Source organism: Dipteris shenzhenensis, chromosome 9 (assembly GCF_047967505.1).
Source record: "Dipteris shenzhenensis isolate YYH24624 ecotype China chromosome 9, Dip_SZ_1.0, whole genome shotgun sequence".
NCBI lineage: Eukaryota > Viridiplantae > Streptophyta > Polypodiopsida > Gleicheniales > Dipteridaceae > Dipteris > Dipteris shenzhenensis.
The window spans coordinates 2,522,084-2,666,262 of NC_141604.1; the positions used below are offsets into that span (position 1 = coordinate 2,522,084).

At 44.0% G+C, this 144,179-nt stretch overlaps 2 protein-coding genes across 6 annotated transcripts in view; both read left to right on the forward strand.

Moving 5' to 3' along the window:
* The first annotated feature begins 26,714 nt into the window (after positions 1-26,714).
* Positions 26,715-108,890, forward strand: LOC147898070 (vesicle-associated protein 1-2-like). 5 transcript variants are annotated; one of them, XR_015541511.1, is made up of 10 exons: positions 26,718-26,892; positions 42,159-42,229; positions 42,374-42,455; positions 42,557-42,672; positions 43,085-43,249; positions 53,680-53,721; positions 77,911-77,988; positions 108,302-108,482; positions 108,569-108,700; positions 108,852-108,874. XR_015541511.1 is itself a non-coding variant. In XM_087379062.1 (8 exons), exons 1-8 carry the CDS (start codon positions 26,844-26,846, stop codon positions 108,425-108,427), a joined length of 729 nt encoding a protein of 242 aa, XP_087235188.1. In that variant the 5' UTR covers positions 26,717-26,843; the 3' UTR covers positions 108,428-108,890. The 5 variants fall into 5 exon arrangements, 1 of the variants encoding a protein (XP_087235188.1); XR_015541513.1 differs by having other exon boundaries at positions 26,716-26,892; positions 42,361-42,455; positions 108,569-108,890; XR_015541510.1 differs by having other exon boundaries at positions 108,569-108,890.
* A 33,629-nt stretch (positions 108,891-142,519) lies between these two features.
* Positions 142,520-144,179, forward strand: part of LOC147898071 (uncharacterized) — a 4,412-nt gene continuing 2,752 nt past the window's right edge. Inside the window, exons 1-4 of the mRNA XM_087378837.1 lie at positions 142,520-142,754; positions 142,841-143,812; positions 143,932-144,033; positions 144,130-144,179. The exon at positions 144,130-144,179 is cut by the window's right edge and continues 69 nt beyond it. Of these exons, the coding sequence (XP_087234963.1) occupies positions 142,520-142,754; positions 142,841-143,812; positions 143,932-144,033; positions 144,130-144,179 (1,359 nt within the window). The remainder of the gene's footprint in view (positions 142,755-142,840; positions 143,813-143,931; positions 144,034-144,129) is intronic.

The following is a 144,179-nucleotide window of genomic DNA, read 5'->3' on the forward strand; positions in this document are numbered from 1 at the left end:
TGACCAAGGAAAAATGCATATCCTTGTGTCGATCTCCTAGTCTCATGATCTCCGGCATAGTCACTGTCACAGTATCCATGCAACCGTGGATGACTTCCTCTGTATTCTATCCCAAACTGTCTTGTACCTCTTATGTATCTCAAGACTCTTTTGGCTGCATTCCAATGAGACTATTTTGGATTTGCCATAAACTGTGCAAGTGAGCTTACTGCATAACAAATACCTGGCCGTGTGATTGTCAGATATATAAGAGATCCGATGAGCTGCCTGTAGTATCTGTCATTGATTGTAGGCTTTTCTGAACCTTTAGTAAGTTTCAAACTCTGTTCCATGGGAGTGGTTGCAATCTTGCAATCTGCCATATGAAACTTCTTCAGGAGACTGTCAACATACTTGAGCTGACTCATGAATGTGCTATCTGAATCTCTCCAGAACTCAATTCCAAGACAATAGTGCATAAGTCCAAGATCTTTCATGTTGAACTCTGCAAATAAGTCTTGTTTCAATTTTTTGAGGAAGCTATCCTTGCTTCCTATCACAATCAGATCATCTACATACAAAAGTGCAAGAGTAATGCCTTCCCCTGGAACTTTGTAGTAGAGAGTATGATCTGCATTGGACTTCATGTATCCCAGATTAACAAAATACTTGTCAATCCTGTTGTACCAACTTCTAGGTGCTTGCTTTAAGCCGTAGAGACTTTTCTTGAGATGGCAAACCTTATTCTCCTTTCCTGGTTCAAGCTGATACACATTCCATTTGCTTAGTGTCACTAGTGATATCAAGAACTGTATGGAGTCCATCTTTGCTATTGGAGCATAAGTCTCATCATAGTCTTGACCATATTGTTGTACAAATCCTTTTGCAACTAATCTGGCTTTATATCTCTTAATACTTCCATTTGGATTGTACTTCACTTTGTATACCCATTTGTTTGCTATGTCCTTATTTCCTGGTGGAAGGTTGCATAATTCCCAAGTATTATTCTTATACAAAGCATCCATTTCTTCATTCATAGCAGTTTGCCATTCTGGCTTGTCTATTGCATCTCCAAAGTACACTAGCTCTTCTATAGCCATGATGGTAGTCATAAGAGCATAGTTGGTGGTTTCCACCTGAATTGCTTTGCCTTTCTGAGCATATGTCAATCTGGCTGGTGTCTGCTTTCCCTAGTAGACTGTCTGAGCTGCTGTGGCTCTACTTGGGGTGTTGCTGGTAATTCTTGCTCTTCTTCATCAACTTGTTTTGTAAATGACTGTGAAGTCGATGCTTCGATCTCCTGTGTAGGTGAGGTTTTCCATTCTGATTCCTCATCAAAGATTACATCTCTGGAGATAATAACTTTGTGGTTGATGGGATCATACAATTTGTATGCTTTGCTTTCTTCACTGTAGCCAACCATGATGCATTTGCATGACTTCACATCCAATTTTCTGCGATGATCATCATATATGTGAGCATATGCTATGCAACCAAATATGCGGAGATGCCCAATGTGTGGCTTGTGTCCAGTGAATGCTTCATAAGGAGTCATACCCTGTATTGGTTCGGTAGGAAGCCAATTAAGCAAGTATTTTGTTGTAGATATTGCTTTTGCCTAATATTGATTTGGAAGATGCTTTTCACTAAGCATTGCTCTAGCACTATCTGCTAAAGTCCCATTCTTCCTTTCAGCTCTTGCATTCTGCTGAGGAGTATCTGCACATGTGAATTGTCTTCGAATGCCGTGACTTCTGCAAAAGTTCATGAATGTTGAAGACATGTATTCACCTCCTTTGTCTGATCTCATGACCTTGATCTTTCTGCCTGTTTGGTTTTCTACCATGACTTTGAATTCTTGAAATCTGGGAAACACTTCAGATTTCTCTTTCAGAAAGTAGACCCAACAATATCTACTGTAGTCGTCGATGAAAGTCAAGTAGTAAAGTGAACCATTGATGCTGCAGGTCTGGGCATAACCCCATACATCTGTATGAATCAAATCAAGAATACCTCATGCACGAGAGGTAATTCTGACAAAGTTGGTTCACTTTTGTTTGCCAAAGCATCATGCTTCACAAACTTTTCTAAGAAACTATAGCTTCGGAATCCCAATCGCCATATTCTAATTCCTGAGATCTAACAAGTACTTGAAATTGACATGACCATATCTCTTGTGCCATTTTGTAGATAGTGGCATCTGTTGCATTTGAGTTGACATGGCATGCTTATCTGGTACTATAGCTAGCATTCTGTATAAGCGCCCTTTCTTAACACCTTTTGCTACTAGCTGACATCTTTTGGGTCTCTAATAGTGCATTCATCACCATCGAAGATGACTTTGTAATTGTGTTCTGTCATTTGACCTACTAACAAAAGGTTCTTGCTGAGCTTCGGAACATAGAGCACATCTTTCACTAATCCTTTTGTACCAGTGAAATTGTTCATAGGGATAACACCTGTCCCTTGAACTAGATTTGGTGTATTGTCTGCTGTGTAGATGACATTTTTCTGTCCTTCTAATGGTTTCATCTCTATGAACCATTCCTGATGATTTGTCATGTGAGATGATGCACCGTTGTCGATATACCAAGGATCCTATTCCACTTGGTCGACTTGATAGCTAAAATCCTCTTTGGGATTGAAATTAGTGTTTAGGTACACCGTATCAGTCTGATGCAATTCCTCGCTTGCAAGAAACATATTTCCATGTTCATTTGCAAAATGACTGTGACTAGAATGTCCACCATGATAATTAGCTCTACCTCGAGAATTCCCTCGATTACTGCTGGATTGACCGCCTTGGTCGTACTGCTTCTTGCGGCAATCTCTTTCATAGTGTCCAAACTTGTGACAGTAGTTTCACTGAATGTTTGACACATTGGTGGATGCATTCCCTCGTCCTTGGAATCTTCCTCGATTGGAATGATTTCCTCTTTGCTGATTCTGATGTTGCTGAGGGTGATGCTGATGCTGATGCTGATTTTGACTTTGATTTTATTGATGATGACCACTTTTCTGGAATGATCTACCTCTGCCTTTGCCTCTACCTTTGCTTCTATCTGAAGCTATGAATGCCTGATCATTAGAATGACCTTTACGTGCTTGAATGGCCTGAGTCCTGAATTCTTCACCAAGTAGGACTGACTGAAGTTCTTCCAGTGTTGGAATTTGCCGTTGGATGGCAATACTCTAGACTAGATTCTCGTATCCCTCTCCTAGTCCATTCAGAATGACTTGAACCATTTCTGCGGGGTTCATAGTCTCTCCTGCTACTGCAAGTTGATTGTTGTAGTCTTTTATTCGAAGTACATAAGCATGACCAGTTTCATTGCTGTTGCGGAAACTCTGGTTGATTTGGTTTCTCAAGGTGAGAATCCTAGATGTGTTCTTGGACTCGTAAAGAGCTGCGAACATATCCCATGCTTCTTTTGATGTCTTGACTATGTTGAGTTGTCCTAGCATGACATCTTGCACATTCTGCTTGATCAAGTGATAGGCATACTTGTCTTTCTTATCCCATTCTGCTTGAGCTTGGGCAATGGCAGGATCTGTTACTGGTGTGAAAACTGTTTGTGTAGATGTAGATCCCGATGTAGATCCCGTTGCTGGTGCTATGACAACAGATGGAGTAGAGCTACTGGTAGCTGGATCATCCAATGGTCTAAGTGTAGACCCATCGACATACTCCCATTTGTCTTAAAGTACAAGAATGATCTCCATTCGATATTTCCATGTACCGTAATTGGAGTTATCTAACTTAGCAGATGCCTCCAGATTGAGGTTGCTAGTCGACATGGTGCAAGAAATGTACTCAAAAGTGTCGTGAAGATCTCTATATGAATCAACTGCAAATACACTGACTATGCCAAGTGCAATCTCCGAACCGTCGGTGAAGATAGAACTACAGTATATAAAATCTGATCTGTATTACAAGGCTTGTGGCAATGATATCGAGAATAGCCAAGAGGCTTTACAAGGCTGAAATGATGTGCACAATGACGTGAGATAGCCGAATAGGCTTTACAATGGTGGCATGTGTGTGTGAAATCAAATGCTATCTGCCCACTGAAAAAATCTGCAATGCCTCTGAACTCTGAAGTCTGCTCACTGAACTAATGAACGTAAGGTTTCAGGTAATGTAATGATGTGAAACCGTATGTGAGCATATGGACTGACTTCGAGTAGGTACTAGTCGGGAATTTCGAGCATGGCTTAGATTGGCAACTTTGGGAAATTCAAAGCGTCCCCTCTATGGTTATCTAGTCTACTCTGATCTAGATCTAAACCAACCATCGATCGATGAAAGAACAGCAAATAATTCCTTTTCTTTTGTTCTTTTTAAGTGCTAGGTCAGATGCGTCGATGTAGAGGCAAATGTGCATGAAGGAAGTGGTTTTGTCGGCGAGGCTCAAATGTGAGTGTAACTTGTGCCGAAATGTGTAGGTGATGTGACGAGCACGTAGAGCACAAAAAAACGAGCAACTTTCCTTTTTGGAGCACCCTCAAATTCTTCTTGGATCAAGAGATATGACTTGATTTAGGTGGAAGCAAAAGGAGTGCAAATGTGTTGAATGATGATGTGTCACTCTGAGTCACATGTAGTGATGATGTGTGCCAGTGAAGCCTATGCTGAGGTGGCAGGAGTGGTCACATGCAGTGACTGTGGAGCACTGTGTGTGCCTGCAGAGGTCAGTGCTGACTGGAGTGCTGACTGGACAGTGCTGACTGGACAGCTGAGGTGGCACAGATGATGATGTCAGTAGATGATGTGGCAATGCTGACATGGCTATGATTACGTGGCACTGATGATTGGGTCTGATGACATGGCAAGATGATGTGTCCTGATGATGTGGTTGCCACTGTGGCAGATGATGTGGACTGTTGACGTGGTAGATAAGGTGCTGACGTGGCAAGAGGATAGGGATGACATGTGGTAGCTAATGTGTGATGACACGTGGCACGTGGATAAGGTGATGATGTGGCAAATGCTGGAGTCTACTGATGTGGCAAACGAAATGACACGTGGCACTGACAGAAAGATGATGTGGCTTGTCAGAATCTCTTAGATGTCGACAGAATCTCCAAGATTTTGTCGTCTTCTCCGTCGATTGAGAAATCTGCAGCGCATGGGCTGTGTTGGAGAGTGGTTGTAGAGAGACTAGGACCTAAGGGTCATTGTTGAAGACAGCCATTGGAGGGCGTTGGAGCCTGAGTTGCTCGATGTGCGCCTGCTTGGAGCTTTGTGTGGCTATGGCTATGCAAGGAGCCTGTTGGAGAGGCAGCTGGAGCATTACGTTGATGGCACTCGTTGGAGTCCGTGGGGTCGCTTGCCCCACTTAAAAGAGGCTTTTGCTCACGGTACTTCGCTAGATGTCACTGGAGGATCTAGAAGAGACGTTGAAAAACTCATCGCCAGGACTCAGCACCATCGACCTAGGCATCGGAAGGGTGCACAACCGTCAAAGCAGGACTTGATGCAGGAGTTAGAAGAAGAAATAGCAACGAAAGAAGAGGTGGCAATGATCACTGAGCTGGCCAGTGGAGATAGCACTTCGTCTCCTCCCTTGAAAGATGAAAAACTGGGAGTCCTGTCGAACGGTATCAATGAATCTGAGGGTGAGGTCTCAGAAAGCTCTCAACCTGATCCAAAAATCACCTCTTATCAAGCACTGGAAGGCGGAACTGATAGTTCGCAGGCATCACAAAGGTCCCCTGTAGAACTCAAGTCTTCTGTTAGACTCAGTAAGGCCTGGGCACTACGCGGCTTACAAAGTTGCTGAGCTAGGAGCTTGGCATTGCCTAGAGAAGGCCGCATAGAAGGTTGTCGAGTCGATGAGAGCCGATGTAGAGCTACACTGCCGATTGGAGACGTCCGAGGCTTCTGTTATAGGAGCCACTTGTTGGAAGGAGGCCCATTTGTTGGAAGCTTTGGAGAGGTGGCTTGCATGGGCAGTTTTAAAGCGTTTCCCATGAGCCCGAAGCTTGGAGAAGTAGGCCGTCATGGATGAGCCCTCGCTGAGAAGGCTATGCATAGAGAGCCTTATTCGTTGTAGGCATGTAGTCAAGGTCGAAGCCTTGGAGACTTGGCGAGCATGGAGGGGCTGATGTGCCGACTACAGCAGAAAAGTTTGGGTGTATTTTATGAAAAAGAAAAGTGAAGTGTTTGGGAATTTCAAAGCTTTTAAAGCTATGGTTGAAAAAGAAACAGGCCTGCAAATAAAATGCCTAAGGTCAGATGGAGGGGGAGAGTACCTCTCAAATGAGTTTGCAAGGTTCCTGCAGGAGCATGGCATAAAGCAACAATATTCATGCAGTCATACCCCACAACAAAATGGACTTACAGAAAGGAAAAATAGGCATATTGGAGAGGTATCTCGGGCCATGTTAAATGAAAAATACCTACCAGATTATTATTGGGTTGAAGCAGTTGCTACAGCAGTTTACATAATGAACAGGACTCCCATTGCAGAGGCTAAGAACTCTTTCTCACAGATATCTCAAAACCTCTCTCTCTTTCACACAATCTCTCAGAGTGAATCTCTCTCCACCCAACCTCTCATAATGGAATCCTCACAAGTCTCTCTCTCACTCAAGCTCTTATACTCTTATAAGAGCTGAGATCTTTTCTCTCTCAATTGGCAAAGAGATGAATCTCTCTCTCTCACAACCACAAAACCTCAATGACGGAGTGAGTAGAATTCAACGGAAATTCTCTCAAAGAACTCTCACAATCTCTCAATGATAGAACGGAAACAAATGACAAAAATTTTCTATCAATGGACGGAATTTTTTTTTTCTCTCACGGAAGAGAACTCTCACAAGAACACTCAAGAACTCTCAATCTCACAATTTCTCTCACACTCTCAAGGATCGCAATGCCTCGGCAGAAGGCAAGGGAGCTCTGATACCATGACAAAATATGAAGAGGGGAGAGGAGAAGAGTGGAGCTGAGGAGAGAGGGCACAGCTAGAGAGCACACCACAAATGACTAACTGTACACTAGATTTAGTTGAAAAAATAGAATATATACAAACCCTTCCAGGGTTAGGGTTAGGGGATCTAACCCTTTCCTTTATAGCACTCTATAAGATTAGTGCTATGCACATATGATCACGTGATGGTGCTATGCACACATGATCACATGATGTTGAGCTTGAACTCTCAACATAGTGTTACTCATAGGGAGGCATTGGGAATGGTTTATGCTCTCAAAAAAAATCAGCACTATTTGTTGGGGAATGAGTGATCTTACATGTGGATCATCAAGATCTCATCTAATTGGTGAACAAACCACAATTGTCTGAAAGGCCAGCTAGATGGATATTACTCCTCCAAGAATATGATTATGACATTGTTCATACACCTGGTAATTAGCATGTGGTTGTTGCTGATTATTTAAGTTGATTGATGAATGGTGAGGCACCCTTGGGTGTTCAAGATGATTTACCTAATGCATATTTGTTTTCTACCAACTTGGATGGTGGGGAAGACTAGTATGATAGAATGCTTCTTTTTCTGATAGAAGGGATGGTACCTCAGTTACACTGTCAAGAGATTAGAGGAAGAAATTTGTGTTGCAGAGTAAACCATTTTTGGTGATAGTAGCTGGAGTTTTGTACATAATGGGTATTGATCAAATTATCCGAAGATGTTTGCCAGATCATGAAAGGAAGGCATTCCTCATGGAAGTACATGCTGGAAATTTAAGAGGTCACTTTTTTGGTGATATTACTGGAAAAAAGATACTGCAAGTAAGTTTATGGTGGCCTACAGTTTTGAGAGATGCTCATGATTTGCTAAAACTTGTTTACCATGTCAAAGAGATGGCAGACCAACAGATGCAGATCAGATGCCACATCAGCCTATCTTACCTTTGGGTTCATTCCAAAAATGGGGACTCGATTTTATGGGTCCAATTAAACCTTCGGCTAGATATACTGGCAATAAGTATATTTTGGCAACTACTGACTATGGCACAAAGTGGGTGGAGGAAATTGCCTTTAGAGATAATACAATAGCTAGCATAGCTAAGTTTATTTATCACAATATTATAACCAAGTTTGGTTGTCCAATAGAGATAGTTTCTCATCAAGGGGTTCATTTCATGAATAAAGTTATGAAGAAACTAACACAAACACATATGATTGTGCATAAGAAGTTAGCTACCTACTATCCACAGGCTAATGGTTAGGCTAAGAATTCAAATAAAACATTCAAGAAAATTATGAGAAGAACAGTCTCAAAAAATCAGACTGATTGGGATCAGAAATTACATTCAACATTATGGGTATTCCGTACAACCTATAAGGTAACTACTAGCATGACACCATTTCACCTTGTTTATGGATGTGAAGCAATAGTACCAATGGAGTTTATTGTACCTAGTCTCTGAATAGTAGTAGCTGAGCATAGATTGTCTCCAGAGGAATCAGTTAATCATAGGATTCAGCAGTTGTTGAAGCTAGGAGAAGATAGGGTGGTGAGTTCCTATATTTCAGATGTAATTCAAAAGAGAAGACAACAAGCCTGGATAAACAGAAACATTAAGTTTAAAGTATTTTGGAAAGGAAATCTTGTGTTGATGTTTAATTCTAAGTTAGGTCCTCGTCCAAGAAAACTTAAGTTGAGATATGATGGTCCTTATAAAATTATGGAGGTGTTGGGAGAGGGACCATTAAGATTGGAGGATATGTATGGCAAAGCAATTCTGAAAGCCTATGGTAATCAAATGCAAACACTCCAATAGCAATCAGTTAATGAAATTGAGGGATTATAGACACAAAATTGAATATTGGCATAGCAAATAAAAGATCATGGTGCACAAAATTCAACAGGAATTATTACAATTATAGACCCAATTTTAACAGTACAAAGAGCAGAAAGAGAACACCCAGAAACAATTGATGGATCAAATTGTCAAGGTGATCAAACCTTGACGGCAATATTTGTGTCTGTATGTGTTAAGATTAGACTAGAATCCCTCAAGAAGGTCCAAGAATATATGCACCACACTGAAAATGATATGATTATAAAAATGAGGTATTTATAGTTGATGGAGTTAAATCCTAAAAATATATTTTTATAGGATTTAATAAAAAATTATGTGGTAGAATCTTAGTACAAAACCTCAACCAGCAATGCTGATACCTGTTGCCATCCAACAAGCCTAACTTAGGATCATTTCTTAAACCAAAAGGGAAGACAAGGGTCATAGTGGACTTGTTATCAATGTCCAAAGCAAGGTAAAAGATCAATCCACTACAAAATTATGGATTGGAAAGATTCCATAATCTCTACACACACATATAACTACCATACGTGAAAATTCATACAAGAATGTTTGATTAGAGAATGCCTAGTATAGTAAAAGGTATTGAGGATGCTAATCACCAAGATGAGCAACTTTGATCATGTCCTTGAAGGGGAAGAAGAATTTCCTTTCTTTGTAGTATTACATTTTTCCCACCCCATTTACGCTTTTCCATATTACCACCCCCCATGAAAATAAGTAGGAGAATGGCCGATAGGAAAATAGAAGAGTGTAGTGGGGATTGAGCCATAAGTTTAAGAGAGCTAGTTTTATGGAACTATCATAATGACCAATTAGCCATGTATGCCATCCAGCTTTTATTAGAATAGATAAGATTTTGAGTAGGGATCATCTAAGAATCCATAGAATATTATGCCGAGCGATGCATGAAAACTCAAAGCCCACGCGCCTGTAAAGAGAATGCATGAAGATCTTTGTATGGTATATATACCTAAGTAATGGCCAACCAACCACTATAGAACTGGAGAGAGGATTGTTAGGAAGCATATGCCATTGCCAAGGATACCATATAGTAGATAATTACTTTATCATATGAGCAGCGCACGTTTTAGATGCAACCTACTAGTATACGTGGCACATTCCTCCCTTAATTACATACTCTGAGTAGACCATAGGCACAACATTACATGCTGTAGTAGATATTTTATTGGTGTCCTAGAAGAGTTCGCTGACCTAGTAGAGGATAGTATCCAATGTGAAGCTCTTACAGTTCATGATGGACTCATGATCAGCTCGTTTGTGTATATGTCAAAGTTTGCAAGTAGTTATAGACTTAGTGCATACTGTAGGCATTGCATTACATGCTGCCAAAGGTAATGCAAGGAAATTCTTACGTCCATTGATCGTGTTGGTGTGGGTTTTCCTTAGCTGGCAAAGATGATACCACCAATGCAAAGCTCTTGCTTAAGATGGACTCGCAATCAACTCACATGTGTATATGTCAAAGTTTGCAAGTAATATAGACTTAGTGCAAACAGTAGGAGTTGTATTACATGCTACCAAAGGTAATGCAACAAAATTATTATGTCCATTGATCATGTTGCTCTGGGTTTTCCTTAGCTGGCAAAGATGATACCACCAATTCATCGTAACCTACCTACCGTGAATGTTCTCCAAGCTACATGGAGTTTTCAGTCAATATGCTCAACCTAAGAGTTTACTAGGGCATATCCTCAGCATATATGATTGTATAGACTAGCACAGTGTATCTTACATATATTAGAAAAGAATAGCTTACACATATTAGAAAATGTAGCATGCAAAGAAGATCCTCCCACATCATGAAGGAAGTTGGAAAATCAACTATACTTGGATCCATTTGCAAATATTATTTTGGAGGCTGAGCTACAAACATACTTGAAGGAATCGAGTGACATCTTACTATGCAATGATGAAGGGAGAGTGGATGCTATGTCTAACCAACCAATAGACATTGAGATAGCCAAAGCATTCTCATGCTTTTTATAAAGTGGATGTTCTTTGTATGCACAATGTAGAACACTTAGTAATATCATACACAGAAGTCCATAAGATCATGATAACTAAAAGTACAGTCGAAACAGAATCAAAAAAGAAATGACAATGAAAGGACAACTGTACACTTGATTTTTGGAGTAAAAAACTACATTAACAACTGTAGCATTCAAAAAGTCTCCATTCATGTTCTATCTTGAAAACTACATGAAGATCGTTCTTGAACTTATCACGAGTCATTACAATAGTCCGATAACAAACAAATGTGACAAAAATCTGTTCTGGAATAGTCGCTGGTCCATCCGGAATCCCATCATGTTCTTTGCTAAGAAAATCTCGATTTTCAGTCACCTCAGGTGCTTTTAAAATAGTATTGGGATTTTTTGCAACAACTACATCAAAATCATTGGACTATTGATTGTCAAACTTCTCGTCCTCTGCATCAGTGAGATTGTGGATAGTCCTTAACACCTACATCATTTCTTTGGTCTGCACCTCTTCCTCTTCCCAAAAACTTTGTTGGAACTCATGACCGGCATTGATCTTCTCTGCTACAACATCTTTTTGTACCTACATAGACAACATTTTAGAAAAAATATCTTTTGTGTTAGTATTCTATATTGGTGTTGATACCAACTGTAGCTTCTGTTGACACTGCATAAGCTACTACTGCAGCTCCTGAACAAGCTCTTTATGTTCTTGAACCTGCTCATGCAAAGCTTTTGTGGTGTATTCTTCTGAAGCAAAAGCTTCGTATGGCCTTTGAGTTAAAATCACCAATCTCTCTTTAATATTATCCCAAGCACTTTGAGAAGTATTCATCAATTTATGCTAGCATATGCTCCATGGCATCAAGCTTCATAAAGGTACCCCCCTCAACTTCAGTATCTTTTAAAAGTGTCTTTAACTGATGTTCCACATGATTCAAAGATTCAATTTTGGCCTATAATAACAAATTATCTGTCTGCAACTCTGAATTACTTTTAGAAAACAGTTCTAAAACATGAAAAAATTCAGTCTGCATCTCCTACAACCATTCTTTAATAGTAGGTAAACATTCTTGCTATCAACAAGGACCCACTATTGTTGAAAATTTAATTAAACCCCCTTCCTTTTCTAAGGAAAGTGCCAACCTTATGAAACCAAAATTTGGGGGTAGAGGCAATGGAAGAGGCAATCTAGTCCCTTTCCAGGGTGGAGCTAGATCAAGAAAAATCTACACAAGAGGTGGATGCAATAATAGTGGCTAGGGATCTACTTTTCCTTGACAAAATATTGTGGATGTGTCGTCTAATACTCCCAGTAGTACAGTTTTAATTAATTGGCGACAATACTCCTACTTTGGGCTCCAGCTCCAATAGGGGAAAGAGGCCTATGATCAACAATAGTAATAGTATTCCTACCTTGACATGGATTTTGGTGAAAAACTCTCTTAATAAAGAAACCATGGGCATTTTGCATCTTTCATTACACCTCTTGAACGTTAGAGAGTGTCCCTTTAAGGGATAATTTATTTTCATGCTTTAATAAGGTTTATCCCAATTCGATAAACTTACTCTCCAATCTCATTTTTGGATGGAAATATGATAAACCAATAAGTTGGATACTTCTCAATGGCAAAGAAATATTCACTAATTTTCCATGGAGAATGAGGAAATTCTCTAGGAATGCCCTTTTTTAAAATGATTTAGATAATTTACTTTAGAGGTATCTCTAGATCATATTAAATGGGGATCACATGTTCAAACGTTAGATATCAAAATCTTTCAGAATATTTATTAGACAAACACTTTGCAAGGGTTTAAATTATATCCCTTGTAAACCTTGTCTTTTTTCCTTGGCCTTTGAATCCCTCGGTAATTTTTTGAATGTGTTATTATCTCTTTGCAATGTAGACAATAATCACTTGGCTAAGTTTGCTTTCTAGAGCTTTCAGTAGCAGTAATTTTAGAAATTATGAATTCTACTTGGATCAGAAGGATGTAATGGATGAAATTGAATGGATTAAATCATGTCATTATATCTTGAGATTTTTAAAAAAAGCTCTAATAGGCCACTATTTGAATGCATTCATTGGATCCAATCTATGGCCAACCTTAGACTTAATGGGCCAGAGACTTTAGACCATGCATGGAAGAAAGTACATGGGTCAACCCTATACAGGTAGCCTCCAATCTCTAGAATGATTTAATTCCTATTTTGCCAAGTTTAGTACCATCATATGGCAGTCTTCCTTTCCTTTGTTCAATTTTCAAGCCACACAAGGGTTCGCACATATGGATTACCAATGCTTATCCAGGGAGTTTTTATCGAAGCTATGCTTATATATTAATATAAAATCTTGGCGAAAGTTTTCAAGCTCATTTTTTTACTTTCATAATATTGGTAAAATGTATTACTTTTTTTTAAATTTTCTTTTGAATTTTGAAGGGAAACGTGTAGATATTGGCGAAACTTTAAATTTTTTTGCATAAAAGTTTCAAATCCTGGCGAATATTTCAAACTTTTATTTTTATTAGGGCATACAACTTTCGATGGCAATATAAAAGTTTAGCTTCTTAACGAAACTAACTTGAAAAAATCATCCATGATGCTTATATCTATATCTACTCCACCTTGGCCAAACTTCTAATGAAAATCTATACACTCATAATGGAGGTTCTAAAAGATTGGGCTCATAGCAAAACCTTAATTGCAAAATCTTTTTTAAAAGTGGATACTTCAATAATGTGGATAATTAACTCCATATTTGAGGTATCTCTTAATCTACCAACTAAAATTGATTCTATATTTTGTGCAAGTATAGCAAAGTGCTATGAATCCTTACCTCTTCATGGAGAGGATGGATTGATAACCATGCTTACAAAAGTGGTTACTAGGGTCTTCAAGGAAAAACCCTTACATCCTTTTATCTTGACCGATTTCAATCAGGCAAAAAGGACATGGGGTAAACCAAAATGGTCTAAATATTTGACAATTATACATGGTTCAATTTGCCTTGACCATGATAGATTAATTTTAGTTCAATCATGGCTTATCACACATTGTTTTATACAATGTGGTAACAAAGTGTGGAAACAAGGTAAAGGGATACCACTGGGTTTTTCCTACTCACCCTTGTGGTGTAATCTTTATTTGTTTTGGTATGAGCCTTCATTTGCTTTAAGGCTCATGACACTTGGTAGGATCAACTTATTACCACTCAGTAATAAGCTTATGACACTTGGTAGGCTCAGCTTATTACCACTCTTCAAACATATGTTTTGATACATAGAAGACATTCTATGTATTAACAATAATCTTATAAGAGATCTTTTGCATCCAAACACTGTTAGATATCAAAATAATCCTCTACCTATTATTGAGATAATACAAGCCATTCACAAATTCATGTGTGTGTTTGATAAAATGGTAACTCTATCCGCTAATTTCATGAATCTCCTTATCGAGATCTTAGGGGATGGGAGTTTTACCTTGGGGAAATTTGATAAAACAAAAACTCTTCCTTTTCATGTATCCAAATTTATCCACTTCCAATCTAATAGACCTATTGGTCAATCATACAAAATGGTTCTCTCCCAAATTTTTCCTATCCCTTACTTGTGCAACAATAATGCCGTGGATTTGGTTACTATCTTAGACATGGTTAATTTTATGACCAACAATGGTTTCAAAAAGAAGAAGTTACTGCATCTCATTCGACAAGTCTTGACCTCAGGGGAGTTTCTTGGTGCTCTACTAGATGTACCAAAGCTAATGGAACTTCTCAAAGGTATACAAGAAAATTTTTTGTAGTTATGGAGAATAGTATAGGCACTACCCATAATGGGGTGTCTACCATTCCTCTAATTATGGTGACCAACATGTGATAAGGGTGGGTAAACATGCACATCCATATAAGCGTTAAGTTTTGAAGAAAGTGTCGATAAAAGCATTGAAAAGCTCTCTGGAAAATACACAACATCGATAAAAGCATCAAAATTTTTGCAAGTATATTAGCATTAAATAACCATCACATTAGCATGGTGAATTCAACCCAACACCTTCCAATAATGAAATCCATTGACAAATAAAAATATATTGTATCAGTTTTGCTCTTCTTCCTTTAATCAATCGAAGCCTCGCTAGAATCTCCATCGTGAGCATGATTCTCATCCTCTCGATCATCTGTGGCCAAGTCCCACATATCTTTAGCATGTAGATCGAGGTCCCTAAAGCTAGTGCCTAAGAAACCCTCCGAGGAAATCAAGCTATCTTCATGTTCCAAAACTCTAGTAGAAGGGCTATCAAAAGTGTTGGCTTCCAACCCATCTATTTCTTGATCTTCCATTTCATTCTCTATTTCCACATCTTGAAAGACATGTCGGTTTCTAGGTGCAACTTGAATGACAAACCACCACTGGTTGTCCACTCGATTAGGTTGAAAGACCACATAAGACAAAATTCCATGATATGTTCATGCAAGCTTTAATAAAGTGGAAGGACAAATAATATCCATATAAGAAAAATGCTTACTTGCTCGCAGTGGGTGGGTAGGACAAATGTGTCAGTAAAGTCATCGAAAATTTTTGTTGATTCAATTGCAAAAAACCCACGTGGATCCTTTCTGATTGTAGCTTTGAGCACCTCTAGAGATGACTTTGAGCCATTTCACATCAAATATAAATACTTGAAATTTTCTAAAATTCACTTGCAAAATATCTTGTATGATTCAACATAACCCGTTTCGCCTACGATGAGATTTGTATCCCTCGCACTCGCTCTACTGTCTTGCAAAAAGTTGGCCATGACTCCTCGATCAAATCTGTTGCATTTTATATCAATTTTCACTACTCTGTAGTGATTACCATATGCCCATATTGCATTGAACAAATGGTGCTGTAAAGGTAATGGATTCTCCTTGTTAATATTTAAAAAAAAATTATAAATGAATGTAAATAAAAGCAACATGATTATCTACATTTAGATCACAACCTCGTGCAAATTCCTCCTCTGAATCTGTCACAATCTCCCCTCTTTGACTGGCACCTTAAAGAGTGTTTGTAACCAATCAATGGTGCGTTTAGCAGGATTTCTGGTAACTCTAAGGGATACTTCTTACCTCTATTGGCCCTTCTCCATGCTTTTCTATCCTCTTTGAGTCGCAAGGAGACACTCATTTTCTTTTGCTTTCTCTTACCTTGTCCAATCTCTCCTACAACCCATGGGTCATCACTATCGGCCCAAAGTGGAGACAAGTCTGGCATGAATTGTACAAGAAATTCCATAATGTCAAACATTGACTCTTGCACCAACCATCCTTCTGCCATGCTTTCCCTCTAGTCTAGCTTTTTATTTTACATACCCTTTTAACACCTTCATGAACCGTTCCAAGAAAAACATCCATCAACTATGTAAAGTGCTTGCATGGTAATGATTGGTAAGCAATATAAGTAAATATTACAATGAGAAGGGAAATTAGACAGGCATTAGCAAAACCCATTGACATACCTCACAAATACACTGAGCTTGTTGATGGATTTGATGCATCTTTAGTACTACATCCTTGCAAAGCAATTGGAAAGTACATACTACAGTAACAATCATGTGTTAGCAAAATTGAAACAAGAGTTCAAAAATGTTTCCAAATCTACAAGGGCATGGAAATAAGGTTGCCTATATCATTTTGTGCCAATCATGCGACTTTAGACCACTTAGTTTTCCATTCAAAGTAAAGGCACCCTTTAAGTTATGCATGTACCCGGTTGGGGTTTTTGTACCCGTGATAACACTCTCCACCCAGGCCTCCTCTGCTTTTGTCAATACCCATGGTGCCTTTGGTAAAATACCTTGCCGGCACGGTTTTGTTTTGGCCAAAAGCGTCTTTTGTTTTTCATCAATTTCAAGTCCTCTCATGCTTTTTAAGTATCTCTATCCACAATCATATGTTTCCACAAACTTTTTGACACATTTTTGAATATATGCATTTGGTCTAGTAGATATGTCACTTTATGATGCCTCCGATAAGAAAGAGAGTAAATTATGGAAAGATGTTGAAAATGCCTTTTACTTGAAAATGGTGTGTGACCCAAAGGCTTTGAAATGTCATAGACCTGCATGCCATTCCATAAAATTTGCAACTCGTCTACCAAGGGGGCTAGATATGCATCCATGTTCTTCACTTTGTGCTTGCCTGGCACAATGAGTGCCAACATCAAGTGACCTTTCTTTATGGCTAGCCAAGGAGGAAGGTTGTAGATTGTGACTACTATTGGCCACGTTGACCATGATGTTGATTGATGTCCAAATGGATTAACACCATCCATAGCCAATCCAAGACGTAAATGTCGAGGCTCAAGCCCAAACTTTGGCCACTTTTTTTCTATGTGCCTCCAAGCCTTTCCATCTGCAAGAATCCTTAAGGTTCCATCCGTGGAGTGGTTGCAGGCATGCCAATCCATAAGTCCATCTAATGATCCACGACGAAATAGATGTGAGATGCATGTTAAGATGGGCATGTGTCATAGGACCTTTCCTAGAATATTTTGTCCTTGTGTGTATTGCTGATATCGAGATGCACCACATTGGGGACAAGTTGTAGAGTGCTTGTATGTTCTCTGTAAAGGATGCAATCATTGGGACACGCATGAATTGACTTGTAATCCATTCCTAATGATGTAAGCATTTTCTTTGCGTCCTGCGAGAATTGTGTTTTCTTTTGGAAGTAGTATTTGAAGTAACCTAAAACATCAATCCATTCAATGAATTTGAAGCCATGTAAATTTAAAGTACATGCAGTGAGACACTACTTGAAGTACATCAAAACTCTTATCGAAATAGGGACGAAATGCTAGTGTCCAACCATCCATAGGTTGCTGGTAAATTTAAGATTTAGAAGAATTGTTGCAAGACGAGATTTTCTTGCCCCTTCATATAACATGGTGCTTTCTTGCAATGAACACTCAACTTCCTAACTAGCAATCTTAGGTTAGAGGGAGAGAACTCGGTAGAGTACTCTTTTGTTTTCTTCTCTACTCTCCCTAGTATTACAACCGCATCTCTTCTAACTATGCAAAATCACCATCTAAGAGCAATGGTGCTCGGTGTGTCATGCCGCTTCTTGCAATTTGTTCATCTATCGCAATCTCCTGCACCCTAACTGCAAAACGGTGCTTGATCCAGCACGTTTCACCGCTTCTGAGTAAGTCGGCACTCTGTGACTGCACTTCAAACCCTACCATGTTAGATTGACCAGAGGGCTAACATGTATATAATTCTAACACTACAAAGAAGGGAAATACTTCTTCCCCTTTAAGGGCATCATTAAAGTTGCTCACCTTGGTGATTAGCATCCTCAATACCTTTACTATATTGGGCATTCCCTTATATCGAACATTCTTATATGTATTTTCATGTATGGTAATAATATGTATGTGTAGGGAATATGGAATATTTCCAATCCATATATTTGCTATGGATTAATCTTTTACCTTACTTTGGACATTGATAATAAGTCGAGTAATGCTATGGCACCTATCTTCCCCTTCTGGTTTAAGATATGATCCTAACTTAGGCTTGTTGGATGGTGGTGGCAGTTATCAATGTTGCTGGTTGAGATTTTCTACAAACATTCTACCATGGAATTTTCAAATTAAATCCTACAAAAATAATTTTTGAAGATTCAAATACATTAATGGGCGCGTGTGCACACACACACACACTCATAAGAAAATGTATGTTCTTTGAGTGATTCTTTCCTCCATCTTATCTTAAACAAGACTCAATCCATTTGTGTCTCTTTTTGGGACAAGGTAAGTGGTTGGAGGTTGAAAGATTTGGTGGGCTAGAGTTTGAGCAATGGTTGACAGTGTGGTTCTTGACGCTCATAGAGTTTAGGAGATGCGATATTCAACCAAGAAAAAGCAAGAAGGGCCTTAAATAAATGATGATATTGCAAGAGAAGAAGCATTCAAGAAATAACATGGGTTTTTCTCTCATGTATCCAACAATATTGCTAGTTGCATTGTCACATAGTGAAAAAATAGCTATGAAAATACAAATCAAAATAGAAAGGAGATAGAAACATTGTTATAGATAAAAATATTGATGGTCATGGAAATGGTTATAGCAAAGGAAATAGCAAATACTTCTAATGGAGGAAAGTATCAAAGACTATACCAAACACCCATACTTTTTAATTGAACATGTGGTTGCATATGGAATGAATGTTGAGAAAAACAATCTCCATTTCTCTTAAATGAATATGCAATGGGCCTATGACTTGTTTATTGGCCATGTAAATATTTCTATAACATTGCAAAATTTGATACTTCTTGTATTTTCTTGAGGATGGAAAGCATGTTAACTCAATGAAGTAGCAACAAAGCAATGCAACTCAACCTAAATGTGCATTAAAGTATCCATGAACTTTTTCCACACAAGAATAATGAAGGGAGGGAGGTAAGGAAGAACATAAGATAGTCCTCAAGCACCAACTCCTAGCATATATTCTATATGTATTTGGTAAGGGGAACATAGATTTTTGTAGCGATCTACAATTTCTACATGCTTTATGTTGATTCAAGATGATAAACTCAAGATTTACATAGCATTTTGGAATTCTAATTCGGTTATGCTTATAGCAAGTATGGCTAGCATGTTATAACTTTTTTAATATATTCATAATACTAATATTTGCCATCCTAGGAGCAAAGTATTGCTCCACTCTTAATTCAAATCATGAGACAAGGCTTGGGTACAGAGGATGCATTCAAGGGGTAGATGTTATCTGTTAGATCATATGGAAATATGCAAGCAACAAACTCTTCATGAATATGTTATGTCTCAGCATCCAAGGGGGAGGGTTGGCTTGGGGTCCTAGATCTACGTTGTTTTACTAGAGAGCAACAAAAACCTAAAATTGATGTAAATACAACTGAAATTTACACATCGTAAAGGTTTGCTTGAAGGTTATTGTCTCTAGAGCAACATGATATTAATGTTTGTTAAACATTATAATGGAACAAAAAGTTATAGCTTTGAGGATTTTAAAAGGATTTTGATAACACGCAAGGAAACTCTTACAAGATATGACATTTGCACACATGGAAATGTCAACAAGAACACATGTTGAAGAAGAAGTGCATGGACATGTTATGAATAGCAACATCAACAACACGTAGAAATCTATATGAAATGGAACCACATACAATAATTAGAAAATTGTGAGAAGAGATACCCAACGAGAAAGCATGATTGGCTAATTCAAAGGTGAAATTGTCAACAAGACAAACACAACGGAGGTAGACACAACATGGTCATGCTTTAATAAAGGCATACAAAATATATAAAAATTGAATGGAGGCATGCTTTGAATGGATGCATACACAACATATACAAAATTGTTAAGAACGGCTATCAACAAACCAAGAAAAATGTTTGGCTGCAAAGAAGATGTGTGAAGTGAGGAGATGAAGAAGGAGCTTTGGTAGGTGGATCATTAGAGAGAGAAAGGCCTCTATGGGACCTGGTGTATCATACAAAGCTCTATGACTTGTATAAATTGATGCTAGGGTGATTTGTAGGGAATTGATTGAGATATGAATCCCTTTCTAATCTTTTGATGTTAGGGAATTGAGTTCCCTTACCCTCTCAGCTATTTTATTTAAAATAAGTTTTATCCTTATTGACAGAAAAGGAAGGTAACCTTTTTTATTATGAAGCATTGCACAATGATGGAGACGCCATTTTAGATCCTTGCCATTTTCTTGTTTTCCCATAAGATGCTTGCCATTTTCACAATATCCTTATCCTCTAATCTTAGCACAAGCCTGGGAGTCTTGGTTTTTACTACTCTACTACTTTATATAAATATAACAACTAGATAAGTAGGGACCTTTTCCTAAGTTGAACTAAGTGAAGAAGTCCTGATTGCAAGCTTCTCATTGATTCTACATGTGTACGTTTTCCTAGAGCACAATTCTATGCTTATCCTTGCTTGTAGAAAAAGGAAAAACATGTCTTATCTCATCGTCCATCCAAAAAACCCCCTAAAGCACAATTAGTGCCCCTCATTCAAATCCACCTTGACGTTAACCATGTGATCATTTTTGCCTTCTTACGGACCTTCACGTGAGTCATTAGATTTCAAGCACTTTAATCCTATCTCTTATAGCCTCGTCGGCATATCCATGTTCCACAAAATCTGAAATCTTTGCATTCCACAAAAACAAATTTTGCTGGTTGGTTTTGTTAAACCCTTGATGGCTGTCTTCCACCATAGTTATGGATAGCCTGTGCGTGTGAAGAAGGATGAATCTTTTAAAATCCGTATAGGAGAGATGAGACTGAGCCTTTTTTTTAGATATAAGAAATGTCATGCCCAGGCATCCGTGTAATGTCTAGTATGCCTACATGACTTTCTTGGCAACAATCCTTGATCATTTTGTATCCTCCCATCCCCTATACCTTCCACAATCTGTATTATGTCCCTACTTCCATCTAACACTCTATTTATCCTGGACGATTACTAGGAGTACATTCAAAGTGGACGATTTGTCATTCATAAGGCCTCCCTAGAAGGAGTTGGAGGCGATGGAGGAGCAAGGGTGCAGCTTTTTGGCTGCATTGCAATAACGTGGGCATGGAGATCCAGAGTGGGGAGAAACTTGAGAGCTTGAGAGAGAGAGAGAGAGAGAGAGAGAGAGAGAGAGAGAGAGAGAGAGAGAAGAAGAAGTAGAAGTAGAATTTATTAGCATCCTCGGGGGGCCAAAAAATGACCCATGGGACCCATCTCGATACAATGTAAAAAGAGTCTCCTCAAGGAGAGGGGTCAGGAGTCTATGAGTTCCTGACGACGGGTAAAAAGACGAGTGACAAAATATCCCAATGCTGCCGGAGAGAATTGATGTCAACTGAGCAAAGTCCCCCAGTATCTACTGGTAGTCCCCCGTGATATGTGCATATCGGGGGCACTGTAGAGCTACATGTGCCTCCGTCTCAACTGTCTGCATGTCACAAAGGGTACAGACTCAAGCATGTCTGGGCTGGTGTATCCAAGTTCCTTGCTCAATGGCAAATGTATGAGATCAAGTATAGAACCTGGCGATGTTTCTGTGATATAGAAGGGGGATAGGTGTGCTAATATAAGACTGAGCATGAGTCTCTATGGACATGTATGTAGTCCAACATGTGGGATTTATGTTGTCTTGGTAATATTCTAGCTTTACCCTCTTTTCACTTGTCAACCAGTGATTCAGCAAAGTGCTCAGTAAAGACAGTTGAAACTCTTGCATGTTGACCTTTTCAAGCGACATGGTCAAATATGCTTCCACTTTCCATCTGCTGAACCATTTTCTTATGTCGGTTGCCCATCCTGTGCAGATGACCTTACTTTTGTAGTTCTTTTGAAGCTTTGTGCTGGCATTCCATGCTTTATGAGGCAGCCTATCAGGTTGCATTTGCTGCACCTCTATTAGGTATTGCATAACTCTGATCAATGCATGAAATTCAATCGGTCTCCTTCCCGTTTCCAACAGAAGTATGGAGTATGGAGTAGTGGGTTTGACACCAAGGTGTCTTCTTAAGAAAGCTTTTTTAATACTGTCTGCACTACATATGCATCAAACAATACATTTTGAATTTTCCAGTTCCTAGTGTCGGTGTGCCTGCAATCATTCTCAAGCTGGTAGTACTTCCCCCAACCAGTGTCCATCCTTCTATGTATACATTGCCACCATCTGTGATCTGCCGGGATATCAACCCCTAAGTATTTGAAGGTGCTGACATACTCAATGATCTGTCCATCAAAGGTGATCTCAGGGGGATGTTCTGGCTGATTGGTACAGACTGCCATCATCTTTGTTTTTCCGACATTTACTTGCAGCCCGCTTTCCCTACAAAAAGTCTTAAGCACTTGTAAAAGTTTGTGCATAGATTCTGGATCGTATGCAAAAAGAATGACATCATCTGTGTATAACAACAATAGCACTGTCCAAAGCCCCAATTGCGGTCCTTGCAACCCTTTCTCTACTGCAAATTCATTGATGAGTTCCTCCAGTTGGTCAATGCATATTTCGAACAAGGTAGGCGATAGAGGGCAGCCTTGCTTCACTCCCATATTGCTCTCAAATACATCAGACATACCTTGTGTTTGTTTGAGTCGGCATAATACCTTTTCATAGATGCAAGAGATGCCTACCCTTAAGGCCAAAGGGACTCCTATTTCTTGCATTCTCTTCCATAATCCTCCTCTTGGAACTGTGTCAAATGCTTTCTTGAAATCCACAAAACAACAAAATAGAGTGCGTCCTCTCAGTTTGCATTCATCCATGAGGAACCTTAAGGTAATAAGGTGGTCGGTTGTCCTATGCTCCTTGCGAAAGGCTGCCTGTCCGGTGGCTCTTTTCTATGCCTCTTCTGCCCATGAGTTGATTTTCATTTCAAGCACTGTACTGAAGAGCTTGGCCAATGTAGAGCTGACCATTATAGTTCTGTAATTTGTGACTAAATTTTTGTCTCCACCTTTGTGTAAAGGCTGGACCCAATTTTCTTGCCATTCCTGAGGGAAACCATGGAGTAGAGCATGTATTAGGATGTGTGAGAGCCATGTTCTTGCTCGGTCTCCTATCCATTTCACAAATGCCGTCTATATCTTCATGTGATCTGATGCTTTGCCATTAGCCATCTTCTTTAGTCCAACTTCAATGTCTTCAAAGGTGAAAGGACTGGTGCATGTGACCGATAGATCCTCCTTCCCCATTTCAGTAGCAAGTGCATGATTGTACAACTTGGTAATATAATTAAGCATGGTTGCATCTGATATATCCCCTATGACCTGTTTCCATCTGCCTTTCACTTGTTTCTAGCCCTTTCTTGGATTTTTTATGAAAGTGACCAAATCAGATTTCTCTCTTTCCAAAATATATTTTCTTTCCTTTTTCCTTGTGAGGGCATTGTATGTCTTCTCCAGTTGTTTATGCCTATCTGCATCCACTATGTATTTCAGCTCTTGGCATAGTTGTTTGCATTCCTCGTCATACCATTTCTTGTGTGGTAGTCCTTTGACCTGTTTCTTTTTTCTTGTAGTTGCTGCTCCAAATGTTTGCGTGGCTGAGGCAAGTATTGCTTCCTATAAGGCTGTCCATGTGGGGTTGGTTATTGCTCTCAGCTTTGCATCCAAAGTGTCTGCATAAACTTGGTGTTTGTCTGGGTCTACTTTGAAACCTCCTGCATGTGCTGAAAATTTCTGCTCCCTATGTTCAAGGTGTATGTCAAGATCCATCCATATTGGGAGATGGTCCGATTCCAGATATTTCATCCCTATGTTGAAGCTTTTGATAATGGGTATAGTATCCACATGTACCAAGGCATAATCTAGCACACTCTGTCCTCCGCTGGCTGAGAGACATGTCATCTTGGGGTGTTAGGGAATAATTGCATTCCATTCAAGACTGGCATGTGCAGCCCATTAATCATGCATCGGAGTGCTCTACCTTATGCGTTGATGGTGTCATCCTCAGATCCTCTCTGCCACATGATGTCCACTTCTGTGACTGCTTCTTTATCCCATTTCATCATGCGTAATGGGCTGAAACTGTAGTTGACCAATTCTTGCGTTAAGGTCTCCCATCACTATGACTTGGCCCTTTTCTCTGAGTTCAGCCACGTCAAGACATAGTGCTTCAAACGCAGCACTAGGGTCCACTCCGTGTCTACTGTAAAAGGGTGACTCATGGTGAGGTATGTAGCAACCTGCAAGAAAGACAGGGCATTTGCCAAGTTCTATTTTCAGCCACATGTATCTTTTGTATTTGTCCACTTTATGAAGGCTGACTTTTTCTGCCATGTGTTCTTGTATCATGCATGCAACACCTCCTTGCCCTCTTTTCCCCACTTGCCGTTGGTATATTGAGTGCACCACATATCCCGGTATCTCTGGGATCCTGCATGTTTCACTTTCCCAAGTTTCTCCTAAAAGGATGATGTCTGCATCGTGAATGAAGGCATTTATGCTTATCCCTTTATGCCAAGGGAAGCCCCTATAACTCCAAAACATGACTTGTAAGCATTTGTGTGTCCCATGCGAGCCCCTATTTCACATTTTGATCCCCATCTTGTGTTTGGGGCAGCTTTCCTTGTCTCATTAGTCTTTTCGTGTATTGCTTTCTTCGCACTTCCTGCTGTTTTGGGGTACGGTCTTCATTGACATAGAAAGGTGTGCCTTTAAGATACACTTTACTGCTATCTAAGATAATCTCTCTTTTCCGTGGATCTGCTACAGTGCACACACTAGCCCTTTTATTGGGTTTGTCCTCTTGTGCTTTCCCTACATGATGGGCTGCATATACAGTCACTTCAGGCATCGCAAAGTGTTCTGAAAAAAATTCAGCCACCTCCTTGGCTAGAGCCAGAGTGGTTTCCTTATCCATCTCTGGTAGACCATGGATAACAATGTTTTGAGATCTCTTATCTCTTTCTCTCTGTTCATGGGCATCTTCTTGGTTTGTGGTTGATGGACGTGATGGTGTTTGAGCTAGTTTTGATGGTTCTTCAACATGTGCTGCACTGGCATCTTTCTTAGACACTATTTCAGTCCATTTCTTCCCTTCTTGTACATTCTTTGCATCCCTTTCAACAAGCTTGGCTTGCATAAACTTTTGCATCTGTTGGCATCCATTATCCACTGTGTTCTCTAAGGCATCCACTCTTTTTCGGAGTTGCATGACAGTTTTTTGGAGTTGGAAATTCTGAGTCTGTAACTCGATGAACATATATTCATAAGCATATCTATTTTCTTGCTGTTCTTGGTGCCATACACTTTCCCAAAAGGAGTAGTCAGGCCTGGGTGTTTGTTCAACTTGAAAGGGGTCTGACCCCATGTTTCTTGGAAAAAAAAGGTGGTCCACTTCCCCAATCTAGCAAGGAAGAATATGCACTCTATTTCTTGGGAAGAAAGAAAAAACGTTCCTGTGTGTCTGTAGTCTGTAGATGATCAAAGCTGAGTGTCGAGCTAGCTGATTGTTGATGCCGATTGAGGTTGGTTGCGTAGCTATTGGCAGCTATCTTGATTCGTAGAAATTGCAGGTCGCTTCCTAGGCTGATGTCGTGATTCTCTTGGTGAGTCTTCTCGTGGTTTCAGAATCGATGGCGAAGCTGACGGGAGATCTACAGTGAGGGGCTATACTCCCAAGAGCTAGAGCGAGGGCGGGCAGGTCAACGAGCTGCTGAACATGCCTACGCGTTGGCTGAGGCTACGACAGACGGGAGGCTACAACAAAAAACGGGAGGCTACAACAAAAACGGAGAGGCTAACGACGAACGGGAAGCTACGATGCCCGGAAGGGGCTACGACGGACGGACGGGAAGCTGCGACGCTCGAAAGTTACGATGCCCGAAAGGAGCTACGATGGACGGACAGGGCTACGACGGACGGACGGGGCTACGAAAGAAAGAGAGAGAGAGAGAGAGAGAGAGAGAGAGAGAGAGAGAGAGAGAGAGAGAGAGAGAGAGGGCCTTGAAATAGAAATGAGGAAAAGAGGGAGAAATCGTGGGAATTGGAGGTACACGCATGGAACGAAATAGTATTTACAAAATAAAACTGAGAGAATGTCTTTTCACTTTGGAAGCAACCCTCGCCTTCACGAAGCCCTCCTTGTGGTGGAAGGCCAAAAGAATTAATTCCTGGAAAACATCTTAACTAGAAGGGTGACTAAGAAAGCAAGGCTAACGTTGAAAGGGAGGCCGATTGGATGTAAGCATGATCCAAAGGCTTAGGATGACGTGAAACATGCGGTGGCAAAAGAAAAGAAAGGGGGAATCAAAGTGAAGATAGGGAGAATCCGAATAGAAAATATATAAAGGCATGTGAGGAGGATGAATTATGTAAAGGCAAGGAGATCTTCTAAGTTGTAAAAACAACTGCAAAAGCAAAAGGTGCACCAAGTTACGTATTGTTGCCAACCGACAACTACAACTCTTTTAGCTTCCTCCATCTCCCATGGCCCTTCCTCTTGGTTGACACCCTCCTCCTCCTCCTCCCGCTGCCCTATCGTTCCCCCCTCCCTTCACAATTTCAGCTATGAGCAACCCTCCCCTTCGTATTCACCCCAACGAGCTCAAATTCCCCTGTACGTTCCCATTTCCGTCTTCAAATTTACATCTCTACTTGTCTCGTCAGCTCGATCGTCGGTATCTTTTGCCTTGAATCGATTCGTTGGAAAGGGATACCCCTTGCGCTTCGATCCAAGTCTATAGAATCGTTTCCTGACTATATTTCGCAAAACGTAGCTTTGGTTTACTACACTTGAAAGTGTAGGAGCTCCGGGCTTGTAGTGGAAGGAGACCAGTCCTAAACTGTATAGATGCGGTCAACGAGCATGCCTGGAACTGTCAATTTCTTTTAGCACGCATTACTTGTGGAGTCTTAAGAACATACCTCTGAGGCACAATTCCAATCTGGAAGGATCCTTTCGCTAGCTGGGATCAATTTAAATTCTTCCACCAACGTGTGCTGTAAGCAAGTTGAGAACGCAATGTTTGCTTACTTGCAAAAGAAAGCGATCGATTGCTTTGGCAACTTCTGGGGTGTTCGCATTAGTAGCGCTCTAGCTTGCGCGTCCCGCAGAAGCTGTGCTCTGGTACTTAAGTTCCTAAAGCGAGCATTCCACCTCTTGGTCATAGCGACCTTCAAGCTCAAATGACTGAGAATGGTCACTTTGGTAGTCTGTTCCATGACAGCTCAAAGTAGCCTGATTTCATGACAGCTCAAAGTAGCCTCAAACACATTAATAATCCCTGGATCTTTATACTGAGGTATCTTTTAATCACGTATTAAGACCCAGGGCATAGCATTTGAAAGGCTTCGCATAAGCACCTTGCAGATAGTGGTCCTTCGAATTGCCGCCGATGCAAGAAAATTTTGCCTCTCTCATTTGGCAGCTCTCTCCCTCGCAGGTATTTTAGCTCCCAAACCTTCTTGCCTCTTCAAAATCCCCTAGTAGCATAACTCTGGCAATTGTAGTCGTCTAAGATGAGGGGAGAAACAATGGGTCTGATCTGTTCACGTTTATCTGCATGTGAGGGCATAAACGTCCAAGAGCAAAGTTCGATATATGGTTCTTGGCTTTGTCATCTGTAGATAAAGCAGGATCATCTTCCAGATTTCTGAGCCATTCGCTCATGAGGAGTTCCAACTCTTATTTAAACTTGGTCATTCTGATCTGGCACCAATTACTTGACCCGATGTTGGCGGATGATGATCCTAGGAGAGTGGATAGTCTTCAAAAGCGATTTTCTTAATCCAAAATAAGGAACGTTATGTAGTCAGCTTCTTGGGTGACGCGCACCTAGACGAACATGCTAAGGTATATAACCCTCAGAGCTAAGGACCGTGTAGACCTATTCGTAGGGGGAGGTCTTGGGCTAATGTGTAAGTGATGCTAAATATAGCAAGGGGTTGAGGCTGTGTAAAAGGCTTGACTCTCACCATTTGACTATTGATCATTGTGGAGCTTGGATTCCCTTGTATTAGCTCATGGAGCCAAACAAGGGTGTCATGCGGTATGGGATGCCATGCCTTCTTGCTGTATGGCTAGGCTTGCGTGTGAATATGAGATTTGTCATGTTCTAGCTATATGGCTGGTAGATGGGCCTGATATGTAGTCTCTTTATTGTCATCTGTGATCTCTTTAGTCAAATTATCTATAATAGGTGGGCCAAGCGGTCATGCCCCATGTCAATACCCAACGTTAGTTGAAGAGTTGAAGCCTATGCCTCCAAATCCATTGCACTACATGGAACGTCTACAGGTAGTGCTAGTGCCATCCCTCCCCATTTTTTCTTGCCAAGGTTTGATGGATAATCCTTTGTATATCATCAAGGAGTTTTTCCAATACAATGGTTGGACCAGAGTGGAGTTTAAAAAGTTGGAGAGACGATTGGTTGGAATGTATTGCTATAGCTTGTGTATCTCTCAGGAGATGAGGAGATTGAAGGTACTAATCAATGCAAGTGTTCTAGGAGTTCGTTGTGTTGCCAAAACCACTCAAGGGTTCCACTTCACCTCCCAAATTTGTGGCTTTACCATTTCCAATTTCACCACCCTAGTGGGTGGTATTGGGTCTAATGTCAAAGACTAGCTCAATAAGGATCAATGACTGAACACTAACCATGTGTACAAACCATAGAAAGATCCTTTGTTGAATATCTCCTCTAAGGAGGTATTGCCTTTGTGGAGATGCTGCCATCATTGAGGCTATAATTTTGCATGGTCCATGATCTTGAAGAACATCGGGTGTTTGAGTGGCTATTCTACAGCCATAGAGGAATTGCTATTTGAGAGAATTGTTTTTGCCGTCTCTTAGGAAAATCGTCCTTAGATGGTCCTAGCCCTCCCCCCACATCCAAGATGGCTGCATCAATCATAGGGATCCAACAAATCGCTCCTTGTAGGTTTAGAGGCTCCAAAAGTCTCTCATAAAGATAATGTCACATCAGGGTCACAAAGTCGTCATGACTTTTTGGCCCATATGATATACATTTATGATCCTAAAAAAACAGTTATATCCGTAGGTCTGCACATCTTAAGTCATCCAGATAATAATTTAGTCGACATCTTCTCCGGAATAGCTTTGGCCCAAATATAATGAAATCTCCGCTTCCAGCAAAGCTTAGTCGGAGGTGTTCCACCGGGAATTAAATACAGGGATCATATCTTCAATAGGGTCATAAGGTGTAGGAACTGGGAGCAAATGAGGGAAGTGTATCCAGCTAAACTCTAATGCATAGTTGAGCATGCATAGTTGAGCACTAAGCCACCCCCCTTCCACTGTGTGTCGCCTTCCCAAAGAGCTAGTCTATCCATGTGGCAAACATAGTGTCTTGATTGGTCAGTTTGAATTCTCTCCGAATCTCCAACAAGGTCTTCCATCTGATATGATCTCTTTGCCACAGCTGACCCCAAGATTGGATGCCCTTGTTGAAAAGGAAGCAGGCTCTCATAAAATCAGTATTGCTAAGTAAAGCATTTTTGTGTATTACTGACGCCCAAATAGAGTCCAGTCTCATAAAAGAACCTTTGCCGGAGAAGCGCAGTTGAGTTTTAATTGATTCTAGTGCTCTCCACAAGCATTTCCATAAATCACTGCCCTTGGTTGCGCAGGGTTCTGGACAGAACACCGCAGACAGAATTGGGTAATTCTTCCATCTCTTTGCCCTGACAGGCCGAATGAGCTTGAAGTTTCGAGCGAGGAGCGTAGCCCAATCCAATTCCGGGTTTAGAAGAACTTTGAAGATCCATGTCGCAGCCAATTTCGCCGCTGCCTGCTTTATGTCAACCACTTCCAGCCCTCCTTCACTCTTGGGTCGAGTACAAAAGTCCCATCTCACCTTGGCAATTCTGTCATATCCCCCCCACAGAAAGGATCTGCATTTGGCGATAAGTTTATCCAATCCTGCTTGACTTGGATGCCAATAGGACAGGTAAAAGATAGTTATGGGATACATGCAATGATTTAGTACCATCCTTCTTCCCGCCAGGTTTGATTGAAATCCTCTCCACTTTTTTAGCTGTGTGTTGAACTATTAAGTACCCAGTGCCATCTATCCTTCATAGACACCTCAAAGCCCATAAGTATGCCAAGCAGTCTGAAAACAATGCCTTTTTGGATCAGTTGACTTCCCAGATGATCCAGCTCTTGTTATGATTGATGAGTGAGCCAGAAGCTAGAGGCAGCGAGGGTCTGGAGATCTCGGAAGGAAGGAGGGGGGAGAGACTGGCGGGCTGAAGGTCGAGGGAGAAATACGACATGGCGAGGATGGGGCGGCATTGCGGCGGAGGATGGTTTGAAGTGTGTTGGGTGGAAGAGTGGCGGTGAGGTCTATATGGAAGATTAGGTTTTGTGTGCGGAGTGCGTCGAAGTGCATTTGGAGTGTTTAGGGGATAGTGCGTGGGGCGAGAGTGTAAGTGGTGAATTGTGTGGAGACCTCCCTGTACATTTGGAACTCCTGCTACTCCCTGACTTCCAATGTCTACTCCTCTGGGCGGCCAAAGGTGCACAGGCTCTCGTTCTCTGCCTACATGGTGACTGTGGGGGCGCGCTCCTGTGCTAGGAGATCCTGGAGGTTTTGGATTTGTCTGTCGGATCCCTCCGTGAGCCTAGCATGCTGTTCCTCGGTTTGCGCCCGTCGTTCTTCCGTGGCACGAAGGCTGGATTCTGCCTTATCCAACTAGTCCATGAGGGTTTGGACCAGGGATTTACTGGCAGAAAGCTCATCCTTGAGCTTGGTGAGAGAGAATTCCAGCTCTTCGGCCTTGGTCCGATATTCCTCCGCTCTGTCGAGGGCGGTTTTCTCGGTAACTTATGCGGCGACCATAAGTGTGTGGCTGTCGCGCGCGCTTAGTTGTGCTTGGAGGAGAGAGGATGACAGTTGGGAGGAGAGAGGATGATAGCTGGGAGGTGTGCTCTTGTCTCCTCCGCAAAAATTTTCGCACCACCTGCGGGAGCTGGGCCATCGCATCCAACAGCTGGAGCTCCATCTGATCGGCTTGTGAGAGTTGCTCGGCTGAGATGGTGCTGTAGCCGCCGGGGGTTTGGTACTGGGGTGCGCTGCAAAATTGGAGGGCTTCTGTGAGCTCGGACCATGGGGACAAAGGAGGTGGTCTCCTGGGTTGGGCGGAAGCTGAGGCCGAGACTTGGGGAGCAAAGGGGGTGGCCTGAGTGCCTTGGGCTCCAGGGTGGAGGCCAATGTGTAGAGTATCGTCCCCAAGGAAGTCTTCGATGTTGATGGGGTCCTGGGTGGTGGCCTTGCCCTTGGAGAGCAGAGTGGAATGCTCGAGACAGTGCTGCCTTCTTAGGAATTCCCGCACCTGGAGGTCCTCATATTGGGCATGCAACTGGCTGTCAAGGGGTGGCTGAGCGGGACAGCTGGGGGTGGTGGCTCTCGGATCTGTTCTTGGTAGTTTGGGTATGGCCACTGTCTCCTCTTCTTCTGCTGGAACAGGTCCTATGGCTGCTTTGTCGGCTAGCCCATATTCAATTGGCGGCTATTGCTGCAGAGCAGTGGCATATACAGCATGGGGTTGCCTAGGACCTCACTGTGCGTCTTGAGATCTTCTCGCATCTGGGTGCAGAAGTAGTCCGTCGAGTTGGTCACCTATGGCGTTGCCAATCTTGCGAGGATGTTGGGCACGATTGATTGGTGGTGATCCGTATGCTTGACTTGGGTCAGCCACTGGAGCACGCATACTGATTTCTCCAACTCCGGCTTGGTAATTTCGGAGAAGTGGATGCGGCCCTTGCTCTTCTTCCGGTCATAGTTGCAGATCTGGCCGAGGGTCTCGTGCAAAAAAAGGAAAAAGAGGGGGCTGTTGATGCTGAGGGTATCGTGCGAAGGGAAAAACACGGTGAACGGACTAGGTGATGCATAGACTCGTGAGGTCAGCGTACAAGGATGCAAAACATGAAGAAAATGCACAAGAAATGTATTGGTTGTATTCACCTAATGCTGACCGTGAATGTGAGTAGGTGCATTGGAATACCAAGGACTCATGAGCTGCTGGTGCATGTGGGTGTTATGCCTACCATACAGACTCACCTAGACCTAGACTTGATGATTATGTGGAATGCAATGGAGATGAATGCCGAGCAGTAGCATACCACATCATCAGCCACGTAGAGCACGTGTTGAGTTTGTGCATCATCATGGTTGTCAGGTGTATACCGGCACTGCTGTGTTCACTTTGATGGACCTCTCCCGCGGTAAGGCACACAGGTTCTTGTGTGGCTGTAACTGGAGCGAAAACAGGTTCTTGTGGTACCACGATCCTTGATGTGGTGGACGGGTTATGCCCGGGTAACACTGCCAATGATCTATTGAGTAAAGTGTCCTTTGATGGCGTGCGCACGGGCTTGGAGGAAGGTTCTTGTGTGAATACCCCGCTTTTAGGGGTCGGTTCTTGTGTTACCTCTTCGGGGACCTGAGCGACCTTCTCATTGAGTTGTACTATTCGTGGAATCATGACACTCCTCGAGCTTGGGGGCTTTTTCATCGCGCTGGGCTCGAGGGTAGGTTCTTGTGGGACTGCATCCAGAGTTACACAAGTTCTTGTGTTACTACCTTTTGAACCCTAGCGAGTTGGGATCGCGTATTTGGTGTCGTCGTGAGTTTCTAGACCCAAGCGGCTCGTTCGCCTTGGTAGTAGCTTGGGCTTCCAAGAGCTTTGTTGATTTGGCAGTTCACGACATAGCACCAGGTCCCTCCCAATATCAATTGTTCATCGATCGCCTCTGTGGGGAGAACATAAAAACGAATTTCTACTTCCTAATGAACAACCATTAGTTTCAAGTCCACATATCCCAATGTACTTAAGAGTTGACCATTGATTGTGTAAACTGAAGCCATAGTAAGGTTTAGGGGTACATGCAGCGCTTCCCATACTTCGCGGGAGATGAAGTTATGGCTCGCTCCCGGATCCACGAGCGCCTGGATCCGTAAGCTCGGGCCTTGCAATTGGACATTCAACCAAGCTAGATCTACCGTTAGTTCATCAGTCGGTCTTGGATGTTCGAGTATTGCCTTAAACACGGCCATTTGCTTACGTTGTCTGATTTTGGCATTACGTGCCTTGGCTACTTCGATGGCCTGGTGTTTCATTTGGGCTACCTCGGCCTTGAGCTCCTTTTCCCTATGGATGGCTTGGAGGGTTTGCAGGATGAGGGGGCCGTAGTATCTTTTCAATTTGCTCCCGTTAAGGTAGCCTTCCATCTCCACTCCATCTAGGGTAGCTATTCGGCATGTGCCTTGTAGAGTAATCTCCACTACGTGGTAGGGACCCATGCCCCTGTATTTAAATTTACGTTTGGTGTTGCGGATGCTATAGAGGAGTGCGAGATCTCCTTCCTCGAGGTCCTTTTTTAAAAACGTTGCGGTCGAACCATCTTTTGCGCCGTGCCTTCTCCACTTGGAGGCAATAGGCTACACGCAATCTTGTTTCATCTAGCCATTCGAGATCGATTAAGTGCTCCACCAAGGCATTTTCGGTGAGCCTTTCCTTGATCGTGATGCGAAGGCGGGGCACCACATATTCCATTGGCATAACTGCTTCCATCCCAAAGGCTAGGCTGAAGGGGGTGCACTTCGTGGCCACTTTGTAAGACGTTCGGTAGGCCCACAATGCAGCGATGAACTTGTGCTCCTAGTCGGTACAACTGGCTTCAATGGTGCAAGTTATAATCTTGCAGCATGTCTTGTTCGAGCTCTCAGCTAGGCCATTTGCCTTGAGGTAGTAGGGGGTCGACTTCCTATGTATGATCATGAATTCACTAGTCAGGATCGCTATAGTTTCATTGAGGAAACGAGTTCCTCGGTCATTGACCAATACTAAGGGACACCCAAACCGTGTGATGACTTGCTCGTATAAAAACTTAGCCGTGGACCGTGCATCGGCTTTTCTTGTGGCTGGCCCCTTCACCCATTAAGTGAAGTAATCTGTGGCGAGGATAATGTATTTGGCCACTGTTCCTTTAGCTGCTGGGCTTATCGGGCCAATAAAATCTATGGCCCATTTCTCAAAGGGATGATTGGTTAATATTCCCATTAGGGGCATCATGTCCGCCTTATGTAGAATTTGCACTCTTTGGCAGGGATCGCATCACTTGATAAACTCAGCTGCATCGCCGAAGAGAGTCGGCCACCAGAGGCCTTTCTGCAACACTTTACGTGCCATAACGTCAGCGGCGGCGAAGTGACCGCTTGCTATCCCAGAATGGGCTTCTTCGAGCACGTTGATATATTTGTGCTCGCAAATGCACTTGTGCATGATGCCATCCTTGCCCATGTGGTATAGTTGGCCTGCAATTAGCTGATATGGTGCTACATCCTTGATGAGTTTGTGGGCTCTGTCCCTCTTAAGGGCTTTGTCCAGAGGCAACCCGTTTGCCAAGTAGTGGCCTATTTTGGCTGCCCATTCCGGAATTATGTCAACGAGGAATAGGGGAGCATCTGGGAGGTCATCCTCGACTCCCGTTGGAGCTTCCCCATAGGGAATCCTTGAGAGGTGGTCGGCTAAGACATGGGTCTTTCCTTTACTCACAGCGACTGTGAAGTCAAACTCCATAAGGATTAGCATCCACCTGGTGATGCGTCCCATCATGCAGGGCTTGTTAATCAAATACAATAATGCTTGATGATCAACAAAAAAGATGAACTTGTTGGCTAACAAGTAATGCTTGAACTTCTTAACTACGTAGGCCATGGCCAGGCCTTCCCTCTTTGTTGTTGTGTAATTAACCTCGGCATCGTTTAATTGCCGACTAGCAAAGTACACCGGGTAGTCCAGATTGTACTCCCCTAGTTGGGCTAGCACACATCCGATAGCAAAGTTTGAGGCATCTATGTGGACATGGAATATTAGATCCCAGTCCGGGACCCGCAATACCAGTGTTGTGGTCAGAGCTAGCTTGAGGGTTTCAAAGGATTTCTGACATTCCTCGGTCCACTCAAAGACTAATAACAGCTTGTACACTATGTCTGCGTAAAACAGGATGAACCTTCGATAGTAGCCCGTATGGCCCATAAACCGCTACACTCCCTTGACACTTGTGGGGGGAGGCAACTCTAGGATGAGCTTGATCTTGTTGTAATCCATGGAGATGCCATTCTTGGACACTATGTGATTGAGAATCATGCCCTGTAGATGGCCTCACGGAGCTGCTGCTCCTCCCCGCTCCCTTGCTGCCCCCTCTCCTTCAGCCCCTCCCTCAGCCCCCTCCCTCGCCCTTCCCCCTCCCCCTCCCTCAGCCTCTCCCTTCCTCCCCCTCCTCTCCCTCTCAGCCCGCCCCCTCCCCTCTTAGCCCGCTACCCCTTCCCCTCCTCTCCCTCTCAGCCCGCCCCCTCCCCTCTCAGCCCGTTCCCCCTTCCCTGCGCCCTTGCTCCCTCTACCCCGCTCCCCTCATCCCCCCTCTACCCTTCCCCCCGCCTCTACCCTCCCCCTACCCTTCCTGCGCCTCTACCCTTCCCCCCGCCTCTACACCCCTCTCCTCTACCCGCTCCCTACCCCCGCCTCTACCCCCCTGCCTCTACCTCCCTCTCCTCTACCCCCTTCTATCCTCTCCCGCTCAGCTGCCCCCTCCCCTCTCAGCCCGCTCCCCCTTCCTTGCTCCCCCGCTCCCTCTACCCTGCTCCCTCCCCCCGCTCCTGCCTAAGCCCTCCCTCTACCCTGCTCCCTCCCCCCCGCATTCTTTTTCCTTCTTCCTGTCTCCCCCCTCCTCCTTCTCCCACAGCGTTTTTCGGAGCGGACGGAGCCTCAAAAGTGTCCAAGTCGGCCTCCTCACCTCGATTGGCGATGGATATTCCGTCAGCCAATCCTACTCCACCTCCACCGGTCGCGAAAACTATTACTTTTTTCTAAAGACAAGTTGCAGCAGCTCAAGAAGGACGTAGAGATTGAATGCTCTACCACGTTGCTTGCACACATCTTCGGGTCTCACCCTTCCAGATCCCAAGCCAGAGACTGGATGCTTGCGGCTCTCCCCCCAGACCTCACTCCACAATTGTTAGATGTTCGTCTTCTAAGATGAGGTTTTTCCCAGGTTGTTTCTGACACTCCAGAGGCTGCGAGCACAGTGCTCAAAGCTGAGTTTTTACACCTAGGACACATGAAGATCTTTGACGTCTTTGATATTGGTTTCGACCCAGTGGGGGCAGATGAGGAAATCTTTACGCTCTTCATTAAATTTCCCGAGCTTCCCCAGGTTTACCATTGACTTCTTTCTGTTATTGGGGAGCATTTCTGCGCGGTTGCTGAGATCCCACCCCTCCCTCGGTTGCCATGGACTGCAGCAGAGGCAACCAAGGCTAATGGGGTACCTAGAGTTAGGGTCCTCTGTAAGGATCCAAACCTCACGATGGACCATGTTATGATCCAGCGTCCGGATGGTTCCTTTTTTCGCCAGAGAGTAGAGATTGCAGGCAGGCAGGACCAGTGCAGGATATGCAAGACCATTGGACACTTTGCCAGGGATTTCCCGAGGATGAAGAAAAGGCCCAAGAAGCCCTCTGGTACAGCTACCGCCCCACGGCCTCAACAGGGGGGTGGTATAGGTCCAACACCTGCTCCTCGATCTCGACAGGGGGTGGTACAGGTCCAACACCTACTCCTCGACCTCCACATGGCGGTCCTCCTCAGGATGGATGTATAGCTCCTACTCCCTAGAGTGCTCCTTTGATACCACCACCTTCTACCTCAAGTACCTCATGACCCTCTACCTTAGGGGCACCCGACGCATACCAGTGGGTTTCGGTTCGTGTGCAGATTCCTCCTTCAGCTCACGAGAATACACTAGTGGACTCTGCTTCACCTCGGGTTGTTCCTTCAGTCTCACCTCACACAGTCCAAGACGCTTCAGCTTCGACCTCCTCCCCGGTTGCAGCTTCTCCCCTAGAACCAGCGGTGCCAGACACTCTCCTCCAGGTAGTAGAGGTCTCCGCGGCTGGGCAGACATAGGATCGAGAGCAATCCTCACTTCCTCCCTTGGATAGGGGGAAGGGGATGGTTTACACTATTGATTTTCTTCCCTTAGATGGGATCCTTCGCACTCCGGTGTCTGGCCTGATTCACAAGAACTCATTTTCAGCTCTAGCAGATGCTTCAGATTTCCCAGAGGAGGAGTCTGTGCCCTCTACTTTTGGTGAGCCAGTGATTGGGTTTCCTGTTGACAGGGCTTCTTCGTCAGGTGGCAGGGTTCTTTCCCCTGTTGATTTTCGGCCACTTGGTTCCATTCCTTGCTCCTCGAGTAGGAGGTGTTTCCCTGTTGAGGAGTTTGTTTCCGCCACTAGGTCAGGTAAGGTGTTTCACTCTACATCCTCCCATCGATGAGGATTATTAGCTGGAACATACAGAGCCTAGGTGGCGTCCTACATCGCCGCCGCAGACAGCTGATCCGGGATCAGCTTCATCCAGGTGTTACTGGGGGTTCCATTGATATCTTATTTATTCAGGAGCACAAATTGGATTCTAGAGATTGCGCCAAGTCAGGCAAGTTTCTTTCTGGCCATACATTTTGGTCACCTGCCTTGGGCACTGGCACTTCTATTTCAGTTTTGCAGTTGGTTCTCCCCTTAGTTGTTGGACACGGAGTCATTATTCCCTCTAGGGCTCAGTGGATTATTCTCTTGATTGGAGGGCGTAAGGTTGGTTTCCTTAACTTGTATGCCTCTAACATTAGAGGGGAACGTGTCATTATGTGGAAGGATTTGCTCTCCTGGGCCCCCATTGCGGATTCATGGGTGATTGGAGGTGACTTTAACATGGTTGAGTTACCATCAGACAAAAAAGGGGGTAGAGAAGGAGGACTTCACTCATTGCGGAGAGCAGCTTGGGATGCCTTCCTTTTTCACTACTGTGGCAGAGATACTTGGTTGGACGATGCCTTTCTTATTCAGCCACAGTCCCTTCTGTTCTCTTGGTCGAACAGGAGGCAGCAGATGCTTATTCATGCACGCATTGACAGATTCTATATAGATGATTGGGCACTAGACAGAGGTGGATCGGTATGCATTGCTGTTGGGGTTTCCACTTCAGGCCACTTTCCTGTTGTGCTGGCTATCTCAGAGCCTCACTTGAGAGGCCGGTCTGCCATCATGAGGATTCCATATGCCTTGTACACAAAGGAGGACCTTACAGAGATAGCCTTGCAGATATGGGTTTCTCATGTCCAGGGTGGGCAGCCATATCCATCACATGTAGCTACTGCCCTTTCTGGTATTAGCGACTTCTACCACTCAGTTGCTTGTACCAGGAGACGAGATATTCTCAGACGTGAGATTGATGTTCACCAGTAGTTGGAAGCTTTGTAAAGGGAAGAGTAGAAACGGCCTTCAGATGCTTGGATTCAGGAGCGCCTTGCTACAGCAAGGGCTCATCAGCAGATATTGCTTGATTAGAGAGCAGAGTATGGCTTTCATGCACGAGAGTCCTTCTGGGTTCAGATGGGTGGGAGAGTCAATAAACACTTTTTCTTTACTCTTGGCCCTAGACATAGTAGAGAGAGTGTATCCCAGCTTATTGACTCACATGGGGTTTTACTGACAGATCCGGATGATGTCATGTGCATAGCTTCAGATTTTTATGCCGCCCTTCTTACCACAGATCCTGATACATGGGATAGAGAGGATGCTAGACAGGTTATTTGGCAGAGCATCCCTTTGTTGGTGAAACCGGATATGCATGTTTTGCTTGATGCACCTTTCACCAACATAGAGTTTAGGATTGCACTTTCAAGCCTTCACAAGGGCAAGTGCCCAGGTTCGGATAGCCTCACCCCTTGCATTTTGGGATATGATTGGAGACTACATTACTTCAGCCCTGCAGGGCATTTGGGACTCTGGCGAGATGCCCGGGTCACTCACAGAGGGTCTCATCCACCTTATCCAAAAGGAGGTTGCAGAAATTTAGTGTCCCAGTGGAGGCCTATCACACTTCTGGGGACATGTTACAAGATTCCGGCCAAAGCCATCAGCCTCCGATTGCAGCTCCTTCTCCCAGATCTTATTCATGACACTCAGACGGGATTTGTGCATGGCAGAAGCATTTTTTATAACATTTTTTCTTTTTGGGAAGCTTCAGAGTGGGCCATGTAGAGCGGCCAGAATCTAGCCATTCTACTCTTGGATTTTGAGAAAGCTTATGACATAGTAGATTGGGGTTCTATGGAGGGCACCCTTCTACGTTTTGGCTTTACTGATGCTTGGATCAGAGGTGTTTCCTCTTTGTACAGATCAGCTCATAGCCAGGTACTTATTGGTGGGGTAAGGGGTGAGATTTCAGATTTCTAGATCAGTTCATTAGGGATGCCCCCTTGCTCCTTTTCTTTTTTTGTTCATGGCTGAAGCTATGAGTATCTATGTTAGATCTCAAGCTGACATCTGTGGGCTGAGACTTCCCATTAGAAGAGAAGAGGAGCTACTCCTACAACTCCACTATCAAAGCTCCAAGTTAAGCTTGAAACAATGAGCAATGGGTAAATGACGAGAGAAGGCACGTGCAATGCAAAAGCCTACCTTGAACTCCCCGACAGCGGCGCCAAAGATGTGTAGTCTCAACGGTGACCACCTGTCGTGGGGATCTTAAAGGAATGCCAATGGAGCCCCCACTCCAAGCTACTCCTTGTGAGAGCAATGCAAAGCACGAGCCTTCCGCAAGTGTCACTCAAGCAGCTTTCGGATTGTTGCAATGTGTTTCCATGAGAGAAAGAGAGAAGGGGGAGAGGGGAGAAAGAGAGAGAAGGGGACAGGGGAGAATGGAGGGAGAGGGAGGAGGGAAGAAAGGAGTGAAGGGGGATGGAGTGGCAAACACAAAGGCACTACAAGGAAACAAGAGAACACCCAAAGACACTCTTGGAAGAGAAGAGGGAGCTTGTATTCCAAACTTGTGCATACAACAATGAAGACCAAAGTCAACCATTTAGCCTTTTATACAAATCACTTTTTGAAGGGAGGGCCAATCCTTTTCCTTGTATTGCGCTCTCTCCTCTCTCTTTTGTTATAACCACTTGGGCCCACATGGCGTCAAGGCATTCTCTCAATATCCTCTTGTCTTCAAATGGCTCTTGTGTTATCCATATATGGGATCCAAATGGCTCTTGTGTTATCCTTGCCAATTCGGATGATCCCAACGCCTACCTCTGTCTTAAGCCATTTGAGGCTCAAAACCCGTAGGACTAGAACGATGTTGAGCCATTTGCGGGTCAAACCTAATCGGGCTAGCTTCCCATATGGACGGATCCATCACCGTGCTCCATGGCTGTGGCTGTTAACACTCTCAAACAACGAGTCTTTTTATGGCACTGTTTGGTAGGGGCTTTACCATTGGGTTTGTTATTGGCTACTCGGCATATTGCTCCTTCAATCTGCCCTACTTGTTCACATCTGAGGGAGACTATGCTACATCTTTTTTGGACCTGTCCTGCTATTTTCTTTTTAGGCTGAGGATGGATCTTCATGCTTGTATTCCTGCGATTTGGTGGCAGACAGTTTTGGCTGTTTGGTCACTATGCCTCTAGACCTGACTTTACTCGTTCTTTTCTTGGTGTCATTTCCGAGCTCTATGGCCTATCTAGAATGCCGTAACATTCGATTGTATGGGCATTGTTCTATTGATGTCTTTCATTTTGTTTTCTCATCTTTGCTCATTTTCTTGGAGACCTTCCTCTGGCCCAGTTGGAGGGCTTTTATCAGTCTTTTCAGTCTTGAGTAGTAGATGTTCCACTCTAGAACAGCTATAATGTACATTCTTCTTAATGTAAAGTTTCCTTTTACAAAAAAAAAAGTGTGCGTGTGATTATTTTGGGGCATCGATCCTCCTTGCATTGATCTGTCCACAAGATGCACATTCTTTTCGAGACCTTCCTCTAGCCCAGTTAGAAGTATTTTACTCCTGTTTTTAGTTTTGAGTTAGCTGTCTCGTTTTAAGACAGCTATGAATGTATATTCTTTCTAATGAATAGTGCTTCTTACAAAAAAAAGGGGGGTGTGATTATTTCGGGGCTGTCGTTTAGGGTTCCTGTGTGGGTAAGGTGTGACTCTAGGGAAACACTTGCATGTTGATTGGGTGTACTTTGATTGCAGCACCTCATAGCATTTGGGAGTTTCATTTCCATGGAGAGTGTCTGGCTTTTGAAGTTGCTCGTACAATTATAGATTAGACTATTTCAACTAAAGAGTGAAGGCAATATGATTATCCCACTGGAAATTTTTCAAGCAATAAGAAAACTTTATTTTTGTAAGCAGATGTAGAACCATGGAATGTGTGTTTACTTTTACAACCATAATGGTGCAAATCTAAAAAATACACCTGGTGTCTACTTTCGGAATCGAATTCATCATGTTCATGCTTAGTACATTTAACAAACCACTTGCATAGTGATATCATTTAAAAAAATGTGGGTTTGTTGTTCATACCTTCCTGGATTAAGTGATGCAAATTGTTCTTGTCTATGTTAGTGACATTTGGTAGTGCCGTCGCTCAAGTTTTGTGGAACATTTTGTGCTCTAACTGCTTATCAAGCAGAGGTTTGCTAATCATCTTTTCTCTCGAGTGTTGTTTATTTCATGGATAAGTCCTTGATGTTCCTTGACTTAAGTGAGATTTTGGGGTCATGGTCTTCTATTTATGATGAAGATCACCCTGAAGTTTTTCTTATATGCTCTTACTTGCCTGTATGGGAGGGGTGGTAATGGGCTTTTATGCTGGCAAGTTCACCTTTTGTCAAAAATTAGTTTTTGGTAACATGAATCTTTCTTTACATAGAGGACGTTCTTTGTTGCTTGAGGTTACCATTCAAGCTTATAAGTCCTTCTCATTTTTCCTTCCTGTTCTGGCATTGTCTTTCAACAGTTGAACTCAAAAAGCAAGTCCCTTGTTCTCTTCAATTTGTCAATACAACTGACAACTATGTGGCCTTTAAGGTTCTAGTCTTCTATCCCATGATAATGAACAATTTTGCGGTTCTTAATTGTGTGTGTGCATGTGTGGGTGATAAATCATTTGTGCTGGATTCTTGAGGCAGAAATGATAGCTGTAATTATAGAATGATCAGATTATGGTTCCAGGTCAAAACAACGTCTCCAAAAAAGTACTGTGTACGGCCTAATATGGGTGTTGTACTTCCACACAATAGTTGTGACGTTTTAGGTAAGTTTTCTGTCCTTGATGGTTGATCTCTTATGATCCTTGATGTCTTACAGAGCTGTGGCCAATTCCTCTTGATTTCATGCAAATGCTTTTGATTGCAGTTACAATGCAAGCTCAACGTGAGGCCCCACTTGAACGGCATTGCAAAGATAAGTTCCTGGTGCAGAGTGTCCTAGCTCCAGAGGGAACCACTTCCAGGGATCTGTCTCAGAACCTGGTAGTTTATTCATTAAATTCACCTGCATTTTCCCTGCTGTACGGATAGGTCCACCAGAAAACCTACAAATAAACCTGCAGGGGGATGTCGTGTTTTTAAAGGTGTAGGCATGCACAAAGCTTCACTTGCTTGTGGATGATGGTGGATTAGGTAGGCTGAAGTCTTTTTGATATCGAGAGTGCATGCTGCAACATTGTGATTGAATTCACTTTTCCATGATGGTGGATCTATGTGCAGTTGATGATACATTGTGAATGGATTAAAACTGCAATGTTGAATTGAAATTTTCATGCACAATAAAAGGCTCTGAAATACTGCCTTGCACCTAAGTCTGTTTCTTTTTCCAATCTTGGGTGGTCAGTTTTTCCAATCTTGGTAAAAATTTCTTTTTTCTTCATGCCTGTATTTGCAGTTTAATAAAGACAATGGAAGGAAAGTGTATGAGATCAAGTTGAGAGTCATCTATCTTCCACCACCCCAGCCTCCATCTCCTGTTCCTGAATCAGCTGAGGAGGGTCCATCTCCAGAATTTTCTTCTTTCATAGAGTATGGCTGGAACTACTTCGGACGGGAAGGGGTACGGGTGATTTTGGTTTTTTGTTTAACCTGTGATGAAATTGTTTTTCTTACTCCTGATAAAAGGTGAGTGCATTGAAACTGTATTCTTGCTTCGTCTGTGAGTTTTAATGTCTGTGTTAGAATCTTAATTTGGAGTTTTCAATGTCCTTCTATCCATAGGCCTGTGATAGTGCATTGCATCTCATGTTTGATAGTCAAGATTTAACCTTTTCACCAAACATTGAGGTGGATATCAAACTTTGTCATAGTAAGGTCTATGGCTTGATTGACTGGGAAACCTTTGCCCAATCATGATGTTTAAACAGAAATAGGTCTGCAATTCAGGCAGTATTGTCAATGAAGTCTTGCCACAGTACATGAATGGGCAGTGCTTGCTGGCACGTGTGAATTGGATTATCTCACATGCATGTTGGGAGACTAGGCGAAGCCATAGATGATTTGAATCTTGATGCAGGGATGGCTGACTTTCCATCCCATTTCATGCCTTGTCATTGTGGCTCTGAGAGCACATTTGGTTTAGAAATTTCCACATGAAGCATGATGCTTTTGATCTTGTACTTTCAACAGCCTCCTTAATATCAACATGATGAGTGATAAGTTTTTTCAACACAAGACATTGGTGCCCTTTCCTGCATAAAATGATGGAGGAGGTAATTTTCTCAACCAAGGGGCCTGCTGCTCCTAAGATTTCATCTGCCTACTAACCTCACCCAGCCTCAAACAGCCTCTTGCTCACTCTCTTTGCTCCTGTTCTGCCTTTATTGCGCCTCCTGCCCATCATTTTTGCTCACCCTGTGTGCCATGCCCTCTGCCGCCCAATTCTGCTCTTGGCTTCCCAGCCTGCTGGGGTCTCTTGTGCTTTGCCAGCCCTTGTGGGTTCTCCACTCACCCTCTTCTTATGCTGTCCCTTGGCCTGGCTAGCTCTACTAGCTAGGACTGGATGGGTCCAGGGGGTTTCAAACTGCCTACACAGCTTTCTAGCTCGATACCCAATGCACAAGGATCTCCCTTTCATCGGAGGGCAAACAACAGATGCATCAGGCTGTCTAGGATCTTCAGGACAGGGCTGTAGTGGGACCCATTGTTAGTCTCACACCTGCACAATGCCATGTTCGTGACTGGGTTTAGGCAAGCTCAGTGCGGGGTGATCACATCCAGGAGGATGCCATCTATGGGAGGGGAGTTTTCCTTATCTCACCATATTGGAGGTCACTAGTCCATAGTTGAGTAAAATCCTGTTTATTTCTGCCCACACATGGTGTTCTTCATCTCTTAGTACCATAGTTTCACTGTGGATGACATGACCTCAATGCATTTTTTCCCAATTACACTCCAGTACCAAGGACTCCTCGAGGAGTCTAGAGCTATCCTTTCTTCTATCAGAGCATGTTTGGGCACAATTTTTAAGGTTTCATTGACAGAAGCTTCAATAGTCTGCAATGATGGAGTGCTGAAGATACATTTGATTATGGAGGACCTTGACTCCCTTCCTGAGGAGGTTATGTTGGAAACCTAGAGTGGAAGGGTGTTTTGCCTGTGAGTTGAGGTTTCAGGACCATCAAGGAAGTGCCTATGATGCAGACCCTGTTGGGCCACTTGGCCAAGTTTGATCCTTAGTTCTTAAGCCACCCTTGTGCAAGCAGGGGAGATGATGCAGTCCGTCATCCCTTTGGGGTTAGACCTCAATTCTTTGAAGATCCCTCTTGTCAAGAATGAGAACAGGACCTGCTTGTTGTCAAGAATGAGGGCGAGACCTGCCTTCGGCCCATTTAAGATTGCCCTCTTGTCAAGATTGCCCTTTGGGGGTAGAGCCCAATTCTTCAAGGTTTCCCTAATGTAAGAGCGAGGAAACAACTTGCCTACCCCCCGATTGCAATCGTCAGCCCTGCCTGACACAGCCACTCCCAAATTCACACACTAGCTATGCCTTCCAAAGCGGTGGTTTATATTAGAGTGGAAGGGAAGAGATGGGGCAGGTATGCAGCAAAGAGCACCAAGAGGGCTCGATGGAGGCAATGGGCTCAGGAGCTTCTTAGCTCTATTAGATCCAAAGCTATTGACATGAAAGTCAGACATAGTGGCCGACCTCTCTGGATACAGGGAAGTTCTTTGACACTCTACCTCAAGAAGTGTTGGCACACAAGACAATTCGGGCTTCTCAAAGGCTAGTGGTGGGGGTGTTATCTTGCAGCGCAGCCAGACGCCCCCCCCTCTTTTTTCCCTTTTTGACCTCCAATCAGCCAATCCTTTCCTCTCACCCCGCTTCCTCTTCTTCAATGCCATCCCTCCCTTCTGTCATTCAACTTGACTACTCACCCGCCATCCAAAACACACTTAGCCTGCCCTTGTAACACCTCCTCCCTTGTCCCCTCCTTTTCACACAGCCACAACTTGACCGACTCAGGACTCCACCCTTGAGTTTGGAGAAGGTTCCAGTCTCCAATCTACTAGGCTTGGAGTCACAAGCAAGGATATCCCTGAATGACAACATTTGGCTCTGATACCATGGAAAAATAATGGCCGAGCGAAGGATCATGAGGGACTATGCACTGAGTTCATTGCATATGGGATTAATCTCCTAGCTCCGATCTTAGCAAAGCTTTTTAATGAAGCGGTTTGTTTGGGATTTCCACACACTTGAACCATTAACACTATCTCACCCATCCACAAGGCAGGGGATCCCATGAGCCCGGAGAACTATAAGACCATTATGATTGGACGTGTCATGTCCAAGATTTATGCATTAGTACTTGACTCTGAGGTTAGCAGACTTGCAGAGTATCGAGGACTTAGAGCAGCAGGACAGGCCGGTGGAATCATGGATCACATTCTCACGCTCAGATGTATCATCAAGGAGGCGAGGTCACGGAAGCAGAGGGTTTATTGTTGCTTTGTGGATTTCCGCAAGGCATTTGACACGGTCCCGAGAGCCTACCTCATACGGCGCCTACAGGACTTGGGTTATGACCAGGAAATCATTTGGGCTGTCATGGCACTTTACAAGAGAGTTTATGGCAAAGTTCGGGCAGGATCCGAGTGGACAGACGAGATCATGAGTACCATCGGGATCAAACAAGGGTGTCCTTTGTCGCCTACCTTGTTTGGCCTCTACATTGATGAGCTTGAGACAATGATGCTGACACAGGGGGGTGTAAGTTGCTCTCTTGCAGGCACGCTGATCTAGATTTTGCTCTATGTAGATGACGTTCCAGTGGGTTCCAGCACGTGTGCAGATCGCTCCTTCAGTTCACGAGGGTACATTAGTGGACTCTGCTTCACCTCGAGCTGTCCCTCCAGTCTCACCTTGCACAGTCCGAGACACTGAAGCTTCGACTTCCTCCCCGGTTGCAACTTCTTCCCTAGATCCAGCGGTGCCAGACGCTCTTCTTGAGGCAGTAGAGGTCTCCGCAGCTGGGCAAACACAGGATAGAGAGCAGTCCTCACTTCCTCCCTTGGATAGGGGGAAGGGGATGGTTTACACTATTGATCCTCTTCCCTCAGAAGGGATCCTTCGCACTCCGGTGTCTGGCTTGCTTCACAGGAACTCGTTTTCAGCCCTGGCACATGGTTTAGATTTCCCAGAGGAGGAGTTTGTGCCCGCTACTTTTGGGGAGCCAGTGATTGGGTTTCCTGTTGACAGGGCTTCTTCGTCAGGTGGCAGGGTTCTTTTCCCTGTTGATTTTCCGCCACTTGGTTCCATCCCTCCCTCCTCGAGCAGGAGGTCTTCCCCTGTTGAGGGGTTTGTTTACGCCACTAGGTCGGGTAAGGTGTTCCACTCTACATCCTCATGTCGATGAGGATTATTAGTTGGAACATACAGGGCCTAGGTGGCATCCCACATCGCCGCCGTAGACAGCTGATCCGGGATCAGCTTCATCCAGGTGTTTCTGGGGGTTCCACTGATATCTTATTTATTCAAGAGCACAAGCTGGATTCTAGAGATTGTGCCAAGTCAGGCAAGTTGCTTTCTGGCCATACTTTTTGGTTGCCTGCCTTGGGCACCAAGGGGGGCACTTCTATTTCAGTTTCGCAGTCGGTTCTCCCCTTAGTTGTTGGACACGGGGGCACTTCTATTTCAGTTTCGCAGTCGGTTCTCCCCTTAGTTGTTGGACACGGAGTCATTATTCCCTCTAGAGCTCAGTGGATTATTCTTTTGATTGGAGGACGTAAGGTTGGTTTCCTTAACCTGGATGCCTCCAACATTAGAGGGGAACGTGTCCTTATGTGGAAGACTTTGCTCTCCTGGGCCCCCATTGTGGATTCATGGGTGATTGGAGGTGACTTTAACATGGTCGAGTTACCGTCAGACAAAAAAGGGGGTAGAGAAGGTGGACTTCACTCTTTGGAGAGAGCAGCTTGGGATGCCTTCCTTTTTCACTTCTGTGGCAAAGATACTTGGTGTGATGATGCCTTTCTTATTCAGCCACAGTCCCTCCTGTTCTCTTGGTCGAACAAGAGGCAGCAGATGCCTATTCATGCACGCATTGACAGATTCTATGTAGATGATTGGGCACTAGACAGAGGTAGATCGGTATGCATTGCTGCTGGGGTTTCCACTTCAGACCACTTTCCTGTTGTGCTGGCTATCTCAGAGCCTCACTTGAGAGGCCGGTTTGCCAGCATCAGGATTCCAGATGCCTTTTACATAGAGGAGGACCTTACAGAGGCAGCCCTGCAGATATGGGTTTCTCATGTCCAGGGTGGGCAACCATATCCATCACATGTAGCCGCTGCCCTTTCTGTATTAGCGACTTCTACCGCTCAGTTGCTTGTACCAGGAGACGAGATATTCTCAGACGTGAGATTGGTGTTCGCCAGCAGTTGGCAGCTTTGCAGAGGGAAGAGCAGAAACGGCCTTCAGATGCTTGGATTCAGGAGTGCCTTGCTGCAGCAAGGGCTCATCAGCAGTTATTGCTTGATCAGAGAGCTTGATCAGAGAGCAGAGTATGCCTTTCATGCACGGGAGTCCTTCTGGATTCAGATGGGTGGTAGAGTCAATAAACACTTTTTCGCAGAGCATCTCTGTGTTGGTGAATCCGGATATGCATGTTCTACTCGATGCACCTTTCACCAACACAGAGTTCTGGACTGCACTTCCAGCCCTTCACAAGGGCAAGTGCCCAGGTTCGGATGGCCTCACCCCGTCTTTTTTCATTGCATTTTGGGATATGATTGGAGACTATATTACTTCAGCCCTGCAGGCCATTTGGGACTCTGGCGAGATGCCTGGGTCGCTTACAGAGGGTCTCATCCACCTTATCCCAAAAGGAGGTTGCAGAAATTTAGTGTCCTAGTGGAGGCCTATCACACTTCTGGGGACTTGTTACAAGATTCTGGCCAAGGCTATCAGCCTCCGATTGCAGCTCCTTCTCCCTGATCTTATTCATGACACTCAGACGGGATTTGTGCATGGTAGAAGCATTTTTTATAACATTTTTTCTTTCTGGGAAGCTTCAGAGTGGGCCATGCAGAGTGGCCAGAATCTTGCCATTCTACTTTTGGATTTTGAGAAAGCTTATGACAGAGTAGATTGGGGTTTTTTGGAGGGCACCCTTCTACGCTTTGGCTTTACTGATGCTTGGATTAGAGGTGTTTCCTCTTTGTACAGATCAGCCCACAGCCAGGTACTTATTGGTGGGGTAAGAGGTGAGAGATTTCAGATTTTGAGATCGCTCCTTTCCTTTTTTTGTTCGTGGCCGAAGCTATGAGTATCTATGTTAGATCTCAAGCTGACATCTTTGGGCTGAGACTTCCCATCAGAAGGGAAGAGGAGCTACTTGACAGTGAGTTGGCAGATGACACAGCAGTTTACTTGGATGCCACTCCACAAATGCTCACTTCTTTCAGGACGGCATTGGATTTATTTTGCTTTTGGCGGCAAGGGCGCAGATAAATTGGCATAAATCCAATGGCTTTTGGATTAGTGATGAGGACACTCCAATTTGGGGGCTTGACATAGGATTCACTTGGGTTCAGAACGGTGAGCCTATCAGGTATTTGGGTGGCCAGGTCGGCTTGGATATTTCTACCACGCAGCAGTTTGCTCCCATTTTGGAGAGCATCAGAAGGAAGCTTCTTTTTTGGAGCTCAGCCAAGCTGGATCTTGCCTCTAGAGTTGTGGTGGTCAACCAGGTCCTCTTGGCCACGGCCTGGTTTGTTTGTTCATGCTGGTGCCGTTCTAGGGACTGCATCATTCGGCTCAGAAGACCGATCAGAAACTTTCTCTGGAGTGGGCTTGATGGCACAGCAAATGCCTTAGCCAGGGTGGCTTGGGAGACCCTCATCCTCCCTACACAGGAAGGGGGTCTCAATATTATTGATCCAGATTTACAGTGCAGAGCTTTACTTTGCAAGATGGTGGTGCGGGGACTTATGCCAGGGTAGGAACCGTGGAAGGACTTTCTTATCAGCAGCATACAGAGGTGCACACCTTCTTCAGGAGGAGACTGGATGAGCAGTGTTAGGTGGATCTTCACCACAGCACACCTCAGATCACCTTCGTCTCCTCTCATGGTTGCCATTTTGAAAGCTTGGGCCAGTTTTAGAAGCACTCTTCTGAGGATTCCTCCTTCCTCTCGGGAAGAGATTGATAGGCAACCCATCATGTGGAATGACAGTATTTTAGATGATCATGGCAGACCACTGGGTGCCTCACTCTACATGCAGTGGTCCAGGTGGGAGAGGGGACCTGCATCATCTATGGGGTCTTGGAAAGCTTTCCGCAAGCTTCCAGAGGAGACCAAATCAAGGTTGACAGGACATCTCAGAGGGAGTGCAGGGAGGATCTTGCAGATTGAGGCAGCCCTTCCAGAGGTTTGGGTAGACACAGATGATATGCCACTCACTTCCTCCACTTGGGCAGGTACTTTTTCAAGAGGCGGTGTTCCGCTTCAGGTTTTGGCCTTTCGAGATGCACAGGAGGATGCTTTGGTTTTTAGTGTCTAGGATGGTGGCAGATTGCTCAGGTCCACAGAGGACATCTTGCTTGAGTCTGCTTTTCAGCCTATCAGGGTTGTAGGTCTTTTGGTGCAGGGATCAGATTCAGAGTGGTTCCTAGACCCAGACCCCCGGCTACTCTCCACCGGCTCTTGGAGGCTCTGGCTCTAGGGGGGAGTTCCCATCAGGTATTTGCAGTGGGACCCTGGAGAGTGGGAGTGGATTGACGCAGGTTACATGGTCAGTAATGCCAGGAGATATCAGCTCAGTAGTAGAGGTTGGAGACCTTCCAGAGTTCCTCATTGGGAGACATTTGATATCATTGCGGATCTGCAGAGGTGCTTCTGGAGGAGACTCTGGAAATCCCACAAGAATAGAAAGATCACTATCTTCTTTTGGCTTTCTATCCATGGTGGGATTGCAGTGAACCTTTGGAGGTCCAGGTTCGGAGCTGACCCTACTTGCCCTCGGATGCCTCTCTACTTCGGAGACTATTCAACATTGCTTATGGGATTGCAGACAGGCGAGGATGATTTGGATGGGGGTAGCCAGGATTTTCAGTCACTTCGCCCACTTCCCATTTTTTATGACATGGGGCTCAGTGGCTTGGATTTCTCTTACAGGACCTCAGGTTTTTTATGAGAGATTTGACTCCTCTCGGGCCATTTCAGTTCAACGTCATCGGACTGAGTCCTATTCGTTGGATGTGGTACCACACCTTCCTTTTAAAGCTGTACATGCCTCTGTGGATACTTCTTGGGAGATTCTAGCGAGCATAGCATCCTGGCATATCTGGAGAGCCAGATGCACAGAGGCTTTGGAGGATACTCAGGTTCATCCCTCGCACACATTGGCTAGTATCTGGACAGACACCGTACATACTTTGATGGCCGTATGGACGGGTATGCAGGGAGACTCCCGTGCAGCCTCAGCTAGGAGGGCTTCTTTCTTCAGGGAATGTAAGGATTCTCCTTTCTTCTTTGAGACTACTACAGGGTTGAGGTGGCACTTTCAGCCTCAGCCTTGGTTGTTTTCCACCTCACTCTGAGGGGATTTTTTATGTATCCTTATGATTTCATGATGTATTCCGCTTTGAGCTTGCTCTCGCGGGTTTTTTCTCTTACTTAATAGAAGTCTTTTTCTTGGAAAAAAAATATAGCTTTCCAATTTATAGGTTCACCACACTCCATCTGAATGAACTTCCATACTTTTCTGGCATGAGGGCAAGCAACAAATAAATGAAAGACATCCTCCATAGAGTTCAAGCATCTCATACATTTGCCATCACCTTTACCAATGCTGAGTCCTCTAGAGTTAGACCACACTGCTTTGTGAAGAATTAACCAACCAAGACAAGACATTTTCTCAAGCACATTCCTATTCCATATTTTGTGAAATCTGAAATACCATTTGGATCTATCATCATTCAGTTTCCACCCGTTGTTAAGGGTTCTAAAAAGATCATCCATATCTGCAGGGGGAGTTGGAATAGGTAGTAAAGAGGAGCACCCTACCCAGCTGAACTCTTTGTGTATGCATAGTACTTTAGCCTCCCTTCCAACTCACTTCTCCTTTCTATAATTCAAGTCTTTCCATGATCAATCTCTAATGTTGGTTGGCTAGGGAGAACTCCCTTCTGATTTCAAGCCAAGATTTCCACCTGAAAAGCTGTTTATTCCAAAGTTGACCCCAAGATTGAAGACCTTTCTTGAATAAGATAGCTGCTATTGAAAACTGCTCATTTGTCAGAGTGTCAGATCTAAATATTGTGGACACCCAAATAAAGTCAATGGCCATAAATGTTCCTTTGCCAGAGAAAAGAAGCAACAGTCGTCCCCTTGAGAAGATAGAACAGGCCAAACCTTGCAAGGTACAAAAGATCTTGGGTTTATACAATTGTCACCATCCGCATCTTGGACCTTGATTCCCCACTCAGTGAGATCCTTATGGCTGATCCCCACTAGTAGGAATCCCTCCCGCCAACAAATGGTTACTTATAGGGTTAAAGGCTAGGTAGGCCCTAAGAAGAAGGGCTAGGTAGGACCTACTTTCCAGGGCCTCATCTTTTGATTTTGTGGTAAACAAAGTATTGCTTATGCTTGCTCCTTTCCATCTCCTAATCGCACTTATAGATTTCCATCCCCTCTAGGTTTAATCTCCTATATCACTACCCGTTATTACTACCCTACTCCATTGGCCTATCTATGCATCCAAGTATTTTGGCATTATAATCCCCCATAACATTGTGTATCTCCATGCAAAGGAGTTTCTCTCTGCAAAAGTGTCATTTGCACAAACTACCATGGCATAGGGTGGAGAACACATAGCATATTGGGTGGAGGTCTCTCATGCCCTTACTCAATCTGAATTGAGATGTTCATCTGTCTTCGCTAGCTGGTCCATGTAGTAATAAGTCTTCCTGATAGACACCGGTGTTGCCTTTCTACCCTTTTTGTTTTAGTTCTAACCAAGTATGCATGGAAATCAATAGTGAGTCAATATGCTCGAAGTTTTGGCAAAATGTATGATGCCAATTTGTTCACTGAGACATCATGTTTAAAGTTAGGATACAATAATCCTTACATTATGCTTTTTGGTTACAGTTGGAACATTCTCCTTCAACCGTCCTTTCAACCCACAACATCCTTTCATACATTGATGGGTTCCTGCGCTGTTTGCTACCTTTATCGCTTGTATCATAACATCCTCTCCTACTTAATGACATACAAGTGTCTTGAGATGGGCGCTATGAAAAATTTCATAGGCCTGCTGCAACCTTTTCAACTGCAATACATCTATGGTCTGCGTCAATCGTCATGTTCTCGTTGTTCCCCTATAGGCTGCAATGGCAACCTCTATGAGATGTTTCCCCCACTTTGCAGCATTTGACACCTAGTGGCTGCGAGAGATTTCAGATAGTGCTCAGGCTGCGTTGGAGAGTAGGAAGGAGTGGTAGAGGATGTAGGACGTCATTTTGTGTCCTGCGAGTGTCATTTATGCTTCCCAATAATTTGGGAAGGTGAGAAAACATTGAGGGGCAGTCTGTGTAGAGGGAAGCCCATTAGCAAAGTGAGACGGTCTCTAAAAGGCCGTAAAGTCAAAAAAGTGACTGCAAATGATATTGTAGCAGTCTCATAACAAAGTGAAGTCAAAGAGATGTGAGTGCCAACACCATATACCAAGAACCCTTTAAACAGAATTTTTTCGAGGTCACATGGTGAAAAAGCTCGTCAGAACTGTTGTGGTGGAAGATCCAATAATTTTAGTTCCTTCCATGACAAATTGCATGCATGAGTCAGTGATGGGAATGCAAGCCGTTTCATGCACTCGAATGGGTTGCAGTTTTATTATTGAGAAATATGGCATGGTTCTTGAAAAGGAACATATAATTCAACAAACAAAGAAGATTATTTACATGAAAGGGCTTCCCCCTATAGTTAAAAAAGTTGGATATTATGGACTTTCTCTTATCTTGCTGTTGTTTGGCAACAGGTCTTGAAGGAGCGTAGTGAATTGAGGGCAAAATTGACTGAGGTATTTGAAGCCTTTAAATGAAAGCTGGTAAAGTGCACATTTAAGTTTTTGTAGTATACAGCTTGTAGGCCTTTTCATATGAGTGCATATTTCAAGCATCACATGATGTTGACTTTTTCCCACCCTTATTTATTTTCACAGCAACATATTTTCTTAAGGACTTGTAAAACAAAGGGTGACATGTCAAAAAGTATCTACCTATCTTCAGAATTCTAATATAAATGGGGAGACATAAGAGTTGGAGCCTCTTAGAAAGGAACACAGCGGTCAGACTTGAATCTTTAGAAATGGTTTTCATAGTCACGTAAAGACTACCCTTTTCTGTCAGGCTTCAACGTCAAGGAGTGAGTGATTGGATCCTAGATTTTAAGGAAATACACGTTGGAAGCTGTCGGATAGATTTAGTAACTTGGGTCTTGGGGCTTTGGCTCTGCTTCAGAGTACTCTTTGGGTAGTGATGGACTGTGTCCAATGGCCAAGTTTAGACTGGAAAAATGTATAATTCTGGGAATAGGACAAGGTAAAGATTGGGCCCTACTGTCAAACTTTTACATATCCTCATGTTGCTAGGGGGAAATAGCACAATGTGACATGCATCAGCTGTGATGGTATTGACTGAATACTCAAACAAATAAGCTTGGTGTGTTAGTCTTGTTTCGATACCTTGATGATTCCGAAGGAAATAGTGTGGCTATGATCCTTGAACCTTAACATATGTGTCACCTTAACATCTCTGTCATCCTGTTCAAGTCTACGACTAGCCCTCTCTTGGGCCTAAGTATGAAGTGATTCTCTCTCAAATTTATAGATTTTCTATTTAGAAATTTTGAAAGGGCTACAACCCACACAAAGAAAGTCTGCTTTATTTGGGTTCCTGGCTTCCAGTATGTTAGGGACATTGGACTGGAAATTAAAATCCCCCTTAGTGATCCATCCAATCGGCTGACCATTTGAGTGATGAACCTATATAGGTATGCGGTCTGTGGGACCAAGTCTGTCAGTCGGCTAAGGATAGAAGAGATGATCTCAGCTGATAGTGGCTCTAGATTTGGTGAGGCCTGGTGCCAACAAGGAAGGAGATTAGTAATAGAGCGCTGATGGTGCTCAGCCTGATCAGTTTGTCTGGGCCTCTCTCTCCCCCCCTAGCTGCTCTCAGACTATCATGTAAATAATGTGGGTTGCTTTTTGCACTCCTTGGGAGCTGCCATGTGCCCTCCCTAAAGCAGATGTACTAGAGGGTTTCTTGCCGTCCCATAGACCTTATGGTCTCCAGTGGATGTTAATAGACTTTCTTTCTTTCTTTCTCCCTCCCTCCCTAGCCGCTCAATCACTCTGATCCCCATCTGCGACTGGTCCAGCTCCCTACCATTGCTGTTGTCTTCTTGCCACTTCCATTCATCACTCCTACATCCCTGCCATTGCTGTTGCCTTCTTGCCATCTCCATTCATCACTCCTACAGTCCCTCCCATAGGAGAGAGAGAGAGAGAGAGAGAGAGAGAGAGAGAGAGAGAATCCATGTGGCAAAAGGTTGTGTGGGACACTTTTTTAAAGAAAATGTTAAGTAGAGCGCTGTCTGGAAGGCAGTGCTAACAAGAGGAAGAAGAAAACAACAAGCGATATGAGAAGGGAGAAAAGAAGGAATAGAAGCCAGAAATCAACAGTTGAAACAGCCACAAAAAGGAGAGACTGATGACATCAACAATGGCCACAATCGCAGTGGTTTGCAGATAGATAGTACGGTGGTGAGCCTGCAGCTGCAACAGCCTCAGCTTTAGCTATAGCCTCATCATCATCACCATTGTCAGCATCCCTGGCAATAGTATCATCATCATAGACACCAACCTCAGCTCTAGCATCGGCATTGGCGTCAACATCATTATCAGCCCCGACATGTATAGTACCGCCCTATGCATCCTTTTTGTCATCCCTGCCCCTTGGCTAGCCACCCTTCCCGTGGGCAGTCACTTCAAGCACATTGGATTCCACCTGAGGCTTGGGAGCAGCTCATCATGGAGGTTCATCACCGATGTGCATGAGAGATAGAGTAGGATCACTTATACACAGCCTCAGTTAGGAGGTACTACAGCTCTATAAGGATTTTGCGACCATAGCAATAGCCTTGAGTAGTGGAGGCATAGATAGACATAATGTAGGCGGCTATCACAATTCTTGGGTTGTGAAGATACATCCTCATCTGTTGGCCTTTGAAAATGACGCCGATGAGAGGGTCGATGAGGGCTAGCAGTGGCAAGAGACTGTACTTGGGCTTGCATGCCATGAAGCAACTCCATAAGGTCCTTCTGATAGAGTGAGAGGATGGCCGACCTTGGCTCGGGCTTCTTTCTGCAGAGGCTCTATTTGGCAGGCACATCTTCTTCCTATAAGGGCTTCATCGGTTCTTTCTCCTCATAAGGAGCTTTGACCTTCTCTTTGTTATCTACCTGTGGGACAGGTTTGAGGTTTGGAGTTATATCCTTAGTAGCAGAAGGGGAAGCAGCCTTACGATATCATTTGTATATCGATGACCTAATACTCATGGAAGTTATGAGCAATTTATTGCTTAGGCGAAAGCATAATTGTAGGCTAAGTTTGAGATGAAGGATCTTGGAGAGCTTCATTTGCATAGAGGTCATTAGGGATGGTGATGACACATATATGTTGCAGCTCCATTGATCTTCATTTGCCATTTGTGAAAGATGGACTCTCCCTTGACTTGGACGTGAGGTCCACCTCATGGGACTCATTTCTCTCAACAGTGTTCACAAAAATTGAGACTCCAAACTTTTTTCACCACCAAAATATCTTCCAATGTATTCACCACCTTTGAAGGTTGATTTTCACCCTAATCACTCCTCTTGACGCCGCCAAAAGCTCCCCTAGAGTTTGAAACCATCTATTCGATCTCCAATCTCTCACCTTTGTCCCAGCTACTCCAATCTTTCACCTTTCTCGTATCTTACCTTCTTCCATCTATGAGGACTAGTGCATCGATTGCTGTTGATTGCCTCCACACCTAAAGCTATCGCAGCTGAATGCTATGTGCAAGATCACTTTCCTCCAGATGGGGTCCAATGTATTTCCATGATTTTGGTAGAAATGGAATGCTTTAGATTGTTTTGGATCAAGTAGTAGAATGTTTACTCATAAAGGGCGTTTGTCTCCCTTGTATAAGTTGTTGCTTTTGCTACACCTCATCATAGATTAGGGCTTTGGACCTTGGTCCCAACTTCTTCTCACTAGCAAGCTTTTGTAATGGGTGCCAATGAGGGGACTCCATAGGACTTGACAACAGTCATAATGCAATTTAGGGGGCCTTTTTAATTCATTTGGACGCTAGCTAATGCTCCCATTACGCAAGTCACCTACAACATTTTACGAACGCCTGCCCGTCGTAATGGTCTTTAGGAAGAGGATCCAAGCCATCAACGACCTTACAGTGGTGGTTTAACACATTCAGTAAAGAAAGAAAATTTGAAAAGCGAAAAGCAAATCTAATAGTGGATCCAAAATAGCAGTAGCAGAATTACTTAGTTGATCGAGGGGCTCTTGTGAGCTTGAGCCATAGATCTTTAATGCTAGGCTAGAGCTTTTCTCCCATATTTCTGCAGATTAGAATGTCTGTGTGTGTGTAGCTGTTTTTCATGCATTCAAACTGGTCTGTTATTGATTCAACCTTAAATCATATCATCGATTCTAGGTGATTTGTGAAGGAACGAGAAGAAGGTGGAATGGAGGCAAGGGAGCTAGAAGGAAGGAAGCATAACTTGAAATAGAAATGAAAGGAAATGGAAATGGAAAGAAAGGCAAGAAGCAAAGGAATTCACTTACATGACCAAAAGCTCCACTTGAGTTGATTGATGTGACAACTAAAAAGACAACACACATATAGAGTGGACACGCACACTCAAGTACCATATGTATATGGGATAACTCCCAAGATGCCACATGTCACTCTCTCACATAAAGACTCATGAACTAGTTCCTAGTACTGACTAGAACACACTCTTTGACTATAATTTTTCCAACATCTCCCCTCAGAGCAAAGAGTGTGAGACCCAACACGCAAGGAGTAGACTGATCCCCCCTCCACCACAATACTGCAAAGAGGAAGTCCAACTATCCAAGACCTCCCGTGTGATACTTCTCAGTCAGCTTGCGACCGACAATGAGAACCATCCCTCGTCACCCCTCCTTACTCTGAACTGGGTAGGAGTCTTGCATAACCATGAGAGTAAACACTCAATACAATCATTTTTGGGGACTACCCAAGGGAGAGTACCCTTATTGACTTCGAAGCCACAAAAGCATACATCATTTTAGAGGGACTACTCAAGGTAGAGGACCTTTATTGACTTACATATTAGAAATCAGAATACATATGGATCGTCATCCTCAATGATGGTGACACGGGCTTTCCATTTGCTGGTGGAGGCAAGAGCGTCTTCAGTGCCTAATGTGAAGTGTGGAGATTCTTTGTTCTGGCGATCTTTTTTGAGAAGAAGAGTCACCAGATTCTCAAAGGTTGTCAAGGCAAGCCTAAGTACTTCAAGAGTATTCTCGAAATGAGAGACTCCTTCTATACTCTTCATGAGGACAGCCATTTTGTCGTCGTTGTCAGGTGAACACTTTAGGATGGAAAGTTGTTGAACAAGAGATTGAATTTTTGCCAAGTGTGCACTTAATGCATCATTCTCCTCCATTTTTAACTTGTAAAATTGCGGCTTTAAGAAAACCTTCGAGTTTGTGATTTTATCACCAAAAATGTTAGCAACACGCGTCCAAATCTCCTTGGCCGTTGATTTGAAGTTGATATGATAAATCAAAGGGGGGATGTTGGAAAGAGAAGTCATGGTGTGGCGGTTCCAAAGAGAAGGCAGTGCCAAGAGGAGGCAGCGGGCAGGTGCAAGTAGAAGAGGAGGCAGCGGGAAGAAGAGGTAGCGTGGGCAGCGGGCAGAAGAGGAGACAATGCGGGCAGGAAAGGAGAGGCACAGGGGCAGCGCGGGCAGGAAAGAGAGGCTGGAGGCAGCACGGGCTGTATCATAGGCAGCTAGCAGCAAGCGTAGCAGCAAGTCAATGATGAACAGCTCCTCCAAATCGACATCTTGATCTCCATGATGAGGCTACAGCTTGAGGAAGGGCTGCGCTTTGGGAGAAGATAGCTTCCATTTCCAGGCTACCTCACTCTTAAGGTTTGCCTAAGTAAGGGAGAGCTAGAAAGGGGACATGGCTCTGATACCACATGAAGGGACAGGAAGAAGGTGGAAAGGAGGAAGGGAGCTAGAAGGAAGGAGGCATAACTTGAAATAGAAATGAAAGGAAATGGAAATGGAAAGAAAGACAAGAACCAAAGGAAATCACTTACATGACCAAAGCTCCACTTGAGTTGATTGATGTGACAAGTGAAAGTACAACACACATATAGAGTGAACACACACACTCAAGTACCATATGTATATGGGATAACTCCCAAGATGCCATATGGCACTCTCTCACACAAAGACTCATGAACTAGTTTTTAGTACATACTAGAACGCACTCTTTGACTATGATTTCTTGAACAATTTGTTGTTCTTGTAGCCACATTTAATTAACTATTCGATATTCTAACAGCAAGCTTCTATAATGGGTGCCAACGAGCTGCCCCAGTTATATTGAGATCACGTTTAGTGATTGATTTACTTGTTTTTGGACCTTCTTCTATCGTTTTATGACAACTTGTCGTGCAATCTCTTCCACCTAAAATGTCTACACTATTGTGGCTATATTGCTATGCGGCACAACATGACGTGAGCAAAGAGAGCAAGATTGAGTCTTTAGGCCTTTGTGTCTAGAGCCTTCCTATTAGCTAGCCTTTTCAGGCCTTTACCCACGTCTTCCTCAGTTATGATGTCATTTATGCTGCCTTGACAATATAGTCATGGTTCACTTTCTCTTCCCCATCTCTTTTGTAGAGACTTTTTGTGACGATCTGTGACATATTCCTTTCTCTATACCTTAGACTTATGGATGGTTTGATGAATGGACACTTGTGGAAGGGTATGCCCTTTGGACGGGACACTTCCTATGAGGCACAACCCTTCACAAGAGACATTCTTTTGAAGAGACACTACCATTGTAATGTACCCTCTCATCAAGGGTCACACCCTTCACAAGGGGTACACACCTCTTCGTGCACGTAGTTTTTTTTTTAGTGAAATCTTATATTTCTATGTGGGAAACCTCAAAAGAGGTAAAAACCCACCAATAAGTACAAGGAAAAAATTTACAAGTAAAACCTCAGAACAAAAGTCATGAGGTAGCCAAGTAAAAAGTTACATATCAAGCTGGAGGAGGATCAAACACAGCATCCTCCAGCTTCAAATTGTTGCTCTGTAAAAATTGATGCAGTGATGAGACCACACCATCAATAAAAACAAGCTATTTTTTGCCCTTGTGATTCTTCTTAATATAGGCTGGTACGCGAAATTTCTGAATCACAGGGTCAAAAACCTGTTGCAACATGGGATGAAAAGATTCTAGTAAAAAAGGTACTTACGCATCCCGGACAGAAGAAAACTCTGGCACAGGCATCAAAGGTAGAGAGGCAAAATCAACATCTGTATCTTTCGACGAAAAAGCTACATTTGATAAATCAGGACTTAGCATTTGAGCTTCATTCTGAGATCAACCTGAGTAAGAGCAGGGGCAGCATCTTGAGAGAGAGCATGCATATCATCCTGTAAAATCCCCTCTGCAAGGGGTACATCCATATCCTGAGTAAAAGGAGACTGATGGTGCTCAACAGGGGTGCAATCCTGAGCATCCCTTGTTGAGCATACACTTTGGAGTACACACATTTTCATGTGTGACTCTTCACTCTCTATATAAGAGAGGCCCAACTGTATGGATGACACACTACAGACACTCAAGCAATACAAATACACATACACTTTGGAGTACACACCTTTTCATGTGTGACTCTTCACTCTCTATACAATGGACGACACACTACAAACACTCAAGCAATACAAATATTCCTTGTTCTATGCTATTTCAATCTCCTTTCTGTTCGTTAGCACATTTCTAAATATAGTAAATCTAGGATTTCTTACAGTGGTATCAGAGTAAATTTCACTCCTGCTTGTAGGAAATGCCCCCCACCTTCTAGTGCCTATCTGATACATCTCTTTCTGCTAGAAGGACAGCCACGCACGTTGTGCATGGAAGAGATGGAGAGAATGAGAGTAAAAGTTTTTAGCGCCAACCCCACCTAAAGTTATGAGTGGCCTCTCCATCTCCCTCACATCACGAGTTGATGTGAATGGACACGACAAAAATCGTGTCTTTTGATGTGCTTGGGCTGTCCCAAAACCAAGGGACGCACCTTTTTCACCATCGGATACACCTTTTGATGAAGAGTTTTTGACTCCTCACCCAAGGGACACACCCCATCGTGGAAAAAAGGACACATTTTTTCGTGTGGGGACACCCCTCTTTAAAATAGGGTTGCACCCCTTCATGAAAAGGTACACCTATTCCAAGGGTCATACCCCTTAGAATAGGCACACCCCTTGGCACCAAGCACCAACCTGGGCTTAAAAAGGGCAATCAGCCCTACACCCAAGGCCTAACCCTAGACTACCCAAGGGTTCTCTAAACCCACGTTTTAATTTTTTGGCAACCACCAACCAGCTAGGAAAAAAAAAAAAATCGCGATTTCACATCAGCCTTCTCCGCTCCAAAAACGGCTGTACGGATTTTGCCATTTCCTCTTTCTTTCAGGTCGTGGACGTTGCCTGCATCTTTTGGAGAAGTTGCAGTGTCAGTTTTCTCTCATGCTGATCCCGCCATAAGGTAAGAAACTTACATGCATCATACATCTAGATGATAACTCTCGCTCGCGCTTGTTTATTGTCTCTCCATCACATTCGGCTGTACGTAGAGTCAGTTGTAGCCAATCAAGTGACATGTGAGTGGGGAGAAAGGCGAGATCTCATGGATATGGTTGCGATCGCCTATACATTACTCTAAATCTCGTCCTTGCATTTATTCTTTCTACTTTGGCCACATCATATCTCTCAATCCATTTCTGCATCTCCGTGCTATTGAGGATACAAAACTTATTGAATTTCTCCATTTCTCTTTGCTCATCTTTCTTTCAATCCCTTTTCCTTGGGGAACCTCACCAACGATGCGATCATCATCCTTGTTATGCCAAGCTTGCAAGATATCAGTCTCCGTGGATGCAAGAAACTCTGTGATTTATACTAATGACTCTTGCACAAGCCATCCCTCTGCCATGCTTTCTTCTAGTCTTGCTCTTTGTCTTACAAATCCCTTCAAAATTTTCATAAACCGCTCCAGAAAAAACATCCACCGACTATGAACGGACCTGCAATGGCCACCTCATCAATTATGTGCACAAGCAAGTGCACTTGAGTTGTCATAATGCTCGAGGGAAAGTGCTTCTCAAGAAAGCACACGGCTTCGATGGATTCCACCCTAGCCTTCTCAATGCTCGATATGGAGATCTCTTTTTGAGATATCCACCTGTTTCACATGCCCATGTAAGATATATTCATAATCAGCTGCCTGCAATCAGCAACGTTTTGCTGCCTATCTCCCACGACCAAACCAGCCTGGCTTCTCGCTGGTTTTCTCACGCTACCTCTGCCCATGAACAGCCGCTGTTGCTGCTTATCCAATCACTCATAGACAGGCCAGACCTGCTGTTCGACAGTATGCAGCACACAGCCAGACTTCCACGCAGGAAAAGTGCGCTAGATCTCATGCAATCTGCAAAACGCCTCCGCCAACCCCCCATATGCCTCGAAAGTCTCGCCAGGTACCTGTTTTTTGTTCACACATCCACGTGGACTTGCAAAGACAGCAACATGGACCTCCGGACAGAGATATGCAGGCCTTTTCTACGCAGCTAGTTGGCAGATCTAATCTATGCCATGTGGATTCTTTCCATTCTATTTCTAAGGATTCTCTTTCATGTTGTTATTTGCTGCTCATTATCAAATTACAGCAAATGAAAGTCCCCTCCTTAAAGCATGGAAACCCCTGGTAATGCCTCAGTCCCTTCAAGGACAACTCAGGCATCATCTATCACACAATATCGTGTTCAGATTGCACAACCAGCCCATTTCGGAGCTTTTGCATCGTGGGTCTTTATTGTCACGTGCCCTTCCAGTGACTTGGACCACATCCTATATCTTTTGCGTGAGGCACCTCAATTACATTACTTCCTCAGCACAGTCCAGGTTGTGTTTCACGAGACACGTAGATACCCAGAATCCGATATTCCTCACGAGTTTGCTGTCCATCTTTGGAGAGACTTTTACCCCTCAGCTTCAGCATCTCCAGGGTACTCTCCACCTCCTTCAGCTCCCAGATATCCTCCTGCACAGGTTTTACCTTCCCCAATACAGTATTTACACTCTGAAGGCACTCCTTCTCCTGGATATCCTCCGCTCCCGACAGCAACTCCTTATCCCTTCTCAGATCTGTGGACTCTGGAACCTACCCCTGTACTCTCACGAGCAGTAACACCCACTTCGGCATCACCAGTGTTACCTCAGACAGGACCTCCTTTACCAGATTTCCACGGGTGGTTCCATCCTGCCTTGCCTGCCCCCTCCAACATGAGCAACCTCAAGGAGCAGCCCGGATCTTCTTCCACGAATGGTACAAACTAGAGCGCAGGTTCGTGCTTTTCTCACAGGGACCTCAGATATGTCGCAACGCTTGCGTGCAACCTCTTTGGAAATAAGCGACTCAAATCTAAAAAAGACCCCAGGAGTCAACTTACAAGGCGAAGCACTACTTCAACTTCAAATTTCTCAGCTTCAGGAGAGCATCTCCGACTTGGTCCAAAAAGTCCAACAACTCCAGGATTCTCGCAGTACCACACATATAAAGGACAACATGACGCCACTGGACGACTATGTGGACTCGTTCCCACCAAAGGTAGAAAACATTGAACTCCGTGCCCTCTACCACTTACTCCAAGCTTCCAAAACTAAAAGACTTGACATTAAACTTCCGGAAGCGTACACTGGTCAACGAAATCGTCGAACAGTTGACCAATGGCTCGCAAAACTGCGCATGTACTTTGATACTGTTGACCTCACTGAAGGCAAAAAGATTGCCTTGGCAGCCTCCCTCCTCAAGGATACAACTTTCCTATGGTGGCAACGACACTTAAAGGACAGCAAAAGTGTGTTAACATGGGAACGTTTTGAACACGTGCTCCGTAAGCAGTTCATACCTGCCAATGCGGACTTCCAAGCACGTTCAAAACTCCAACAGTTGGAGCAAACGGGCGCCTTCTCTTCCTACATCTCTCAGTTCACCACATTGGTGCTAGAGATCGATGGTTTAATTGATGATGATTGCCTTCATGCTTTCATCTCAGGCCTAATTTCCTCGTTACGCATTGATGTCCTCAAAGCAAACATCACCACCACAGCTGGCGCTATTGCTTACGCAAAGCGCATTACCGATTTCCAAAACACAGGGAAGCAGAGTTCTAATAGAACACAGAACTCTACTATGGCCAAGGGTGCTCGCCCTCAAGATAACCCCAAGTTCAAAAAAAACTCGGGTAATCAAGGTCAGCGATAGTCTCAAGATCCCCACAAGTCTCAAAAATCGTATGCTGGATCTCAACAGAAGCACTCCTCCAAGGATCGTGCCTCTTCCTCTTCACAAAGTCATGACTGTTATCACCAACATAAAGGTGCGGCCACTGACAAGAAGAACAACTCCAGCGCAAAAGGACTTTGTACGATTTGTATAGGCGACCATAGATGGTTCGATTGTCCCAAGCGACCAAAGCAAAATTCCAATATGGAACCTAAATAGAAGATGCTACCCTAGCATAAGACAAGAAAGGCAAAGCTTTTTGAATGGCAAATACCATCCACATGAGCCTTGCCAGCAACCCCGAACCTTCCTTGGCCACTCGAGTACTTTGTGCCAAGGATCGATTCGTGGAACAACCGTCACTATCCTCATCGACAATGGCTGCTCTCATAACTTCCTAGCTACTTCTATGGTCGAAAAACTTCGGTTGACCACCAGTCCTAGTCCCATGGACTATCAGATTGAACTCGCAAATGGAACTACCTTCTTGTGCAACACTAGGATAAAAAACTTGTCTTTTGATTGCAGGAAGATTTTCATGGGCTACAAAATGAAACTTTTGCTCTTGACCCTTTCGGAGCTGCTCCTCTTCCCGTGAGCTACTGCCCTCCACCTCTACCTCTCTCAGCCAGCCCCCTCTCCCTCTCCCCCACCCTCGCGCTGCCCCCCCTCTTCCCCCCCCTCGCTGCTCTGCCTCTCCCTCCCCTCTCGCCAGCCCCCTCTCCCTCCTCCCTCACCCTCCCCCCCGCCCCCCCGGCTGCCCCCTACCTCTCCCTCCCCCCCACCCGACAGCGCCCCCGCCCCCCTCCTTCACCCCCGCCCCTCCTTGCCCCTCCCCGCCCTCCCTCTCTCCCACCCACCAGCCCCCCCGCCCCCTTCTCCTCCCCCGCCCCCTCCCCCGCCATCCCTCTCCACCCCCCGCTGCCCCTACCTCCCCCTTCCCGCTGCCCCCTACCTTTCCCTCCCCGCCCTCCCTCTCCCCCACCCACCAGCCCCCCCCGCCCCCTTCTCCTCCCCCGCCCTCTCCCCCGCCCTCCCTCTCCCCCCCCCCCCCCCCCCGCCCCGCTGCTCTCCCCTCCCCCCCCCCCCCAACCCGCCCTCCTTTCCTCTCCCCCCCCCCCCCTTTCCTCTCCTCTGCCCTCCCTTTCCCTCCCCGTCAGCCCCCTCCCTCCCTCCTAACCCCCCCTTACAAAAAAAAAAAAAAAAAAAACCTCCCCGACCACCCTCTCCCTCCCCACCCCCTTCCTTCCTAGCTCAACTCCTCTACACCTCCCCCTTCAGCCTACCTTCGTCTCCCCCCCCTCAGTCTTTCCTCTCCTTCCCTTCCCCTCTCTCCTACCCTCTCTTTCTCCTTCTTCCTGCGCCCGTGTTCCAGGGCGTTCTGGGCAGTAGTTTCACGGACGGAGCTTTTCTCAGTGTTGGAATCGGCCTTTTCACATCAATTGGCGAATGGATCCCCATTCAGCCAATCTCCGTCCACTTCCACCGGCTGTGAGAACAATCATTTTTTCAGAAGACGAGTTGAAGCAGCTTAAGAAAGATGTGGAATTAGAGAGCTCCACATCACTTTTTGCCCGTATCTTTGGGTCACACCCTTCCAGATCACAGGCTAGAGACTGGATGCTGGCGGCATTACTAGGAGATCTCGCCCCACACCTTAGGGATATTCGACTTCTAGGACGTGGATTCTTCCAAGTGGTTTTCGACTCCCACGAGTCCACAGCCCTTGTTCTCAAAGCTAATCCCCTGGCTTTGGGTTTGAGAAGGATCTTTCTTTTATCCTACACCTTGGGCTTTGATCTGGTTGAGGAGGATAGACAGGTCACATCACTGTTCATTAGATTTCCTAGTCTTCCTCAGGTCTACCATCGACTGCTTGCCACTATCGGAGCCACATTCGGAGTGGTCACTGAGATCCCCCCCCTTCTTGGCATGCCTTCTTTTTCAGCAGAGGCAGTCAGTGTAGACGGGGTGCCTCATGTTAGGGTCATTATCTCTGACCGTAACATCTCAGATGACCACATCATGCTTCAACGTCCAAACGGCTCTCTCTTTCGACAGAGAGTCCAGATTTTAGGTAGACAGGACGAGTGCAGAATTTGCAGGACCCTTGGGCACTTTGCTAGAGATTGCCCAAGGAAGAGAAAAAGACCTAAGAGGTCTTCTGGTGCGGCTCCTTCACGTACTACCCCGACTGCACCTCCCCAACACCGTGTACCACGTAATCTAGGACCACCAGAAGCAGCAGGCCGCCTTGCTTCGCGCACCCCAGGACCACCAGGGGCAGCAGGGCGCCCAATGCCCGCAGCACACCCAGTACCACAGGGGAGAGCTATCAGAGCGGCTCCCTTACCTCAGGAGGAGACCTTTGATCTTGTTCAGACAGACGCCTTTCAGACTCCAGAGGTGGATGTTGCTGCGGTCCCAGACACTACAGCTCCACACCAGGAGGGGCCTTCAGATGCACTAGCCCCAATCACCTTGGTTTCTGACCACGAGGGGGCTACAGGTACTTCTTCCCTGCAGACTGTTCCTGCCACAGTCAGGACAACCGAGAAAGTGCAAGCACAGATAAGGACTCCAGATTCCTCTTCAGCCCAGCCACAGGCCTTTTCATCCCCCAGCTCTAGTTCTACTGATAGAGGCCTGGTAGGTCCTTCTCCTCCATCTTTCACGAGTGCAGGTCTTCTTCGCACTCCTCAGCCAGACTTGCTTATCAGGAACTCTTTTTCAGTTCTGGCAGATTCGGCTACTTTCATGGATGATGAGGAGTTTGTGCCCTCCACCTTAGGGGTCCCGGTCATTGGGATTCCTTTTGATAGGGCCTCCCCTTCAGCAGGTGTGGGAATCCTTTCACCTGTTGAGTTTCCTGCCCTCAGCAGGAGTGTTTTGGCCCAGGGGAAGTTGGTCTCCTCTACTAGGTCGGGTAAGCCTTTCCATCCAGCATCCTCCTGTCGATGAGGATAGTCAGTTGGAACATAGAGGGCCTAGGCGGAGTTCCACACCGTCGCCGTAGGCAGCTGATCCGGAATCAGCTTCATCTAGGTGTCACTGGAGGTGCTATTGATATCCTTTTTATCCAGGAACACAAGTTGGATGCCAATGATTGCTCTAAGTCTGGCAAAGTGCTTTTAGGACATACCTTTTGGTCGCCTGCTATGGGCACAAGGGGAGGTACTTGCATTTCGGTCTCTCCTTCTATTCTCCCCTTGGTTGCTGGTCATGGTATTATCTCCCCCTCTAGAGCTCAATGGATCATTATTTTGATTGGAGGGCGTAAGATTGGTCTTCTCAATCTTTATGCTTCCAACAACAGAGGGGAGCGGATCTCCTTTTGGAAGGAGTTACTGTCTTGGGCCCCCATTGCAGATTCTTGGATCATTGGTGGCGACTTCAACATGGTTGAGTTGCCTTCAGACAAAAAGGGAGGCAGATAGGGTGGAATTCATTCTTTGGAGAGGGCAACTTGGGATGCCTCTCTTTCAGTATAGTGGCAGGGACACTTGGTTGGATGATGCCTTTCATGTTATGCCACAGTCACTCCTGTACTCTTGGTCGAACATGATAATACACATGCCCATCCATGCACGTATTGACAGATTTTATATAGACGATTGGGCACTTGACAGAGGAGGATCTGTATGCATTTCTACTGGGGTTTCCACCCCAGATCATTTTCCAGTGGTGTTGCAGATTTCTTGAGCCTCATTGGAGAGGACGCTCTGCCAGTGTCAGGATTCCGGATGCTTTTTATGAGAGGAGAGCCTCACGGAGGATATTTTATAGATTTGGGTTTCTCACATACAGGGTGGAGCTGTCCGTCCATCTTAGATAGCTGCAGCCTTATCCGGAATTAGTGACTTTTATCATATAGTCGCTGATTCCAGGAGACGTGAGATTGGTATACACCAGCAGTTAGCGTCCCTTCAGAGGAAAGAGCAGAAGAGGCCCACAAATGTTTGGATTCAGGAGTGCCTTGCTGCAACAAGGGCTCATATGCAGACATTGTTGGATGAGAGAGCAGAATATGCCTTTCATGCTCGGGAATCCTTTTGGATTCAGATGGGTGGCAGGGTCAACAAACACTTTTTCTCTACTCATGGGCCCAGACATAGTAGAGATAGTGTCTCGCAGCTTGTTGACTCAGACGGGGTGTTACAGTCAGATCCTGATGTTGTCATGCGTGTAGCTTCAGATTTTTTTGCATCCCTTCTTACTGCAGATTCGGGCACACAGGCTATAGATGATGCCGGAGAGGTTATTTGGTAGTGTATCCCTGTATTGGTGAAGGATGAGATGTATGTTTCTTTGGATGCACCTTTCACCAATGCAGAATTCAAGACTGCATTACTTGCCCTTCACAAGGGCAAGTGCCCAGGTTCGGATGGACTTACCCCTTCCTTTTTTATTACTTTTTGGGAGTAGATTGGTGATCACATTACATCAGCCTTGTAGGGCGTGTGGGACTTTGGTGAGATGCCGGACTCACTTACAGATGGTCTCATTCATCTCATCCCAAAGGGGGGCAATAGGAATCTTGTGTCTCAATGGAGACCCATCACTCTATTGGGCACCTTTTACAAGATTCTGGCGAAAGCCATCAGTCTGCAGCTACAGGTTTTTCTTCCAGATTTGATTCATGACACGCAGACAGGGTTTGTACATGGCAGAAGTATTTTTGATAATATTTTCTCATTTTGGAAGGCCTTAGAATGGGCCATGCAGAGCCGCCAGAGATTGGCCATTCTACTCTTGGACTTTGAGAAAGCTTACGATAGAGAAGACTGGGATTTTTTAGAGGGTACTATATCTCGCTTTGGTTTTTCAGATGCATGGATTCGAGAAGTGTCCTCTCTCTACAGATCAGCCCATAGCTAGGTGCTCATTGGGGGGGTAAGAGGGGACAGGTTTCAGATTTCCAAATCAGTCCGCCAGGGATGTCCTCTTGCCCCTTTTCTTTTTCTGTTTGTGGCGGAAGCTATGAGTATCTACATTAGATCTCAAGCTGATATTTATGGGCTGAGGCTTCCTATCCGCCGGGAAGAAGAGCTCCTGGATAGTGAGTTGGCAGATGACACGGCTTTTTTTTTGGATGCCTCCCCCAGGACGCTCACTTTCTTCCGAACAGCCTTGGATTTATTTTGCACAGCTGCAGGTGCACACATTAATTGACATAAATCCAATGGTTTTTGGATTTGCGATGATGACACCCCCGATTGGGGTATTGATTTTGGCTTCACTTGTGTACAGAGGGGCGTCTCCGTCAGATATTTGGGCTGCCAGGTTGGGGTGCGCATCTCTCCTTCACAAGAGTTTGCTCCGGTGTTGGAGAGCATTAGAAGAAAGCTCCTTTTCTGGAGCTAATCCAAACTTGACTTGGCTTCCAGGGTGGTGGTGGTTAACCAGGTTCTTCTAGCCACGGCATGGTTTGTTTGCGCTTGTTGGTGCCACTCTAGGGATTTCTAGGGATTGTATCACTCAGCTTAAGAGGCCTCTACGAAACTTTTTATGGAGTGGTCTAGATGGCACATCTAATGTTACAGCCAGGGTGGCTTGGCAAACAACATCTTCACCAAGTTTTTGAAGTTCTCCGTGCAAATTCTCTCTACATCAACGTTGAGAAGAGTGAGTTCTTCAACACCCAACTCGAATATTTGGGATATGTTATTTCAGCTCAAGGCATCTCTGTGGATCCCAAGAAGGTCGAGGTAATCCGAAATTGGCCTACTCCTAAGAATGTTCATGATGTCCGCTCTTTTAAACTTCTACCATACAAAGGTCTATTAGTTTTCTGAGATCGCAGCTCCTATGTTCGAATTATTGAAAAGCACAGCAGTTTTTCAGTGGCTTCCCGAAACAGAGTATAGTTTCCAACAACTCAAGCAAGCACTTACCACTACACCAGTTATGGCTATTGCTGACCCAAACCTTCCATTTGAGGTCATGACCGACGCTTCTGATATCGCTACACGAGCAGTCTTGATGCAAGAAGGCAGAGTTATTGCTTTTGACAGCCATAAACATTCTGATATCCAAACCCGATACCCAGTTTATGATAAGGAGTTTCTTGCCATTGTACATGCTTATCGCTCTTGGAAACATTATCTCATGGGAGCTGACTCGGTGGTCAAGACAGACCGTCACTCTCTAAAGTATATCTTTACTCAGCTAGTCATGAATGCTCGACAAGCACGCTAGGTTGAGTTTCTGGCCAACTTTCACATGACCATTGAGTACATTCCAGGACTACGCAATGTAGTTGCAGATGCTCTCAGCAGGTTAACTCTAGCATCAGCTATGGTAATCTCTACATTATCTGTGGATGTTCCGAATTTATTCAAAGGGAAGTATCTCAATGATAAAGACTTCAGCATAGCAGTACAAGTTCTTTCGAAAGATCAACCTTCGACTTCCGAACAAAAGATTTTCTCATCCTATTCTTATACGGACGACCTTCTGTATTATCAAGATCGCGTCTGTGTACCACATGACAAGGATGTTCGACGTCTTTTGTTAAAAAAGCATCATGTAGTTCCTTATGCTGCCCATCCAGGCATCAACAAGACTTACAGGTTATTCAGTGCAACATACTACTGGCCTCAGATGAAAAGCGACGTCATCAAAACATCTTGCTTATCTTGTCAACAAATGAAAGCAAGCCGACGACTTCCAGCTTCAGCCTCTTCCAGTTCCAACTAAAAGGTGGGAAAGTATTTCCATGGATTTTATTACAACACTACCACGATCCTCCAGAGGTAACACTCAGATTATGGTAATTATTGATCGATTGTCCAAAATGGCACACTTTGTTGCTTGCAAAAGAAGTGCACAGGCTCCGGACATCGCCAAACTTTTCATACAACACATCTTCCGACACCATGGATTGCCCAAGAATATCATATCCGACAGAGATCCTAAGTTTACCGGTCACTTTTGGATTTCACTGTTCGAATCTTTGGGTACAACTCTACTGTTCAGTTCAGCCTACCTCCCAGAATCAGATGGATAGTCTGAAAGAGTCAACCAAGTTCTGGAAGAAATGCTCGGACATTATATTCAGTCACGCCTAGCAACTTGGGAAGAGTATCTACCACTCCTTGAGTTTGCTTATAATAACTCTTTCCACAGTGCCATCAGCATGACTCCATTCCAAGCAGCTTATGGACACACTCTGATTGTACCAACGAATTTTGTACTTCAACATCGAGTGGCCCTAGCTGATCAACTGGTTCAAGAAATGCAAGACATTCTACTCCAAGTCAGGGATCATATGTGAAAAGCGCAAGAGCGGTATCAACGGTCCGCCAACAAACATAGACGCCACCTAGAATTTGAAATTGGTGACATGGTGCTATTATTTGTAGCCCCACATTGCTACAAGACGGTTAAGTTTGTGTTTCCTAAGTTGAACCAAGATACTATGGACCTTTCCGGATCGTCAAGAAAAATTCACCCTTAAGTTACAAATTGGAATTACCACCATCATGGGGTAAAATCCACCCAACATTTCATATTTCTTGGCTAAAGACGTACATTCCAGGTGATGAAGCAGTTCCTCCTGCAGGTGATTATGTCCCAGAAATCGAAGACGATTATGTTCTCCTTATTCCTGAGCGTATTTTGGACCATTGACAGCAAGAGACTCGAAATCGACTTATCACGGAATTTCTTGTTCTTTGGCGAGATCTGGACAACTCCGACGCTACTCGGCAATCTGGCGAAGACTTACAACAGTACCCTGACATTTTACAACAGTATTTTCAGAATAACCGTGATATTTTCTACACCAGTTCATTATCTCCACTAGGGTCTTATTTTGAGTGGGAGGGGATGTCACAATCTGTGATGTATTCCTTTCTCTATACCTTAGACTTATGGATGGTTTGATGAATGGACACTTATGGAAGGGTATGCCCTTTCGACAGGACACTTCCTACGAGGCACAACCCTTCACAAGAGACATTCACAAGAGACACTACCATTGTAATTCTATTGAAGAAACACTACCGCTCCACAGTACTTTCCCCTCGTATCACCTCTACCTCTCAGTCATCCATCCTTCATCACCTCGTTCGGCCTCGCTACTCCTACATACCACTCCCTCGCCGAGATCATGCTGTCCCCTCCCTCAGTACAACCTCAGTAGCCCACCTTCATTCCAACCCCTCTCGAGATCCAGTTCCCACCTAGACCAGGACATCTTAGGCCCCCACCAAATGCTTGGGACTCCCTATTGGCTGAGATACACAGCATCCAGGCCCGTCAGGCAGAGCTGACAGATTATACCCAAGAGCAGGCCCGATACACCCAGGAGCAGGCCTGCTTATACACGAGCAGGGCACCCTTATCTAGGGACTCAGACATGACATCACACAGCTTTGAGAGAAGCTCGGGACCCTCAGAGCAGCGCCTGGAGGGAACCCAGTCAGAGAGATGGAGGCACAGGTAGCCACGATACAGTCGGCTATAGCAGAGACGACTAGATGGGTGGACGTGGTGAAACGGGAGCTTGCAAAGGCAACCGTTTCAACCGCCATACAAGAGCAGCAGCAGAGGGCTTCGAAGGCCCTCAACATCCGGATACGAGGGATCATGCGAGACAGCACCAGCACCACTATGACGCCCATGGAGGAGGCGATCACCTTTGTGACCACCACCATGGGGGTCCTCGACCATGGCATAGAGGGAGCATGGTGTGGGAGAGATCCCAAGTGAGAGCAGCCCCTAGTCTCGCTTCAGAGATTCACATGCTCGACTAGCGACACTCCGACGTCGAGCCGCTCTACGAGAGCATCCCACCCTGTCCATGGACGAGGATTTGACACCACTACAAATTGAGGAGCGACAAGTTCTTCTGCAGCAGCGGGATGTTGCCCGCAAGGAGGGGAAATGTGGGCCATGGTCCGAGATGGTGGGTTGTTGACTGGCACCTGTTGGGCTCCCACCCGGGGGCTATGAGACTCAGGTTTCCGAGACCCTAGACTGCACCATTTGGAACTGTAATGGTACCTTATGGTCAGACCCAGGGAACTTCTCGGAGTCTTATACAGGACGAGACATAGTCTTTTACACGGAGACACACTAGAGCCCAGAGCATCCACTACCGATAGTCAGTGGCTACACATGGGAGTCAGCCTTCAGGGATGAGATGTGAGATACAGGAGGAGTCTGAGGATTAGGCGTGGTCGTAGTATTGTAGAGGTCTTCCCTCGCTGGAGCCATCTCCATTGAGAGGAAGGACAGATTCATGTGGATCCGGATCCGACGCACAGACACCCGTGACCTTTTCATAGCAATATGCTACTTTCCGCCAGACACATCCCACTTCGCCAGAGTGGCATAAGAGGAGGGTGAGACATCGCCATATGCACCCTTACATCAGGATCTCCCAGACCTTTCAGCCCGCGGGGAAGTTCTCCTTGTTGGGGACTTCAACGTTAGGACGAGCACGTGCCAAGCACCACTCCTGGACATCCGAGGCGACTCTATCATGCTATCAGACATGGACCTAGATGGAGCAGGTATGACCAGGACCTCATCGGACCGACACGGGCCTGTTACACCATATGGACACGCGCTCCTTGATCTGGGCAGGATGCATGATCTCATCATCTACAACAGGCTTGACCTATGGCCCTCCTCAGGTGGTTTTACTTGCTTCCCACATGGGGGGCGCACTAGTGTAGTAGATTACATCATGGGATCCCCTACCTTCACTTCATGTATCACCGACTTCACCGTAGCACCACTCCCTCCAAGAGCTGATCACACATACCTATTATTCACTATCGCCACCCCACGCTTAGCCACACCACACACCACATAGGAAGCATGACACCTACCACGACATACACTTTGATCACAGCCTCTCACCGGCCTACTCTAGACGCCTAAACAGACTCCTAACCTACATCGATCACATACCACTCGTAGAGGACCATTCTGCTCTAATTAGTCGCACACTCCGCGAGGCTGCTCTCCAAATCTTTCCCCACACCACACGGTCCACTAGACCACCACCTCTTGGTTCCCTGCAATAATTGGTACGATGCGGAGTGCAAGGCTTATTGCCGACAGCTCTGACTTGAAACCAAATGTCACCTCCCGAACACACCAGACACGGTACGCAAGTACCGACGTCTCATACGTCGAAAGAAGCAGGCATTTCTTCGTCGAAATGAGGAGGAGCTGCTGCACATCTTGTACAGTAGCAACTCTAAGGATTTTTGGCGGAGATTCCTTGAGCGTAGGTCTCCATCACCCCTCACCGACACGAGACTATGGCACACGTATGCACACCATCTTTATGATGTCCCACACCAGCCCACTCCAGATCTCATACACACACCTCGCCCCACCACTTGCACGTTGTTCACCAGAGAGGGAGTCAAGGACGCGACATTGAAACTGCACAATGGCCGAGCTAAGGATCACGAGGGGCTATGCACTGAGTTTATCGCATGGGATCGACACGTTAGCCCCGATCCTAGCAAAGCTATTCCATGGCGCTGTTTGCCTTGGCTTCCCCCACACTTGGACACTCAACTCCATCACCCCCATCCACAAGTCAGGGGATCCCATTGACCCGAGTAACTATAGGACTATCATGATTGGACATGTGATGTCCAAGATCTATGCAGTTGTATTGGATGCATCGGTCAGCCTGTTCGCAGAGATGAGAGGGCTCAGAGCAGAGGGTCAGGCCGGTTTCAGGCCAGACCATGGGACTATGGATCACATAATCAAATCAGGAGTGTCATTGAGGAGGCCAGATCACGGAAGGAGAGGATATATTGCTGCTTTGTGGATTTCCGCAAAGCCTTTGACACAGTACCTCGAGCTCGTCTCATCACACACCTACAGACACTGGGATTTGATCAGGAGATCATCTGGGCAGTCATGGCACTATATGAGAGAGTCTCAGGCCGAGTTCGGACAGGCACAGGTTGGACAGATGAGATCTTGAGTATCATAGGGGTCAAACAGGGTTGTCCCTTATCACTGACCTTGTTTGGCCTGTACATCGATGAGCTTGAGACTTTCATGGGGGCGTTCGGAGGGACCGGTTGCTCACTTGCCGGGATCATCATCAGGATTCTTCTTTATGCAAATGGCGTGGCACTCTTGTCGTCCACACCCGAGGGGCTCCAGCGACACGTGGATGCACTACAAGCTTTTTGTTTATCCCATGATTTGGAGGACCAAGGTCATGATCTTTAACACCTCTCGAGTAAATATGCAACGGAAGCAGTTTACTTTTACTTTTGGTGGGTCACCAGTTGAGATCGTATTCTCATACACTTACTTGGGAGTCATCTTCTCCGGCCCGATCTCCACGATGAGACCAGCGATGCAGGCCAAACTAAGCAGGGGATACGCCTCACTGGCTCGGCTAGAGAGACAATGCTTCCACTCCCACTTCCAGGACCCTCGGACCAAGGCTCTTCTCTTCGACTCCTTGGTCTGACTAGCCGGTATGTATGGCAGCCCTTGTTGGGGACCTGACATGTTAGAGATAGAGTGGACACGGGTGGAGCGCTTGCAGATCCTCATGCTCTCACGGATGATCCGAGGGAAAATGTCTGTACCACATCACATCATTTAGGCCGAGTTTGGTGCTTCTCCACTCCAGCTAGATGCAGCCTTTCAGACCATCACATATCTACACCGGGCTAGATCATATGGGGACTGCACATCAGGGAGACAGAGGTTGCCATGGTTGGCTCTCGATTCCTCCATGAGGTTGGCAGCAGAGGGAGACGAGCGATGCTGGTATGCACGGACTCACAGATGGTTTGTGAGACTAGGGTTCCACATCGATAGGATACCTCCTTTTCAGTACATTTAGATGCCCCTCCGGTACTCCCACCCACCATCCCGATCGGGCCACACACCAACCAGGTCATTCGAGAGGATCTCCTGCAGCTACACACCTTTAAGACTTGGTTGGATTCGAGGGAGCTTCCAGTCTAGTTGAGTTTCTACAGAGATTATTGTCTTTGTATTTCAGAGGAGGAATTCATCACACCACCAGGGTATAATGAGCTTCATATGCCTCACTCACTACGGATCTCCATCGGACAGTTTCGGGTATCATCACACCGCCTCCGCATAGAGAGCGGCAGAGCAGAGGGGATTCCTAGGGAGCATCGCTTATGCATATTTTGCGACTGCCAAGAGGTTGAGTCGGAGGAGCATTTTGTTTTCAAGTGCCTAGTGTACTACGAGATCCAAGGTCGCTACCATTGCCTCTTCAGAGACAGCTCCGGGCTCCTTTTCAGATTCCCCTACCCAAATCAGAGATGCCTCGCGGCCTTTATTCACGAGGGGGTCCGACACAGAGAGTACTTACTTAGGCGACGGGGCTTGGCCACATCATCAGACACCTCTCAAAGCAAGATCACAGAGTTTTTCCCATCGAGTGACATTGATCGTCCAGTCTTTAGCCGCAGACATGACAGATACCCCGACCCGCGACAACTGCTGCACGACACACGAGACATTGAGGGGACACACAGATCACTCTGGGGGACCTCCTGTCATTGTTTAGGCCCGGGATACGTCCCACGGGAGTCACGGTGGCTCTGGTCTTGCGTCGAGCCTCGTCTAAGAGACCGAGACGCACAACACACCTTGACGGGCGGCAGCGTCCCATCAACGGCTATGCACCAGCCAGGGCGACATGACATACGGAGGATTCTGCTCCGTTCCAGTCCTTTTCTTTTCATTGTTACATCCAGATGTATTTGATTATGTATGATCAGACTTAGGATTCAGCACGGGTGATGATGCTCATTTCAGTAGCTCCACCCTTACTGTGATTTGTATCAGGTTTTCGTTCAGTCTCATAGACCCATCGGTCTTCCGAAGACTCTAATAAAATTTCTTTCTTTCTTTCTTTTCTCATCAAGGGTCACACCCTTCACAAGGGGTACACACCTCTTCATGCACATACACTTTGGAGTACACACCTTTTCATGTGTGACTCTTCACTCTCTATATAAGAGAGGCCCAACTGTATGGATGACACACTACAGACACTAAAGCGATATAAATATTCCTTGTTCTTTGCTATTTCAGTCTCCTTTCTGTTCCTTAGCACATTTCTAAATATAGTAAATCTAGGATTTCTTACACTTTTGATGAACGGTATCATGTCTTCCCATGATGCTTTCCTTTCTTGAGGTTCGTCGCCATGCAAATTTCTAGAAAAACTTTACGGGGTTTTGTTTCAGCTCCTCAAAACCCTCACTGTGTTTGCTCTTGAGAAATATCCTTTTTTTGTTGCTTACCACTTGTTTTTATGCTCGTGCTTTGTCATCTTTCTTGGCTGTGCCTGTTTTTTTTCCAGGTTCTATCCGCATCCTTACAATTCTTGTCATATTAGTGATTACTGTCCCCATTCTCCCTAGAGGCATTGCCCTGTGGTCAGAATCCATAGGGATTCCTCCTCAATCTTGATATATTCAATAATGTGCACACACACACACACACACAGAGAGAGAGAGAGAGAGAGAGAGAGAGAGAGAGAGAGGCACTAAAGGTGCGCGTTACAGGCAATGGCCAATGAAACAACTCTGAAAAGGGAGCTAAGTGCATTGGTCTTAGCAAATCAACGCTTACAACAGGATTTGGTAATTATTCTCTCAGCTTATATTTTCAAGCTTGGATGTGCTTAGCTAGTCACTATTGTTCTTGCACAGTTTGTATGCAGTATTGCAGTGGCTACACATACTATACTTCACAAACTAAGAGATGGACAGCTATGGTGTTTGTTTTCATCAATATTTGTGATATCTTGTATTAAAAAAGTAAAGTGCACACACCTTTATGCATGCATACCATTGCTTAGTAGGGATTTAAAAGATAGTACCTTACGCAATGTCATGGCTGCACCCATTTTTGTTTCTCTTTTTTGAAAAAAAACTGGTGTTTCATGATGTGAATGGCTTAATACCAAGATGCATTGACCTGGAAACTAGGAGTGTGATGGGTCTGAGGCAGTTTTTCTTATAGGACAAACTAAGGGGGAAATTTTAACTTAGATCCCTTCTTTTTAAGAGATGTGATATTTCTTCTCTTAGTCGAAAGGCTAGTAGACCAAGAAAAAATTTAAATGACTCCACAACATTCAAAGAACCCTTGATGCTCAAACTTTTTATGATCATAGTTTGATTCCCAAGTTATTATGCTATACCATATTTCTATTATATTATTCTTTTTCAATGGCATTTGCATGTGCTCAAGTCTTAAGCTGGATGATAGGTAGATGGTCTTACAACCACGTTTGAACTTTTTGAAATTTATTTATATGAAAGCTAAATAATATTCTTGTTTTACTTTGATAAAAGGCAACTAGTAGGGAGGATGGAGAAATTGTGATTGTAAATTATGCTATTTGTGATACGTTGGATATATCATCTACTAGAAAACTTTTGTGAAATAGCTGGCTTTTATAGGTTGGGAAAGATTGCGAACAGGCAATATGTTGGTTGCGTGGTGGAAGACTTTAGTCTCATATGATAGTGAGTGGTTAGGAAGTTTTGTCTCACATCAAATGGATACTAAGATCCATTTGAAGGTCCACCCAAGTGGAGTGCAAAGGTCACAAGGGCAAACAGGGTGATAATTCTTCAAAGTACTCCCAATGGGTGACCACCCATTTTGGCTTGTGAGAGCAAAACAAACTCCAATTGAATGCTCCAACGGAAAACATGACATAATCTACTCCATTGTCTACTTAATTGCATTTTATGGTTGATTGGTTTATCAATGGACATCAAAACTGCCTCCTAAATGGATCTTGGTGATGAGCTTTACATGCCATAGCTGAGCGAGGACACAAGCCCACAGGGACCTTACCAAGCCCTCAATTACGAAGGTTAGCATTCTCTTCTCCTTTTTTTTCCTGTTTCTGAGGGAAGCATTCATTGTTTCCCACCCAACTTGTTGCCTTGGGTGGTAAAATATGTCTGGTGATCCAAGGTTGGACCTTTCATCCCCATTACCTCCTTCATATGAGCTTTATCCATATGGAACCAAATTCTTATTTTCCTTCCTCACAAAGAAAAGTCTCACAATGAAAATGAACCATAGGAATATCTCTCTCAAAACTAGAAGCGAGCAAAGCAAAAGCATGTGCTTCAAGATGTGGGGGGTGTGTGTGTGTGTGTGTCTAGACACATTTCTCCTGCTGTATGTTGCAGATGTTTGGCTTCTTAGGAGACGGTGCTTCATTTGTTCTGGTTTTGCCCGTCCTCCCGTGAGTTCATGGATTTTCTTTGACACGGTTGAGAATGAGATTTCCGACCGCTTTTGGGAAATTCTTCTGGCTCTTTGGTTTTCATCCGCGCACTCAAGAGTTTGATCTTTTCTTTGTTTGGGTTCATTATTGGGCACTTTGGACTTTGTGGATAAATAGGAATTGTAAAGTCTTTGGTGATCCAACATTTTCTTTATTTGCTTTCTTCAAGCGTTCTTTGTAGCAATCTTTTTTTGACTGCTTGCAGACTCACTACATCAATCATGATGTATATTTAGCATATACGAAGATTTTCAGCCTAGCTCCTTGCTTTGAGGTGGCTTTTCTTGTAATATAAACAATCATGGCTTTCACTATTAAAAAAGTGTGTGTGTGTGTGTGTGTGTAGTGGTGGAGAGCAACCATGGCATGTGTGTAGTGGTGGAGAGCAACCATGGCATTTCGGATCTCCTGCAAGCTTGTTTGACGTCCCCGCCAAGCCCCCCGTACTGTCTCCGTATAGCCTGATGCCCCCCGTACTGTCTCCGTACAGCCTGACGTCCCACGTACTGTCTCGGTACAGCCGGACGTCCTTGCGTGGTCTGCTTTGTGTCTCTTTTGCTTTGTTTGTTCGTTACTGTGTACGCTTCTCTTCCGTACAGGATCGTACTGTTGTACGGTTCTGCCTTGGGCTATGTACAGTCCTCTTTCGTCATTTCAATTTTCTGCTGCTTGCCGCTTTTTCTGTCAGTCCTCTCCCTTGCTCTTCTCTAGCCTTTGTCTATACCTTTCTATCTCTATTCATTTCTGTTTTGTATCTCTTTTTCTGGCCTACCTATTTTACATCTATATATTCGTCGATGTGATACACGAGGGATTTGAAGACGTCCTCGCTAGGCCCCCCATACTGTCTCCGTACAGCCTGATGTCCCCCGTAATGTCTTCGTACAGCCTGACGTCCCTCGTACTGTCTCCGTACAGCTTGATGTCTCCGTACAGCCTGACCTCCTTGCGTGGTTTGCTCTGCGCCTCTTTTGCTTTGTTTGTTCCGTACCATATACATTTTTCTTCCGTACAGGTCCATACTATTGTACGGTTCGGCCTCGGGCTGTGTGCAGTCCTCTTTCGTCATTTCATTTTTCTGCTGCTTGCCTCTTTTTCTGTCAGTCCTCTCCCTTGCTCTTCTCTAGCCTTTGTCTATACCTTTCTATCTCTATTCATTTCTGTTTTGTATCTCTATTTCTAGCCTGCCTGTTTTACATCTATATATTTGTCGATGTGATGCACGAGGGATTTGAAGACACTCGCAAGGATTGGAAAGACTATGTTCCCACTATTGGGATCATGGTTGAGGTTGATGATATTGTGGATCCTGTGCGTGAATATGCCAAACATGCATTTATTATCTTTTTTCCAGGCAGGATGCCAGTTGCAGCTGATGTGAGTAACTGGCTAACACGAACTTTAGGTGGTTGTTTTGTTCGAAAAGTGCATTATGCAGCCAGGGGATTTTTTGAAGTAATTATGGTGGATGAACAACATAAACATATGCATTTGGAACACTCCACTTTTATATGGACAGCAAATGGTGCATGTTCTCCCATGGTCGCCCACCAGGGACTATTAAGCTTTAATTAGGCATCGCTGTCCAGTACGGGTGGAGGTAGTGGATTTTCCTCAGTGCCTAGCTTCTTTGTTGCAAAAAATTGCAGCATCTTTGGGAAAGGTGGTATGTCCTCTGCGACCAAATGGCAATTCTAATAGATTTTGTATCTTGTGGGACACTGATAATCCCACTCCAAAATCTTATTCTATCACTATCAATCACGTTTCTATAGGAAGTGCATTTTACAAGCTTAAATGGGGATTATTTGTAGGAGCTTGCTTTGAATGCAAGAATTTTGGACACATGGCTTCACAATGTCCTCTCGTCTTGCACAAAATGCCTCCGGATGCCATGCCTGCTCAAATGCAACCTAAGGATAATGGTGGATCCTCAGTGGCTAAGAATAAGATAAATAAACCTGCTACTACAGCCGAGGATAAAGGGAAAGCTCCTATTATTTCAAATGGAAATGCCTCTTCTTTGAATCCTTCTACTTCTCAATCAAAAGGTGTGGGGGGGCGGGGGGGGGGGGGGGCGGGGGACTTTGTAGGAAGCTTGGAAGGCTCCAAGAAGGATAGTGATAGTAGGGAGACCTCTCCCTCCTCGCACTTGGAATGGTTCATCCCCTTCTGCTCATACCCCCGAAGAGAACTCAGGGATTGGTATTACTTAGGCTGCTGTGATAGCCAGTCGTACCCTCTTCCTTGAAGAGGAAATTGCATGTCTTTTATCTTCTCCACGGGCACTTGCATCATCTCAGGGTCGTGGTCCAGATCCTGAGATAGATCCTTATGGTTCTCAGCTGTACATAATCTTTAAATATGTTGTTGCACATAAAATGTTTCACTCTCAATGTTCAGGGTTTATGTGATACCAGGAAATGAAAACTTGTTTGGGGATATCTCACTCATTTGCAGCCAAATATAGTAGCATTGCAAGAACATAACCACCAGCATATGTATGCCGGTCATCATGGGCATTTTGCTGGGTATGACATTTTATGCTGGTGAGCATTCTTATTCGGGTATAGTCTTCCTGGTGAAACATGGGTTTCAGCCAGTTGTTTCCTTCAATGATAATCAAAGCCGATGGTTGATTATACAGTGTCTCATCCATGGAGAAAATTTTGAATTCACATCCATTTATGCGACTCAATCCTCTCGTAGTAGAGGTTTGATTTGGGGTGATATGCAAGGATATACTTGGAGACAACATGCCTTTATTTGTGGGGATTTTTACAATGCGCCTCTACAGGGTGACAATACTTCTAGCCATACTCATATGTTGGCTTCTGAGCGCCATCACTTGTCTAATGTATTGATTCAGCTAAGCCTTGCTGATCTCTGGAAGGAACCACATTCTATGTTGCCAGGTTATACTTTTCAGCATAATGCCCAGTCTTCTTATTGGGCCCATTTGGATCGTTGGTACAGGGTTAATCCTCAGCACAATGATAATCTCACCACCAAACTTTGGGTGGATTATGCTTTCACGCATTCTAATCATGCCCCTTTGTGGTTGAGGATTTATGTTCATGACATGTTGGATGATTGGCTCACACAAAGAAGGCTGCTCATTGTCAATAATAGTTATTTCGAGCATAATGAATACTAGGCCATGGTTAAGGATGCTTTTCAGCCCCTTTTGCAAAAATCGCATTTTGGCATTGATTATGCTTGGGAAGCTTTTGTTGCCAGAATGCAAGCAGTGAGTAGAGACTGGCAAAATTTATATGAAGACTTTGAGTGAGAAGGTGGCCCAAGCTAAAGTTGATTGTCAGTCTTTGACTGAACTTAGTCATTTTAAGCCTTTTTCAATGGAAGAAAATCAGAATCTATGCTAGGCTAAACATTGTTTGCAATGTAATGACAATAGAAAATTTTCTAAATGCGAGACTCGGACACGACAGAGGCCTTTCTTAGAAAAAGGATGTTCGTCTAAAGCGTTTTTAAAGAGTCTTTACTATAAGAGGCATTCTGGAAATATTTGCAGGGCTCTTCTTTCTGATGGTGTTTGGACCTCTTCCCCAGCACAGCTTGCTACAGCTTGTGTCCATCACTTTTCTTCTCAATTTTCAGATCGACCCTCACAGAAAGTTATTTCAGCAAGGCAACATTTATTACAGCATGTCACTCCTATATATGATCAACCACCATTTTGGTGATGATCTTGTAGATGACGAGCATAAGGGTGATAGGCCTCCAATCAGCCAATGATTCACAGATTGACTTCTTAGGCAGAAGCTTTACAAGCTCTTTTTTCCAAGAATCTGGCATGTGTTGATTTTGCCAAGCACAGTGTTTATCATCTGTAGCAAAGGAGACTTGAAGAGATTCCAATATGCAAGGAAAAATTCCACAATGAGACCATCCCAACCAGGGAATTTTGATCTACCACATGATTTAATAGCATCACTTAATTCCATTTTAGTGAAAGGAGATTCCAATTCCAAAGACAATGCTGGATTTGCATGATGGCCTGCATCCAGCACAATATGGCTTTATTCCTCGTCGGCATATCATTGACAATATTGCAAATACTTATGTTGGGATTGAATATGCCAGGTATACAGAGCAAGATGTTCTCTTATTGCAAGTTGGCATTGCCAAGGATTTTGATACTATTCAATGGGATTTCATTGTGCAGACTATGCAAGCTTTGGGTTTTGGTCATAAATTGCAGCATGTTATCTATTGGCTCTATACTGACAGTAAAGTTGCATGCATATTGTCAGGAGATATCTCGGAATTTTGGACACTCCGTTGTTCGGTCCGCTAGGGTTTTCCTCTTAGTGCCATTTTATATGCCATAGCAACTCATCCCATGCTTCAATATATGGATTATTTGGTGGCGAGACTGACAGGTTACATGGATTGGAGATTCCTAGAAGTCGACCTATGGTTGCTCAGGCTTATGCAGATGATTCTTTTTATGTGCCACGAAACATTGAAAGGAATCTCTCCATGCTTATGCAGGCTCTTTCTTTGTATGGACTAGCTGCTGGTCTTCATGTGAATTTTCAGAAATCTCAGATGTTGCCTTTGCATTTAAAAGACTGGCATAGTCTTGTATGGCTAGGTAAAATTCTTTTGCCTACTCAATTCGTACGCCATCTTGGTTATCCTCTTGGGCGGACCATTACTTGTCGTCAACAAATTGACTGGGTCCTTGTCAAATGAAAGAAAAAGCTGAAATGCTCCTATGTCTCAACCTCGTGCATGTCACATAGTGTGCATATGTGCCTCTCCTTGGGTAACCGCTCCGCTCTGCTGCTCTCAATACGAAGTCTGTGTGAAGAGACTCGGAACTGCCCAAGAGAGATCCTTAGCGAGTGGGGTAGGTGAATCTGTGTGTATCCTGGTGGATCAATAAAACCCTCCGATGTGATATGTAAGAAGTGATCTCTATAGAAGCCCAGCTTCATTGGAAGATCACTCGGGCCCAACCAAGTCCAGAATGCGTGTAATTGGAAGATCACTTGGGCCCAACCAAGTCCAGAATGTGTGTAATTGTAGTAGATCCTCACGGATAACCTGGTTGACCTCGTGTGATAGGAGGGGAGAAAAAGGAGCATCCATGCTGTACTGGAAAGGAGGCAGTCTGTCCATGTGGAGAGATAAGAGGGCAACCTCTGACTTTTCCTTCACTACTTCCGAGCAGAAAATCCCACTGAGTAGGCTCCAATAGCCAAAAATAGGTGTGGTGATATGTAGAAGCAAACAACACATCATAGCAGCCCAAGGATGATCTTCTTGCAGAAATTGAAGCATCATTTTTCCCTTATGAGCAAGAGTATGCACGTGAATATTTAGAATATTCAATCCCCCATGCATTTTTGGCAAACATAACTGCTATAAAGGAAGTAAGCGCAAGCTTTTCCCGCTATGTTTTGAATGCCAAAAAATTTCCATAACAGTGGACTTAAAGGAAGTAAGATCTTCCTGGTAAAGAAGATCAAAGGCAAATAAAATTGAATATATGCCACCAGGATAGATTGGGAAATTTGGAGCCAAACATGTAGAGGCCAAGTTTCCAGGTCGTCGTCGTCTGGCACTTAGGGAGTCTGTGTCTTATATTTTCTGGTGCTGCCCTGAAACATTTGACTTCATTGGCATTCTTCGGCAAAGATTGCGTTTACACTTTCCTCATACTACTTTTGGCATGTTCTTCTGGTTGTTTGGGATTTATCCTCGCCGATTGGGGTTTGACTTATTCTTTTCCTAGGTTCGGTACTGGGCACTTTGGACTCTCTGGAAAGCTAGAAACCACAGAGTCTATGGTGATCCTGCTCTTTGCAGAAATTTCTATTTGATTGCCTTCAAAGTCACTAAATAGAGTATGATGTACATTTGTCCTATAGTGAGATTTTCTCTTGATGTATTTTTTAGCCTTTTGGTTTGGATATCCCATTTTGGGATAGTTACTTTGTAATATAATCCAAAAAAGGTTTTCACCACACAAAAAAAGAGTGTGTGAAAAGAAAGAGAGAGAGAAAAACAAATAAATTTTGTTAAAAGTATTCAAAAAATGCGAAGGGTCTATGAGAGACTAAAAGAACCTGATACAATGAGCTGAAAGGGTGGAGCTTCAAAGCTGGCATCAAGGCCCATGATGAATACCAAAAGCCAGAATCATAAAGATATCAATACACAAACATAAATCTCTGGCCTCATGGAGAAAGATGGTGGGGGCCGGCAGTACTATGATGATCATTTGGAAGCTGGCGGAGATGTCAAGCCTAAGAGAGAGTCAGTGATGTATGAGGTTGTGGTGGCATAAAGCCTATGATAGAGCGTTGGTGGCTGTTGTGTGTGGTCCGCTATGGTCTGCTAGCTTTGGCCTTGTGACGATGAACAAGTTCCACTGGTGCTACCGTCAGCCGTGCCTCTGATTTGGTGAGTATGGAGGTAAGGTTCCCTGGTTTGATATGTGTCTCAACCCAGTGGCAAGTCTGTCATGTCTCTCTCTCTGGTTGTCGGATCTGCCGTCTCCATGAGCCCTCCCGGTCAGTGCTATCTGTCTGGAAAAACTCAGTGATCATGCTCTAAGTGGAGTCTCTATGTACACCTTGATCTCGCCTATGTGTCCTAAGCAAATGCTCCATGTGTCGGATGGCCTCCTGAATGAAAGTTGCCAGGCATCTCTGATCTGGGTAGGACAAGAGACTACATAGGGTTCCAAAACTGTCCTTGAAGAGACAACCACCTTGGATCTCATAGTATACAAGGTATTCAAAAGCACAATGCTCCCCCGACTCGCAGATCACATAACGTGCAGATGCGGCCCTCTCTCAACCCGTCCACTGTCAATGCAAAGTCGGTGTGATGAAACAACGCATTTTGCGAGATCGATATCCTCAAGGAGTGGGGGAGATGGATCCGTGTGTATCCTGGTGGATTAGTGACTCCCTCTATTGAAATCTGCACAAGCAGTGGATTAGTGAATCCCTCTACTGAAACCCGCATAAGCAGTCGTCTCTCTTGAAGCTGAACTTTAGGGGAAGCTCGTGAGGTGCCAACCAGGTCCTGGATGTATGTAGCTGCAAGAGATCCTCTCGTCATGATATGTGAGCTGCTGCCACCTGTCCTGCCTCCTCCCTGCTAGCCCCCCGCCGCTCTTGCCTCTCTTCCCCTTTCCTCCTCCCTTTCCTTTTCTATCCCCTCCATTCCCAGCCTGCTTGGGTTGGATCTCAGCCTTCTTTTTGTGTGCAAAAAAGTACTTCTATTAAGTATGAAAGAAAGCAGCATGAGCAAGCTCAATGCGGGCGGGAGTGCATCATGCCATGCATGAGAAAATCCCAAACTCAAAAAGAGCTAGCAAATAACCAGGGTTGAGGCTGAAATGCCATGTCAACCCTGAGGCAGAATCAGAGAAGAAAGGTGATCTCCTCCACTTTGAAAAATATATCCCTCCTAGCAGAGGCTGCTCTCGATGACCCCTGCATGCTCATGGCCGTCAAGTATGTATAGTATCAGTCCATATACTAGCCAATGTCTGAGAAGGGTGAACGTGGGATCCATCCAATGCCTCTATACATCTGGCTCTCCAAGTATGGCATGCTGCAATACTAGCCAAATCTCCCATGAGGTGTCTACAGAAGCATGTGCAGCTCTGAAAGGAGTGAATGAAACATCCTAGAGAGAACATGACTGTACTATGTTGATAAGGAAAAAAAAGAAAAACAACGAGGAATTATGTACTTCACCACGTCAGATAGCTGAGACTTCATAGGGATCAGCTACAATCTGGGCTCGTAGATGCTGAGCTTATGAACCAGGTTCCAGAGCATGTGTCTTTGTATTAGGCACCGAGACAAACCCCCACAAAACTGACTGAACATGGATCACACAGACTCAAAGAGAGCCAAAAGACTACACAGCCCAAAACAGATAAACTTAGAACTGAACTTCCCCCCAAAACTCAGAGAACAGCCTGCCTCAGAATTCTATGAACCCACAGCCAAAACTCCTAAGCTTCCATCAACATCTCCTTCATGTGGAGAAAACCAGCAACACGGCCTCTCTTATCATCACGGAGCATTCAGAATCTATTAACTCCAAATTTGCAGTCGAGATTCACAGCCAAGCACCCCAAGACTCCAGCAAAAGCAAACAGCCTGTCTCTTAGGCTCCCAACAAGAGTAGGCAGCTCGTAGCTTGGCATATGATCAAGATAGCGCCACAACATCACCTTCCTTGTCGCCCAAGGTCCTCCACGCAAAGGTAACTGCCTCACAGCTCCTGTACTTGCTCACAGAGCACCTGCATCTCTCTTCTCCTTCACACCTGCATAGTAGCGACGCCACAGTATCGCCTTCTTTGTTATCAAGCCTCAGCATCCATAGCTCTCTTCAAATACGGCAGCCTAACCTCTAATCACATGCCCCCCTTAGCATGATGATCTTGGCCCGTATCAAGAACTCCAGCCAAAGCAACAGTCAGTGACTCGTTCGTCACTTACAAGTTTGCACTCTCCGAACAAGCTTCTAGCTCACATGCAACTAACGATCAACTATCTTGTATCAGGAACTCCGTCGTCGCAGCAGCTTCTCTCCTGGACCTGGTGCACACGATCTCTACAGACAATGTATTCCAACCTCTCAAGAGCAGCCGTTGTCGACACTTTCAGTAGATCTTACGTACTTCATTCTTCCACCTTAATGTGAAGATAGCCAACAGAGCAAACCTCCTGTCATCACACAAGCCATGGGACTCATGGACTCCCGTAGTCGGAGAAGCTCCCATTTCCAGAACCCGTCACTCACCTTCCTCACGCACAGTTTTTTCCTGTTCTCACACAACCTCCCTTCCACTACGAGCCTCTGCCATCGATCTGGTCGTTCCCCCCAATTCTTCAAGAAGCCTTCGTCAAGTGCAAAGTAAGATCCTTCCAGCATCAAACCGAATCAACTCCCAGCCGCCATCTTCACGTAGCTCCAGCTCACAGTCCAGAAGCTCCGCTTCATCCTTTCACGTAGCCACCTTGCATGTGCAAGATGCCTACCCAATCAGTTCAGCCACCTCAGCCTAATTTGCCACCCTGCAAAACATACTTTATTGTCTCAAAAAACTATACATTAGTCCATCATGCTTATGAAAGAAAAATCCACAAATGCCAAAAGCCCACACTTACCCTAGATGTGTACAACTATGTGCCTACCCACAGCTATATACAGTGCTCAAAAACTTGATATAGATTTTGTCCTATCATTTTGCCCATCCCCAAGTCTGCAGACATTCATGTCTTGCAAATAGGGGTATATAAGATTTGCATTTCTTCAAAGATATCCTCATCCATGAGGTCTTCCGGCTTGTCTGGTTTCATGACAGTAGGTCCATAGCTGCCCACACTCATGATCCTATGAAAGTATTTCTTTAGTCTGAAGCCATTGACTCTATTCTTATGCTGCTGACCATCCAAATTCTCAAGTTGATGTGAGCCATTTTTGAATTTCTTCGTGACACGAAAAGGTCCATCCCATTTGAGCACAAATATCTTCTTGAAGGTAGAATCTAGACTACTGTTGTATCTCAAAACTAGATCACCCTCCTTGATTTTCTTATCCCTGAATTTCCTGTTTGCTCTCTTCTGATTCTCCTCTTGAATCAAAGCATAATGTTCACCGCTTTTTGTCTATCTAGTTGTGCTTCTTGCAAATCCAATAATTGGACCTGGAAAGTAAAATTTGAATCCTCGTTTATCTTCATTAACATTTGTAATGCAGGTTACTTCCAAGGGTAATAGAGATTCTTTCCCGTAAACAAGATGAAATGGTGAAAACTGGGGACTTCTTTTACTGCAACTCTGTAAGACCATAAAGCCCAGTGCATAGCAAGGTCCCACTCCTTCTCATGTGTTCTCATGATCTTTCCCATGATATTAGTACACACACCATCAAATTTTTCATTCATCCCATTACATTGGGGATAATAGGGACTTGCATATCTGTGTTTAATCTTTAGCTTTCCACATAATAAATCCATCAGTTCACTCCTAAAACCTGGACCTCTATCAGAAAGCAACTCCAGTGGCACATCAAATCTACAGCAAATATCCTCATACACAAATTTACGTACAGATTTCACATTGACGGCCCGTACTGCTCGTGCTTCAGCCCATCTCGTCAAATAATCCACAGCTGTCAGCACATAACAATTTCCCCTGGCTGTCATGGGTAGAGTACCGATGGCATCTATTCCCCATTTCTCAAAAATATTATAAGCAAGCATGATATTTCTGAGTTCTGGATGTAAGGTCCTCTTACTCATCTGGTGACACTGTAGGCATGACCTGCACCAATGTCTTATGTCTCTCTGGAGGGATGGCCACACATACCCTTCTGTAAGTATTTTCCTGAGCATGATTTTGAAAGCAAAATGTCCTCCACATACTCCCTCATGATTAGCTTGTAGAATATGAAAAACTTCCTCATGCTAGGGAATTCTTTTGAGCACCAGATCAGCCCCTTTCATGTAAAGAACATCATCTATCAGACAATAATAAGTACAGCTTTTAATAAATCTGTATTTTCTTTGTTTCGGAACTTCTTCAGGCACTTTACCAGTCAACAGGAAGCTTTCCTCACAAGCTAATGTCTCCCTTCCTTTGTATAAGGGCTCCTGCACTCCTACTGCATCAACATAAGCTGCTGTAATTTCCTGCGCAGTATCATGTGCATTTACATTCTTACCTCTTTCAATATGCTGGAGTGTCCAGGCATCCAATTGATTTAACAGTTTCTTCACCGCGCTTATCCATCTCGTCAAATGAGCATGCTTACCCTTCCAGACACCTAAAATTTGCTTCACAACCAACAGAGCATCTCCCTTAATCATGAGTCTCTTAATTTTCCGAATCTCCTTTCCTCCAGGATCATAAATGACAATTCCTCCTATAAATGCCAAGGAAGCTCTAGTAGAGTTCTCAACCAAGAAGGTAAAAGAGTACTCTTGTAACTCTACTATCCATTTAATCATGCTCCTGGAGATGTTTGTACTATTCAACATATGAGGTAGTAGTGAACATGAGGTGAGAACCACAAAAGGCCTGGACAATAGATAGGACCGAAATCTCCTACAATCATACAAGAGGCTAGCCAGGACCAATTCAGCCGCTGATTACTTCCTTTCTACTTCACTCTTCACCTTGCTGGCATAATAGACTGACCTCATATATCTAGAACCCTCTCCTTGCTGCAAAAGAATAGCACCAATAGCATCTGGTCCTACAGACGGTTCACATAAAAAGTCCTGGAATAATCTGGTGTCTTTACACTTGAAATATGAGTCAAGGATTTCTTAACTGCCTCAAACACCTCCACTCTCTGGCGTTCCATTTTAGAGGCTTAGATTTTACCACCTGCTAAAGAGGATACAAAATCTGAGATAACATATGAATAAATCTCGACAGATACTTCATCTTCTGGAGAAAGGTATGCAACTGCTTGGTATTCTCAGGAGAGGACAGCATAACTAAAGCTTTTACTTTACCTGGATCTGTCTCAATCCCATTCTCAGATACAATATGCCCCAATATTTTAATGCTGGCCTGAGCTAACTGAGTCTTCTTAGGATTTAATTGACCACCATTATTATCAATCTCATAAAATACCTGATCCAGCTTGCCACAGTGCTCCCTTCTTCCACTGTACACACAGATGTCATCAATAAACACTTTACAAAATTTATCCAGGAAAGGTGATAAAATCATATCTGAATTCTCCTGATAGTGCGAGGGGCCATTGGTAACTCCAAAAGGCATTTTCCTGTAACAAAAACAGCCCTAGGGGGTAATGAAGGTAGTATTGATTTGATCTTCCTAGGCTATGGCTATCTGGAAGTACCTTGAATATCCGTCACACAAGCTGTACATTTCATGACCCGCCACTTTATCAAGAATATCATCCAGAAAAGGCAGAGGATAGTGGTTTCTCTTTGTCACTGCATTCAAAGGCTTGTAATCGACACAAACTCTCCATTTGTCCACACCTTTTGGCACTATGACCACAGGACTTATCCAATCAGAGTGAACCACAGGATAAATTATTCATGCCTTGAGAAGCTTATCTACCTCTTCCTTTAGCACATCTCTCTATTCCGGGCTTAATCTTCTTATTTTCTGAAAAACAGGTTTGGCACCTTCCTTCAGCTCAATCCTCAGAGGCTTCCCTTTAAATCCCCTGATTCTCCTCATAAGAGGTGATAAACAAATTGGGGTATTTCTGCAACATATTCAAATATTCTTCTTTCTCCTCAACATTGAGATCAGGATTCAATGATTGCTCAATCAACACCTGGGTTGATTCTTGAGAACATTTGGGCTGCATTAAATCCTTGATAACCTCAAACCTATCCACCTCTTCCTCACCAAACCCTGCTGCCCCCACAAAATCCACTTGTGAATCCTCATCTACCAAATCCACCAATGCTATTGTTCCTTCATCACTTTCTGAAGTCACCGAGCTCTCATTCTCACTGCTGGTTTCACTTCTCTCTTCCTCTTCACTTGCTGAATCTGAAACTTCAGCCCTGCTTACCATATCGAAATTCAATTTCTTCCCATTTATATGTACAGAAAAGATTTCTTTCTACCAATTCTAAATTGCACCTACCTTCCTCAACCACGGCCTTCCAAGAATCAAAGGATAGGCTCCCAACCCCGTAGGCATGACATGACAATCCACTCGGCATGAAACACTGAATGCCTCAACCTCCAGGCCAGGTACTATCCCTAAAGTCTTCACCTTGGAGTGGTTTGCCATTCTGATGCGATAACAAGAGGAGTAGGATATCTTCAGTCCTAATCTCTCCACACAAGCCTGAGTAATCACACAAATCTATGCACCCCCATCTATATAGGCCTCTCCAAAACCCTTTCCTTTGTGCCAGGCTTCTACAGCAGGTAAAAGATCTGGCAACTCTGAGACAGACATCAGCTTAATTGTACCTTTATGAGAGTTCTTCTTTGCTAGATTTACAGCCCGCCTCCATTCTTTTTTAAGCTTTGGGCATAGACCAATCATTTGGGCAAATGTAATGTCCGGTTTCCTCCCTGAAAGATCTTCCACCAAATCATAATCTCCTTCCTCCTTCCCCATGGGATAATCTGTAGTTCTGTACTTTCTTCTGGGCTTCCTGCTCTTCTTCTTTTGGTAGGTCATCATCTCCTCAGACTGCTTCCCCTTCTTTGCACTCGGACCAACCTCCTCTTCTCTATCTCTCTTCCCTAATGGCATGACATCTATAACTTCCTCCAACTCCAACAAGCCAAATGTAACTGCCTTACCTTTCCCTTTCTCTTATGCAGTGGCTTTATGGATTCTAGAGGTACTAAGCTGACCTGCATCTTTTACTTCTACACTATGATCATTCACCCTATTATTTAACCCTGTTGGCAATGGATAAACATGACCTCCAGCACGAGGAGGCTTATCACAGTGTGTGCTGTAATGTCCCCACTCTCCACAATTAAAGCATTGGACACAAGGTGCAAATGACCCTTGACCTTGTCTTGCCTGCCACGGGCCTGAATTATTTGAAGAAGGCATGTTGCCTTTGCCATAACCACCCGATGATCTACCTCTTTCCCTACCGTTCATCAAATTCAAACTCAAACTCTTCATAAGCTCTGACATTTCATGAATTTCTTCTTTTATATTCTCCTCCTTCCTGACTTCAGGCTTCTGTATTTCTTGTTGGGGTAAAGGCACATTGCCTACCCTTAATTAAAGAATTAAAGATAGGACACCTATGACTGTCTTAAGACAGTCATAGGGTAAACCTAATCCTAATAAAACATAAGTGAGTTTGTGGTGTGGCTCACTCATCCCTTCACACCCACACACTAGTGTGTCTCTCTCTCACTCTCACTCTCTTGCTCCCTTTCTCCACTCTTCCCCCTCTCAACTGGTATCAGAGCCATCGAGCTTTCTCTCCCTCTACCTCATCCTCATCCAAACTGTACGGACGTACGGACAGTTCCGTACTGCCGTACGTCGTCCGTACGACTGTACGGACCAGGGCGCAGAGCCGTACGGCGGCGCGTTTTGAAGGGGATACGGTGGTCGCGGGTGTGTGCATTGCAGGCGGCGCAGTTTGTCGCGGGCGATTTCGTACGGCAGCTGCAAGGCGTGGTCGCGGGCGCATTTCGGCGCATTTCGTACAACAGCTGCACCTTTTGCAGGTCTTTGACGAGGGCGTGGGCGTCGCCAGCCTGCTGCAGTACAGCAGCTTTTACATCAGCTGTACGGACTGTCCGTACAGTCGTACGGACAGCCGTACACAGGTACGGACGACAGTCCGTCTGCAGGTACACTGGGTTGGCGTCGAACCAGCAGGGTACAGAAACAGCAGGACTTGGTTGTTTTTTGCTGCAAAGTCTCATTTTTTTTTTTTTTTGGGAAGCGTGCTGCAAGAAGGACAGAAGTACAGCAGGAGTTTCTATGCATTTACTGAGTGAAATTCTCAGTTTTGGGTGATCTTATCAAAGGGCTTTTGCCTGGATGTGTTTGCAGTACATGCCTTGAGGCAGTGCGTAGCCAGGGAGCACACATTTGCTTTATTTCCGCAGTGCATTTGGTGACATTTGTTGCAGGTCACATTCTTTGTACGCACTTTGAAAATCTCAGTTGAGCCACGCTTGGTCAGGGCGCATCGAGTTTACTCGGTCCCTAACTGCCCATCGTTGACAGTGCTCAAAAGATTTTCTTCTTGGTGTCTGTACGTTGTGAGTTGTGTTGTTACTGAGTACACAGGGGCAGCCTATGCATTACACATTGTCAGGTACAAGTGTCAGAGAGATTTCATATTGCATGCTACCTCAGTGTTGAGGTGTTCTCCACTTGATTCAGGTGTCAGATCAAGGGGCTTTTGCCCAGACTTTGTTTGATAGCACTTGGGTTAGCAACAGAGATCTTCAGATGCATTTTCTCCCCTTGGTATAAGGGTGATTGCTTGGGATTTATCCCATTTACTGTTGCAGGTTTTGTGACAGGCTGGAGGGTCATTTACTTTTTTTTTGGGGTGTTTGTCAAGTGGTTTCTGCAATTTGAGTCAGTGATATACCTCATCTGAGGTGGGAGAAGTGATCAGTACAGTCAGTACAGCAGTGTTTACAGCAGTCTGAGTGGTTTTGTCAGATAATTATGCACTGTTAAGCTCTTGTTGAGCAGCAGCAGCAGTCTGAAATTACTGTTTTTTATGCCTCTTTGAGCTCAGAACAGTTTGTCAGAAGGTACAGTATTTGCAGGGACATTTACTGTTTTGCTGCAGATTTTACTGACAGTAAAAACAGCACCTTTGAGAGTGCTTCTGGCTCTTGAATAGAGCAGGCATTTCTGAGAAATCAGAACTTTTATTCAGTCTTTTTTTTACTTCCAGGGAGTCAGGTACTTTCCTCATCTGATATGGCATCAGGAGGAGGTGATTCTTCAATTCTGAACATAAAGAAACTGGAAGGAGCACATAACTATGCATTATGGGCAGAACAGTGCTTGAATGTACTTCTGTTAAAGAAGATTGCTAAGCCCATAGGGGTGAAGGGTGTCAAGCCATCTGATATGGCAGCTGATGACTGGGAAGAGCTTGATTTGTCCGCGAGGGCAGCTATCATGCTCACTATTTCAGACACTCTTGTGTTCAATGTACAGGCTGAAAAGACCTCTTATGGTCTATGGCAAAGACTAGAAGAATTATATGCCCAAAAGAGCTCAGCCAGTAAGGTTTATTGGCTGAAGAAGCTGGTTGATCTTCGCATGAAGGAAGGTACAGCTGATTGCACAGGGGTTGAACCTTGATGAGGAGTTCAAGGCTACTTTCTTGCTGTGTACCCTCCCCGAAAGTTGGGACACTTTCAAGACCACCCTGTCAAACTCGAATGCCACTCTTATTTATGCTGATGTAGAGAGCTCTCTCCTTATGGAGGAGATGAGCAGGAAGAATAATGCGGGCAGCAAGTCTTCAAATGCTTTGCAGGTACAGGACAGAGGCAGGACTCAGCAGAAGGGGAGATCTGCTAGTAAGTCCAAATCCCGTAGTCAGTCCCGTGGCAAAAAGGACATTGAATGCTTTTATTGTGGCAAGAAGGGACATGTGAAGTCGAAGTGCTTCAAGTTCATACGGGATCAGAAAGCCAAGAAGGCTGAAACAAAGGATGCAGGAAATGCAAGCAAAGGCAAAGGCAAGGCCAAGGCAGATGACTTGGATGCAGTGAATGTTGCAGCAGAGGACAGTGACAGTGACATACATGATGTTTTATGCTCTTCTGCTGTAATAGCACATGCTTTGGTTATTGATGGCCATGACATGCACACCTGGCTCTTGGATTCAGGTGCTTCTTTTCATGTTACACCTCATAGGGAGTGGTTTACTTCCTACACAGGTACTCATGGAGTTGTTCATCTTGGGAACAACTATGCATGTCAAATTGCAGGGATTGGCAGTATACAGATAGTATTTCCTGATGGACAGTCATTTATGCTTGATGGTGTTCGCCATGTGCCGCAAATCAAGAAAAATCTGATTAGCACTGGCTTATTAGATGACAGTGGTTACCACACCACATTTGGGGATTCCAAATGGGTGATTACTGATGGCCAGACTGTAGTGGCTGAGGGTTTTAAGAGTGACACCTTGTACCCTCTTTATGTTTCCAGTGTGGGTAATCATGTTGTTGCCATAACCGAGCTGCCAAAGGTTTCATTGTGGCATAGCCGGCTAGGACACATGTCTGTTAAAGGAATGCAAGAACTGTCACGTTTGGGTTATCTGCCGTCTCTCTCTTTTTCAGATTTGCCTACTTGTGATCATTGTATTTTTGGCAAGCATTCTGTGACTCCTCATAAGAGGAGAACTCCCCAGAATAGAGCACCACTTGATCTAGTGCACACTGATTTGTGTGAGATGCCACAGTTATCACTAGGGGGTGCCAAATATTTTATTACTTTCATTGATGATGCCACACGTAAGGTGTGGGTCTATTTCTTGAAGCATAAGGGAGATGCCCTAGATGCTTTCAAGAGGTTTGTCGCTCAGGTTGAAAATCGGACAGGTCGTAGGCTGAAATGCCTCAGATCCGATAATGGGGGTGAGTATGTGTCACATGCTTTTGTGCAGTTTTGCCAAGCTAAGGGCATTAAACAGGAACTCACAGCCCCTCATAATGCATCTCAAAATGGTGCAAGTGAGCGGATGAATCGAACTATACAGGAGAAGGTTCGATGTATGTTGTCTTATGCTGCATTACCCCATGGCTTTTGGGCAGAAGCCGTGCAAACAGCAGTTCACATTATTAACAGGTCACCAAATAAGGCTTTGGAGTTGAAAGTGCCAGAGGAGGTGTGGTCTGGTAAGCCACCCTCATATAAGCACTTACGGAGTGCTTTGCTCATGTACGCAAAGATCTCCGCACCAAACTGGATCCAAAGTCTATCAGATGCATCTTTATGGGATATGGTGACGAAGGTGAAATGGGGTACAGGTTATGGGATCCCGTTAAACGGAAGATTATACGCAGCAATGATGTCATCTTTAAAGAAGATAGTGTACACAAGGAACCCGTGCAACCTGTGGAATACAGGAGGGTTATTTATGATGATGTTGGACAGCAAAGAATGCCCATTTATATGCAGCAGCAGCCTGCTGCAGATCACCCTGTTCAAGAGGGTATACAGGCTGAAAATCAGCCAGATAATTTTGCCAATGATGCACCACTGGATGTGCCAACAGATGGGGCTGTAGAACAGCCAGATATGGTGGTACAGCCACCCGTCATGCATGAAGAACAGGCTGGACAGCAGCCTAATCCGGAACATTTTGTGAGGAGGAGCACCCGTGCACAACGGCCTCCTGCCAGGTTTGTTCCAGGAGCCAATAATGTGGCTGATTTTCTTATGCTGACAGATTGCGGTGAGCCTTCCAGCTTCAAGGAAGCTATGGGAAGAACAGAGAAAAAGAAGTGGGAGAAAGCCATGCAGTCAGAAATGGACTCCCTACTTCAAAATGATACATGGGACTTGGTGCAGTTACCTGCAGGCAGAAAGGTTTTGCCATGCAAGTGGGTTTACAAAGTCAAAGTGGATTCAAATGCTTTACCTCGGTATAAGGCCAGATTGGTTGCCAAGGGATTTAAGCAGGAGAAGGGCATTGACTTTGATGAAATTTTTTCACCTGTAGTCAAGATGACTACTTTGAGAGCAGTGTTAGCTCTTGTTGCTCATGATGACATGGATTTATGTCAGATGGATGTGAAGACAGCTTTTCTTCACGGAGATCTTCATGATGAAATCTATATGAGTCAGCCAGAGGGATATGCTGTTAAAGGGAAAGAACAGCTTGTGTGTAAGCTCAAGAGGAGCTTGTATGGACTCAAGCAGGCACCAAGGGAATGGTACAAAAAGTTTCCTTCATGCAGTCCCAAGGGTATCATCGGTGTGAGACCGATCATTGCTTGTACACCAAACGGGCAAAGGATGGCAGTTTGATGCTACTCATTCTATATGTGGATGACATGCTTATTGCCAGTAAATCTCAGCATGAGATTAATGCTTTGAAGAAACAACTGCATAAGTCTTTTGACATGAAAGACTTGGGTGATGCAAATCATATTCTTGGCATGCGTATTACTCGTGACAGGTCCAAGGGACTTTTGTTTCTGTCACAGAAAGAGTATATTGACAAAGTACTGCAGAGGTTTAAAATGGAGGGGGGGAAGTCCATTAGTACCCCGTTGCCTCCACATTTAAAACTCAGCAGTAAGGACAGCCCTAGATCAGATGATGATAAGGCTGAAATGGCCAAGGTTCCGTATGCATCTGCAGTTGGATCTTTGATGTATGCCATGGTTGCCACTCGTCCGGATATTGCTTTTGCGGTGGGAGTCATCAGCAGGTATATGGCAAATCCAGGCAAGCGGCATTGGGAAGCAGTGAAAGGTGTCTTGAGGTATCTCAAAGGTACCAAAGACTTGTGCATATGCTATGGTAGGCAGGATGCATTGGTGCATGGTTTTACAGATTCAGACTATGCAGGGAATGCAGATAACCGGAAGTCTACTACTGGTTATATTTTCACATTTGCAGGAGGTGCTATATCATGGGTGTCTCGGTTGCAAAAATGCGTTGTACTGTCAACCACAGAAGCTGAATATGTTGCAGCCACTGAGGCTTGCAAGGAAGCAATATGGCTTACTCGGCTGGTGGGAGATTTGGGCATTACAGGAGATATGCCAGTTTTGCATTGTGATAGTCAGAGTGCTATCATGTTGGCAAAGAATCCGGTCTTTCATCAGAAGACCAAGCACATAGAAGTGAAATATCATTTCATCAGGGAGGTACTGGAAGACAAGCGTCTTGAGCTTGTGAAAGTACATACTGATGATAATACTGCAGATTTGCTCACTAAGAGCTTGCCTACAGAGCGGTTTGCACATTGCCGCCACATCATGGGATTAGGATGAGACCATTCTTACTTTATGGTCTTGTATACAGTAACTGTATATTGCTGTATTTTTATTCTTTTCTCCCCTTTAGGCACATTGGCCTTTAGGTGGGAGGTTGTTGGGGTAAAGGCACATTGCCTACCCTTAATTAAAGAATTAAAGATAGGACACCTATGACTGTCTTAAGACAGTCATAGGGTAAACCTAATCCTAATAAAACATAAGTGAGTTTGTGGTGTGGCTCACTCATCACTTCACACCCACACACTAGTGTGTCTCTCTCTCACTCTCACTCTCTTGCTCCCTTTCTCCACTCTTCCCCCTCTCATTTCTAGCTTCACATGAGAGAGAATTTCAGGCACATGTCGAACCATTGGCATCTCTTGCATCATTTGTGACAATCTTATCTGCTTCCTCTCCTTCTCTTTTGCTACCTTGAGAGCATCCTCTTTTTTTTTTTTTCGCAAAAAGAAGGGCTAATTATATTACTTTCAAAACAAGGATTACAAGAGACTCAACAGCAATGCTGGAGCACAGGGATAACTCCCACCGGCGAAACTACAAGCCACACAGGGCTAAGCATAAAACTGTTGCAAAATGCTATCAAAACAAGAAGCCCTAGTCTGGGTCTTTTGAAAATCAGTATACCGCGAAACCACAAAAGCTACGGATCCCTGATGAAGTGAATCTTGGAGGTACTCGTGATCCAAGAAGGTATGGATCCCTCCTCCGTTGAGCTCCCGTCCATCGAGCCCGCCCGAGGGCACCAACAGGAAAAGACCCGCCTGCATGAGCAACCACCGCCTGGTGGGGGGCGAGTCCGCACTCCAGTAGCCTGCTCCATGCATCTGCAGGCCTCAACCCAGTTGGGGTGCCTCCTGGTACGAAAAGAAAGAGTAGAGCCCCAAGAGAAGGGATCAAGTCCAGCAGCCCTGCGGATAGAGTGACGAGCCGCCGCCCTGTGGATAGAAAGTCTTCGAGACAGTGAACCATCAACTGATATGACTCCTCTGAGTCAACATCCAGCAATCGAGGCCGGCCATGACCAAGGGGCCAACCACAATCAAGAACCCCTGCTAGGAGGAAAGCAGTGAAGCCACGTCGAGGTAGCAAGGTTCCACGAGCCGGTGTAGCTCCGAGATCGGAAGCGCGAGGATCCCTGTTGTCGAGCTTGACCATCAAGAAGAGCTCTTGACCACCATGGGGGCAGGCATCTTGCATCTCTATCTCCTTGAGCTCGAGGTAGTACCAAAACCTTTCTTCGACAAAAGGTCCCAAGCACACACGATGCTTCCTGAAAGATGTTCCTATTGCTGCGATGAAGGTGCAAGTGATGCAAGCCGTTGGGGCGGAGGAGCAGGCTATAGCCAACAATGCTCCCCTCCGAGGAGGTGCAATGCCCCAAGCCACGGGTGGCACGAGAAAGCAACTTGCACCTGCAAGCCCTACGCGAACGAAGCATGCCCCAACAAGAGGGCAAAGGGTGCATATCACCCAACCCGCCACTGGCCAGCTTTGCCGCTAGAGGTGAACCCACCATCACACGATCGAGGTTGCTCAAGCGAGGTCTACGGAGGCCCAAGCGAGGGAGGTTCCGTTGAACTCCAGTCGTTGCTGCCATTAGATCGAAGAGGGGTGCGAGGCGAGGTGGAGGAGGGCGAGGGAGGGGAAGTGGAGGAAGACGGGGGGGGAGGGGGGTGAAGCGGCGCGCAGGCAGCGAGGGGCCGTGGGCGACGGGGCTATAGCAACAGGGAGGCGGGAAGGTCGCAACGTCCTATCACACCAGTTGTTGAGAGCATCCTCATAAGTGACCAGCTCTTTACATTCAATCTTTATCCTAATCTCTGGCTTCAGACCAGCAACAAACCTATCCTTTTTTATGACTCTAGGAGGAACTTCAGGTAATAAGGCCACTAGCCATTTATTCCACAACACAGTGAACTTACTGACATACTCATCTACTAGCTGAGTCGGCTGTTGCTGCAATAAACATAGCTCTCTCCAAATGCCATCAGGATCTCTAACACACATAAACCTGTCCAGGAAAGCTGTCCTCACCTCTGGATAAATCGGGTTTCTGTGAGCACCTTGATCATCACGCATCCTTGCAGAGAAAGTCTGCAGCCAAGTTCTCGCTTCTCCTAATAGACAAAACGATAGAATCTGAAGAAGGACTTCTAGAGCATTCCTGCTTTAATAAGAGCTGTGAACTCCAAGCACTATAAAAACCTCTCTGGGTCTTCATTTGGCAACCCGTGAAATCGAGGAAATTCATGAGCCATCTTTCCTCTTGACTAACTTATCTTAAACAAACCCCCAACCTGAAATACCACCCAACCTCTTCTGGGAAGAAAACAAAAATAATCACTCTACTGAAGAAAACTTACCCTGCATCTAACTGGCATTCTTCTTCCTAAGAGCAATCACTTTCAAAGCCTTTTGAACCTTAGCACGGAGACGTATCACCTGAAGTTCAACATCAAGGCATCTATCTCTCCTGTGTCCACACTCCCCACATAACTCACAATGAATCACTCTCATGCGAGGCTTTGTCTTCATAGTTTCAATCCCTAACCACACAGAAGTTTAAGCAACATTCCCCAGCCAATTCTTCTGGGCCGTTTTGTCTTGAGTACCCAATCTCAATTCAAAACTCCTCCTGTCCCCAGCAGGATCGCCAAAAAGATGATAAGGAGAAAAAAGAAAAACAACCAACAATTATGTACTTCACCATGTCAGATAGCTGAGACTTCATAGGGATCAGCTACAATGTGGGCTTGTAGATGATGAGCGTATGGCATGTGTCTTTGTATTAGGCACCGAGACAAAACCCCACAAAAACTGACTGAACATGGATCACACAGACTCAAAGAGAGCCAAAAGACTACACAGCCCAAAACAGATAAACTTAGAACTGAACTTCCCCCCAAAACTCAGAGAACAGCCAGCCTCAGAATTCTATGAACCCACAGCCAAAACTCCTAAGCTTCCATCAAGGACAACAGCATGCAACTCTTCACATAGTCATAAGTGCGCCACAACATCTCCTTCATGTGGAGAAAACCAGCAACACGGCCTCTCTTATCATCACGGAGCATTTAGAATCTGTTAACTCCAAATTTGCAGTCGAGATTCACAGCCAAGCACCCCAAGACTCCAGCAAAAGCAAACAGCCCGTCTCTTAGGCTCCCAACAAGAGTAGGCAGCTCGTAGCTTGGCATATGATTAAGATAGCGCCACAACATCACCTTCCTTGTCGCTCAAGGTCCTCCACGCAAAGGTAACTGCCTCACAGCTCCTGTACTTGCTCACAGAGCAACTGCATCTCTCTTCTCCTTCACACCTGCATAGTAGCGACGCCACAATATCACCTTCTATGGTATCAAGCCTCAGCATCCATAGCTCTCTTCAAATACGACAGCCTAACCTCTAATGACATGCCCTCCTTAGCATGACGATCGTGGCCCGTATCAAGAACTCCAGCCAAAGCAACAGTCAGTGACTCGTTCGTCACTTACAAGCTTGCACTCTCCGAACAAGCTTCTAGCTCACATGCAACTAACGATCAACTATCTTGTATCAGGAACTCCATCGTCGTAGCAGCTTCTCCCCTGGACCTAGTGCACACGATCTCCACAGACAATGTATTCCAGCCTCTCAAGAGCAGCCGTTGTCAACACTTTCAGTAGATCTTATGTACTTCATTCTTCCACTCCATTTCCAGAACCCGTCACTCACCTTCCTCACGCACAGGTTTTTCCTGTTCACACACAACCTCCCTTCCACTACGAGCCTCTGCCATCGATCTGGTCGTTCCCCCCCACCTCTTCAAGAAGCCTTCGTCAAGTGCAACATAAGATCCTTCCAGCATCAAACCGAATCAGCTCCCAGCCGCCATCTTCACGTAGCTCCAGCTCATAGTCCAGAAGCTCCGCTTTATCCTTTCACGTAGCCACCTTGCATGTGCAGGATGCCTTCCCAATCAGTCCAGCCACCTCAGCCTAATTTGCCACCTCATCAGTGACATTTTAGCACTCTCCCATTAAAAAAATGCAAATATCCCCCAAGGCACATTAAATGCACATTTTGGACCTTTAGTCACACAATTCCCACACACATTAGCATCCACATTAAAGCTTGCATGCACCCCCGTACACACACATGAAAAGCCCCTTGACACCAAAACATATCAAATTCCCGTAACATGCAAGTGCACATTGACTCAGGAAAATATAAAAAAACCCTTCATGACTTGACTTTACATGACCCCAAAAACATTTCACTTGACCACACACTGGACACCCTTGCTCTGGAAGTCTGGTACAACCACATTGCATTTCATCATTTCCCATGAAGTCCCTACAAAACATACTTTATTGTCTCAAAAAACTATACATTAGTCCATCATGCTTGTGAAAGAAAAATCTACAAATGCCAAAAGCCCACACCTACCCTAGATGTGTACAACTATGTGCCTACCCACAGCTATATACAGTGCTCAAAAACTTGATACAGATTTTGTCCTATCAACGTGTTGTCAAACGAAAAAAGCCGCATCTGAGTCGTGTCCCTCGAAGAAAACCTGAGGCCCCGTAAGAGATAGCGAAGCAACTGAGCCCCAAGTAGAGAAGGGTGATCTATGAAAAGTGCATAACTTCCTAGCAGCACCCTCCCAAATCATCCTCGCTCAGTAGTAGAGGTTGGAGACCTTCAAGAGTTCCTCATTGGGAGGCTTTTGATATGACTGCAGATTTGGAGAGGTGCTTCTAGAGGAGACTCTGGAAATCTCATAGGAATAGAAAGATCACTCTTTTCTTTTGGCTTTCTATCCATGGTGGGATTGTGGTAAACCTTTGGAGATCCAGATTCGGAGCCGACCCTACTTGCCCCCCTTGTTGCCTCTTTGCTTTGGAGACGATTCAGCATTGCTTATGGGATTGCAGACAGGCGAGGATGATTTGGAGGGGAGTAGCTAGGATTTTCAGTCACTTTGTGCACTCCCCATTCTTTATGACATGGGCCTCAGTGGCTTGGCTTTCTCTTACTGGGCCTCGGGTCTTTTATGAGAGACATGACTCTTCTCGGGCCATTTTGATTCAATGTCATCAGGTTGAGTCCCGTTCTTTGGATGTGGTACCACACCTTCCTTTTGCAGCAGTACATGCCTCTGTGGATACCTCTTGGGAGATACCGGCAAGCATAGCAGCCTGGCATATCTGGAGAGCTAGATGCACAGAGGCATTGGAGGGAACTCAGGTTCATTCCTTGCACATATTGGCTAGTATTCGGACAGACACCATACATACTTTGATGGCCATATGGACGAGCATGCAGGGAGACTCCTGTGCAGCCTCAGCTAGGAGGGCTTCTTTCTTTAGGGAATGGAATGATTCTCCTTTCTTCTCTGAGACTCTTATAGGGTTGAGGTGGCACTTTCCAGCCTCAGCCTTGGTTGTTTTCCACCTCATTTTGAGGGGGTTTATTTATCTTCATGGTTACATGATGTATTCCGCTTTGAGCTTGCTCTCGCAGTTTTTTCTCTTACTTAATAGAAGTCTCTTTCTTGAAAAAAAAAAAAAGGCGTCCTCGCTTGTCTACACTCCCAAAGACAATGTTGAGCTGACTCAACTGCAGAATGGCAACGAGGACATGTAGGGTCAAACCCACACTTGGACCTCCATAGGTTCACTGCAATCACTCAGTGAATAGAAAGCCAAAAGAATAGATTGATTTTTCTACTTCTGAGGGATTTCCAAAGTCTCCTCTAAAAGTTTTTTTGCACATCTGCAGAAATGTGAAAGCTCTCCCAATGAGGAGATTTGGAGGGCCTCCAACATCTACAAATAAGCTGAAATCTCCAGGCATTTCTAACCGTGTAACAAAAGAAGGGGATTCTCTTCTCTCGGTGCCCTTCATCAATCCACTCCTAGGCATATCATCTGTACCCATCCACTCCACAAGTACGGCTGCATCAATCTGTTGAACCCTCTCTACACTTCCTCTAAGATGACTAACGGATAAAACTATCGGATCCTCAAGAAGCTTTCTGAAATCTTTCCAAGACCCCACAGTGGAGGAAGGGCCTCTCCCATCTGGACCACTATATATAATGCGACGTGCCTAGTGGTCTGCCATGCTCATCAAGAATGCTTTCAGTTCACATGATGGGCTGCCTATCAATTTTGTCCCGAGAGGAGGGGGAAACTCTCGGAAGTGTATCTCTGAAACTGTCCCAAGCTTTCGGAATGGCAGCCATGAGAGGGGAAGAACGAGATCTGAGTTGGGCTGAAGTAAAGATCCATCTAGTGCTGTCCATGAAGTCTCCTCCCGAGGTGGGTGTACAGGGTTTACATAACTCATTGTGCACAAGCTGCAATATTTTTGTGGCTTGTACCCATCCTTTAGAAAAGTAAGACATTGCAGCTTACCAAGAATTCCATTCTTTTGCAAGAAAACCAATCTTTTTTAAGTGATATGCCCAAATCGAGCATGCCAAAGTACGCTAGAAGAATTCGTCACACCTTTTTTTTGTTTTGTGAGAAGAAATCTTTTATTGCTGTAAAATAATTACATTCATAGTTACTTCGAAAATGGAGTAACTACTACTCAACTAAAGATCTGAGTATAAGCTGTGTACACATCCTGATCAATCAAACGAGTCTGAACACAATCATAGAATGATTGCTGCAGAGATCGTTTGAAAAAAATAAAGGATGAAAAAAGTGGACACCAAAGACTCTATGATTTCTGTCCATCCATAAAGTCCATAGTGCCCAGTAGCGTACCCATGCAAAAAATAAAGTCAAAACCCTGTCTCGCTGGATGAAAACCAAACAACCAGAAAAGCCTGCCAAAAGTATAAGAAGAATTCGACACACCCAAAGCATGCTGCACTATAGAGTTGGCATCAGGCTTGTAAATCCCCCTTTCATAATACATATATAGCATTTCTAGTGCATGTCCCTCAATGGGTCTTCAATCATGCAATTTCCATCTTGAAATTCATCTAACATACACTTAGTCGTATGTAATGGAAGGGAATAAATCAGATTCTATCTCAACGTAGGATCATACAAGTATCATGTACATATTCAGTTTGGCCATTTCTTAGTCAGATGGGAATATATCTCATCCCTTTGATGTCATCAGAAGGATTATTTTGCACAAGTAATGTATAACAGGTTTGATGCTATCAAAGGTTTCAACCACCCTTCACTTTGACGTAGCATATGCTGACATACCTGACGTGGAAGCATAAGACATGGTATTTCGAATGTACAATTTGGGTTACCCCTTACAAACAATGACGATTAATGTATAGGCAACCTCCTTTGGGTTTCCCCCTACAATCAAGTACGATTAATGTAGAAGCAACCTCCTTCACCATTGCAAAGGCACTCTCTCTGTCATCCTGCAAAAAATGAGCAGATGTTTTGACTAAATCCTCTGTTTTATCTGCAACAAAATTACATTTCCAAGTGCCCTTCTTGTCTTCTCGTTGGTAATCATGTTGGACACTTGACTAAACTGGTTGCAGTAGCTACAGTTTCCTTACTTTGATCTGTTAGTTCTCAGTGTGCCAAGCACAGCAAATACCCCTCTCGTTTGTTTTTGTTGCTACCTTGGGCTTGAAATTTCTCACTTATACTAGAGGCATTAGAAACTTTGCTCACATAAATGTTAGCTCGTTGACCTTTCAAATGGGATCAAATATAAAATGGCAGAGATATGTCTTGCAATTTCAGCTTCTGTAATTGATTTTGCAACAAAATCACTCGTGTTTCATTCTTCATGCCAATTTCGCTTAATGTCCTTGTGCACATATGCAAGACTACATATTTTTCATGGTTTTCCACTTGTAACAAGGCAGTTGTTGTGCGAGAGGTCCACCTGATTTCCATTGTGGGAGTAGAATCATCAAGAAGCCTCCTTTCATCTTCAAAAGTCATGTCTCACAAACCTTCACTAATCATGATGTTCTTTAGCATGAAGGCACCATGTATATAGTCAGTGCCATTCAACGTATTTAAATTCTTATAGAGCCAAAGCTCTCACTAAGAGATGACATAGTTGACAAAGAAGCAAGAGCCTTCAAATAAAAGAACAAATGCACAAAGAGTGCCTGACTAGCTCAAAGCAGCGGTTGCTACAACCCCAATGTGGTGTTGCACTTTATTTGACATTTGATTGTCAATACATGCTTTGCTAAGCTCTGAGATAAAAGTACGACAGGAAAAGGTATAACAACTTGGGATCCATGCCACCTAAAACCTTAGATCGTTTTGAATGTTACAAAACAAGACTGTGGAGTAATGAATACACATTGTTGAGCTGAATTTGACACAACGTTCATTCAGAAACTCCTTTCCATTAGCATGCATTAATTGTCCTAAAATACATATATATATAGATTCCTAAAAGCTGAGACAGTGGTATATCTCTTAAATGTACACATTTTTGAGTGACTCTAGGCAGGCCCATGTGAGCTTTGGCTACTCATGACTGACACATGACATAGCAGGAAGAATGGCCAACACGTGGAGTCGGCTCCTATTTTGTTTCCTAGTTCATTAGTAGCTCCTTAGAGCTATGCCTCTAATTCCCTCTCATGGGGGTGTGCTTCCATGATGTATTCAGCTTATGGTCATACTGGAAAGAAAGGAAGATGAGGATAGCTCTTCCAATATTCATCCCCTTCTCTTTGTATTTGGAGGCTAATGTGGCATTGTTTCTTGTTTTTGGCTAAGTGTCTCAAGCACATTGAAATCTATCAACAGACTACTGACTTCAATCTTTGGAATGAAAATAATAAAGGCCTTGTTAGCATGCATTGCCTGAATTGAGTGTCTACAAAATGTTGTGACTTATCATATCCGAAGTTGTATGGAAGATATCATGTATTGTGATATATCATGTGACTTCAGAGTCAAAAAAGAAAATAAATATATGATAAAAATATCCTTCTGTCAAGTCAGAAAGAATGCATTAGCCTAAGTCATATCATTCTCTGTTTGTATGCAAAAGATTTTCCAGATACTGAACATGTAATTAAAAGCGACAGTTGAAGACATTGCTTTATTGTTGCAGCACATCCTATGTGTTACTTGAGTGGCTTTTTGTAAGATGAAGATGAGCCAGAGTTTGACCTTTGTTTGCTGTGATGCAGGCTGAATTAATGAACTCTAGAGAAGCTAGAAGGAAAATGGGGCAGTCTTATTCACATTTCTCATTCTGGGTTGTACTCATGGTGGGATTGTTCAGTGTTTTAATTGGATACCTATTTATCCCCTAAAGGCAGTTACTCTCCCAGTATCCTGAGAAGAATTCCACTTGGCAAGGCCTTGTTGGTGGGTTTTCTTTCTTTCCTTGCACTCATTCAGTTCAGGTTCTTTGTTCAGGGTATTTAATCGCCTGAACCGGCATTTCATGACAGGCGTTGATGCTCTTGTTGTCATAGCAGTGGTTCTTTAAAAAGCTGCTTTGCTTTCCCATAACCTTCGCCTCAGGCTGCTGCTTCCACATATGCTGGAATGTTTTAATGAACTTTCAGCTAGATGCAGCAAATGTAAGTTTGTTGAGTTAGGCTATTCATGTATCCCGCAGGTTCATCAGATGAGGCAAATGTTTTTTAGCATTAGGGGGTCATTAAACCACCCCCTTTCCGGCGCGCCCCTTTCCTTTCTTCTTTTTTAATTACCAATTTTGGTTGCCTGCAGGGCAGAATAAATTGCCATTTATGGAGATTGTATAAAAAGGACAGTAACATCAAGTATTATTTCTTGGATGTCATTGAATTCAAATAAATAATGATTAGACAATGCTTGGTTAATGTGAGTGAGCTGTGTCTACAAGTGCTGAATGAATATACTCATAATTGATGATTGATTTGTTTTGCATGGGAAATTGTCTTGATTTTTTATGTTTTTTAAGACCATGCATGACTCGTATTCTTGTGGCACAAGACATACAATTACATAATTTGGCAATTCACTATATGAGAATATCAATAATGATCATGGGTACTATGCAAGGTCCATCAGGACCCAAAATAATAGGGGGAGTCCATTCATGTACATCAAGCCCAAATGTCAGCAATTGTCTGAATTGAAATCCTGGAGATACATTAATTGTGTAAGACAATAAGTGAATAAGTTAATACGTGGATCAAGATATGTGATCATATCCATCAAATCACCATTTATGTCCTTGTTATGAAATGCTTAAAAAATAAGTATAGGTTAAAGAGTAAATGTGATGCATGACGAATCTTTTAATAAAACATGGTTACATGTTAATTGAACAGAAAAATAACAATTCAAGTCAAAAACTTGCACTAGCACATATCAAGAGAGCGCAGAGAGAGGAATAAGGCTGTCAACTAGACTCATTGCTTTCAATGGCCTTATTAAAATCTCCTTTTCCTTGCAAAGTGCTGCTCTCTCCTCTCTATTTACTATTTTACATTGTGATTAATGGCTTGTTTTCAATAAGGAGATATTGCAATTGATCTGAATGTGTTGTTGCACTTAGTTTACATGCAAGAACTTGATAGGGGACTCATATATTAGTAAGTCAAAGCCTTCAGTTTTGTGTCTCATATAGAGAGATCATGCACATAAATAACTAGTAGAAAACAACAATGTAGTGTTGTTTTGTGATCATTCAATTAAGGAATCATGCCTTTTGGTATGCAAGATCACGATTTTAACAGCAATCTCATGTTAGCTGTTTTTATCACTTCATTGCTAGGACTAGGAGACATGATATCTTAGGAAGGAGGTTGCCGTCCAATAGTTGGCAGCATTACAAAAGGAAGAAGAGAAAACCGGACTAGATGCTTGGGTCCATGAGCGCCTTGTTTGCAGCAGCAAGGACTTAGTATCAAACTGTTGTGAAGAGTAGAGCTAAGATCTCTTACGATGGACGAGAGTCTTTCTAGATTCAGATGGGAGAAAGAGTCTTTTAACACTATTTCTCCACGCTTGGTCCTAGATATGGTAGAGAAAGTGTTTCTTCTACGGAATTCGGTAGTCGGGTCCAGTATTGACAGGCAAATTGCTTCAGATTATTATTCCTTCCGTCTCACTGAAGAACCTGGCACGATTAATGGAAACAATGGCAGATGGAGGGTGTCGCAAAAAGTCCCCTCTTAATGTACCGTTCACCGACTTGGCATTCAGGTTTGCTTGTCCTTCACCACAAGGGGCAAATGCCCAGGTTGAGATGGATTGGCCCCCTCTTTCTTCATTGCCTTTTGGGAGAACCTCGTGATAATGTCACTTCAGCTCTGCACAGCATATGGGACTCTGCCGTTGTGTCTCCTTCATCTATTTATTCTAAGGAGGGGTATAGAAACTAGCCGATCACACTTTTTGGACACTACTACAAAATATTAGTGACGGTAATGAGCCTCATGATGTGAGAATGTAGTAACATGTAATGTGAAAGGGAGGCCCACAGCTCACATTAAAAAATGATCAATTTTAATGGTAGCCTAGTCTTATGAAGAATCATCAATTTAAGAACATTAAATCGAAAGAACTAGCAAAATAACATACACTCTTCTCTACATTTTCTTCATCAAATCCTTCTTTAGAGAGGTTGACGAGTTTTTGCTCTCATCAATGTAGATAAATGGTCCTGCAAATGGAGAGGGACCTCTAAAAGTTACTTGTAATCTAGCTCATTTAGCTTCTCTCCATCTCTAAACTTTCTTGGAACTCTTGAAACTCTACCTCTTATAAGAAGTTTGACATGTGGCATATAGGTGGAGCTATGTACTGAGGGTGCCCCAACCTTCAACCACCTAACTAGTCATAAAGACCTGACTTAATACATGATATATAGACTCGCTTTGTGTGTGGGTGCAACATCTTTGATAATATCTTCTTATTTCAGGAGGCCTCGGAGTGGGCTACAGGGAGTGGTTGGGACCTTGCTATTCTACTATTGGACTTTGAGAAAGCTTATGACAGAATAGATTGGGGTTTTTTAGAGGGTACATTGCCAAGTTGGATATTTTCCCTAGAGTGGTATTTGTCAACCAAATGTTGCTAGCCACTATTTGGTTTGTTTGCTCGTTGGTCCCCCCTTCAAGGATTGCATTACCTTAAAAGGCCTATCCAAAACTTTCTTTGGAGCAGGCTTGATGGATCTATAGATTCAAGAGCCAGAGTGGCCTGGGAGACCTTGATACTTTTGACCTAAAAGGGAGGACTTAAATTATTGATCTTAATATTCAGTGTCTTTGCAAATTGGCCTCCAAGTCAAGAGCATTGGAAATATTTTTTCCTTTTAGTGAATTGAATGGATATCATTAAATGGATCTTTTCTTCCACAGACATCTTTTCTTTAGGCCATGATTGGATGGATATTATTAAATGGATCTTTTATTCCACAGACATCATGGCGTGCCACGTGGTCGACGTGATCGGTCGAGAGGGATATCCCCACAAGCGTAGGGATATCGCATAATAATGGACGACGGGATCTTACTAACGTGCTAGTCGACGGAATAATATAGTGACGGGCGTGGAGATCGAAACGGCGACACTCGATGGGATACACATATAGCGATGACGGTGAGGTAAGTGGAAAAAAGCGGACGGCGGGATTGAACGACTGGCGGTGTGATGGAAGTAACGCGACGACGGAGAGGAACGGTTATGACCACGGACGGGGGGTCGGTTCACCGTGTCGATAGCAGGGTAGTAAGATAGCAACGATCGGAGGGCAGCCACTATAGCGCCGGTCAACGACTTGTTAGATCGGTGCGGAAGTAACTCTAACATGCATTAACTCCAAGTGGCAGGATAAATCGTAGTCAGAGGTTAGGTCGACGGGGAAGCACTACCGTGGTGGGTCAATGAAGGTTGAACAACGGGATCAGGCTAACGCGTCGGTCGATGGGAAATGTGGTCGGTGTGATATGCTATAGCGCCGACTCGGCAGAATAGTCATACAAAGTTTTGTCGACTGAGATTTGATGATTTCTGAGGATTTTGCAGTTTTTGTTCATCATGATTTTTTGTGATGGGGGGTGCTACACAACCTAATCTACCTACTCAATGAAAAAAAATCCTTACCTCTTATGGCTATTGTTTCCATAGCTTGCCAGAGCTTTATCTCCCATTATGTAGGATGAGGTTGCTAGTTAACCAGTTATGGTGTGTTAGGATATACACAATAATCTAGGTGGGAGTGTGGTCATGCTTCAACTACAGACTCTTGGAAGGTTTTCAAGGACCTTCTTGAAGAGTGCAGACTTAGCTAACTAGTAACTCAAAGGGATTGGTAGGAAGATTATTCATAGAGATGTAGCTATGCTTCTAGAGTGGGCCTTTAGAGATGGGGGATAACATAGATCTATCAAGTGGATGGGTGCTTTCTCAGGCACATGCATCCCTATTCAAGTCATAGGTATCTTGTGGGATAGATGTGAGGACACTTTGGACTGCAATGTGCAGCCTCGAGGTAGATTTGTTAGATCTTCTAATTATGTGCATCTGAAGCTAGTCAAAGAAGTGGGCTTTTGTTGAGGAGTGCTATTTTACTTTTGGCTAGTACATAGACCCTTATCTATACGATATCCCACTTGGTATTTGGGAGGCTTTGTCTTTTTAGGAGTACCCCCATGAATTTCTTCAATGAGATTTAGGTGAGTGGGAGTGGATTGTGGTAGACCACCACTTGAAGGGTCTTCCTTTCTTTGACTTCACAATAAGTAATGTGAGAAATTTTCATATTGCTAACAAATGTTTTATACTTTCTATTGCTCATGATTTGGGAGCTTCCAAATCGCCTTGGAGATTAAGAGATCATTTAAGGGGAGGCTCTGGAGATCTGTTTGGAATAGAAAAGTCATTCTCTTGTTCTTGCTTTATGTCCATCATGGAGGGATTGCAATGAGTTACTAGGAGTATTTTTGGAGCTAACCCCTCTTTTCCTTTACGACTATATTGATTTAACATGGCCTATAGAAATGTAGGAAGGTCCCGGGGGATTCACAAGGGAAACTTATGATGTCATGTGAGTGTACAATTGGGGTTTTTTTTAGATGAGGCATAAGCTTATACATTAGGGGTGGGGGCTATTTTTACTTTTTCCCAACCTTAAATTTAAGTTAGGGGGCCCTTGATATTTTTTTTGGGGGGGGGAGGGGGGGGGAAGAAGGAGGGATATAGGGAAATACCAGTTTTGACCCCCTAAACATAAAACCTACACACACATACACATTTGACTACTGACAATCAGTCATGTACTAAGTGTGTATGAACTAAGCTCGAGCTATGGCTTTTTTTAGGCCATGGTAGGGAAACAAATGAATAATACCCATTGGTGAAATTTGAATATGGTCCAATCTATATCATATAAAATTTCTTATGATCTAATCTGAATAATTGAGAACGATTGTAGATCAAAGGATAGGGGGGGTGGTATCCTTATAAGCTTAAATAGGGGTGTTTAATTATGTTACATGGACCATATATAGGGGGTTTTCTTGAAGTTTATTCACGTAGGTGACGTACCCATTGTACTAAGAGTGAAAACCTCGAGAGGCAGGCCAAGCTCATTTGGATTGGGATAACGAAAAACTATTGGGGAGGTTCCTTCCTTTGTCCAGTAGTTGGGGTTTAGTGGCTTGGGTTTTACTTACTAGGCCTTTGGTATTTTATGAGAGTTAGGACTACTCTTAGGCTAACATAATTTGGCACCATTATGTATAGTTCTATCAACTTCATGCCATCTATATATCTCAATGTAGACCTACTCCTGCATGAGTGGACAATTGTTGAGAGATTGTTGTGAGCATTATTGTCTGGCACATTTGAAGATCTAGATGCACAAAGGCTATTGATGGCATCTAGGTCCACCATACATTGGCCAATATTTTGATAAATATTTTACATGGTTTGTTGGCTATTTGGTCTAGGATGTAGTGATCTTCTAAGTATACTTTGGCTAGGATGTCGATTTCCTTAAAGAGTGGAGAGGTTGTGCTTTTTTTGTGAGACCATTGCATGCATTTCTAGCTACTACAGTCTTGGTTCTTATTAGGTTTTCCATTTCCTTCGACTTTATGTGGTATATTACCACAGTTTTTCATGGTTTGCATGATGTATCTATGCCTTGACTTTCTTAACTTGATTATTTCTTTCATACTTCATAGCCATTGAAGAAGATTGATCAAGCTTTTTAAGTCGTATATGACCATGGGTTTTTCATGCTCCGCATATTGTATCTATGCTTTGAATTTTCTTCACTTGACTGTTTCTTTCATACTTCATAGAAATTGAAGAATTCCATTGCTTAAATCTACCATACAAGTTAAGTTTGAATTCAATACAATATGAAATCAAATTTATCTCTAAGAACAATTTGATTTTGAACTCAACTTCAAGGTAAGGGTTTATTCTTTGGATCTTTTATTTGTAGATAGGAACACATCACAACAATGTAGAGTCTCACTCTCTTCATCATAAGTAAATCTTTAAGAAGTCATAACTATTCAAGCCCCATTTTCCATAACTTTCTTTACTCCTACCTCTCTTTCTTCAATCTGTGCAAGTGTATGTATATGAAAATTTACAACAACAATTTTGTAATTTTAGATTTTAGGGTCATCGGGGTACTAGAAGATTTGGAAGAACTAGCTCATTGACTCCACTTGGATAAACTATACAATGAGTTGGTTCCCCCACTACACCAAAAGCAAGCGTAGTAAAGAAAATTCATGTTTGAATAGATTAGAGTCAATTAGATGCCGGTATTTTCTTGAGAAAAACATGAAAACTAAAGAGATGTACCTTTCAAGTGAATTTGGTAGAGAAGGTGCCATTTGTACTTCGAGTAATCTGTAAAAATGCTGACTAAAAACGAATAGGATGGTCACTAGTTGTGAGAGGAGATGTATCAATACTCATCAAACCATCACTAAACAAATCTTTAAAGTGGTCGAATCAATAGTGACAAGGATAGGGGACCAATCTAACAAAAATGGTTGATTATTCAAGGATGCTACACCTTATCAGGGATTTAGTATCAAAGAGGGGGTTATAATGGTGAAGAATGCCCCCTCTATTTTAGACAATCTTGCAGCTCCTTGTCATGCTATCCCCTCTCCCCTGTTCTAGTCCTCCCCCCCATCCCTCTGACTGAAGGTTTGCCCTACAACCAGGTTGTACTGATCAGTTCATGCAGACCCTAGGCTGACAAGCAAGTCTTTTTTTTGCTAGTCTAGCTATACACTGCTGCTGCTGATCAGGCCATACAACCAGGTGCTCATTTTTGTACACTTAGGCTACTGCTGATCACATTGTACAAATAGGGTCTTAGTAACATGCAATTAGGGCCCTTTCTTAGCCGTACACTATTGCTATTCTAATCATACAATAGGGCTATATATTCAGGTTTTACCTCACTGATTCAAGCTATTTCATGCTGTAAATTATTTGCTCCATTTGATGTCCCTTTGACTGCATTTGCTTCATTTCTTTCGAAGGTTTTTCTTAGGTGGTTTCTAGGGCAAAACTTTCATTTTTGAACCTTTAATTTTTGCCCTACACTCTTGGTATTTTCTAGCTGCCTTCAGCCCCTCTGGGGTTCCTAGAGTTAGGGTCATTGTCTCTGACCCTAACATATAGACCACGTCATGCCCCAGCGTGCGGATGGATCACTTTGCTGCCAAAGAGTCAAGATAGCAGGCAGGTAGGAAAAGTGTCATGTTTGCAGGACCTATGGGCACTTTACTAGAGATTGCCTAAAAAGAAGAAAAAACACAAGAAAGCTCCTAGTGCGGCTTCTACTCGACCTTGACCTTTAGTATTGCCATTAGTTGTACATCCTACTCCTGACGCCTCTCAGTGGGTTCCAATTAGAGAGAAGGGTTTCCACACCACCAAATACAAACCAAGTGGGACCACCACCTCTAGATCAGATGGTAGGACCTTCTCACACTCCAGACCCCGCACATTAGGTAGGATTACCACCTACAAATTAGACGAGATCCTCTCACATCCCGGACCCTACCACTATCTTCGGCCTTCAGATATTCCAATTTTGGTTGTAGCTAGTGAGGCTCTTATGGTTGCCACTGTTTTAGCATCCAACCCAAATTAGGGCCATGCACATGTTGTTCATATATATATAACTCTTCAGATTGCAACCAAATCCTTTGTAGATCCAATTTTTGATACGATCAATGTCGGCATTCCTACACATCCTCCTCCTAACTCAGGTCCTATGGAGCAACCCTCTCCCTCTTTCATGGATAGAGGAAAGGAGTGGTGGTCTTCGCCTCTTCACCCTCCTCGAGTGCGGGGATACTTCGCACCAGTGCTAGTCCTATCCCAAAGGAATTCTTCATGAGCCTTGGAAGATTTTCATGATGAGGAATATGTACTAATGTATGTGAATCATGTTACATGGGAAAGCAACATCATCAAAATCTTTTCACATATCTTAGTCAACGTACTCCACATTATCCATTGAAATCTTTGAGATTATGCCTCATCTTTGTAAAGATTTATATTTTGAACATATTTGAACACACAACTCACACAATCTACATACATAATGAAGAGGGAGGGAAGCGACAATAGCTTCTTGGCTACATAAAACATACACTTCCTTCTACTAGCAAAAAGAGCATGATAGGATCTATACTAAATGCCAATGTGGGTTGCCCCACGTCCTATTCACACATGGACTTAGTTCCTTTCCAGAATTCAAAATATTCTAATCATCTATCCAATGTATACAACATATAAACATGTCCCACCATGTGTGCATAGAAGATGGGACATATACACATCTATGTACATGGATGATGATCATGCCAATGACACATATACAACAATCCCTATTCAGTAGATGGTCTCTATATCACTCACTCTCACACACACACACACACACACAGTTTTTGAATATTTTAAAATTCTCATGAGGCAAGGCTTTTGTGAGAAAATATGGAGAAGTGCTAAACTAGTGGGCCAATTACTTCTTCCACCTAATGTCAAATGAATTGGTATAGTAGATGTTAATGTGCTTTGACCTTTCATGATTTTTGGATTCCTTGTTGAGGCAATGGCACTCTAGTTAATTATGGTAATAATATCTTGGACTATTGCACCAAGAGCCTTCGAAGCCAAATTTCTTCACTCACACACCAAGAAAGAGAAATATATGTCACTCTAGTATAGAAAGTGCCACTTGGGGTTGCCTCATGCTAGACCAAAGTACATAGTGTGAATTCAACATGAATGTGCCTTTTGAACTAGTTTATTGTTGGGGCCACCTCCTCCATTCGCATCACACGAACCTATAAGCTCTAGTTCTACATATGGGATCTCTTCCAAATATGCTAGCCTATGGTTGGATATCCCACTAAGGTATTTCTAAATGTTATCCACTCCATTACAATGGTGCACACATGGTTTTGGCATAAACTAGCTCACATGTCCTCCTGGATAGGAAATATTGACCTAAGTAGATGTCATCAAATAGCTCACAAGTCCTATTGCATAGGAAAAATTGAACCGAGTAGATGTCATCAAATAGATGAGCTTCCCAACAACCGCATCTCAATATAATTTAGGATTTAAAATTGGAGCACTTTCAAACTTCTACATGCTATGCTCAGTCTCAATAGGTATAGCATTCAACATTTTGAATCGCTCTAGCATAGAGTCAATGCACCTTGTTTGAATCAAAAGTGTACTCAAGGGTATGGAATTCAACATTTTGAATTTCTCCAACATAGACTTAATGTATCTTGTTTGACTCAAAAATGTGTCTTCGTGTATATGTTCTATCTCACCACTTAGAATGTAAATGAGGATCCCAAATCATGTATCTCAAAATATTTCAAAGATTGACCTCAACCTCCTTAATCATCTTGTTTTTGCTACTTGCTATAATGAACTCATCCACATAGAGTGCAATTATAATTTTAAGAGCATCTACATTTCTCTTGATTTTCTTGTTTATGCTACTTGCTATGATGAGATCATCCACATATAATTAATAATTATAAGAGCATCTTCATTTCTCTTCACATACACTCCATGATCATGTGCACTTGTTGTGAACCCTTATCTTGATGTACCATATTTGTGGGGCTTTCTTGAGACTAATGCTTAGATCCTTTCTCCATAAATTCTTTTGGCTACATATACCTCTACTAAGTGGACAAGATAATCACGGAGCTACATTTCCTGAAGAATGAAACAAAGTTGTGAAGTTTGTTGTCTCTGCATATTCTCAAAGAACCAATTGCTATGACACATATGGACAACAAAGAACCCAATGTTCTTGTTAGGTGTTAGTTTGTCATGCAGTGCATAAGGAGGGTGTGAGAAGTTATGTAGAGAAGCTGAATGGAGTGCTTGGAGAAGGTTGGGATGTTGATATTCATAATAGGCTAGATGGAAGGGCAAGGACTCCTACAGGGGAAAAGTTTGGGTCAGAAACTACATGGGTTTGCTTGACTTTGAGAAGCAAGTGAGGAATGCCTAGCTTGTAAGCAATGGTGGCAGTGGCAGTCTAGATTTTGCTTATCTAGGTTTAAAGAATAAGAAGAACTACGTTCTACTTGATAATGATGACATATACTTTCCATGGACTCTCTATGCTCATTTGTTGGTAGGAAATGTGATGAGTGGTGCCACATGCCTTGTCAGATTTCTATTGAAGGTTCTTAGGATAGACTTACTTTTCTACTACAAGGGAGAAGTTCATGTCACATCTTGATGTCATGAAACATATAGGTTTATAAGAAGCATGTCCGGAATCCCCAGTTTGAAAGAATTGTGGGGATTTCTCATCGAGGTTCAAAGAATAAAAAGAACTATGTTCTAGTTGATGCTGATGATATCAAGGTAAGGTACATGATGATTGATGCCATCGGCTTTATCGGAATGACTTTTGAAGATTCTCAAGATCAACTTTTCTAGCTCCATGGTGAAGATGTGATAATACACACCCATGAGGAGAAATTTAATGGCAAAAGCAAGACAGAATCAAAGTGAAGCTTGAAGAAGTTGATACAAAAGTGATGCTACATGGCCATCTTCTAGGAGACTTACATATGCAATTCTATCTATTTCTTTCTCATTATTCAACTTCTTTTGAGTACGTTTCAATTTGGTAATGCATGGTATAAAGGCTCCTTACATAAATAACTACCCAAATAGATGGATAAACACTCATGCTAATGAGTAACCATAATAGCTATAAATATATGCCATTGGATTTCAATATAGCTCCTATAATAATGATCCCTATATTATGATTTTAAGAAATATATGTTGTAGTTTAATTTGTGGTCTGATACCAAAATAATTAAAACAAAAATTGAGAATTAAGGACTCTAATCATCGATAGCATATATTATGGTCTAGTATTAACAACCTAGTTGCTATGTACTTGAATAAAGAAACTAGAAATGACATAAAGTTTCATAGACCAAGGATATCAATGATTTGTCCAAATTCACTAAGCATTAATACTTCATCTATAGGATTTGATAAGGATGAGAAGAATATGAACTATAATAGGTTGCTAATTTTAAAAATTGATGAGTATTCAAGCAAGTTGATTTGAAAATTAGCAAGATTATAGTTTATTGGGATAACGAGGAATGGATATGGTGAAGAAAATTTGGATGGAGCAAAGTATTTAATGGTCAGTAAAGGCCACGGGCAATGTTGTAAAATAAATATAAACTGGACATGGGCTCATTTATAATATATATACATATTATATTATATTTTACATATATTAAATAATATATTATATATCTCTCTTCTCTCTCTCTCTCTCTCTCTCTCTCTCTCTCTCTCTCTCTCTCTCCCCCTCCCTTGGCACCACATACTTCTGTCCCGGAGTGTCCTATATCTCCCGTTGGCCACATCATTGCTTTGACACATTTCATGCTGTGCCTCATTCATGCAATCTTCGCAGTCCTCATGGTCAGAGACTGCCACGTGTCCATGTTGGGCCCCCACATGTGCCACTTTCCTCTCGCTACAGTTTGGCCACCATGTGGCCGATCTCTCTTTTGCAATCTTCACGGGCCTCTCTAGACTCTAGTGTCTCGACTACGTGCCTTCTAGCACCACATTTGCTGCTCTGCCCCTTGACTGCCAAAATGGGACTTGCATCAATGAACGTTTACTACTCTACCACCCAACGGACTTGTGCGTGCCACGTTTCTTGCTCTGCCCCTTGACTGCACTCCTCCATTGACTACGTTCACGTGTCCTCCAATGGTTTACCTTTAGTCCATAGTCTGCCAGCCCCTCTACCCCGTAGCCTCTGCACCGTCCTACTCACTGGCCCACTACTACTGCTACTAACTATGCATGTACTGCGCCTTAAACCCACGGCCCCTGCTTACGTGGCTCAGTAGCAAGTATCAGCTCGTTTATTAGCATGCCATGTGGCAAGACTGAGCTGTTGCTCATGGCTATTGTGCCACTGTAGGCACTTCGTGACTATCTGAGCTGCCTCCAACTATGATCCTTGCACACCACATGTCATGAGGAGCATTCACTCTATCTCACAGCCGTGCAGTCCGCCACATGCATTTACTCCCAATCCAATGGCGGTGTGCCAAGTGGCTGTTGGTGCCCCTTCTGTACCTTTTCCTGTAGCTCTTCCCCCTTCTCGCATTACGCCACGTGGGTTTAAGCTCTCTCCCCTCTTTCCTGAACCTCCTCCTCTTCTCGAACCTGGCTCTTCCTCCCAGGAGCCTCTACAATTCTTCCCCAAACCTCCAGAAATACTCCACTGCCAGGTCTGGTATTAGCTACCTTAAGGAATATAAGAGATTCAAGTGTTTCCCTAGAAACCCCTAGGCCAAGTAAACCAACATCAATGAAACCCTCAAATCCAATACCTCAAGTTCAATAACACAATCCGATCATTCCCTATGATCAAGACCTTTGTGTTCATGTCCATGTATTTAATGCTATAGCTCATGTTATGAACAAGGATGGTAATGCTAACAAGTTCACGATTTCTGAATGGTCAAGCCTTATTGTGGCATTCTTGTTATCCTATAGGTATCCATGGACATGGCTTTCATTATTATTATGGTTTTGAAGTGTTCATGGAGGGTTATCTTGTTTTTGCTTTCCTTTTTTGTTTTTTTTTAAATTGAGATAAGGATGTATCAAGCTTTGCATTCAACTTGAGAAGTGCAATTATAGGGTCCTTGAGCTCTAGATTGGTTGGTTATTTGCATTGATCATGATGATAATGGTTTGCAATGGCTATTTTGATACATAGATGAGAAGATGGATATTTTTCTTTGTGGTGCTTGTGAGAAAACAAAATAAACAAGCATTGGAGGGACACTTATACCAAGATGAGTTCTATTAGGATGTCCTTAGCTTTAAAAAAATTTATTATAGTTAACTCTCAATTTTTCCTTATGCAAAGATGAGGTCCTTATCTAAAAGGAAATTTATTATGGTTAACTCTCGATCTTAAGAAGAGTATTGTGAAGTTTTATGATCAACTTAAGGTTTTGGTGCAAAATGTACAATCTTAGGTAAGGGGCACTCTTTATAATAATTTGTGTATTTGAGCTATGATCACGGTTGGAATAAGGGGAAAATAAAGAGATAAAATACCCCCCATACTAGTCAAAGTGAAATCAATGTAGTGACTACCTTTTATGTATTTGCCATCCTAAGTGACAAAGATTTGATGGACATGATAGGCTTGAATATGCATGATGGAGGGATAATCAACTTGAGTCACCCTATCTAGAGACTGTGAATGTAAAAGGAATGCAAGGATGGTTGAATGGAAATGATTAGTAGTTGGAAAATGATAAGAAGCCAAGGTGATAAGACATGGGACTAAAAAATAGAAAAAGGGACTAATAAATTAAAAGTCAAGAATCCTCTCTCCTTGATCAGTTGTATTTCAAAAAATCTATGGAATTGCTAGGTTATTAAATTGGTTGATTGATGTCGGATATGGTTGTACATTTTCTTTTGATGCTATAACATGGAAAGAGAGTGGTAAGAAATAAAACACAGACTAAATGCTTTTAAAGGTCACGTGTTTCTCATGTGATTTGGAGTCATGTCTCTAATCAATGCAAGTTGTTCATGAGGAGTTTGGCATATGGATCCAATTAGAGTTTCCAAGGATTCTAAGTTCTTGCACGATGTGGTCTTTTGTCGACCCATCAATGAAGCATGTTGAAAAGGTACAATGAAAAGTAAGTTCCATTCACTACTAGGGATAGTGAATTTTCTTAGGGGGAGATTATGGGGTACTAAGTTAGCTTACTAGTGTAAAGTTTCCAAAATCTTGTTTTATTTTCCTTCCATTTGCTTTTCAATTGCATGTTTTGTTATTTTGTTAGATGTCTTGATCTACTTGACAATGTTATTTGTTTGTGCACTTTCGTGATAAAGGTTCTCTTGTGTGCAATTGTGTATATAGTTGTGAGATAAAGGTTGAATTGTCAATGCTAGGTATTGAACTTTCTAACCATATGCAAGCTTTGGAATCCTAGTTGCCATAGTATTCTAATGTGGTTTACTTAATATATCGTCAATGAGTGAGTAAGTGGGTGGTGAATGTTCCAAATGTTGTGGTGAGTGCATGTGGTGGAGTGGAGTTTCTCAATTTGAGGACTTGATTAGGGGCAGATGGATGCTAATGTTATATGATTTATTCTATTGGTTATACAGCTCATGAGGGTCCCAATTCCACTTGAAGGGAATGACTAAACTTTGTGCACTCAGAGGAAGGGTTGCTCACTACTACAATAATGTACATGCACTACACTTTGTTCTAGTAATAATATTTGTGGATTGTGCTTCGCCCTCTATTTTTTGCATTAGTGCTAGGACATATGGGGTGAATGTTATCCAGAACAAAGGCACCTATTCTCTTGGAATTGTTCTATATTCCACCCACGAGTAAGGGAATGTTCGATAGGGAACTCACAATGATAAGGTAGTGTGCCGATTTTTGTGTTTTTATTTCAATTTCACTCACGTCTAGAGAATCGTCCTCTTCGGTTTTCTTAATCACTTCCTCTTATTTTCACTACTCCTCTTTTCCCTTCTCCATTAATTAGAGGTCACCACTTGACTTTTTAGCTTAATAAGGCCATATTTGTATATAAGTGACCCATTTAGTGCTCTAAAAAACCCAATTTATGAGCTCACTAAGTGAAGAGTGGAGAGGATATGCTCCAAAAAAAAGTCCAAACCAGGAGAGAAAGTCCAAAAATTTTGAATAGTGTGTTTGAGGCCCCACTGGCATGACCAACGAAGACCCCACTAGCCCAAAGAACTCAACGAAGACCCATTTCCCTTGGCTCCCCATCCTACAACTCCCTTGGTCATGGCTATGGCTGGTGGAATGTTGTAGGATGGAGAGCCAAGGCCAACAATGGATCCCATGACTCTGCCCCAATGCCGGTACTAGCAACTCAATAGATTCCACCATTAGGGCCAGGCTTAAGGCCACCCCTATGTCCCGTTAGGCCCACAATGGTGCCGCCTCCACCACCTACTTGAACGATGCTTTCAGATGAGGCGCTACGCATCTTAATGAATGCCCTAGTACGGGGGGCCACACCACTTCTGCTCGCCCCATTGTTTCCCGCAGGGATCACGAATCCCTCAAGGAGCCGCGATCCATAGCCATCTCCAAGTTAATGAACAAATTCCTTGGGGAAGGAGACCCGGTCTCCCACATGGAGCGATTTGGGCAAATATGTGAAGCCTTTGGAGCTCTCAGAGACCTAGAAATGGCTAATGTGTTTGGTCTCAGTCTGTAATAGCACCGAGCTGGCTTCCTTCCTCTCGACCAAGGTAAAAATGCCAATCGCCTCCCTATTGAGAGGGAATCCCATCCTTTGGCGAGACCTATCCAACTAGATAAACAGACAATTCCTGCCCCCAAGACTTGCTAGCCCTAAGGTTGACCAATCATTGACGCTGCTATCCCCATAGCCTATCAGCACCAAAAGGTTGATGCCATCTTGGATGGGGGAGCGGGAGTGAGTGTCTGTACCAAGGAATGTGGGGTAAAGTGGGGAAAACCTACGCTCAATAGACCCATCTGGTGGTGAAGTTAGTTGATGGCGGAACTGCAAAATCCTTGGGAGTCCTCACTAGTATTAACATTAAAGTATTCGGATTCACATACCCCATTAAGTTCGTAGTCATGGACTTCACCCAAAACTAGCTGAGATATGAAGCCATCCCTTATTATGAATGTCCAGACAATTGGCATGTCAATAACATCTATCTGCAGCACAAGGAACAAATCATGCGAGTGGACTTGCGCATTTACAAGACCCACCCATTGTCAGGGTACCTTTTCACTGTGGAATCTGACACAACCATTCAAAAAACATCACTAAAGCTATTCCAACACTGTGAGAGGGAAGAGGATGAAAAAGACTCTAATGAATTTTGGTATGCACCTCTTCCTGAGCCAGAATTTTCTCAAACTGGATGCAGATCTTGGCCAACATTGATGTTCCAGAGAGAATAGGGTTCCAAATTACAACCCTCGAGCTCAAGAAAATGACCCCGGTGGTTTCCCTTAGGATGTTTCACATGATCAAACCTTGGGAGGTGAGCAAAGGGATAGTAAGGGTCAAATTAAACCTCCACTGGTTAGCATATGTTGGCACCACTACCACCCACCATGAGTTCTCTTGCAACTAGGGAGCTAGGGTGAGCAAGGTAACCTCCCTAGTTGGCTCTATAAGTGCCATGAAAGAGCCCCCTTTAGGTCCGAAACTCCCGTTATCCAAAAGCTCGACTAAGGCCAAGAGGACCACTCCTCCTGAAGAAATAGAAAAGGAAAGTGAAGAGAAGGAAGACCTATGATAAGTACCAGCCCACTACAAGGTCTAGACAATTGAGGATCCCAAGATCTTATACCAACAGGCCAAGAGATGTTAGGAAGATGGGTGCTCCCAAGGATATGATGGCCCATCCCCGGTCAAGGAGGTAAACCTGGCTGTGAAAGGGTAGGACCCCCAACCTGTATTCATCTCACCGATGATCTCTCCCCCAATGAGGAGAATGCTCTAATAGCTCTCCTATGAGAATACAAGGACTATATAGCCTGGAAATACACCAATATGAAAGGGGTGCCCACTAAAGTTGTGCAACACACAATACCCATGCTGGATGATGCCAAGCCGGTACGTCAACATCCCTACCCTATGCATCCTAAATATGCATTCATAGTGAGGGAGGAAATCCAAAAACTCATAGATATAGATTCATCTATGCGATCGAGCATACTGACTGGGTGTCACCCATTGTGATAGTCCTGAAGAAGAACATAAATATTTGAGTATACGTGGACTTGGAAAAAGTTAACGCCACCACTAAGCTAGAAAGGAAGCCTATAGCTTCCTAGACGGATTCTCTGGATACAACCAAGTTTCCATCGCCTTGTAGGATCAACACAAAACAACCTTCATAACAATTGAGTGGGGTGTGTATGTGGCTAGAGTAATGATATTTGGGTTGACCAATGCGCCTGACACACCTTCTAATGGATGATGATCACTATCTTCAAGGAGTACTTGAGGGACTTTGTGGAAGCATTCTTGAATGACATATGCGTGAGCTTGATGTGGGATGATCACCTGAAATACCTAAGACTCGTCGAGTCTTGGAAAAGTGTCAATTGTATTGCATATCCTTGAACCCCCTTAAGTGCCAATTTTGGGTCAAACAAGGCATAATTATCGACCACATAGTGTCCCGGAATGGAATCTCCATGGACCACAACAAAATCAAACTCATCTTGGAAGTACCACCCCCCATCAACACCAAGGGAGTATAGCAATTTACTGGCCACACAGGCTACTATAGAAGGTTCATCTTGTTCTACACGAACATAGCCCTCCCCTTATACAAGCTGTTAGTATTCTTTGAGTGGACTGAGGAATGCTAGAATTCCTTAGAAACCCTCAAACTAGCCCTAGCCACCGCACCAGTGTTGAGAGCATGAGACTGGAATCTAATATTCCACGTTCATATAGATGCCTCCAATTTTGCTATCACGTGTGTGTTAGCCCAACTAGGGGAACATAACCTAGACTACCTGGTGTACTTTGTGAGTCGGCAACAACTGAATGAGGCCAAGGTCAATTACACAACAATCGAGAGGGAGGGCCTAGCCATGGTCTTGTGAAGAGAGTAGGAGAGAAGTAAGGAGTATCACTTGCAGCTTTCTCACATACACAATGGGGAATACACAGAAAGGTGGAGGCTAAAAATAGTTTTCCTCTTCTTAGTTGTGTAAGCCAAAAGAACTCTCTCTTAGTACAAAAGGAATAGGTGAACCCTATATGTGGGTCTCAAACCAAACTCAGCTAACTAAGGTGGCATACTAATTGAGCCACTAACTAGAGTACATAAAGATAGCTGTCATCTAGCTATTATTCATGGGCGGTGTACCAACCGCATCTGCACCTAACAAGTCGGTGATGTAAATGCACAACGGTCACCCTGGCATATCACGAGTGGAGCTCGATATCTAAACACTCCCCCTCAAGCTCAATCCCAATTCCTGCACACCAAGCAGGTCTCTAAACTTGCACAGCTTCTCTGCACCCAATGCCTTCGTGAATATGTCAGCTACCTGATCCTCTGTGCTGACATAAACTAGATCAATAAAACCTACTAGAACCTTCTCCTGCACATAGTGATAATGCACCTCAATGTGCTTTGTTCTAGCATGATAGACTGGGTTATTTGCTAGGTGTATACTGCTCATGTTGTCACAATAAATGACAACTGGCCCATCTGTAGACTGATGCATATCATAATGTAGCTTATGCAACCAAGTTGCCTCACATACAGCCATTGCTACAGCCCTGTACTCAGCCTCTATGCTCTACAAGGCAACTGTAGGCTGTTTCTTGCTGCTCCAAGTGACTACAGCACTCCCAAAAGAGAACACATATCCACTGGTAGATCGTCTATCAGAAATACTACCAGCCAAATCACCATCAGTGTATCCATGCAATTGTATCTGAACCTTAGTCTCATAAAATAGTCCATCCTGCAATGTGGACTTCACATACCTCAGTATGCATCTAGCCACATCCAAATGCGATTTCCTTGGAGCCTGCATAAACTGACTTACCAACCCAATAGCATAGCTCAAATCTGGCCTAGTAATAGTCATATAAATCAAACTTCCTACTATGCGTCTGTACATAGTAGGGTCTTCCAGAAGCTCACCTGCATTTGCGCTCAACTTCACATTCTGCTCCAAAGAAACTGAAATAGGCTTACAGCCTATCATCCCATATTTGGACAGCATGTCCAATCCATACTGCCTCTGCAAGAGCCATATCCCACTTGTGGATCTAATCACCTCAATGCCCAAGAAATAACGCAGCTCTCCCAAATCCTTCATCTCAAACTTCTCCTTCATTTCTTTACATCCATCTGATGTAAAGACCATCCCTTTGATGCAACCATAGCAATGACTGCTCTTACGGTTGCCATCCTTGCAACCATACTGAATGTTTCTAAATAATCAATGCCATATGTCTATGCATACCCCTTGACAACTAATCTTGCCTTGTATCTGTTCCCAGAACCATTTGCATTGTGCTTCACCTTATAAACCCACTTGCAGCCAATTGCATTCTTGTCTTTAGGTAAAGGCACCAATTCCCATGTAGCATTTGCTTCCAAGGCATTCATTTCTTCATCCATGGCTTCCTCCCATTTTTCTTTTCCCATGGCTTGCTCAAAAGAAGTGGGTTTTGGTTCATGTATCACTTTGACCATATAGGTATAGTGAATGGCTGTAAATCCATCATATTTCAGCCTATCCATAGGATACTTAACCCTGGTAGATCTTCACAAAATACTAGGTGCTCTCAAAACATCCCTTGTCTTCCTTACTCCAGGTGTAACAATAGAAGGAATACCCAACTCATCATTTAGGCTCTGTTCTGAGCCACTGGATTCACCATCCACTTAAGAGTGACCTGCATTCACATCAACCATGGGCTGATCTACTTTCTCTTTTCTCTTTCGTGATACCTGCATACCACTATTTGCATTGCTTTGAGGAGATTCTCCTGATCTCAATCTGCCTGTCCATGGTGAAGTATGTGAACCACTGCTAGAGGACACTACAGGTCCACTAATATTTTGTGATTGCTGTTGTGAATTCTGTGTAGCATTACCATTTTGTGCATCTACATCATCAATCACATTTACTGGTTTATATCAACTGCTCATCTCATCAAAAACAACATCTCTGGTCACTGTAAACTTACGAGTAGAAGGGTTATAGCATCTGTACCCTTTCTACTGTAGAGAATAACCAATAAAGATGCACTTCTCAGCCTTTTAGATCCAACTTGGATATCAACTCATTTGGCACATGAACATAGGCAATGCAACCAAAACTTTCAAATGAGAAATATCTGGTTTCCTACCAGTATACCTCTCCTCTGGCGTCATGCCATGTATTGTTGTAGTGGGAGTTCTATTCATTATGTAGATTGCTCTAGCAACTGCTTCAGCCCAATAATAATGTGGTAGGTCTTTTTCATTGAGCATGGCATGAGATACCTCTCCAATATGCCTGTTTTTCCTTTCTGGAAGTCCGTTTTGCTATGGGGTATGACTGCATGAATATTACTGCTCTATGCCATGCTCCTACAGGAACCTTGCAAACTCATTTGAGAGGTACTCTCCCCCTCCATCTGATCTTAGGCATTTTATTTGTAGCATGTTTCTTTCTCAGCCATAGCTTTAAAAGCTTTGAAATGCCCAAACACTTCACTTTTCTTTTTCATAAAATACACCCAACCTTTTTTTCTGTAGTCATCAATAAAAGTGAAAATAATGACAACCTCCAATAGATGCAACTTTAGTAGTCCACACATCAAAGTGGATTAATTCCAATGGCCTCTTACTCTCTTGAACATGTCTAGGAAATGGTTTCCTTGCCTATTTTCCAAATTGACAAGCTTCACATACCTTATGCATTTCTGCAACCTTGAACTTAGGCAATCCTACAACAATATTTCAGGCCTGCATTAATTTAAGTCACTATACATTAACATGACCAATGTGTTTATGCCAGATATCAATATCTGCAACTACACCATTCCCATGTGCAAACATTGCTGCACTCAATTCAGGCATGTCTGCATCCAACATAAACATCCTGCCCTTCTTCTTCCCTTTTGCTATCAAGCGACCTTTATTTTTCATATCCTCAACAAAGCATCCATGAGGATTAAAACTGACCTGCAAGCCCTGCTCAACCATTTAACCAATAGAAACTAGGTTCTTGGTGATATTTGGGACATGAAATACATCAAACAGGTTTTTCTTTTTCCCATCCTGCATAGACAAAGGAATTTTACCAATCTGCACAATAGGATGTGCAGTATCATCACCAGTCTCCACAAATCCTGGTCTTTCCATTTTCCTTGCATCCTGCATCCATTCTGCATGACCTGTCATGTGGTTTGACACACTTGAGTCAACATACCACACATTATTGCTTTCTTCTGCACTTGTCATAGAATTGATCATGTGTTGCACCATAAACAAATGCTCATTTCTGTCATCACCCTGTCTACTAGAGGATGCATAATTGCCTTGTTGCAATTTTCCATTCATGATGTCATTTTACTTTTTATAGCAGTCTTTAGCCATATGACCCATTTTACCACAGTAGTAGCATTCAACATTGCCGTTTGCATTTTGGCCTCTCTGCCATCCACCACGACTCTTTGGCTCCCCCTGCCTCTAAAGTTACCATGTCCTCCTCCATAGGACTGGTTTTCTTGAATTTGCTGCATATTCTGATTTCTGCCATGGCCTCCAGAATCGGCCTGCTCTACCTCTGCCTCTACCTCTTCCAGCATTTGAGTAGAGGACAATTTCTTTTGAAGTTCCTCCTAAAGAAGATGCACCACCATTTATCTACTCTTCAGAAATTAGAAGAGCAATCAACTACTCAAAATCAAGAAATTTTTCATGGACGGCAATGGATGTCCAGAATTGTGCATAATCCTTTCCTAGACCATTCAAGGTCACAGAAACTAAATCATCATCTTCCACTGGCGACCCAATGGAAGCAAGTGCATCTGCGATCTTCTTCACCTTCATGTGGTAGTCATTGATGCTCATATTTTCTCTCTGCACATTATGCAACTCCTACTTGAGCTGAATTTTCCTGGCTTGCGTATTTGTGCTGTTGTACATTTTTGTCAAAGTATCCCATGCCTCCTTCGGCATGCTTGCATCCTGAATATGCACAATCATAGAATCTAAAATACTGATAGACAGCCAGTAAACTTTTATGGCTCTCTCATGCCATCCTTTAAATGCCTGCAACTCCTATTGATAGGGAACATTAGGAATAACTGGTTCTTATTCAGCTCCAGTAATGAACTCCCAATAGCCTTTTCCCTTGAGGAAATTCGTCTTTCTAAACTTCCATGCTTGGAAGTTGTTCTTGTCAAGCTTTTCAACGACTATCTGTGAAAGAGCTTCAGACGCCATTACAGACACAATTTCTGCCTCACAAGGGCAAATCTGCAAAATTGACGAAAGTGGTATTTGACCACGTAGTCACTTCCTAGTGACAAATTTGCATCAATAGGCAATAAGAATGATTCTGTCACTCCCAATATCTCTGCACATAGGCATATGATGAAATTTCTGCGGCAACTTTTCACCGACTTGCAGAACAGTGGTTGCACAGCAAAAATAGGGCACTTTTCTAAGTGCCTGCGGAAAACTTCCACCACCAAGACAGGCCTCGAAATGGCATTGAATCAAAAAAATAATGTCACCAAGGGCTTTGTCCTCTCTCGCAACATATATTGCCCTCTCGCTACACCGCGAAGGGCGTCCCAATCTGAGACAGTGCATTCTTGCACTTTTCGGCTATGCTACTTGTAGAGATTTACTCCCAAGCTCGAAAAAGGAAAGCAACACTGATCCTCTTACCAAGACACTATGAACTTGGTTTGCTTTCTTGAGCTCCTTACCATGAACCAAGCTCTGATACCATGTGAAGAGAGTGGGAGAGAAGTAAGGAGTCTCACTTGCAGCTTTCTCACATACATAATGGGGGAATACACACAAGGTGGAGGCTGAAAATAGTTTTCCTCTTCTTAGTTGTGTAAGCCAAAAGAACTCTCTCTTAGTACAAAAGGAATAGGTGAACCCTATATGTGGGTCTCAGACCAAACTTAGCTAACTAAGGTGGCATACTAACTGAGCCACTAACTAGAGTACGTAAAGATAGCTGTCATCCAGCTATTATTCATGGGCAGTGTACCAACCGCATCTGCAGCTAACAAGTCGATGACGTAAATGCACAACGGTCACCCTAGCATATCACGAGTGGAGCTCAATATCTCAATAGATCTATTATGTAGTCAAGAAGTTTAGGCATTACTTGTTGGCCAACAAGTTAGTCTTCTTTGTGGACCACTAAGCACTATTATACTTGGTCAACAAGCCATGCATGATGGGATGCATCACCAGGTGGATGCTAGTCCTCTTGGAGTTCGACTTCACAATCGCTATGTCTAAAGGGAAGACCCATGTCCTAGCCGACCACCTACTGAGGATCCCAAATGGTGAAGCCCTGATGGGAGTCGACCTCCCTAATGCTTCCCTCTTTCTCATCGACATCATACCTGAATGGGCCGTTGAGATCGCGGTCACTACTTGGCCAATGGACTACCCTTGGGCCAAGCTCTCAAGAAAGACAAAGCCTGCAAACTCATTAAGGATGCAACACTATATCAGCTAATTGTAGGCCAACTATACTGCATGGGTAAGGACGAAATCATGCGTAGATGTGTGTGCAAGCATGAATACATCGAGGTGCTCGAAGAAGCCCACTCTGGAATTGTGGGAGGGCATTTTCTTGCTGATGATTTTACAACATGTAAGGTGCTCCAAAATGGCCTTTGGTGGCCGACTCTCTTTGGAGACATAGCCAAATTTATCAAGCGGTGCGACCCCTACTAGCATGTGCAAATCCCACATAAGGTGGACATGACATCCTTAATCGGAATATGAACCAATCAGCCCTTTGAGAAATGGGGCATAGATTTTATTTGACCTATAAGCCTAGTGGCTAAAGGAACCGAGGCCAGATACATTATCTTGGCCACAGATTACTTCACCAAGTGGGTAGAAGGGAGAGCCACTATGAAGGCAGATGCGAGATCCACCACTAAATTCTTATACGAGCAAGTTATCACTTGGTTTGGATGTCCCTTAGAGCTAGCCAATGATCGAGGAACTCATTTCCTCAATGAAACTATAGCAATCTTGACCAACGAATTCATGATCATACATAGAAAATCAACACCATACTATCCCAGGGTGAAGCTCTAGTAAAACTTGTTACAAGATCATAACTTGCACAGTAGAGGCCAGTCGTACCGATTGGGAGCATAAGCTCACTATAGCCTTATGGGCCTACAGAACATCCTACAAGGTGACCACGAACTGCACCCCCTTCAGCCTAGCCTTTGGAATGGAGGTAGTAATGCCAATGAAGTATGTAGTGCCTAGCCTCTGCCTTACTGTCAAAGAAAGGCTAACTGAGAATGCCCTGGCAATAACACTTAGTTGACCTTGAAAAGCTAGATGAGACAAGGTTGCATATAGCCTACTATCTTCGGGTGGAGAAGGCCTGGTGCAAAAAGTGGTTTGACCGCAACCTCAAGAACAAAGACCTTGTAGAGGGCAATCTTGCACTCCTCTACAAGTTCAATTACCGAGGCATAAAGCCCTACCACGTGGTAGAGATCACTCCACAAGGGGCATGCCAAATAGCCACCCTTGATGGAGTAGAAAGGGAAGGCTACCTTAACGGGAGCAAATTGAAAAGATATTACGAGCCACTCACACTGCCTACCCTTCAAGCCATCCATAGAGAAAAAGAACTCAAGGCCGAGGTAGTCTAGATGAAATGCCAGGCCATCGAAGAAGCCAAGGCACGTAGCACCAAGCTCAAATAGTGTAAGCAAATAGCATTGTTTAAGGCAACTCTTGAACACCTAGGATTGATGGATGAACTAATAGTAGAACCAGCTAGGTTGCATGTTCAATTGCAAGGTGCTAGCTTGTGCATCTGAGCACTCGTGGATTTGGGAGTGAGCCACAACTTCAGCTCCCGCGAGGTATGAAAAAAGCTACAAGTACCCCTAAACCTCACCGTCGCTTCGTTACAGGCTATCAATGGCCAACTCTTAAGTACCTTAGGTTTTGTGAACTTGAGTCTAACGGTTGTTTGCTAGGTAGTAGAAATCCACTTTTATGTTCTCCCCATAGAAGCAATGGATGAACATATCATATTGGGAAGGACCTGGTGTTATGCCGCGAATTGTCAAATTGACTGGCAGGCCAGAACAACTTCCATCATGAATGGCGGTAGAACCGTGGTAATTTTGCTTTGCAAACCATGTCCTGCTCCTTCTGCTGCACCCTTGTCGGCCCAAGGTAAGGAAATTCTATAGGATGGCGGACCTGAAGCTCCATCCACCTCCAACGCTCCAAACACTGACTCTTTCAAGAAAGTCGACCGTGAAAGGAGCAGAGGATCAACTGCAGCGACAACCAGGTGCAATTGCCCATTACTCCGCCATTGTTGTCCCCCACTCAGGAAAGTCATGAACAACAAGTACAAGAGGCTATTCTCTGCGCTCAATGCTATTTCAACAACAACCGATGACCAAAAAAGATCCAAGCAGGCCATCACTCCCTAATTACTTCGGGGACATATCTGTTGAAGGCAACCCCACCTAGGAGAAGGACATGATGCCATCCAGTGCATCAGCTTCCAAGCCCTAATCCACCTCCTCAACTCTAGCATCCCAAGTGCTGGGTCACCACCAAGCTCTTGGTGTCCCAACATAGTTACAATGGCAAGCAGAGCATTTAGGTACCGAAGCTCAAGTCCCAAACCGCAGGGGTTCTGAAGGTAGCAACACAAGAACTTGTGCTGACCCTGGATGTAGTACCACAAGAACCTATCGTCGAACCGGCCGAAACAAACAAGACCCAGAGTCCCAAACGTGCCCTAGTACCACGAATCGTACAACTCAACATGAGGATCGCCCAAGGCAGCAAGGGAGCAACACAAGAACCAACCCCTATAATGAGGGGAGTTACATAAGAACCTTCCTCCAAATCCGAAGGCAAACTATCAAAGGTAGTTTCGATCATACCATCACCAATGATGCCGCCCAACTCATGAGAGAAAATGTCTGCACCGAGGGTGTGGTCACACAAGAACCCGCTTATCCCACGATAAAGGATCATCTCGCAAGGAATCATCACCACACCAGTGTACCTCTAGCATCCACAGTGAGACACAATCTAGACACATGCTCTACATGGTTGTTAACACGCTATGTGACAGTGCGACATTCATCAACACCGCATTCCACATGATAATTGAGTCCAGGTCTAGGTGACTCAGTATGGTAGGCATATAACCCCAATGCACCCGCAGCCCACAAGTCACTTCCTTGCACATACACCCACATGTGTGCACAGTCAACACTAGGTGATTAGGACCAGTACATCCCTTCTGCATTTTTGTATTTTTGCACGTTGACCTCACAGTTTGCCCCATGCCTCAGCTTCCAGGACACTATGCCATCTAGTGCCTCGGCTTCTAGGTCCTCAACCGTAGCATCCCCCTAAGCGCTTGGTCACCACCAAAAGCTCTTGGAGGCTCAAGATAGTTACAATGGCAAGTAGGTCATCTGGGTACCAAAGCTCAACAAGTCCCAACCGCAGGGGTTCCGAAGGTAGCAACACAAGAACTTGTGCCGACCCTGGATGTAGTACCACAAGAACCTACCATCAAACCAATCGCAACAAAAAAGCCCTAGAGTCATGAACGTGCCCTAGTACCACAAATTGTATAACTCAACATGAGGATCGGCCAAGATAGTGAGGGAGCAACAACTTACACAAGAACCTTCCTCCAAATCCGAAGGCAAACCTTCAAAGGTAATTTAGATCATACCATCACCAATGGCGTCGCCTAGCTCATGAGAGCAATTGTTTGTGCTGAGGGCGGTTGACAAGATCTTGCTTATCCCATGACAAAGGATCATCCCGCAAGGAATTGTCACCACGCTAGTGTACCTCTGGCATCCAAGGTGAGACACAAGCTAGACACATGCTCTACATGGCTATTAACATGCTATGTGGTAGCGTGACATTCATCAACACCGCATTCCACATGATCATTGAGCCCAGGTCTAGATGAGTCCATACAATAGGCATATCACCCCAATTCACCTATGCCCAACAAGTCAATTCCTTGCACATACACCCACATGTATGCACAATTAGCACTAGGTGAATAGTACCAATATGTCCCTCCTACATTTTTATATTCTTGCACGCTGATCTCACAGTCCACTACCCCACACCTCACCTATACATCTCATGTACACAACCGCCACTTCCTAGCCCTTTCCCCTTTCTCTCTCACCTTCCCACTTTCCCCCTTCTTTCCCTTTCCTTACTTTCCTCAGGCAGTATCTCGCCGATCGTTGCCATAGCACTGTCCCACTGACCATCGCCATCCGACTATCCCACTGACCATCTCCATCCAACTATCCTATCGACCATCGCCATCCGACTATCCCGCCGACCATCGCCATCCGACTATCCTATCCGACTATCCCGTCAATCGTCGCCACATGACTATCCCACTGACCATCGCCATCCGATTATCCCGTTGACTGTCGCCATCCGACTATCCCACCAGTTGTTGCCATCCAACTATCCTGCCCGGCTATTGCCTTACGCCATCTACCCAGTGGTGGGGATAGAAAATTCTATATAAAGGAGCCCTATCCCCTAGACTCTGTCGAAATTTTGTCAAAAATCTCCCAGCCCCTTGCCCTCTTCCACACAGCAATCCAGCACTCAGTACATGTCCTCAAGCTCTTCCTCTTCCACCAATTCCCTCATCACTCAGTTGCCCTCCTTCCCAATGGATTCAGAGAATGAATTTTTTGATTTTGAGTCAGAGCTTGGCCTCCATCCCCAACCCCCTATCCCACAAGCCACCAGTCCCTCCAACTTGCAAAGTATGCCCTTGGCCACGATTCGTATGCCCTCCGGCTTTCTAGCAGGAGATATACACGCGGAGGAAGAAATATCTACACAAGCATGCCCCCCTCAAGGACATCAAGAAAGTGCACCCCGGCTCCCACACAAGGGGAGTATACAATCGTGCGCTCACAAACGCACTTGCCGCTCGGAGAGGCATGGCTCCAACAACTCGACGCATGCACCATCATCTACTCCTGCTAAGCATATTAGGGGCATGATTATACCCTCCATTACCACACCATAGCAGCGTATGAAATGCTAAAGGAGCCAACAATGCAAGATGCACTTGCAGTGATAGGCTTGGGATTCGTGGGGCAGATCGTCTTCCTTGCCACTTGGATATGAGGCTCTTGGGAGAGTTCCTCCAAGCCTATAACTCCAACAAAATGGTGGGCGTCCTTTGAGACACAACGGGCATTCCCCACTTCTACCACCTCAATGTGGACATGGTGTGAGTCGTGCGTTCGGCCTGCTGGTCACATCGACGAGAAAAATACACAATGAAGAAGAAGATGCCTAAGGCCAATCTGCCACTATGACTACAAAAAGAGCAAAGGGCGCATCCATTTCATAGATATCATCAACCCAGAAGTGGAAAAGCCAGCAAGGGCCTTGCAGTGCTTGACTCAAGTTAGCACACTGACCACACCAGTCGATCATGCCAAATATCTTATTGTAGCTCGAAGAACCCAGGTCACGAACTGGGCTGATTACTTCTGTAATCAGATGCGGGAGGACCTCAAAACACATGGAGACGTCATCGGCAACCCAATGCTATACATGCTAATTCTTTATCATATGCTGTAGTAGCATCCGCCTATCGGCTATGGGTTGGCCGAAAAGTCAGCCACGAGATCGGTACCAGTAGAACAGGAAGAAGTCGAGGTCAAGCCAAAGCGATTAAGAACAAAGCCTAGTGCCACTCCGGCCAGCCGTCCCACACAACCTGACCCAAATTAGTTGCTCACACAGTATGAGGATTGGCAGCTATGCAGGCGTTCCTATGCCATCAGTTACACCTCGAGCAATCGGACCCTCAAGACAAGGGCAAAAGTGTATAGTAGGAGCCCATCATGGTGGATGACCTCTCGGGTGATGAGACAGCCACCATTGGCCTCCACCTAGGAGCTCAAGCTATCCCGACAACCCCTGTTGTGCCCTAGCTCTCGATCCATCCTTAGGAGACCACCTCCTTTATCACTGGCTCCTCCTCCTCTCCATGGGCAAGACTCACAGAGGCCATACAGTTTTGCAGCGCGCCCCTTTATCGGGCACCAAGTTGTTATAGCCACATGACAGCAGAGCAGCTATCCCGTGCCGACCAAATGGAGCAGAATTTATTTGAAGCAACGGCGCAAATCCCACAATTGGCATGAACAATTCTCCAGGGGTGGCAAGAACAGGCCTCACAACTCTCCGTGACTCTCCTTAAGGCACAGCTCTTTGTGCACGACAGCCACACCCTAATGGTCACCGCTCAAGCCACAGGGCAAATGGCCCTAGATCGAGCAGAGGAGTACTGCAAAAAATTGAGGAGCTAGGGTTGTCCGTCACCAAGCTCAAGGATAAGCTTACCACAAGCAAATCCCTGGTCCAAATGCTCATGGACCAGGCTGACAAAGTAGAGTCCGGACTTTGAATGGCAAATGAACAACAGGCACAATCAGAGGCATAGCATGCATGGACTTAGGAAGGCTACAAATGCCAAATCTAGACATTGCAGAATCTCTTGGCATAGGAATGGGCACTGACCGTGTCCTTGCAAGAATAGAACGATTGGCTACATACCACCGGCTACCCAAAGGACTCAGGGTTGGAAGACTGTGAGCAGCAAGAATTTTGGATGTATAGGAAGGTCTTTGCACAATTATCCACCTACACACTCGTCCCACACACTATCCCCCAAACACTCCAAATGCACTTTGATGCACTCCGCACACAAAATCTCATTTTCCACCTCGACCTCACTGCCCCACTCCCTCCTAACAACCTCCAAACCATCCTCCGCCATAATCCTGATCATTGCTGCCCCATTCTTGCCATGTCTTATCTCTCATTAGAGCTTCAGTCATCTAGCCTCTCTCTACCTCACCTCTTTGACGTCCAAACTCTTGTTGCCCATCCCGTTTTGCTTAATTTCTAGGCTTGGTGCCACGTCATCACGGAGTCCACAAGTTATCCTACAGACGATGATGAGATGCAATTAGCAAAGCTCGAGGAGCTCAGCCCATGGGTCTGCACTAAAAATAGTCTACAAGCTGACATTAATTGGATGCAGACCTACGGTTGAGCCTCTGCAATACAAATGCAAGGGCATTTGGCGGCTTACCAATCCACTGCCTACGATCCCGTCAGCATAATAATCCTCTTTAACTGGGTGCTACAAGCTCTCCAAGACTCACTTGAGTCCTTGGTGAGCAATTTTGAAAAAATCCATGTAGCATATCCCAAGGAAGTTGTTGACGAGGAAGGCCAAGAAGCCATTATAGGTATTTAATTCTTCTGCCCCCTTCACAACCGCCTCCCCTCGATCCCGCCCAGCCCACCCAACAAGCCACCCGAACCTCCTACCTCCCCTTCTCGCACAAATCTGCTTGAGTTCTCTTCTAATGCCTCTAACACCACCACTGCACAACACAGGACCTCCTTGTCCATCTCATCTACTGCTCCGATCGACCTCCTAGAAGATGCTCTCAATAGGCTGCTTAAGGCAACCAATTTTGTACATATGCCCATCGATACGGTGCCCACAGAGACAACGGAGGAGGAACCAATTCCGATCAAAGATGATGTTCCTCAAACTCCTCCCTCCTCCTCGCCCAAAAATATATAGACTGTAGAGACCCAGCCTATAGTTGTTCCAGGAACTGCCGGATAGTGCCCTCATGCACCATTGGAAGCAACATCTCGAAGGCTCCCACCTCCACCTCTACGAAATCCTAGAGGTGCAACACCACACATACTTCATCACCTAGTCCTTCAAAGGATTGGTGGCACGCACATCCAAAGTGCACAAGAGGAGGTTAGCGTCCTTGCCCCCGATGCTCTAGTTCCCCTGACTGATGACGATGCTGGTCTATAGCCTCATTGGTGCATCCCCTTCCCAAAAAAGGAGCAATTTTGGCATTACTATTGTAGTGCCCAAGTCGATCGCCGGATCCACCCCTTGTACATGCCCATGGAACATCGATGGACTTTGGCTAAATATCGCGAGCTCTAGCAATGGGACCCCAACATGTTGTACAAATTTACCAAGTACAACTTATCGAAAGAGATAACGTAGGAGGGATTTGGCTTCCACCTCTAGTCCTTCAATGACACGTATGGCTCAGTACCCAATCCAACCGTTGTTGCAGCGGTCCAGTTCAACAGCCTTCTTCTCTTACTCCTCCGCGATCTCCCCACCCACAGTCGGCCCATTGACGAGATCGGCTCCACAATCTAACCAATCAGATTATCTTCAGCCCCAACATCGGTCCCACTCAATTTCAGGACCTCCGCCTCTACCTCCGTGTCTGCAATCTCCACTGTAATTAATGTAGGAGCTAACCTCATTAAGGCCAAGACACTTGTATCGGACCACCCATACTTTGCTTGCAGATTCAAGATTGAGAGACAAGCCTGTAGTTTTGACATTTCAGTACCCTCGTACAACCGTGTTGATTGCAACTCTCATATATTGGCCTTAGACTTGGTACATGTGATGTAGTGCCCCTAAAAATAGAATCCATCATGTCCACCATACCCTCATCATCATTTGTCACATCCGAGAAACTATCCTCCTGCTCAACGTGTGAAGGTATACACGTCCCCTCGCCACCCTCCTCATCCTGCCTCAAGGTTTCGTGTAAATATAAGATCCTATCTCAAGGTTTTGTATAAAGCACACATGCAATATTAATCATAAACTCAAATAGCATTGACTTACCTATGATCCATCACCATGTACACCACCAACAGTTAGTACTGGTGTGGGCTCCTCCCCATACATCCACAAGTGGCGCATGACAATACGGCGTGGATGTCGTACTTCTCACTTGGAATGAGTGCAATGACAATACAACCTCTCTGTGAGCCACTCCACACTCTGGGCATTGACGAGCTTCCACTCATCCCTTCCATCTGCAAATCTCCAAATTCACAACACAAAATGCAAGGAAATCTACTCTAGATCCAAAAAATAGCCACTAATGAGCTTTTATGCTCTGTACCATTAGTATATACCGACGTTATACCTTGTTCCATCGGTATATACCAACACTTTTGGGGATATATAAAGTTGGTATATACCGACAAAGCAATGTCGGTATATATACCGACTCTGGGAGCTAAAACTCGGAACCCGTGTGTCATCACCCCTCACAATTCTATTGCAGGAAAAGCAAAAAAGTCTCCTCCTTCATCATATTCGATGACCTTACTTTCCTCCAACGTCTTCCGCACACTCCTCACCTCTACCCAGCCCCTCTCCCAACACTTGTGCTCCCTCTCCACCCTTCTCCCTCTCTGCTCATGTGAAAGGATGTTTTTCAAGACAGTGTGTCTATTTAAACAATGTAGGTATTTTTTTTGTGAGATTTCAATTTGTGAGTGTTGAAGCATGTTTCTCCTTGCATTGCTAAGCTTATGTGCTCATTTTCATACTTGATTTTCAGAGTTGAAGAACCAAAAATGAGATTTGGTGAAAGAAAGAAGGCTTACCTCTTCTTTTTTGGGTATTTCTCTACTTTCCCTTCCTCTACTTTTACTTTCCCTTCCTTTTTCTAAAGTTTCTGTCCTCCGTTCCTCTCCTTTTCTTTTGTTAAAGGAAGAAACAATACACAAAAAACAATCATGAAAGAGAAGAGTATGAAAGCTATACCTATCGTTTTCGTACTTTCTCCTTGTTTGTAGGCTTCTCTTTGTCCCCTCAATCCAATACCTTTGGAAAGTTGCTTCTCCAAACTCCTCCTTTCACTAATTAGTTTTTTGAAAAATGATATGTTTCCTTTCTTTTATAGGGCCAGTACATGAAATACCTCCTCTTCCGAGCAAGATTATCGGGTGCTAGGACACGTCATTTGTAGATAAGAAAGTGCTTCCTCGCTTTTCCTATTTTTCTTTTCGTGATTGCATTGGCTTGCAGCTAGCGCCTTAAGTGCTAGCTGCAGTGATGGGCATAGGAACTCTTATACTCTCTTCTCCCCACTCTTATTTCCTTATTAGGCTCTCTTTTCCTATTTCCTCTATTCTCTTCTCCTTTCCTTTTCCCCTTCTCTTCTCTTCTCGTTTTCTATTTCCCTCTCTTCTCTTATTTCCTCTCTTATTTCCTATTCTTCCCCTCTCTTCTCCTCTCTGTTTTCCTCCCTCTTTCCCCCCTCTTTCCTCGCGTCTCTTTCCCTCTCTTTTCCTCTCTTTTCCTTCTCTTTTTCTCTCTTACTTCTCTCTGTTTCTCTCTTTTCCTCTCTTTACTTCTCTTTTCTCATCTCGTTTCCTTCCACTCTTTCATCCTCTCCTCTTCCTCTCTTTCCTCTTTTCATAAGCATATGCATATGCTTATGAAAAGAGAGAAAAGAAGATGAAAGCATACATAAGCATATGCTTTCTCTCTTTTCCTTCTCTCTTTTCCTCTCTTTACTTCTCTCTTAAGCTCTCTTTCTCTCTCTTTTCCTCTCTTGCCTTTAAGCCTTCATTCTCTCTTTTCCTCTTTCCTCATATGACTTTGCGTATGCTTATGCATGAGCATAAGAATAATCATATGCTTTCCCTCTTTTCCTCTCTTTACTTCTATCTTTTCTTCTCTCATTTTCTCTCTTTTCCTTCTCTCCTTTCCTCTCTTTCCTTTAAGTCTCCATTCTCTCTTTTCCTCATATGCATTTGTGTATGAACTCTTATTCTCTCTTCTCCCCACTATTGTTTCATATAGTCTCTATTTTCCTATTTCCTCTATTATCTTTTTCTCCTTCTTTTCTCTTTTTCTTTTCCCTTTCTCTTCTCTTCTCTTTTTCTCTCTTTCCCTCTCTTCCCCTAGACTCCTCTTATTTCCTCTTCTTCCCCTCTCTTCTCCTTTCTTATTTCCTCCCTCTTTCCCTCCCTCTTCCTCCCCTTTCTTTCCCTGTTTTTCCTCTCTTTTCCCTCTCTCTTATTTGCTCTCGTCTCCTCTTTTCTTATTTCCTCTCTCTTTTCCTCTCTTTTCCTCTCTTTTTCCTCCCCTCCTCATTCTAGTAGTTCTAGCTTTCATGGAATTTCAAGCGCTTCCAAGATTATCGGCTGTTCCAAAAGGATACCGCCTAGCAACTGTCCAGGAGACAGCGACAGAGATGCACTTGCAAAGTTTGCAAAGTTTGCGACGGGCCATTGTGTACAATGTCAGACTCCTGGATGGATGGATAGATGGCCCTAGCCATTCATTTCGTCCAGTAAATGGATTCCGGCCCTTCCTGGGACATAAGCTCGTGATTAAAACGGATTCGGGTATTCTCTCATTATTATAAATTGTGTGTTTAGTCGTCTCAGGATGAAAATATCTGGTAAGTTTTTGACATGATGTGCTCTTGCAGATTATCAACTGAACCCGATCGGTGCTCGATATGCTCTTCTCTATGATTGCGAAGAAGGAAATATCACGGAAGTAAAAAATCGAATGGAAAAATACAAGCTCCTTCCCACTATCATCGTGCATACAGATGAAGGAAATTACACCCCTCTACACCTTGCTGCAGCTTACGGGCATGCTCCGTTGTGCACCATGCTGCTAGAAAGCGGTGCCCGAGCTAACGCTGAATCTCTGAATGTCGCAACCAACAAAACCCATATCGCTGTTCCGATTTCTTCTCGGGCTAAGGTTGTTTCCGTGTTGCTCAAGAACATGCATCAACAACAGACCCTATCTACTAGTGACGTCACGGAATTAACAGATAATAAGACACGCGAGAGCGCATTGCATCTGGCCGTTAGGAGCAGGGATTTGAAGCTCGTGAAGGCACTCATGGACACGGTGGGCGAGGATAACGCAAAGAACCTTGTGAATTCACAAGGTAATCAGAAGCAAACAGCTCTCTATGTGGCAATCGGAGCAGGAGATCTGGAAATGGTGCAATGTCTTCTCAGATTGCAAGATATACCCTTGTCGCATGTGAAGGATGCATGGGGGAGAACCCCGTTACATTTTGCAGTGCGGAGAGAATCTCTTGAGGTTGTGCCCGTATTGCTGAACAAAGCTCAGGACCAAGGAGATGAGCACAATCTGTTGTGGGCGGTGGCACCGAAGCTTGGAATTGCCTATAGTTGTGCAAGGAACAAAGCTTTGCGGGCAGCTCTCGTAACAACAATGTCTAAATTAACGTCTAAAAGTCGTGAAACGGCGTTGCAATCCGCTGCCAAATTGAAGCTGCTCAATCTCTCCAGGGATCTCTTGCGACAGACGGAATTTTATACGGATGATCCTTACGACGCCATTATGCGCGATCTAGTTGACAACACCGAATGGAGAGAGTCTTTGCAGCGCCAGGAGAGAAACAATGTTGACCAAGGTTCTTACCTTAGCTATAAAATTCATTTTTGGTATTCAATTTTCAATAATTGAGATTGTCTTACTACGATACGTGTATATGGTTTTATAATCCTTTCTACGGGAAATAATAATTCCCAGTGGAGAAGGCACTCAGGACTGAAAAACTCTTCAAGGATGAGGAGATGATCATGGATTTATGCCGACAAGCTACTGATCAGCCGGCACTCGAAGACTCTTTAGGTAATTCAATTATCATATATGAATATCTCTCTCTCTCTTTCAGAGGGATTAACGTATTCTTTCATCATGCCTATGTTAATGCTCATAATTGCACAGGAAGGGCGCCATTAGCAGAAGGGATTGTTGCTTTGCTGTTGAACCCATAC

Excerpts from the sequence above, each read along its gene's own strand:
- LOC147898070 (XM_087379062.1), top strand. The coding sequence starts at position 26,844 with ATGAGCAACCCTCCCCTTCGTATTCACCCCAACGAGCTCAAATTCCCC. Across the intron at positions 42,456-42,556 it reads CAATAGTTGTGACGTTTTAG|TTACAATGCAAGCTCAACGT; the intron begins GTAAGTTTTCTG and ends TTTTGATTGCAG. Across the intron at positions 43,250-53,679 it reads ACTACTTCGGACGGGAAGGG|GTCTTGAAGGAGCGTAGTGA; the intron begins GTACGGGTGATT and ends GTTTGGCAACAG.